This window comes from Cyprinus carpio, chromosome A19 (genome assembly GCF_018340385.1).
Source record: "Cyprinus carpio isolate SPL01 chromosome A19, ASM1834038v1, whole genome shotgun sequence".
In the NCBI taxonomy this organism is placed as follows: Eukaryota; Metazoa; Chordata; class Actinopteri; order Cypriniformes; family Cyprinidae; genus Cyprinus; species Cyprinus carpio.
Genome location: NC_056590.1, coordinates 12,362,653 through 12,504,980, shown reverse-complemented (window position 1 = coordinate 12,504,980; position 142,328 = coordinate 12,362,653). Strand labels below are relative to the sequence as shown.

Sequence of the window (142,328 nt, the reverse complement as noted above, 5' to 3'; positions counted from 1 at the left end):
TCTACATTTCTCAACGGTATTTAGCGTGTTTCTCTTCCTCACACAATAGCTCTGATTGGCTGCTGGGCTTACCAGAAGTTGAGCAGCTCTATTTCTCAAACAACAGACTCCATTGTTATCTCTGGAGCCCTTTGGCCACTTTATTCTGATCTGAGATCATTTGTATGCATGTTCCTTTTACAAGTCAAGTTCACGGTTTTATATGTTAGAGATGGCCCTAGTTCAGGGTTAAATGCAGTTTCTTCAAAAGATGATCTTTGGAACCTCTCACTAGCCATTGTGGAAGCAGGAGATTGGCTTTCCTAAAAGAGAAGGGAGGGTTCCTGTTGGGTGCTTGTTGTGAAGGACAATCTTCATGCCAAGAGGAACATGTGGAGAGAGAGGGGGTGTGGGGAGATTGCTTTGTCATGTTGAAACCACAGTGAAGTGCTGAAAAATTCTTGGTGTTCTTTAACACTTGTGTCTAGCTGGAGCTCCAACTGTAAGTCAGCATTTACAAAATACATTTACATTTAAAATAAAATGTGTGGACTTAATAATTTAATTGAATTGTATATTATTTTATTCAATATTTATTAATGTAAATATCTATAATTAAACTATACATTTTGCTTGATTATAATATACATTTCAGAAAATTTGTTAGACCTATATCAGACCACCTGGGAATGATCACTCCATATTGATCTTGTTTTGTATTTTTGTAATTTTGTATTTTAATGTATTATTATTTTATACCTTAAAATGTAAACATTGTGATCTTTTGACTTAACTGACTTTTTAATATTGCATGTATCAGAAATATTTATCTCTGACAATTAATACTTTTTCTGTTTTCTTTTATTTTTATATATTTGTCCGTACCGTACTGTTGTTCTTTTTGGACCATGTTTGCTGATCAAGTTTATGCTGTATAAGAAAACTAAATAAAGTACAAATATATATATCAGTCAAAGGTTTTTGAACAGTAAGATTATTTTTTAATGTTTTTTAAAGAATTCTCTTCTGTTCACCAAGCCTGCATTTATTTGATCCAATACAGCAAAATCAGTAATCTTGTGAAATATTATAATTAAATATTATTTATAATATTAAAATAGAATTATTTTATAATATAATATAATATATTATTTTATTTTTTAATATTTTTATATTATAAAATATATTATATTATTTCTGATTTCAAAGCTGAAAAGCTTTTTTTTTTTTTTTAGCATTATTACTCCAGTCTTCAGTGTCACATGATCCTTCAGAAATCATTCTAATGCTCTGATTTATTATTATTATTATTATTATTAACATTTAAAATAGTTGAGTGCATTTTTTTCAGGATTCTTTGAAGAACAGAAAGATCCAAAGATCAGCATTGATCAGCATTGATAAATACTTTTATTTAGCAACCATGCCTTAAATTGATCAAAAGTGATGGGAAATACATTTATAATGTTACAAAAGTTTTCTATTTCAGATAAATGCTGCTCTTCTGTAAATTTAAATATGTTATTTTTTAATATATAATTATAATATTAATTTTGTTTAATTATAATAATTTAAATATCTGTGGGAGGTCAGATGGAGAGGTCATATAATGTAAAATGTGCTATCCGGAGGGCAAGGGTCACAGCTCACAGTTTGTGTTTAAATATCTGACCGTTTTTTCAGGTTCTTGAGCAATGCCTGTCCCTCCTCCTCCTCCTCCACCTCCACCTCCCCCAGCACCACCACCCCCACCTCCACCTTCAGCAGCTCCTGCACAAGTGAGATCCATGCACATACACATTCACAGACAGCTATTATCAGAATGTGTGTATAATGGCTCTTTCTTTTTTCCATCTGTCTCTCTGTCTATCGTTCTCTTTGTTCCCATCACACAGTTCCTCCTGGGAACCACCTGGCTAGATATGCATTATTAATTAGAGATAAAATTACACTCAGAGGCATCTACAGCACAGGTGTCACATGTTCAGATTTGGCTTTCTGTTTGAATGCATGTGTACACAAATGAAATCTTTGAAAAAGTTAAAATGCACATTTAAAACCAACATTAAAGGGATAATTCACCCTGTACTGAAAATTATGAATCATTTACTCACCCTCATGCCTTTTTAAACCTGTATGCCTTTTTTTCTTCTGTAAAACACAAAATAAGGTATTTAAAAAAATGTCCATGCCATGAAATTGTTGTTTTGGACTCCTATGACTTTCATTATATGGATAAAAACAGACAAAACAGTCTTCATTTAGTCTTTAGTCATGTTAGAATTCTGTACCTGATTAGACCATTTTTGTCTAGTTTAGTTTTGTTTTGGTATATCATGGATACTGTGATAAAAATCCAAAGAAAACTAAAGGCACAGTGAAACTCGTTAGAACTTAACAACAATAAGAACGTTTCAATTTTTCCACTCTTTCTTTTACAGTCACGGACAGACCCCCCTAAAATCCAGCGTTCTGAGGGTGGAGGTCGCAATGCTCTCCTGTCTGACATTCAGAAAGGGACAAGGCTGAAAAAGGTCACACAGGTCAATGACAGAAGCAAACCAATCCTTGACAGTGAGTCAAAATCAAATTTATTAACATAAGCCCAATTCTTTAATGCTGATCGGATGAAATGAGTCACCTGGCAACAATCCATCTGTTTGCAAGCATGGGAAATATCAATACTAAACTGATACTATTTCAGGTTCATTTCCTGATTATCTTATTTTGCAGTAGAAAATTCATATCTGCTGTATGATGGCAACACTATTAAAAACCTTATTAATGTAACCAGAGCTACCAGCATTTCATTTTCAGTGATTGGTTATTGAGGATGAGAATGCTGTGTAATCATGAGAACCTTTATTAAATTACTCTCTCGGGAAAATGAAACTGAAGGAGTTTGAGAAACAATACAAAAGGATGAGAAGTATGAGGAGAAAACCAGGCATCAGAGAAAGTCGGAATGACTGATAAGTTGTTAGGATTTATCAGTGGGAGAGCTATATTTGAACTCAAGGTCCATAGCTATTGAGTTCTCACACTTCAAAGCACTCATGTGCATACTAAAACACATAGGCTTTCTATCTATATATGGAAATGCACAGCGGCATATAAAGGGCCAAGACCTCAGGAAGTGTTGGAATGAGGATCACACAGAAAGTGGGGGGTGACAATGCTCCTCATCTTCCTCTTTATTACAAAGGACAGCAGTATTCTCTGTGCTAAGGACATGCCATGTTCATTAAGAAGTCATTGGCTCACTTCAGCTTACAGTTCCTGTTTATGCATCACTTTTTGTCTTGAGTCTGTCTGCTTTATGTGACTGAAAGTAGGATGTTCTTGGGCAATATATTTCATTGGTTTTGGAAAAGGTTATTGTTATAACAGGAGCTATTAAGATGACGAAAACTAGATATCGAAAATATATTTTAATTTGCAACTATAATTTATAACTAATTTAGTTTATGTATGTATATAACAAAAATTGCTATATAAATATTTTGATTTTTTTTTTTCATGGATCTAAGTCATGTTGTGTCATGTTAAACATTATTTAATTATGCTAAAATTCACTACCTGATTAGATTAAGCCATTTGATGTCACACAATTTAAGTTTTATTTTGGTGTATCATGGATACTGGGATAAAATCAAACCATAGAAAAATGGGACATTGAAAACTCATTTTAACTGCCCAACATTAATTAAGTTATTCTCGGGAAGATAGGGAAAGAGGAGGCGGGAACCGGCGAACATTTAAACATAGCCTAAAACTTTAATAAACAAATGAAAAAACACAAAACGAATTTAAAAGTGGCAGCCCCTCATGGACGACTGCCGCATAAAACATAATAATAAAAACAACATAAATATCGGCGAGAGTATGAGCTCTATTGGATGTTCAGTTTAGCAAACAAGTCAGTGCCGAGAATTAAAGCAAAAGGGATGAAAACAAGCATGTGAATGAAGGCTGTACAGACAGAAGGCTGTTTAAATGTTACATGATCTTTCCCAATCATTCTAATAAGCGAATGTTTTCATAACAACATGAGCCCCTTAAAATGATTAAAGCTATCAACGTTACTGATATTCAAAATGGTAAGCAAGGGCTGCTTTGTTTACATTTCGTATATCTGCATTTATCTTGTACTGTATATCTTTGTTTCGGTTTCTCCTTTTGTATGATGAATATATACTTTTAATAGCTGCTGATATGAACAGCTCGTTCCTCTCACGCGTGCGCAGAACGCACGTGTTAGTTTGCCGTCGACTGCAGTCTGTGCGGTGTGTTCCAGCACAGCTTTTTGGCCCGACGCGAGGCGACAACACCGTCGGCATTCATCGCCACTAGTTCTTTGAAGTCGGCTTGGTGTGTCCCGGCCTTAACCCTAAAATCTGAATGGTGTATTGCAGTGTGATCCAGGAACATGCTCTACTTGGTGAAATCACAGTAAGCATAATGGTGATGTATGTATTTTTGCAGAACCTAAAGGGAATAGTGTGGATGACAGTGGAAGAAATGTGGCTGCTGGAAACACAGCAGGATCTGCTCCATCTGCAGTGGGTCCAAGTCTGAGTGGACTGTTTGCCGGGGGTTTTCCTGTACTCAAACCATCCGGACAAAGAGACCAACAGCCACATCACAACCCAGGTATTGAAATCAGATCTGTTTATTCTCATGCTTTGTATATTTTCAGTGCTGGACAACTTTTGAATTACTTTTTGATATGGCTTGTTTGTGTTCCAGTGTCTCGTTCCGGCTCTACCGCAAGCCTGAAGCAGCCTCTCTGGAACCCTCCATCACAGGGAGATGGGTTCAGAGGAAGCGCCCCTGATCTTTCCCCCTCCCACAAACCTTTGGAAAGAGCCTTCTCACTGCCTAAAACTCAGCCTATTTCCTCATACACAGCCCCTCCCTCCCCAAGCCAAACTACACATCCTTCTTTCAAACTGTCCTCCACTCCTCTTTCCTCTGCCCCTCCACCTCCTCCTCCTCCTCCTCAGGAGCGGCCCAGTAATAGACCACCTCCTCTCCCCACCTGCATGCCCCCACCCCCTCCTCCTCAATCAGCAAAACCCACTTGGTTACCTGTCCAATCACACTCCATTCCCATGCCTATGACTCCGCCTCCTCCATTGCCTCCCTCAGTTCCTCCGTCCTCACTTCCTGACAGATCATCTGGGGTCTTTTACCCTCCGCCCCCTCCACCGCCTCCATCAGTCCCTCCATCCTCACTCCCTGACAGGTCATCTGGAGTTTTCTTCCCTCCGCCCCCTTCTCCAGGCCCATTAGAAATTAAGGACAGTCCTTTAGGGCCTCCTCCTCCACCTCCTCCTCTTCCTGCTTCCTTTGCATGCAGTCATCCCTCCTCAGGACCTCCTCCGCTACCTCAGAAAGTACCTCCCGTGCCTTCACCCACATACAAGCCCAGTGTACCACCTTTGCCACCTCCATCCTCCTCCGCCCCCAGCAGACGACCCCCTGCAGTGCCACGTTTTGCAGGTAGATGACTAATGACCTTTGTTGTATGTATATTATTTACAAATTTTAATATATTTTAAAATTTAATTTATTCCTGTGATGACAAAGCTGATTTTCAGCAGCAATAACTCCAGTCTTCAGTGTCACATGATCCTTCAGAAATTATTCTGATGTTCTGATTCACTGCTGCAAGAAATAATTTATATTACTGAAGACAGTTGTGCTGCTTAATATATCTGTGGAATTGTGATCTTTTGTTCAGGATTCTTTGATGAATAGAAATTCAAAAAGAACAGTATCTATTTAAATAGATTTTTTGTAACATTATAAATGTCGTTACTGTCACTTCTGATCAATTTAATGCATCCTTGCAGAATAAAATTTTCTTTTAAAAAGTACCATTACTGTACAATAATACAAGATTCCATCTGTTAACATGAGATAACTACATCAGTTAAAATGAACTAAAACTGAAAAATACTTCAGAAGCATTGATTAATCTTAGTTAACATTAACTAACTGGACTTTATAAGTGTTCTAAAAAAATTATTGGTACTGTGTTTGGAAATCTAATGTATATATATTAGAACAAAAACTAAAATGAAAACGTAACTGAGGAAAATTTATATTCAGTCATTAAATAAGAGTTTTGGATTGACAGGTCCTCCACGGATGGCTCCACCCCCTGTTCCCCCTCCTCGATCTCCTAATACTGAACTCTCCAGTAGGATCCCACCCCCTCCTCCTCTCCCACTGTCAGCTCCGCCCAGCTCAGTACGCAACGGACACCTGCAAAGCTTAGGTAAGACTGTGGGTTGTCATTAATGATGAAGCTAAACATCTAAATGGGCTATTATTACCATCTAATGAACAGCAACATGCAGTTACACTAGTTATGAAATACAGTGAAATTATGATTTGCTAATAGTGTATTTGCATGTTTGTGTTTGTGCATATACAAAGCACATTAATTTAACATAGCATTTCTGTTTTTTCCTTTCTTTGCCTGCTTTTCAGATGACTTTGAATCTAAGTTTCACTTCCATCCAATTGAGGACTTCCCCCCTCCTGAAGAGTTCAGGCCCTTCCCACGTACCTATCCCAGCAAAGAGAACAGAGGTACAACAACCTCTTTGTGTGTGAGAGTATATGTGAGCAAAGGTGTGTTCTGTTTCTGTTCAAATACACTGCTCACAATGTTGCCTCTGTTCATTTAGACAGGCTTGAGGCAGATGATTATATTTGTACAATTGTAATACTGCGTTTGCTTTATACACAACTACATGTATGATGTAGCCTAAAATTAGTGGCAAAAAAGCAGGTGATAATAGGATGGGAGAAGTTTTCATAACAAATTCAAGAATATATTAAGTATCGATGTGGTTGAATTTGACAGCAAAGAATCTGCATATTAACACCTTTTTAAATCTAAATAAAGCGTTATGATGCTCACACGTTGATGAACTTAGAGTGAATTAAAATCACGGCCAGCATAAGTGTTTTCAACAATTATAATAATAAAAAAAATTTCTTGGGCAGCAAACATTTTCATTTTAAAATATATACTACACTATATAACTGTATATTACGTGTCACACAGGTACTGGGCTATTCAACAGCAGTTGTCATCTATAATGGTCTAATATAGTCTGAATATAAACACTTATTATAGATGTACCATAGTGGTTCAGGATAAGACAAAAATTGTAATTGTGTTATTTCTGTTTTTACTGTATTTTTGATCAAATAATAAAACACTGAAAACATCTTACCAAACATAACCTTTTGATGTATACTGTAAACAAGTCTCTGTTTCAATGTAAACAGTTTGTTTCAGGATCCATTTATTATCAGATCCTAGATGAAACAATTTTGCATACAAAACTGAAAATGAATAGTTTTATCAGTTCCTCAGTTGATTGGTATCCTTTATAAACAAGCAAACACTGAAACTAAATCTGGAATTACCAGATTCTTATTGAAAATGAACTCTTCCTGTTTTTTTTGTTGTTGTTGTTTTTTTCACAGTCAACCCACAACCTCCTGCCACGAGGACTCATTTAAGATGAAATGGGACAACATGAAGTTTGGTGCTAACCTTTTGAAGGACATCTTAAGCATAATGCTCATCTTCAGTGAAGAACAGCAGCCAAATCTGTTGGTCAAATCAACTCACTCGAGCACCACTTTATCAATCTCACTATCTGTGAAAACATTCTAGTTTGATGTAAAACTAATGTTTTTTTTTTTTTGTATGTTTGTTTGTTTTACCATCCATATTTCAAGAACAAGTTTCCTCATTACAGCTGCAGCCATGTTAACACCCCTGATTCTTATCAAAAAAAAAAATTTTTTTTTTACCTGTCTAATTAATTTTCTTCAGTCAATAATAAGTGTTTTAACATTTAATATGTTTCTGGAACCAAACTATTATGCCTAATAATTTTGCTTATCATACCTGACAAAGCTTTTATTAATTATCCTTTCAGCTGTCAACTTAGCCTGAATGGACTAAAAGGGCAAATTATTAGACTACTAACAGAATAAAAATGAGAAAAAAAAGATTAAAGCATGGCTTAGCAAAATAAGGCAAAAGGAAAGAGCGTTAAATCTATGCATACAGATCAGAGAAGTCTTGCTAATATTACTGTTTAAGGTATCAGTTTTTGTAAAAGGGAAGGAAGTTAACCACTATGAGAGAAACCATGTTTTAGTCGTAAGGTGAACAGAATAAATGGTTGAAATGGATGAAACTATATATGGAGAAGTAAATGAAATTACAATATTGTCATGTTTATGCTTCACATCTAACTCATTAAATTAAGATTTTCTTATACACCAAAGAAAAAATACTCTTTTGTTTTCCCTCATTCTATGTTTAATTTTTTACATCTGTCTGTATTTGAAATCTGTGCCAGTATGAAATGCTCTATTAAAGCTCTGAATCAAAAAGAAGGACACATGTGAGACACTGGGAAACAGCGCCACCCACTGGACATGCTTGCCATTAATTGCTCTGACTGAATAAATGATTATTTAACCCAAATAAACATTACAAGACATACTTGTTTCTGTGAAAAATTATCAAGTAGAGAATTAATAGGTATCTTTTCATAAACATTTGGTTCAATAAATAAATAAATAAAAAAATACAATAAATACCTGCATTTACAATACATGCTACAGGGCACGTACCAGCGAAATTAGTGCTTAGTCTCTTGGGAACAAGAACATGATATACATACAGAAACATACACAGTCCTAATCATGCATTTGCAATACCAAACAAATAAATAAGTTTCGTATAAACATATTATACACACAATTTAAATCATAATGTCTTTCCATTCTTTTCCTAAAACATTCATCCACCAGCTCAGCTATTACTCCAGTCTTCAGTATCACGTGATCCTTCAGGAATTGTTCTGATATGCTGATTTAGTGCACAAAAACATTTTGTAAATGTTGAAAATAGTAGTGTTGTTTAATATTTTTCCAGAAACTGTTATATTTATTCAGTTTAAATGAACAGCAGTTATTTGAAACAGAAATCTTTTGTAACAATATAATGTCTTATGCAATTTAAGGCATCCTTGCTGAATGAAAGTATTAAAAAAAATCTTACTGACCCCAAACTGTTAAAGCGTGTAGCGTATGTATATATTTATATTCAAAGTCAATGCATAAAACTAGTTGCGGGTGTTGAAATGACATTCAAGTCCGAGGCCTTTGCAGTGATCTAAGGAACCTTAAATGTGTAAGTGTCAGCGCTGGACTAATTGATGGGAGGAATCTAAGCAGGGTACAGCCTACAGTAACAGTCCTGGTATTTCCCAGCAGTTAGTTAAGACATTCCCAGGAAGTGCCTATCTGCAGTGTAATACAAGAGCTTGGAAACATGAGCCGCTGGGATGGACCCAACATCAGAGGCCCTGCTGGTCTGAATGCAGCTACCAGCACAGTGAGATTTTCAGCTCCTCCTCAGTTACTTATGAAATGACTCACACAGGCACAGACTGACCCCCTGACTGGGCGGAACAGGATTACCATGTGAGTATGTGGGTTTTAAATTTGCTCAAAGCTTCTGCCAATAATGCCAATAATCCACTCCCTTAGACTGGAGCTCTGATGAAGAATAGAATGCTGCGTGTTCTCACCTCTTTGCCTCTCTTACTTGGTTGTCCTGTAGGGCCACGTTTCCCTGGGATGCCAGGCTACCCTTGGGTCCCATTTCACCCTGGAGGAGTGTTGAGGAGGGGGTGGTTCAGAGAGAAGTGAATAAGATCGGTGACATCTAAAACATATTAGCGTTGCATGAGATTTTATTGGTTAAAATGTCACATCATAGCTTCAGTCCCAGCATCCCAGGCAGCCCATTTGCTCTCTAAAGAGAGCAGATGATGCACAAGTGAATATGTGTGAATGCTTATATTTTAATTCTACACATTCTCAACATGATCTAGAAGCTGATGGTTGCTAGTGTATTCTAAGTGTTTTAGTGTGTTCCTATCCACCTTATTTTTCAATGTGGAAGTAAGCCGTTTTCTGTGAATGAAATGATATCTTTTACCATGGCTACCATGTATAGCCCACCAGGGCCATATGCAGATTTCCTCTCAGACCTATTGGTTAATGTTGATAATGCAATAATTTTCAGAGACTTTAACATTCATGTTGATAATACAAATGATGCATTAGGACTTGCATATTTGCAGACTCATAGAAAATAACCAAAACAATCCAAGGGATTTATTTAGCACGGTGGCTAAATTAACAAATAATCAGACGTCACCTAAACTAAACATTCCCTCATTGTTTAGTAGTAATTAGTAGTAATTTTTATGAATTTCTTCACAGATAAAATAGATAGCATCAGAAATAGATCAGTTTAGATCCTACCTGTCCGACGGTTATCACTTTGTTTATTAAAATGGGGAATCATCTCAATTAACGCCAGTAAAGTATGGAGTGCCACAAGGATCTGTCTTAGGCCCACTGCTATTTTCAATATACATGTTGCCCCTTGGAAATATTATTATAAAATATTTTCCATTGTTATGCTGATGATACTCTACTATATATTTCAACAAGACCAGATGAAACTTCTAAATTATCTAAGCTAACAGAGTGTGTTAAAAATGTAAAACACTGGATGACCGATAATTTTCTCCTTCTAAATTCAGAAGAGATATTACTTATTGGACCCAAAACCAAAAACAGTACACAGAATCTCTTAGATTACCATTTGCATCTAGAGGGATGTACTGTTATGTCCTCTACAGTCAAAAACTTGGGTGTTATATTAGACAGCAATTTGTCTTTTGAAAATCATATTTCACATGTTACTAAAACAGCATGCTTGCATTTTAGAAACATTGTCAAGCTATGGAACATGTTATTTTCTGATGCAGAAAAGCTAGTTCATGCATTCATGACCTCTAGACTGGACTATTGTAATGCACTGCTAGGTGGTTGTCCTGCATCTTCAATAAACAAGCTACAGGTAGTCCAAAATGCAGCTGTTAGAGTCCTTATCAGGTCAAGAAAATATGATCATATTACCCCAATACTACAGTCTTTGCACTGGCTATCTATTATGTTCTGTTTCAGTTACAAAATATTACTACTTACTTATAAGGCCCTAAATGGTTTATCTCCTGCATACCTAATCAGTCTTTTATCATGCAATCCATCACATAAGGTCAAAAAACTCTGGACTTTTGGTGGTACCTAGGATAGCAAAGTCCACTAAAGGAGACAAAGCATTTTCGCATTTGGCTCCCAAACTCTGGAAAAGCCTTTCTGATAATGTTCAGGGTTCAGACAGACTGTTTAAATCTAGATTAAAGACACATCTCTTTAAGCATTCACATGTTTCTCATAACCTTGTACTCCAGTTATATCTGATCAAATGCACGTTATCATTCTTGGCTTGGTTTGAACAGCAGCTACGCTCATTTTTCACAATTTGCTTTTATGTTTCTGCCATGGGAGGGGAATCCCAAGATAACTAGTAATTACACAAGCTTCAGTATGGATCCAGCCATTATGAAGATCTGAGTTGACCGTTTTCTAGGTGTTCACATATGTGGTCTAAGCATGTAGAGTTTCTATTTGGTTGCTAGGGTGTTCTGCATGGTTGCTAGGTGTGTTCTAAATATTTTAGCATGTTGTGATTTTAGGGTATTCTATAAATATTTTATATATTTTAGCATGTTTTGATTTTAGGGTATTCTATTTTAAGGTGGCTGCTAGCATGTAAGCGGCTGATAGGGTCAATAAGATTAATAAATGTTTTAGCATGTTGCTATTTGGTTTCTACGATGTTTTAGATAGTTGCTAATGTTATGTGTGTTCCAAATATTTCAGCATGTTGCTACTGATTTACCAGGGTGTTCTGGGTGGTTGCTAAGTGGTTGTTCTTGGGTTCCAAGAATTTTAGCATGTTGCTTTTTGTTGCTAGTGGAAACACTATTAATAAAAAACACTAAGGTGTAGAAACTGATTTGATTGCATCTTTCATCTCTAACCTTGTCTCCTTTTGGACCTGTGGTTCCGGAATTCCTCCGTGCTCCCTGTAACCATAACAATAGGTACAGAGAGTTAGGCCATTTAAAGTTCAGTCCCATAACTTACAAAGGGAATGAAACATTTAGGCTGAGTTTAATAGACATACTGTACCTTCTGATCCTTATAGCCTGGCAAACGCTAATTGGACAGAGAAGACCTTTATTATTGACCTTTTCTCATTAAGAGGTCAGATAAAATGCTATATATGAAATAAAAATCAAAGCACAACATTACTTAGACTCCATTACTTCAGTTGTACACCAGTTACAGAAGGAAAACATGACTCACTTTAGGTCCAGGTGATCCTCTCATTCCTGGCATTCCCATCAGCCATGGGTCTCCTTTCTCTCCCTGCTAATGAGGTCGTATATAAACAGTCAAAAGGGCTCTAATGAGCTATCCATTTGGGTCCATTTCTCTTGATGGAAGAGGCATCGATCAAGGGGTACACTTGATGTCAGACTTGGCGTAACAATAATGATGAAGACCAGACTCTTGAAGGGAGACAGTGATAACAGATGTCTTGTCAGTTTAATTAGTCAGCGCAGTATGTAGTTAGATAACACGGGTCAGATGGACTGCAGAGTTAAAACTCAACCACCTTATGTCCCTCTGGGCCAGGCAGCCCTGCAGCACCTGGTTTCCCACGCACACCCGGACGCCCAGTCCGACCCTACAAAGACAAAGGGAAGAAATATTTGTGTGCTATTTTGCTTTTATACACCCACCGCAACCACAACCCAGCTAAATCTGGCAGTGCGGCTGAAGTGCTGAGTGTACAGAGCAGCTTTAATCAAAGACAAAGCACCTACTCAGCATCCCTGCCTCTCAGCAGTCCTCTTCATTCCTTTAATACATCAGCCTGTCTAATCCTTCTACTTCTTTTTGAGTGCGTTCCAAGTTCTTTACTCAAACACTTTCTTTTTCTTGCTTTTAACACTAGAATCTATTTCTCTCCCCTATCTATACAGTTAATATATATATATATATATATAGAGAGAGAGAGAGAGAGAGAGAGAGAGAGAGAGAGAGAGAGAGAGAGAGAGATGCACAAACGTGTAAGATAATGAAGTAATACGCCATGAAAGGCAGGTAAAGGGTGTTCTCAGGAACATTTTTCTATATTTTACTGGAGATCAAGACAAAAACTCTGATTAAGAAAATTATTTTTACAGTATCCCATAAAACATTCGTCAAACTCCTTCTCCTCTTTTTGTTTGAGGTGCTTAAGAGTTTAGTGCAGTTAAATAGCTGTGCGTGTTTTGACTGAGAGCAGCAGTGTAGGACTGAGAGTTCAGCACTAAGTAATATCACAGGGCAGAACTGCAGTGGACTGCAGCCAATGAAACAGCATTTGGCCTGACACCCTGTAAAACTATAACATGCACCAAGAGAGCATGTCATAAACAGCGTATTGGACTGCAATATACAACCTGCTTTATCGTAAACAGAGACATTTTATATGAAAGAAATGATAGAAAAAGATGTGTGAATCAAGACTTCTGCTCCACGTGCTCTATGAAGAATGAAAGCCGCCCCTGACTTTCCACCATTACTGGTATCCATGCATTTGGCACACAATAAAGAATAAATCCTTTAGAAGATAAAAGATGAAAATCTGACCTTGGACCCTGGCCATCCGATGTCATCCTTAAGTGAAAAGAACAACAGTTCCTTCAGTTTCATAATAGTCTTCACAGCTAACTTATTCCTCGTAACGAGATGTTTAACCTTCTCACCTTATCTCCTTTGGGTCCCCCCATCCCTGGGATGCCTCTGCAACCCTAAAACAAAGGAAAACCTATTATATATGAGTAGTTGTATTTTGTTCTCCATCTTACTTAGTTGTCTGGGGAGGGATTTTGGTACCTTTTTCTGTTCCTTAACTGTGGTCGAACAGGTCCAGGAGGTCCTGGTGGTCCTGCCACACAGAGTTCCTTCACTGTCACAACCTCCTCTCTTGCGCTCGTCACCTCAACACCACTAGGCAAGGTCTTGAAAAACAGATAAATGGTGGATTAACAGACATGCAGAGATTTCCTGCTGCTAGAATTATGTATAATAATATTGTGTAACTCCCAGGCTGTCTTTTCCAGACACTAAGAGGGGGCGGGAACAAAAGAGGGGGAGGCGGAGTCAGCAGACAACAGGGGTAAAATCTTTTCAAGACATCAGATCCCAGTCTAAAGAATAAACCACAAAACCAACCAGATGAGAAAAAAACTCATTAATTATTATCAGTTATCTTACTGGCAGAAATACTTGTGGGGAAATAGCACTGCAGTTTAGCTGAAGTGCTTTAAAAAACGATATGAAAAATCACAATACCACTTTTATCACTGACTAAAGACATAAACACCTAACAGAGATTGGATACGTATGGATTTATGACAACATATAGATTTCAACATAGATTTCAGACCTGAACAAGACTTAATATCACTTGGGAAATATGAAGCCTGATAAAACATGTAACACCTTTAAGATGAAATATAGAACATGAATTAATCACATGCTGATGTACACTGATTGTATAAATTACCATAAGCATACATTTTATAAAGGTCGTAACAGCATAGACACTGCAAATATAGGAATAACAAGCGTTCAATATTTCATGTATTCTTAATAAAGTGATTTTAATTCCAATGTGCAACCAAATCCACGCCTGCATATAAAAGATGCACACAATATACATATAAAATATAAAAGGTACATGCATACAATATGCATATAAAATCTATAAAATGTAAAAACTTTCAAAATAAACAGTGGGGTCAGAAACATTATGAGGTTTAATGAATAAAGATATGTATTATTTAATTGCACTATTGAACAAGTGAATTTCCATATAAATCTACAGATTTTGCACTCATAGGCCTACATGCAAAAAAAGGGCAAATAACACATCTTAATGAATTCATGAAAATGTTTTAGGTCAAGTTCTCAGTCAAACTGTTATGCTGATAATATAATTTCCAACTGAAAATTATTAATTAAAAAAAAATCATTAAAAACATAGAAAAGAAGGTAAAACGTTTGGACCCTATTCTGCATGTAAAATATAATGTAATAAGTAACGATTACAATTTTAATGTTTTTGAAAGATATGCAATACATTGTTTTATATATATATGTATATATATATATATATATATATATATATATACATATATATATATATATATAAACAAACTGCATTGAATATTTGTATGAAATGTACACATGTACTAAAACATTACACAAGCCATACGCTCTCAGCTCAAACTGATAAACCCTCACGAGCACGCACACGCATTGCCGTTCTCATACCTGTAGGAATCGGGAGGATATTTTCCAGATTGTACGGTGACACCGAGTAAAGCAGAAACTGCAGCTCTATCCCAGTCCTGCTCATGGCCATGTTCCTACGAGTGTCAAAAATACACAGATTTGAGTCTTTGCCCGTCCTCTTATGCTCAGTCCCTCTCCCATCCAGTTTGAAATGCCAGCAGCTCTCCCTCTCACACCTTATTTTCTGCTGTCTCAGTCTCGTCTGTCAGTGTGGCTGTGTTATTGAGTCTATGGGAATCTCCAGGCAGGACTGCTATTACAGTCAGGGTTCTGACATCTGATCCACCCTCTCCAGCCCCTCATGCCAAGATTAGACCCCCATACTACCAATATACTTAATACCACACACCAACAAAATAACCTGATGTAATTAGGGACAAGAACGAAAAAATAACATAAATAAATAACCAAAACTGTACAAAATGGTTCATATGTCAATCATAAGACCACCAAATTCTAAACTCAATGTGAAAACATTTGCACAAATTTATTAGGTAGCAGGTCACTTGATTTGTAAATTTATAGAAAATGAAGTAAGACCATTAGCACATTTGTCTATGTACACTTTAGCTAAAAAATTTAGGGTCAATTTTTGTGTTGCTCACCAAGGCTGCATTTATTTGTTCATAAATACTGTAAAATTAATAATACTGTGAAATAATATTAATTAAAAATAACTTTTATATTTTAATATATTTTAAAACGTAATTTATTCTTGTAATGGCAAAGCTGAATTTTCAGCAGTCATTACTCCAGTCTTCAGTGTCACGTGATCCTTCCGAAATCATTCTAATATTTTGATTTGATGCTCAAGAAGCATTTCTTATTATTATCAATGCTGAAATTCAATTAAATAACCTTAGAGTTACTGTGATATATTAAATATGCAATACAATAACAAAAATAGTAATAATAAAATACAAAAATGTTATTGAATACACCCCAAATGTAATAGATTTTCCAATACATGTATAAACAAACACATTTGAACATAATATTTTTAAATAATCCATGTGGATTTGCATTTATTACAAAGATGAATAATAACAAACAGGTTATTATGTTCTTCACACCTACTGAGATTAAAATTCATTGGGCTGCTCTGACATCATTGGGCAAGCCTAGTAATTTTAAATACTTTTTTGCTTGTAAATTGCTTTTGCTATGTTTATATGGTGCTGTGTGTTACTATTTAGTGTCTTTAGTCATCAACAGAACTTTTCATGTTTAAGTGCAATCAGACATTTCAAAAACAAATACATTGAAAAATAAATGATACTTTCACTCAATGAAAATTTACCTCAAGCCAATACATCCCATTTATGCCAAAAAAACACTCACTTCTGCTATGAGATATGAAACTTAAGACAAGTCTCTTGTAAGGATATGCCTTAATTGACATCCACTAGAGATGCACAATAACAATAAAACTGCACTTTATAATTTGGCTCTTAATTTCAGTCTGCAGGTAATTTCAAAGAGCGACAGCAAGCAAGCTGGTTTGAAACAGAATGACACTGAAGGTTTCTACACTATATTGGTGTCTCAATGACACAATAATCAGCTTTACATGATTAAGGAGAGGAATCTGGTCAGATTCAAACATTAATTGTACTACTAGCAAATTATCACCATAAATAATTTAATAAAAAGGCATTGGTCCCAAAAGAGTCATTTCATAATAGATAAAATCTACATTCTTTTTTATAAAAGTTAATTAAATAGTATAAAAGGCTATATTAAACAGACCATTTTCATTATGTAGCTGCAAAATAGATGAACTTAGTGCATGTATAACAGCTCTCATAGTAAAACATTTTCATAGTAAATAAAACAAATTTGTGTTTCCTGAAATAAAGTAGGTAAAAGCCACTCTCTTCGGAAAAAGGTGGCACATCCTCAGCCATATGATGCTTTTATAAAGTGAAAGGCCGCATAAGAACATAGCTAAAAACATATCTATCTCTGAAATTCTTTATTCTCCTCTCCTAAACTAACCTTTCAAATCGAATCTATCATTTCCCTGCTTCCATTTCAAGCCCACCACTGCTGACCTTCGTCAAAGGTCAATAATGCAAACCTGTTGTCCAAAGCATTGTCTGAAGAGGTCATTGCTCTGCTTCTGTTGCCCCTCCTTCCTCCCCCATTGCCCCGCCCTCTCCCTTCATTGCCCCGTCCTCTCCCCCCGTGGCCCCTCCCTCTTTGCTGTGCCTGTCTCTGCCCCTCTCCTCTACCCCTGCTTGCTGCTGCTGATACTGCAGGACCCATCAATGCCTCAAACAGGATGGAGTAGAGCTGCCAAGCAACAGCGTCCCCTGCAAGCAGAGCCTCACACTGGTGACCCCCTTTTATGGCAGCCTCAAGACCATGCAGCAGAGTACCACTGAAAACCCTTTGAGAAACACAGACAGGAATATGATCAAATAAATATACTGTACATAATATACTTAAATTATGTATAAATAAATAATATATAAAGTAATAACAATACAATTCTAATATTTTGTAATATATTTGATCATATGGATCATGTATGTGTATATTTTTATATAATTCATGTGATTTGTCTAATAATATTACATACAAATCTTAACATAAAACAACTACATACTACAGCTATAATCATATTTGTATGTAATATTTTTGGACAAAACAACTAATATATATATACAGGTCAAAAGTTTGGAAACATTACTATTTTTAATGTTTTTGAAAGAAGTTTCTTCTGCTTATCAAGCCTGCATTTATTTGATCAAAAATACAGAAAAAACAGTAATATTGTGAAATATTATTACAACTTAAAATAATAGTTTCCTATTTGAATATACTTTTTTAAAAAAAAAATTATTCCTGTGATGCAAAGCTGAATTTTCAGCATCATTACTCCAGCCTTCAGTGTCACATGTAACATCCAGTCTATCACATGATCATTTAGAAATCATTCTAATATTCTGATTTATTATGAGTGTTGGAAACAGTTCTGCTGTCTAATATATTTGATGAATAAAAGGTTAAAAAGAACTGCATTTATTCAAACTAAAAGAAAATTCTAATAATATATATTCTAATAATATATTTTCTTTACTATCACTTTTTATCAATTTAACACATCCTTGCTGAATAAAAGTATTGATTTTATTTAAAAAAAAAAAGAAAGAAAAAAAAATTACTGACCCCAAATTACTGACCAGTAGTGTATATTATTACAAAATATTTATATTTTAAAAACATAGCTTCTTTTTTTATTTTTTTTTTACTTTTTATTCATCAAAGTATCCTAAAAAAGTATCACATGTTCTGAAAAAAATATTAAGCAGCAGAACTGTTTCCAACTTTGATAATGAATCATCATATTAGAATGATTTCTAAAGGATCATGTGATAATGATCCTAAAAATTCAGCTTTGCATCACAGAAATAAATGATAATTTAAAGTATAATAAATTTAAAAACAATTATTTTAAATTGTAATAATATATCACAATATTACATTTTTTTTCTGTATTTTTGATCAAATAAATGCAGGCTTGATGAGCAGAAGAAACTTCTTTCAAAAAATAGTAATGTTTCCAAACTTTTGACCTGTAGTGTATATATATAAAAATAGTTATGTTTATGATTTTTTTTGTTTTCCTCCCCCCATATACTATAATCTTTTTAGGCCAAATCTGATAACTGAAGAAGGTGATAATTTATTCAAAACTGCATAGATGAGAACTACAAGGTATTTCACTGGGATTGTTTTATGGCTATACCCTACCAGGCACATTGAGGTTCAGGTAGCGGGAAACACAGTAACTGGTTCAGGAACAACGCCACCCTCATACATGACTGCCACTGGCTGAGCACATGGGCCAAACCCAGATCAAGGCCCCTCCTTTGTCCTGGATTGACCCTTAGCTGAGATAATCTCTGACATACAGAAGCAGAAGCTTTGCTGCCAAATAGTGGGTCTGCATGATAGAGCAAAACAGTATATGATGTCAAGTTGTCAAGAAAAGTTCATTCACATCATGATAGATTTTATCTACAATTTATGTCAAGTTCTCAATATATTTTTTCTCAAACCAAACACCTGAGACAGTAAAAAATGGATCAGAGATACCATTAGGATGGGCCCTTCTCCAGCAGAGTTCCCCGTAAACCAGTCCCAACAATAGGGCCTGCAGTAGAGGATGACTGGGCTTTGGTTTACAGTTGTTCATCCAGAAATACGTCACACACACTGGAAGGCAAAGATGAGGGGGTAAAGGCTGTAAAACACTGTCCATCACACCGAGTGTTCCCAACAACACCTGCAGCCTCACTTGTGTAGAAGCCTAAAATACAAAACCAAAAGGCATTTGGTTTAACAATATACGGACAATATTTACATGCAGAAATAGTTTCTCACCTTGTCAATTGCTGCAAGAGTCAGCTGTGGCACACAGTTAGGTCGGTGAGCCTCCACTGTGTTTTTCTTGAGGTTCAGTTCTTGTCTGTCATACTCATCAACACATGGGACATCACAATGTTGTCCTCCTTTACCCTGAGATTGTCTTCCCCTTCCTCTTCCTCTATGGGTGACTCCCCGTGGAGTCTGACTATCCTGTCTTGCCTTGTCAAGCAGAAGGCTGTAGATGGTCTTTCGGATACTCAGTGAGCTTGTATGACTGCTAGGCAGGTGACTATTCTCCACCTGTGCAACCAGCAGAACCTTCTGGTGTACAAGCACATCCAAGACAAAGGAAGACAGCCTACCTGCTGCAACCATCCTTAAAAGCCATTCGGGTTGAGAAACCAGTGCTGCTGGGAGCCCCTGGGCATCTGGAAGTGCAGGTTGGGGACTTGAGAAGTATTGAGCCAAACTGCTACTGTGAGGAAGCTGGTAGTCCTGCATTCCTGCGGAGAGCTGCGTGCGTAACGTTCCTTTCCGTTGTTCACCCAAAATCTCCAGGACTTCGTCCAGAGCATCTAATGGGTTGGTAAACTGAGACAACCAGAGCAAAAAGGCCTCGATTCGAGGACTGGAACTTCGTCCATACTTCCGACCGGAGGGTACTCTTTCGAATTCCACGCGGCTGAAAAAAACCTCGGTTATTTTAGCAGGTGTGTAGTCGTTCCCGATGACAACAGCAAACAGAGGGAGGAGCTGCTTGTTCATGTGGTTGAAATGTGAGCAGAAGCGGTTCACGGTGAAATGGCGTGCAGGGATATAGCGTTCTGTAGCCTTACCGCTGACGTTATTCCATTGGAAGGATGAAAACGGTAGGTAGCCACCTTTGAGGTCGAAGATGTAGAAGTCACTGTCATTGGTCAGAACTGGACATCCCCAGTGTTTGGCAAGAGAGGCTATTTCAAAATCAGCTTCGGAAATGCATTGAACTAAAGGTATGCCAAGCTCTGAAAGGACCTGTTTGAAGACTTCACATGTAAGCAGAGGGAGAACGCAACCGTGCGATCCTCGAGAAAGAGCATTAGCCTCTCGAATCTTGCTTTTGGCTCTTTCCTGTAGTGTCTTGAACTTCTTGTCTGTTTGGTCCATTCCACCATCTAACACGACGAACGGCTGCACGCTGCATTCAGAAAGTGCTGCGAAAAATTGTCGAACCAACACCACAAATGTGTCATAGTCTCCACCCCGTGCCTGATCCAATCCAGAGTTGAAATATAATCGAAAATATAAGCTACACCCATCAATCACAAGGCGGCAGTCTCGCAGTCTCATATCTGTGAAGAACTGACGATTTCCTTCCACAAAACTCGTAAGTCCGTGAACCCCCATGATTCCACAGAAATACTGCAAAGAAAACATAAAATGAACCAATAAAACGGGACAGTGAATTTACCCCCATTTCCCCAATACTGGAAGATTCTTAATAACAACCTGTGTGTGTGTGTGTGTGTGTCTTGAAGACACTAGCCATGCATCTGTGTTGTGTCTTTTTTGTTATTTATAATCATTTAATCAATCATAATTATTTATCTTTTAATCCTTTTTATTTTATTGCTTATTATTTTACTTACTGTCCTTGTGTTTTTATTGTTTAGTCTGATAATTATGTGGTTTCAATGGACATTTGTCTTCAACAGTTAGAGATAAAAGAATGTCTTCATTTCAAGGTTTTAAATGCCACATGATGATGTTGTGAAGCAGTCATTTTCCCACTGATTTTGTTTTGGTATAATAAAACTTTATGGATGTGTGCTGGTCAGACAAAGTAGGGATGAAGTTCAGACAAAGTAGGGATGAAGTTCAGACAAAGTCTGAGCATTGAAACATATGCAACCAAGATTCAATTACCCTGCTCAATGTTTATAATCATACATTATCTCCTGCTTCCTGTTATTACCTCTCAGGCTGATGGAAGACTTTTAGTTAATACAGTTTTGAGTATCAGACAAAATACATTTTTGTTAACTGGTTTTGGGTATCTGATAAAACTCTGCAAGCTGGTTTTGGATACCAGACAAAACACATCTTCAGTCTAACATGTTTGGCATAGACGGCAGTATCTAACATCACTATGTAATCACTTGATACATGTGACCTACTTCAGATACAACTTCACTGTCTGGTCATGTGTCCTTTGGCCTACAATCCATAATATTGCATTATTAATAAAGTAAAGATGCTTGACATTTGAAGTCATAATTTCATAAAAATACAGTGGATATCTACTTAAGAATTCCCTTTATAGATCAATAAACTACCGGGATGTCAATAAATGTGCATTTACACTGTAAAACTATTTATTGTGCTTATTATGTACTTAAGACATTTTAAGTTTCAGCCAATGATCAAGTTATTTAATATGTCTGTAATTCACGGTAAATAGCTTTTGAACATGCTTAACCTCTACCTTTGGAGAGGTTAACGGTAATATTGTATTTGTTTTTAATGGCTATTCTTTCACTGGATGTGTTCCGAGATATTACCGTATTTTGAGGAGTGATTGCATAAGGCAATGTCTGTCTAACAGTGCTGTCCATTTTATAAAAGAAGCACCACTGTAATACCTAAATAGCACATTTTTCCCAGTATTGAATTTTAAGCAAACATCTCTTATTTTACTCACTAGTGTGTTGACAAATTTTATGCGCTGTATTTTCGTCCTGCAGATCGTTCCGCCTCGTGGTTCGCTATTTGGGCGTGACAGACTATTTCAGCGCATTAGCGCCACCTATTGTAATGGAAGAAGGCGCTGTTGTCCCGCTGTATAATATCAAAACTACCACCATTAAACATTGGAAAGCGCATTTATTTGTAATTATTTAATCCTTACAATGTATGAAGGGATAACAAACCTGCAAACCGGTTTATACAAGTTTATACAGGAATTTAATATGTTAGGGGAGGAATCAAAATACAGTAAAACTCATACATCGGACAAGTAACATTCGTGTTCTCCCGTGTCACGTGACTGATGCGATGCATTTAAAACCGCGAGTGCGTTTAATTTATATTGTTAATATCAATATTAATAATTAATACTGTTCAGAAGGCGTAGCCAGTGCTTTGTCGACCAGTGTATATTTTTATGAGTAAAAGTCACTGGTCTATAATCTATAATCATTATATGTATCAGTGGTAAAAGTATACTTAAATGTTACTTTTGTGTCTTGCCATTTAAAATCACCATCCTCTTCAATGTATGAAGACTCCAAGATCTCCTTTGTGTATTACAGAATAAAGAAAATGGGTCGGCACTCCATGGGGGTAAGTAAACGATGACAAAATAAATAAATAAATAAATAAATAATAAAATAATAATAATATAAATGAAATATTTTTAATGAAATAATACAATCCCTTTAGGAAAAATAGGCAGGAATAAGAAAGCCCATTTTCACCAGATAAGAAAAAAAAAAACATGCTTTGGTAAATCTTAATTAAGCACAGGCTACTAAATCATAATTGAGATGAAGTGGAATCTGACATAAGAAGTAGTATTTATGGCAAAAAGGTAATTAAGAATATGAAAAAATAAATACTGAAGAAAAAAAAACTTCTGTCAATACTATCTATCTAATAATTTGGAGATGTTATCTCATATTAATGATTTAATATGTCATAATTTTAATTCTCATAATTATTACTATCTCATAATAATTACTTTTTATGTCATAATTTAAAAAAAAGCTCTTCCATACAGGAACATAAATAATAAGTAAATAAGCATCAAGCTAAAGTAGTTTGCATTTATGTGTTTATTCCTTTTATTACATCTTTGCTTGAGAGCATCATGTGCGTTTCAAATAGAATTTCCATTTACTTTTATCTTCTCTTGTTTTGCCGTTTTCCTACAAAATGATGTTTTTATTCACCAAGGCTACCCCCTAATGCAGCAGTACCACAGACCTGTCTAAATCACACACACATACACACTGTCTGATTAACACAAGAACTATCACTCTTCCTTTAACATAATACACACACACATAGCATGTCATATGTAAATAATAAAAAAAAAATACTTCTTGTGTTGAGCTCAAAAGGAAGGAGGAAAGACACAGGTAGCATCCCAGAGAGCATGTAACAGACTTGAAATGCTATGATTCTTCTGCAGTACGCATACATCTCTGTGGAATACATACAACACAACACATGAATAAGGTAACTAAGTCACAGAATATGAGTGTAATATGTAGTGCCTTTATATGGAGATCAATAACCAAGAGTTTTCAAATTGGGTTCATCCCATGTTGGCTTAACATCGTTATCTGTGAAAACAGCATAGAGCTTTAAACAAGGATTTAACTAAAACACAAAATGACTGACATAGCTGGAGAAAAAGCTTTAGACAGGTCCAAAAAAATGAATAAACAACGGAAAAACAGACACCATCTGTTCATCACAGTAGCATCAGATTGAACGGCAGCTGTATCGGGGGCAGGCTGGTGAAGGAGAGTTGAAAGGATGTATGAGGAAGGACCAGAGATGCTCAGTGGGCAAACTGGGCTGTTGGTGAAGATGCACTTGTTATTGGGCGAATGAGTGAAGGTTTGAGGGAAGATTATAAATAATAGGCTCTGTGGTTTTATGTAAGGCTCCAGAGGGTTCAGGGAAAGGGCACAGGATGTAAGGACACAAGGTGCTCGTGGTTAGATAAATGGGTGGACAGGGTCAGTGGTTTTGTTTTCATACTAGAGCAGAAAAAACAGTTGGACAAATGATGCGCTATGATAAAGGAGAGGATGTGTATAAGGAAAGAGGAAGTGTGGGAGAATCCTGAGCTGTAGAGACTGTCGTCTGGGTGGCTGGTTTGCAGGACAGTGTGTGAGGGGTGGCTCGCTCTGTGCCTGAGTGCTGCTGAGGGGTCCTCGGGGAGAGCTCCAGGCTGCCCACAGAGATGCCCGAGTCCGTGCTTTGGCTGCGGCCGCTGGCGGTGCACAGGTCCTCGTCTGGCTCGGCCTCTTCCTCCTCCTGCAGCCACTGAAGTTCTGACTCCTGCAAGGGGAACGACCGGCGTTCCCATGGCAGCGCAGCCTGCAAGTGTAGAAGAAGAAGATTAATTGAGGTTATTAAACTCAAGAACATCGGGGTTTATTATATGCATTTATATTCTCTCACAATGTAAAGAATATTAAGCATATATATCTTTCAGGATTCACAAATAGCCCCCAAAAGAAGACTCGAGGATTTAATGATGCATGGAGAAATAGAAAACGGCAGACTTTTTTTTGAACTACACGATGTTCTTCCAACTAAATAATTGCCATGGTTACAGCAATAATAAAGTTGAATAGAACATTAAGTCCTCCTCCTCCCTCCCTCCCTCTCTCCCTCTCTCTCTCTCTCTCTCTCCCTCCCTCCCTCCCTCTCTCCCTCCCCCTCCCTCCCTCTCTCCCTCCCTCCCTCCCTCTCCCTCCCTCCCTCCCTCCCTCCCCTCCCTCCCTCTCTCCCCTCCCTCCCTCCCTCCCCTCTCCCTCCCCCTCCCTCCCTCCTCTCTCCCTCCCTCCCCCTCCTCCCCCTCCTCCTCTCCCTCCCTCCCTCCCTCCTCCCTCCCTCCCTCTCTCTCTCCCTCTCTCCCTCCCTCCCTCCCCCTCCCCCTCTCTCTCTCTCCCTCCCTCCCTCCTCCCTCCCTCCCTCTCTCTCTCCCTCTCTCCCTCCCTCCCTCCCCCTCCCCCTCCTCTCTCCCTCCCTCCCTCTCTCCCTCCCTCTCTCCCTCCCTCTCTCTCTCCCTCCCTCTCCCTCCCTCCCTCCCCTCCCTCCCCTCCCTCTCTCTCCCTCCCTCCCTCCCTCTCTCCCTCCCTCCCTCCCTCCCTCCTCCATCTCTCTTTCCCTCTCTCTCCCTCTCTCTCTCTCTCTCTCTCTCACACACACCTGCTGTTCATCCTCAGCCTGGCTGAAGGGATCCTCCGCTCCAGTACAGAAGGGACTGCATGGCGAGACATCTCCTTCTGCAAAATGACTTTGCCTGGAATCTGGAGAGCCAGGTGTCTGCTCCAATCCCCTGGAGCTCTTCCAATCCCCATGGTAGGAGGAAGAAGATCTGAGGAAGGAAGTCAAGCAGAGAGTGAAATTTCAAGCAGTGACCACAGCGTCCTGCAGTTTGACATGCTATACTTCATCTTAAACTATTTTAAAACTACCCACTGTTTTATGCCCACATATTAATTGAGAGAGTGCATGAAATAGGTGTATGTGTAAGCTTTAGTACCAAACTCCCCTTTATACATCTGTAAATTTTAACCTACATTCTTGAAGTACAAAAAAAGTACATGTGTAAGTTATTTGTTAACTACACAAATGCATATTTAATATAAAAGTCGTGATGTGACATTATATTAACCTGGTCTGTAAGATTTTTTTTATGGTTTCTGAAAGAAGTCTCTTATGCTCACCAAGGCTGCATTTATGTGATCAAAAAATACAGAAAAAACAGTAATATTGTGAATTATTATTGCTTATTATTTTTATTGCTTATTATCTTTAAAATATACTATTTTCTGTTTTAATATATATTAAAGCATAATTTATTCATGTGATAGAAAAAAAGAATTTTAGCAGCTATTACTCCTTACTTTTTCAGGATTCTTTTAAATAAAAATCTTTGTAATATTATGAGTGTCTTTACTATCATTTGATCAAATTTAATGCATCCTTGCTGAATCAAAAATATATACATATTTTTGAAATATATATATTTAAACGTATTTTATATTCTTTCTGTGGTTTTTCCTTTAATGTCATTTAATATTTTATTTATTTTTGGAATTTGTTTCACCCTCATAAACCTTGTGTTGAAGAATGTGCCCTAAAAGCTAAGTTAGCTCTAACCCTTGAGTTTATTTAAACATATTTCCAAACATACAGCATTTTAAAATATTTAATTACAAATCGATCCCTGTTGTTAAAAAACATTATACTGACACCGGTTTAAATATTCTCCATCACATATGCCTCTCACACACACAAAGTTCTCTCACCTGCCCCGGCGACGTCTGCGAGCCCAGCTCCCCCACCGACTCCTCTCTCTGCTCTCACACACTGCATGGCGGCTCAGAAACACAGCGTCAGAGAGATCCTCCACCTATACAAACATTGCAAACAAGCATTGTCATACTAATACAGCGATCATTTTGAATGGTCGAAAAAATACGAAAAATCGAGACAAAATACCAGGTATTTTTATGAGAAAGCATGTACAGAAAAAAAACTTGTTAAAGGCATACACACCTCTTCCTCCTCATTGTCCAGTCCTTCCCCATTGGGCTGGTACTGTGTTTTATTGTAATTGAACAACAGGGCATGTGCCCCCTCCTGGTTTTTAGAGAGCCCCGAGAGAGAGTCCAGCTCCCTCCAGCTAAACACACGACATAGGACACAGTTACACATTTTTCATCAACAATAGTGCTAGACTTTTAAGACTATCAGCATCAGCCAAAAAATCTGCTAGCTTGGCCAATTAACAGAAGTGACAGTTTCTCATTCTCTCACATCCTAAATCTACTAAAAGCCATGTCAACAATGACAAAAAATGTTTTTAAAATATATTACTGAATTTTAAGAAAATGTAGTGTAAAAAAAGAGTTTATATATATTATATATATATATATATATATATATATATATATATATATATATATATATATATATATATATATATATATATATATATATATATATATACAAATATATATATATATGCTAGTACACTCTTCTCTTTCACTGTTTAAGCTTCCTTATAATATAATGTAAACGCACTACATGCTTATGTATCTAGACTGGCTCCAGTTTTGTACTACTTTATAAACGATGGGTCACAAGGAAACAGTGGATACTTGGCACTGTGTTTGAATAATTAATGGGAAATTACTTGAAACCAAAGCCACTTTGCACAATGGCTATCTGACAGAAGGACAACGGGAAGTGTGATGCATCAAATGCTAAATGTTTATTATGTAATCGCTTTTTTTTTTGTAATATTTTTTAGTAAGTACTAAGTACATATTCATTGTAGTGGTTTTGGAGGTCAGGTGGCATTATTTGTACCTTGGGGTGATAATTTCCTTGTATTGTAATCTTTGTACTCGTGCTCCTAGTCCAGCCAGGCCCAAAGGCATCACTAGGTTGTCGATGTCAAATGAGCTTTCTGCTCTCCTCCTTCGCAAAGGCTGAGGAACAAGAGAGAGGTTTAGGAAGCCACACACAACACATAGAATTGTAAGCTGCTTACATTTTCCTTTTTTTAACCAGATGTACCTGAGTGGGTGTGTCTGTTGTTGGGGGTGTTGCCGGCAGAATGGGCAAATCTAGAGCTCGTGGATGAAGACAGTTGGGAATAATCACACCCCTCTGACTTCTGCACCCAGAACCACCTACAAAAGCAATTTTGTTAACTTCTTGAATGGTAAAAATGCTCAACAAGGTTACAATCTGTTTCCACAAATTCTTGGATGGATAGGAAGTTCAGACGAACAGCATTTAATTGTAACACTATAAATGTCTTTACTGTTTAATGTTAACACTATAAATGTCTTTACTGCTGAAAGAAAGTATTCATTTCTTTAAAAGAAAAACAACTTACTGTTACCTTCAAACATTTGAACAGTAGTGTAATACAGTATATATATATATATATACACACACACACACACTGTGTGTGTGTGTGTGTGTGTGTGTGTGTGTTGATATAAGTGACAATATATATTTCACCCACCAGGTGTGTTAAATAAAGGGGGCAGTGCATTGGGCGGACGAGGACAAACTAGTCTCCTCCTCATTCTCCCAACTCGTCCCTGGCCCCGTCTCCCTGGCCAAGAGGACATCGATGACATGTCTGTCCACTGTAGTGAATTATGAGAGTGGTGCCCGGCCAGCGGGCGTATCCCACAATGCAGTGCAAGGGGTGAATCTGCAATGGAGGAAGTTCAAAGTATAAGGACACTAAAGCCACACTTATATACACACACCCTATAAATAAATTCAAACTTAAGTATATATATATATATATATATATATATAATATATACACACCCTATTTTTCAATATTATTATTTAATATATATTTAAGTAGATTTAGAATATAAATAAAAAAGAAAATTCCACAAAAATGATTCACAATTATAAACTGAAAGCCACACAGGATAATTTTCAAGGTTACTTTCAAGGACATCGATCTAAAAGGAACACTTAAACAGCCTTGTACAGTTTGTACTGTTGAAATACAAGCTAAATATAGATGGATTTAAATAATATACAACTTTAAACAATTCTGTGCTTACACACAGAAAACAAAAAAAAAACAAATAATCTTGAGATTATATGGAGAGAATATACAGATTTCACCTGATGGCATTGAGAGGACAGGGTGAACAGACATATCGAGCCAGGTCTGACGCATCCGCAGATGCTTGATTTCTGAGGGGGAGCGAGGAGTAGCACCACCACATAACACACACACAGCCGGTGGTTCACACCAGCACTGTAATGAAACTGCCTGAGAGGGACACACAAATTCAAGAATTCAGCATTGTGATTCCTGTTTTTCATCTTCTCTTCAAGGCATCATTCAAAATGAAGAGCAGCCAATAATAATAAAAGTTACTGTGCATAACAGAAAAGAAGCAGCAAGGTCAACTGTCTTCACCTTTGACCCCAGCGCTGTGCGATCTTCCAGGCGAACGAGTTTGTGACGTCGTTGCCGGAGTAACGGTCGAACCCGTGCGGCAGAAGGTGGAGGACTGGGCACGGTTTGTGGAGTGGTGGTGTCTTCTGTCTGCCACTTCCTGTTAGGATCACCAGCAGAGGACAACCTAGGGGGTAGTGCAATAGTACATTAAATGCCAAATCCAAAAATCAACCAGTGTGTGTTTGTATGCAAGTTAAATCGTCTACTGACTTGTAGTTGTGTGATGTGGAGGAGGGGTTTGATGCTCTGAGGGGTGTGTCAGGGGCAGAGTGAGTGGACCGAACCTGGATGAAACATAAAAAATACAGATGAATCAAACCACTCCATAATAACCCAAAAATACACAGATGGACACCCGAAATACCTTTCCCTGTCGAAGATGCGTGTAAAGTTCTGTCAGCGCACGGATCCGATACTCAAGCTCTGATACTTGAGTCTGCAGCCACACCCACCTGCTGCCAAGCCACGCCCTACTCTCCGCCCACTGCCATTCTTTGCCAGTGACACTAAAAGAAAAGAAGCTAAATATTGAGTAAATGCATAAAACACATGATCTTGGCATTGCTAGTGCCATGCTGTACTGTTCAAGCTACAGGAATGCAAAAACATTGCCTGAGTGGAACCGGTTCGGAGGTCCTAAAAGAATTTAGGATGAAGCTTCTTCTGACCCATTTTATTCCCAACAGCCAGGCGTGAAATGGCTTTGTAGCCTCCCAATATGGCAGCCATGAATCAACAGCCAGTGCAGCATGTACACTGCAAAGCACAGTGGTGATTCAAAAGGCAACACCAACATGCAATGACTCATCTAAAGCTTTTCTTAGCTTTCCCCCCAAAGTGAAAGTTGTCATGATTTGCACACCCTCGTGTCTTTCCAAATCTGTATGCATTTCTTTTCTCTGCTGAACACTAAATAATGTATTTTGAACCAGTTTTGGTTCCCATTGACTTCCATTGTATGGACAAAAAATACTGAGTTTTACACAAAAGAAAGAAATGCATACAGGTTTGAAATGACATGAGGTTGAGTAAATGATGACAGAAAGTTCATTTTTGGGTGGACTATCCTTTAACACTGGGTTATCTTGCTCCATCTTGTTCCTGGGCTTTTTTATCTTTGGCATCTCATAATGGAGAAAAACATTACTTAACTCTGGGTTAAGAGATCTTAACCTGAGGTTAAGCATAGTGATAAAAGCTTACATTGATTTTATTGGCAGCGTTCTAAAGGGACGACCCCCTCTCTCCAATCCCTCATCTTCCTCACTGTCACTGTCACCTCCGGAGCTGCTGGCCGTGTGGTCCGAGTCCAGGGTGCTCTCTGCAGTCCGGAGGATCTCGCTGCAGCTGCGTGCCAGCCTGCTCAGCTCGGCTGAGTTTCTGGATACAGCAGTGGGCCTTCTGGTGCAGCTCAACCCCAGGCTCCTGTGTAGGCCATGCAGCTGCTGCGTGACATGCCTCTCCACCTGCTTCACCTGTACGGCCTGCAAGCGCCGCCAGAGGTGGTCAGTACGACCCTCCAGCTCTGCCTGCCTGCGCTCGGCTACACCCCTCACAGCCTCTATTTGCTCTGTGCTGGGGCCCTCAGTCCCATGTGCATCAATACCCATACCCGTATGGTCACACTTCTGTGGCTCTGGCCCGTTAGGAGGCCCACACTCAGACTGAAAGGGGATGGAGAGGGCACACAGGGGCTTTTTTACGCAATCACGCAGCTCGGGCTCGGCTTGGAGGGAGGATTGCAGTTGGAGGCTATTGTGAGGGGCACCATTTCCGCTGACCCCGTTGTTATAGTTGGCAGAGCTGGAAAGAAAGGATCGCACCCTGTACAGTCTGACGCGCCCCTTCGCCGTCCTGCATGTGGGCAGCTGGGCACTTTCATCAGGCGGGCACGCTGCGAAATTAATTTTTTGGGCCACGGTCGTGTTTTCGCAGTGGGTACGACCTAATGACGTGCGCCTGAAAGTCTCGGCAGTGTTCGCGGAGCTCTTCACATGAGCTTCACCATTTGAACCAACGCGGGCCGCGGCGTCCGAGCTGCCGCAGTACTTGCCCGAGAAACACACCCTCTTGGAGGCTCGGGTGAAACTGCATCCCCGGCGCTTAATGACCGCGGGGTCGTAATTCCCGTGACCACACCTTGCAGCGACTGTCAACATCGCGCGCTCGGTCTCGGCGTGAGCCGTGTGTCCTCGTCGGGCTCTCGCGATGCGCACCGGCGGCAGTCTCGCGCTCGCTCTGCGCTCGTCCCTTCTTGTCTTAGCGCTCATGAAACACCGCAAGCCAGCTCCCTCGTGATCAATATTAATGGTGTTATCCTCGCCCGCTCCAGTGCTTTGTCTACAAAATCGCCCGCGTCCTCCGCCGTATTCCCCCGAATCCGCGCATTCGTCTCCCTCCCGTGTGATATCAGCAGCGCCGTTCGTAAAAAATCCCTCCTCGTTCATTTTCTGGGCCGGATCCGCATCGCCGGAGGTGGCATCGTCCCATTCGCGGAACGCCTGGGCCTCGGCTACGCTGCTCTCCCTGTCTGAGCTCCGCACTGGGGCAGCGCTGGTGGCTGTAGCCGCAGCGGCCGAGCTTCCGTCACCGCTGACGGGCTCACCGCAGCCTCCTCCCCCGCAGCAGCGGCTGGCGCTATGCGGACACCCGGCCCCGCAGCTCTCCACTCCAGGCCCGGCTGCACTAGCGCTCATTTTATTCCGATTACAGTAATAATACATCGCTGTGTCGTTGGCATGGCCGGGTGTGACATACAACGAAGCTCCATTAACGTCTTTTTTCCCCTTTTCGAAAGGAAGACGGGCTTCTCTTTTCACCCGTCTTGCCTTTCCCCGCACTGTTGGCTGTCTCCAACACTCCCTATTCGCACTGAGCATGCGCCATTCACTGGCCCGTCCTTCAAGTGAAGAATTAGGGGTATTTCAAAATCTAGTTCACATTTTACGTTTGTCACATGTCCTGGGTTGAAAATAACTATAGATTTTAAAATATAACACTCTTTATCTGTTTAGCATTTAAGTTTTTAAGGACACGTCGCATATCTCAGGTCGTCTGAAGGTCTAGGTTGAAAAAGTAGTGTTCAAGGGCAGCTGCATTTCGAAATTCATAACAATGAAAACAACATGATATGATTTGTACTATGAGGGAGCTTTTTTTTTTTTTTTTTTTTTTTTTTACATTTGTATATATACATTGTATATGTTGCAGCAATTAAAAAAAAAAAAAAGAAACGAATATATATATATATATATATATATATATATAATATATATATATATATATATATATATATATATATAGCAACAATTAAAAAAATACTTATATTTAATTGCCTCTCTCTCTCCAATTAATTTCGTTTAATTTCAATGTTAAGATTTAGTTGCAGTGTCGATAGTTGCGAATGACTGCTGAATAAAAATTTTGGCATCCTAATTACCGTTTAATCTGACGAAATTATGGCAAGTACGCAGTATGTACAGTGTGTAGTATGCAGCAGGCGTCATTGGCGCCTTTTTTGGTCTGACCGCTAGAGGCGCTGCGGAGGCTTCAGTCATTCTGTGCATCGTAGGATAATTAGCATGTAACAATGGCTACACAAGCACAAGGATCTGCTGCTGCGGGACCTACGACGAGTCAAGCCGGTTGCAGCGCTTCGTTGAGCCGAAGAATGGACGGTGGACCGTGCTGTAAATTCTGGGAAAGCCCGGAAATAATCTCTCAGTTGGAAACGGTTCGCAGTTGGATTGGAAAACATTATAAAAAGGTTAGCGAGCCTGATAGCCGGGGGACCCCATGTATGATGTGGTTACCTGAAGCTTTCTTTGATTTCTCTTCAGACCGCTCTGGTTGTCTTGCTATTTTAGTGGTTTTCTGATTCTTATTAACGCCTCAAACTGCAAAAGTGTCTTTTATGTGGTAGTATTTTGTCTGTTTGCCTCATATAATAAAGGAATGAACAGCTAACTCCACAGAACACGGTCTCAACGTAATTACAGAAGTGACAACTTTCATTCTGTTCATTTCAGCGTTAAAGTCACGTTTATATCAAGCCCCACGAGTCCTCCGTTTTGAGTCAGCATAAAATAAAAGACTGCTTTGTAGTTTCCACGTAACGAGGTGTAAGTGTTGATGTTAGCAGCATGCTAGCAGCTTTAAGTTTGCAGAAACAGGTGTGTGGTCAAAGGTATTTGTTTACACGACCTGACTGACACACCCCCTCTCAGTGCCATGGCACCCCTGTCCACCACCCACTATAGATAAGACAGTAGGTAAACTGTTTAAATGTGTAAACCATCCAGTAGTACTAGTACAGTATGTAGCAAAATTCATTGAAGTGAAAGCTCTTAAACACTCAAAAGGGTATAGGCCTCTTTGCAGTTGTTGTCAGTTTTTGTTGCAATTTGTCACACAGGTTTAAAAATACAGTATTTTGTTGTTTTTTTCCCCTCTTTAGTATGTACAGACTGATGCTCCCTCCAGCAAGTCTCTGGCTGGGCTGGTCATCCAACTCCTGCAGTTTCAGGAAGATTCCTTTGGGCGGCGAGCAAATAACCCAAGCTTTACAAAACTCCCAGTGAGTTGCTGCTTTTCCTCTTCTTTCTTTAACAGACCATAATCACTTTTATTCCTGTAGATTTATGTACATCCCTTTTCACTTCTTACCTTTTTGATAGAGTCAAGGAGGTAATCATCACCATACCCAGATCAGTCATAGCATGACACTTAGTTTTGCAGAATTATGAGTGATCAGTTGATTCACCCTTGTTTCTTTGTCCTCAGGCGAAGTGTTTTCAGGACCTAAGGCCAGGCGGTGCACTCTGTCATATTCTGGGATCAGTGTACAAGTTCAAGACAGAACAGGGCTGGTTAGTATTAATGCTAAATAGTGCCGGATGGCATAATGGAGGAAATGTGTATTTGTTATGCATTTGAAAGTCTCTTATGCTCACCAAGGCTGTGCTAATTTTATTAAAAATGCAGTAAAAGCTGTTATATTGTCAAATATTATTACGATAATGATTATAATTTAAAATAACTGTTTTCAGTGTTAATATATTTTAAAATGTAATTTGTTGCGTGTTAGCAAAGCTGAATTTTCAGCAGTCATTACTCCAGTTTTCAGTGTGTCACATGATCCTTCAGAAATCTGTCTAATATGCTGATTTGCTGCTCAAGAAACATTATTATCAATGTTGAAAACAGTTGTGCTGCTTGATAGTTTTGTGGAAATGAAATGGGAAGTTTAAAAGAACAGCAAATCTTTTGTCATTTTTGATTTTAATGCATCCTTGCTGAATAATAATAATAAAACAAAAACATACTGACCCCAGTCTTATAAACAGTAGTTTATATATGAATGATTTTAAATACAATGTAGTGATATTAAAGTTACTTATACCATGATGAAAGATTTTTATCGCTAACGGTAAATGTAAACTGTAATTCTTTAGCCAGTAAAATTGAGTGTCCGATAAAGATGTCGAACTTACGTCATTCACTCTGTGATCTTTTATTTTTTATTAAAGGAGACGCTTTGATCTTCAGAACCCATCCAGAGTGGATCGCAATGTGGAGATGTTCATCTCTGTGGAGAAAACTCTGATACAGGTATTTGTGCTTGGATCTTTTGTGAAGACAAAGATCTTAAGCATGTCTGTCTGTGGTGCAGTATCTGACCTCTGTGTTTTGTTTGTGCTAGAATAACTTATTAAGCAGACCTGTGGTGTACCTGTCTCCTGATCTTGAACAGAAGCAAGCTCTTAAACTCAAAGAGATTGTTGTGCGACACCAGGTCAGTGGAAAAATAAAAGAACCAAAGAAATGGTAAAATATATCCAATACACACTAGACTCTTCAGATGGGCATTTAGAGCAATTTTGTAGTCAAGAACTTAAACACATAAAAACTATTAAAATGTAAACTGTAACAAGTATGATGCATATATGCTGTTTAAGAGAAAATTTCAACCAATACTTTTTATTTGAGAATAAATAAAGTATATGCATTAATAAAAATCTGAAAACCTTTTTCCTCCATATTTATTGTGAAAACCAGCTAATAACTGGGCTTTCTGTAGAATAAAAATAATTAGTGACAAAAAAGTGTTTTGTTAGTGAACTAGTTGATTACTATGGGGTGCTCCGATCAGGATTTTTTGGGCTGATCACTGATTCATTGATCACAGGAAGCAGTATCTGCCGATACCGATCACCAATACCAATCTTTTTGAAGTTTTATTTTTATTAATTAGAATTATTTATAGTGATGCTCCAGTCAGGATTTTTACAGACATTCATTCAGGACCTGAATTTCATTTTTGAAAATGGGGGGAATTCCCTTCTCAGGTAACTCTTGTGGGGGGGATTTTTTAATTTGAGGTGTGGAGGGGGGCTTTTTTTTTATAAATTTTTTCACAAATATGAAATTATCTTACCTAAACATTTGATCATGCAGTGCATTTTTGTTTTTACAAAAGGGCAGTTGTTGCACAATAGCTTACACACAGCACAAGCCTGATTTGGTGAGCTGTATGTGAGGCGGCCTCATGCCAGGTTCACACAAAGGCCTTCTCCATTTGCAGTGCGTATGCAGTCCATGTGCAGTACATAAGCGGCACAGATGCAGCATGGACTCATATTGTGCTTTCACACAGGAGTCTGCTACTGATCCTTGGCTGTTTACCATAAACACAACATTTATCCATTTTGATTTCAAATCCAAACGTTGTTATTGAAATGCTTTTTGAGCATTGTGATTGTTTTTATGCAGTACATGAATACAATTCTTTATGGACGTGTTCAAATGCAATAAATATAAGCAAGAGTATGTGAGAAGCTGGCGTTATGTGTGTGTGTTTTGAGTGTGCATGAGGGCACCGTCTCGAGGAGACCGCGCGAGTGCTGATTGGTTTAAACACTAGCAAGAATTAAAAAGAAAAGAAAAAATATATAAGTATTATAAACTTTGGTGACAATGCAACAAGGTTGTGCATGTGACAATTCCTGTGTCAACTATGGAGCTCACTTATAGTGCAGACGCGATGTGCTGATTTGAAGCTATTTGCACATTTAAAGAGGCAAAGAGAGAGTGCGGTGATTTATTCATGCGGTTTGTGAAATTATGTCTCACAAATTTTTTTACATTACTTTGTAAGTTATTTACTGGAGAAATATGAATTGTACCTCACCTTCAGCATTATAGTTATTTTACCCGCGCCAGACAGAGATTGAGACGGTGTCGCTGCATGTAATGCCAAACCTTTCATCGCAGGCGCGTCGTCAGCTTGAGATCGGTTTATGTGATCTGCCTTTATAGAGACCGCCGATCAAACTTCCCCAAGCCATTATCGGCTGATAGCAATCGGTAGCTGATCAATCGGAGCACCCCTATTGATTACTTGTGCACATCCCTAATATAGACATTATTGATTAGTGTATACACAAATTTTTTGCTTGCATTTTCAGGGCACAGTGATAGAGGAGAAGTCACAAGCCACCCACCAAATATATACATCACCCTCCACAGCAGATGAAGGTGTTTTAATTTTTTGGATCTTTCAGTCCATGCAGATTCTAGGTATATCTGTGGAAATGATCCTATCTGTGTGTATAATGTTCACTGTTGGGTCTTTTTTTCAGAAGAGTGGCTTAGACCAGTCATGCGATTGGATCGCCAAGTGATGGTACACTGGGGCATGTGTCCAGACAGGTAGAGAATACATCACACCCATATTTGCACATGTGCTCTAAATGTTCGGATTAGTAAATCCTACTTTTTGCTCTGTATTCAGTATATGTTTTCATATTTTATTTTTTCAGTTATGACTCACTTATATCAGCAAGGGATGTAGATGGAGAAGTAGAGGAACCTCCCAACCCAGACAGGTGCTGGAAGGTGAAAACATCTTTTTAGTATTAATACCCTGAGTTCCCCACATTAATATTTGCATGTCTTCTTGTCTGTTGTTGGGTTCCAACAGTGACTAAAATATTGGGATGGGCTTTTATTTTTTTAGTGATAAGACAGTAAGAATATCTACTTAAATGCTAGTATCTTTTCTCAGGTTCATACCAAATGGGTTCTCGACACAGACACATATAATGAGTGGATGAACGAGGAAGACTATGAGATTGATGAAAATGGTAATAGAATGAGTTTCAGGCGGCGTATCTACCAAAGCACAGAGGTATGTTAATACATAATTTCATGCCATTTTTAAAAATCAATAAGTTGTTTTGCTAACTTAAATTAAGTTTGTAGTTTGAAATTTTGTTTTTATTTTAAAGTATTTGTTTTGTTTTGTTTTTTTTTTCTCAAGGAACAGAAACCTGGAAAGAAGCGACGACGCTCCCCGTCTCCACCATCCTCTGAGTCTAAGAAGAAAGGAGGAAAGAAAAGGTTTAATCTTACTTTTTGGTCAATGTTATGTCACATTTTTGTCACCAATGCAAGTTAATGTTTGAAGTCACTGTAGCTTCTTCCTCTGAAAAAATTTATCAAATTCTCTGTAGTTTGAGGCAAAATTGCATTTGATTCTTATTAACATATTTAATTTGGTATAACCCAATAGCTCAGGTGTGTATAAGAAGCGTGGTCAACCAGAGGAGGCGGAGCCAGAGGAGGACCTCACTAAAGACATGGAGGATCCCACACCTGTCCCTAACATGGAGGAGGTCATTCTGCCTAAAAATGGTAAGTTTATTTTTCCCTTCTGTGTTAAGTGCTTATGTTGATGTCAGGAGTGTAACACGTTATTTGTTTTTTTTTACAGTGAACTTGAAAAAAGACAGTGAAAACACTCCAGTCAAAGGAGGCATTATGGCTGATTTGGGTAAGTTTGTTTGTGGAATTGACTGTTCAGTGAATCATGATCTGTTTGTATTTCAGTAATAACCTTGAATATCTATGTATTTCTCTCAGATGACCAGGAAGAGGACCTGCTTTCAGGTGTCAGAGTAAGTCAGTCTAGCTAAACAAAAAGTACATGACAAAAAACTTCCAAGATTGCCTTCAGAAAAGAGCAAAAAGGACAGCACACTCATCCACGCCCCCCTGAAACGGCTCGTTCTAACACACTCCCACAACTCTACATCAGTATGTGGGAAGATTTGCATAACGCCGCCCAGATGTTCATGCAAAGAAAGAAGGCATACCTTTTATTCTCGTTGTAGTATTGTTGTTGCCGCCGCCGGCATGTCGTATAGCGGCTGTTCGTTACACTGTGAAAGCGAAACTACGATATCCGCTTCGTCATGCCTGGAGCTGACCTATGCTGGTCGGTGAGGAAATACATCAACTTTGATGCGGTTTCGTTGAGAAAGTGAAACTACTTTGTTTTTGCCTTCCAGAAGAAGACACGACTAGAAATAATGTTTATATCACGTTTATAATGGGTTTTATGTTTATGTCTCGTCGCTCTGGCCAGACAAGGCATCACAAAATGTTAAGAGGCGTAACATTTCCGTCACATGCTTGAGGCATTCAGCCAATCACAACATGCTGGATTGCTGGCCAATCACAGCACACCCCATTTTCAGAGTGATGAGCCTTGTAAAAATTGACGCGTTTCAGAAGGCGGGGCATAGAGGAGAAACAATAATGTACAGTATGTGGAAAATAATGTGTTTTTTTAACCTTAAACCGCATAAACACATTTCATTACACCAAATACACAAAATAATGTTCTTTTTAGCAGCATCAAATTACCCCTTTAAAGGAGCTCTAGCTCACAATATCTACCATGTGCTTTAAATATGTATGTTCTGACCTATTGTGTGTGTAGGATGAGGAGGAACAGAGGGAGTTCGGCCGTGGGATGGAGGGGGAGGAGAGTGCCACAGAGCAAACACATCACATCATTGTGCCCACCTATGCCTCCTGGTTCGACTACAATTGGTGAGGGTTGAAATGTACAAGTGTCCAGATTACGCCAACTCACATTCTCAGTTTTACATAGTTGTCAGATTTGAGGCCTTGTGCTCTGAACATATGCAGGCATTTACTATTCTTATAAAAAAAAAAAATAATTATGAGGAGTAATAGTGCTTTTTTATTTTTGTGCATCAGTATTCATCAGATAGAGAGACGAGCTCTGCCTGAGTTCTTCAATGGGAAAAATAAGTCCAAAACACCAGAAATGTAAGTCAGTTTGTATGCATATACATGCACATACTATTTGTATCAGATTCATCATCCTCAACTCTAAATAAACGTTCATATCTTGTTTGTAGATATCTTGCGTACCGCAACTTCATGATTGATACATACCGGCTAAACCCTCAGGAGTATCTGACCTCAACCTCCTGTAGACGAAACCTGACAGGAGATGTGTGTTCACTAATAAGGTGTGTATAAAAGTCTCACTTTTACCCAGTTGTTTATAAATAATTTGTAATTTATTTATAAACCTGCATGTGTGCATTTTAGAGTTCATTCATTTTTGGAGCAGTGGGGGTTGATCAACTATCAGGTAGATGCAGAAAGCCGACCCCTCCCCATGGGCCCACCCCCTACACCACACTTTAACGTTCTCACAGATGCACCATCCGGACTCGTCCCACTACAGCACAGACCCTTACAGGTAATACGGAAGTACTTTGGCATTACATTGCCAAACACCAAATTTGTGCTTTAAATGAGCAGCTCTTAGATTAGTCAGCCGTTCGTGTCACAAAATAAATCCCAACAGGGTTTTGACTGTGCCTTTTCCCTTTTATTACTTATAAGTGTCTATGACTCATTTAAAATAACCATTTGTTTTCTAGGGGTTTAATTTTACATGTGCAAATACCAGCATAAACAACAGAACAGGAGGATTCACATCATCACATCACGCACATGCAGCGTAGAATAAACTAATATAGCCTGTATAAAAGGAATAAATACGCAAAATATATTCATTTAAACAATTAACAAATTAACAAAACTAAATTAAAAACTTAAGGCAAGTTGTAGCCTATAGGCCTATGCTGTGTTTGGATTTATTTTTGCATGCTCTTCTCACAAACATGCTCAAGGAGAAGGAAACTTGAGATGGCAGAAAGCGGTACCTGTTTTCTTTATTTTGCAAAAACACAATGTTTTGTTTTATTGTGAGTGTACACAGATAAAAATCTTTACAGTTGTTAAGTTGTTTTCACTGATGTAAGGAAGCAATTCAAGTGTACGTCTGCGCCTCGCGTGCAGACACGTCAATTCTAGTATGGCTTGACATCGCAGCCTGTTCATTATCAAAAATAAATGAAAAATAAAATACCAAATAATATTTGTAATTACTTATTTTTCCAAATAAATAATGCATCATTTTTTTTTTTTTCGTAGGCCTATAAGGACACTTTAAGCTCTAAAAACATGAGAAAAAAATAAACTTTCTGTTTTTGGTCGTGCAGAAGGAACCAATTTGTTTTTAATTGCTAATTTTAGACAAATAACAAATAACTTATAGCTTGACTACAAGTTTAAAAAAAAAACAGCGCTACACGTGAAGGAAATTAAACTGATCATTCTTACAATCACCACCAGAATGTCCACCTTCACAATGAACTGTTAAACTCCGTTAAATTCAACAGTTGTCTTCATGAAACCAAATTCATTTCAAATACTGGATAAGAGTATTTATATTAAGCACAAACATATCAATAATTGCAACATATCGCCCAGCCCTACCTGGAACAGTTATACAGGTCAGTGATCATTACAAAAATATTTTATAAATTTATGTATTTTTTGTGTTTGGGTTTCAGCTTCTCAGCATATGTTGCATTTCCCAGAGAAATTGAGAGAAAAACCATCTGACCTGCAGAACTTTGGTCTACGGAGTGACATTTATGCTAAGAAACATCCAAAGGTAAAAACCACAAACAATGTTTGCAACATTGTTTGAGTTTAAGCAGTGTTTTAACACAACTTTCTAGACTCTTTTAGTGCATTGAGATTCAGCACCTAAAAAATGTGTGCTTGCTTTCTGTCTTTTTTTTCCTCTTCTTTCATCTTTTAGAGTAAAGGCGCAAGTGCAGGGAGAGAATGGACAGAACAGGAAACACTCTTGCTTTTGGAGGTAAGCCAGTCAAACAGTCAACAAGATTTTGAAAGCTTTAGTACTCAGGAGTCTTCAACAGCAGTACTGCAGGGGGTTGCCAGTTATTAAATTTTTTTTTTTTTTTTTTTATCTCAACCAAACAATGATTACAGGATTTTTATTTTTGTTTTTTGTGTTTTTTTGCCCAAAGCTAAAGTTCTAATCTAAAATTCCAGCCGCATTTTTTTTACATTTTACGTTTTACAGTTTTTAATTGTCTGTCTCATATTAAAATGTATTTTGTATTGTAATTTTGGGTGAAGTAACAAATGTGATGTATATGGCTCTGTACATATATCACAATAATTATTATATAATGACATATACATTTTATGCAGTAATGATTTAAAATGGCTTAAAATGTAACACTTAATTTTATACAATGTATAATATGAAGGAACTGCTCCATCTCTCTATCCCCTAGGGGTCCTTGGCCTGAAAAAGGTTGTGATCATTTGTTTTTGTATGCCATATCTCTCTTTTCAGGCATTGGAGATGTATAAGGATGACTGGAATAAGGTGTCAGAGCATGTGGGCAGTCGCACACAGGATGATTGTATTCTTCACTTCTTACGGTTGCCTATAGAGGACCCATACCTAGAGAACTCTGAAGCCTCAATGGGTCCTCTGGCCTATCAGCCTGTCCCCTTCAGCCAGTCAGAGAACCCTGTAATGAGCACTGTGGCTTTCCTTGCATCTGTGGTCGACCCTCGAGTGGCCTCTGCAGCCGCCAGGGCAGCTTTAGGTAAGAGTTAGTCTGTTAGTGTGTGTGCTGATTTGAAGATACGTGTGCTAAGAGAAAATATGTATGTAATGTTTGAATGTCTTTCAGAGGAATTCTCAAGAGCAAGAGAAGAGGCCCCACCAGAGATATTCAGTGCCAGCTTTCACAGAGCACAGAGAATTGGGCATAATTTAGATCCGGCCTTTACACTCCAAACTGGCAGCATTGCAGAACTTGATCCTGACCATTCAGAAAAGACTGGTACTTACTTTTTTGTATTTTTTAAGTGTTTTATGTAGTAAAAAGATAAAAAAAAAACTCTCCCCTTGAATTCACTTTTGAAATGCATGTTAAGACTGGTTATAAGCAACTAAATGTCTCTGCATGCGGCTCTTTCATCCCTCTGCGGTGGCTCCCTGTAGCATGGGTGTACAATTAATTGTCTGTCTCACAATTGTCTGTCCCCCCGACTTTTAATAAAACCTAAACTCTTCCCATGCACTTTTTCTCAGGCAAGTGTGTTCACATAGAGGTTTTCAAGGGCCAATGGGAATAAATCTAGATTTAAATTAAAAGATACAAGATAGTCACTCGGTTTGGATAGGGTTTATTCTTATCCAAAAAGATGTGAACATCACGGAGCCTTGGTGAGCATAAGACCCCAAACTGTTGAATGGTTGTGCATGTTAAAACCATTTTAGAGTCGTTAAAGAATAATTGGTGTGGATGTACTTGAAACATCCAGGGGAGGGCAGTAAGTGAAAGAAAGTTTTCATAATGTTTAATGTCATTTAAACAATCATCTTCTATGGCCTCTGAACACCCAATATTATATAAGGTTTATGATCAACATTGGGATTATGACTACTGTATTGTTTTTTTGTTGTTATTGTTGTCGTTGTTTTTTAGATGGGAGTGGCCTAGAAACAATGAGCACTGAATATGAGCAACATGAAAAGGTATGAGAAGCCTCTCCAGACACAAATAAGCATCCATTCTGATGTTTTCTGTTCTTATTTCACAAATCTTAACACGGAAAGTGTGATTGATTGTCACTGAGGTTGTGCTGTCTTTTGTAGCTTGAGGGTGATAGCATCTTGGAAGAGGGAGAGCGTGTGAAGAATGAGGAGAAAGAAGAGAGTGAAGGAGAGAGAGGAGAGGAGAGCACAGCAGGTCAGAGGATCACAGATGCTCTGCATATTAAATCTCTTTGCATTGATTCACCTTGATTTACACATTGCTGCTATATTGTTAAATATTTATTGTTAGTTGCAGTTGGTGTGACAGCTCAGTTACACCAAAGCTGTGTTCAAAATAGTATACTACTAAGACTACATTTGAAAGGAATTCGGTATGCGTAATATGCACATTTTCTGGATGCATGTGAAGCCAAGATGACATACCATTTTCTCCATGCACTGTGCCTTTAGCTTTTGTGTAAAAACCTATATAGAATTACAAAAAAAGGGAAAACAAAGTGAACCCATAGCACTTACCATTCACAAAGCATGTTAGAAGTGAACCACATCATTTATGACAATGAATCTAGCAACAATTTTTTTTTTTTAAAAAAGTCCCACCAAGGCTGCATTTATTTAATCAATCTTACAGTAAATCAGAAATATCGTGAAATATTATTACAAATGAAAATTATTTATTTTTTAAACGTAATATATTCTATAGCTGAATTTTCAGCAGCTGTTGCTCCAGTCCTCAGTGTTACGTCATCCTTCAGAATTCTAATATTTGGATTTGGTGCTCAAGAAACATTATTACCAATGTTGAAAAAATCTTACTGACCCCAGATCTTTTGAACAGTAGTTTATATGCATGCTTTTGTTTCTCAGTCATGTAATCTTTGCTTCTCACAAAGGACAGCTAGTGAAAAAATGATTTGTCATGCAATCCCTACTGCATTTCTTCATCTTTCAAACTCTTCGTATGTCTTTTCAGAGGAGAGTTTTGACATGTGCCTTACCCAAGGGGATGGAGAGGAGATGAAGAGGAGGGTGGAGCTTGAGCTGGTGGAGGGGAACATCGCCACAGCTGCTGCTGCAGCACTGGCCTCTGCAGCTACCAAAGCAAAGGTATATGTCAAACTACTTTTCTTGCAACTGCTCTCATGACCTTTAATAGTGACAAAAAAACATTCTTATGAACTCACTCTTCTCTTTCTTCTTCTGTCCCTCTAGCACTTGGCTGCAGTAGAAGAGAGGAAAATCAAATCTCTGGTGGCTCTGCTGGTTGAGACTCAGATGAAAAAGTTGGAGATCAAACTGAGACACTTTGAAGAGCTGGAGACCATTATGGATCGCGAAAAAGAGGCTGTGAGTTAGAGTGCCTTGTTTAAACAAGATCTGGCATCCCTCCAAGAAACTTTTAAGAGCACACTAAATTATTTTTCAATGCAAGAATGTTTTACAACCTGCATTTTAATTGCCATTGATTTATTAGAAAATTATTTGTACTGAATAATACATTTTCATTATCTCTTAAAGGGGTAGTTCACTTTATATTTAAAATCTGTTATCATTTACTCACCCTCATGTTGTTCCAAACCTTTTTTTCTCTTTTATTTAAACAAAGAAAGATCTTGCTGACTGCTAACTGCATTTTAATGTAGAGATTTCAGGGTGTTTAAACTTCATTTGATATCTGTGTGTTGTAGCTGGAGCAGCAGAGACAGCAGTTACTGTCGGAAAGGCAGAACTTCCACCTGGAGCAGGTGAAATATGCTGAGATGAAGGCACGACAAAATGTGGAACAGCAGCAACAAGCGGGAGCCACACAGAGCAGCAGTAGTACAGCATACAACCCTCTTCACCATGGTACACTCTCCTACACATCAGTCAACCCTTTTGTCTCATGCACACTCATCTACTTAATAATATTGTGTTTTTTGCATCCCTCTCAGGTCGTTCGGTGGGCAGTGCTAGTACTGGACAGATCGTGGGTGCTCGGCACTCTGGAGCTCCCAATGGCATGTGTGAGTAACGCATGCCTCAAATCAAATGCTGATCAACACTGTGCAGTGTTCGAAACCTTTTCAATCCTGCTGCTTTTCATTTTTTTCCAACTCAGACCAAAGTCCACCATCCTCACAGGCTGATGGGGCCACACCCATGTAATGTCTTCACCTCCTTAAGACCCAAGATGACATGAAGGACACAGTCACATCATTTACCACATTCATCTCTACAATAGCACTTCTTCTGTGTATATTTAATATTTTTTAAACATTGATGCTGGCATATAAGGGTAAGATTAGAGGCTTTTCGTTGCCGTATCTGTCTGTACTTAATGTTTGTAGATCTGTTTTTGTATTGCCACCAAGCACTAAAACATTTGTTTTAGTAAGAATAAATCTTTTATATGGAGTTATAACTTCTTGAGTGAGCTCGTCTATTGAAGTTTACTTTAGAAGATTTTCTAATACTTGTATATTTTTAATTTAGTAGCTTATTCTTTGATGCATTTAAAACATTTAATTTGATATTTGTGGTACAAGTATTTCAGCAGTCAGCTGTTCTTAACTATGAAGAAAACTGGACTCCGCCATTACTTGATCTGTTCCAGATGTATTTTTAACAACTTTCATTTTTAAAAGAAACTCTTAGATCACAGGTCACTCTAGTGCACAAGGTTTGGGAGAAATTAATTTTTAATTGCTCTTATCCATACATGAGAGTAAATGGAGCTCATAAATGAGATTTGAGGGCTACAGGCTTCAGGGGAAGATTTTCAGCAAAAACCCTTTTATTGTACGGAAAGGAGCGACTTAATTTTCCTTAATATCGTGTCCCGTGTGTTTGACTGAAGACAGAGTCATAAGTTTGGAACAACAAAGTTGTAATGTTAAGCTGAACTGTCACTTTGAGAATTGTTGAATAAAACTATGAAAAATGTTAAAGAAATGTTACCGTGGTTTGTTTAAGTCCTAAAATTATTAAAGCTAAAACTGAAACAAAATTAAAGCTATATTTAAAAAAATATATATTAAATGAGAAAAGCACAGAATTACTAAAACCTAAAATGAAAGCTGAAAATATGAAGTAAAAGCTAATTCAAAATATTTAGAAATGCTATTATTTTATTAAAGGGGTCATATGGTGCTGTTAAAAAGAACGTTATTTTGTGTATTTGGTATAATGAAATGTGTTTATTACAAACGAGGCAGTTGTTGCATCCAGTGGGGACATAATTACTGATTATAATGACTTATACTGTCTTTTTACACAATGTGTTGCATATCGCGCCGCGTAAACATAAAACCATGACTGCATTTGTGATTGGAGAAATGACAAAAAACAAGTGCTACTCTACACTGCTCAAAATTCGCGTTTGAAATGTCAGTGGCAAATCCTTTACATATGTTAACCTTCTTGCATACTTGCATCCAGACTGTCCTTGCAAAGAGTGAGGAATGGCCTGCAGCTTGAGTGAGGAACAGCCGGGGGCTTGAGTGAGGAACGGCCCGCAGCTTGAGTGAGGAATAGCCCGCAGCTTGAGTGAGGAATAGCCCGCAGCTTGAGTGAGGAACAGCCGGGGGCTTGAGTAAGGAACTGCCCTCGGCTTGAGTGAGGAACAGCCAGGGGCTTGAGTAAGGAACGGCCCTCGGCTTGAGTGAGGAACGGCCGGGGGCTATAACGAGGAACGGCCGGCAGATTCGACGAAGGAGCTGCCGGGGCTTGCGGCAACCACTTGACGATCTCGGGCTGGACTGGGCTTCGTCCACAGTGAGCGCGAAGTTGATGTATTTCCTCAGAGACCAGCACGGATCATCTCTAGGCATGACGAAGCGGATATCGTGCTCTTTTGGAAGGCCGAACAGAGTAGTTTCACTTTCACAATGAAACACACAGCTTCTCCATGAAATGGCGCTGGCGGCAACAGCAAGAATAAAAGGTACGCCGCCTTTCTTTGCGTGAAAATTTGGGTGGCGTTTTGTAAATCTTCCCACACAGTAACGTAGATATGTGGGGGCGTGTTTAAACAAGCTGTTTCAGGGGGGTGTGGACAAGTCTTAACTTTTATAAAGAATATTTATTTGAATTTGAGACTTAAGTCTTTGCAACCTTACAGATCTTCTTTATGCACCAAGAGCTTGTAACACTCCAGAGAGAAAGGAAAAATTTAAATCGCATCATATGACCCCTTTAAATGCTAAAATAAAACTATAAGAAAATTACAAAAGTACAACTAAATTACTATAACTTGGAAACTGAAAATATTAAAATCTAATTCTAAATATTTATAAATATAATTTAAGTTTCTACATAATACTGATAAAATTGGTTTTAAAAAAATACAAATTTCCTCTTTGACCAAGGATAATTTCCACAGATCGCTGTGATTTTTGGAAAATTGAGTTAAGAGTCCCTCCCCTCTACACAGTGTTTGCTTATGTTTGGACAGGCATCTATGAGTGACCCAGTTTCAGACGCTTTGTTCGGGGAAACCGCCTGCATCAGTTTTGTAGGCTACCTTTATTCAAAGAGGTCAGTTAAATTATTTATAATGAAACTATTTATATGTCAATATTTTATATATAAGTGAACTTTAGTGATTTTATCACACCACACATATTGTGTCGGTAATGAGGCGCATGAGCAGATACTTCAAGCGTGAGTTCGACTGGCACAAAAAAACTCGTCCACTGGAATTAGACTACTGTAGTCAGTGGCAGCGTGAATTATACCGAAACTCCACTTCCTTAGTGGACGCCTGATACTGGCTCTCATTACCAATGAGACGCATTTAACTGTTTTGGCATCTTGTTGGAGCTGGATAAGAAATGACGGGTCCCTAGCGACGCAAAGGGTGGCCTGAATCTCAACAAAAGAGGAATAACAACTGAAGACAACATCCGAAGTTGGCATGAAGCATCGCGCTTCGTAACGCGTTCAGTCTAAGGAGATTTATGTCCAGGATAATTGCTCAGATTCTTCAAAATATCTCCCGTATGACTGTATCTTAAATAGAAGATCCACCTGGTTCAGTTAAAGTGTTTTGGAAGACCGTTTGTGTCATGATGAACTCCAGGCGCACGTTGTTTTCAGCAGGTTGGGAGTCGGTGGTGCTGTCCAGCGTCCTGCTTCTCCTCATCACTCCTTTGTGTGTTAATGGTGAGTATATATTTGAGTTATTATACAATCTTTCTAAATGCCTGCCTTTCCCACTTTTAACAGGGATCTTCTTTGTAGTTTGTTTCTGTTAGAGCTTTTTAAGAGAAATAACATAAACTGTGCCAATTTGAAACAAAAATGTAATAAACTTTATTTGATTCACTCGGATCAAGCGATAAATGGGTCTCTAAAATGTCACCAAACCAGTGTTTGCATGTAAATTAAATTTAAATGATAAATGGTTAGCACAATTACTTAAGAAAGCTCGAGTCGTTTAGGAATTTCAGAACTATTTATGTTTTTAAAATGTACGCAACTGAGAGAAAATGTAGCTACTAAGCGCAGCCTCGTATCTTTTTTGTTCATCTTATTGGCATTTTTATAAATATTACAATTTAATTTAATAATTAATCTAGTTATTCATTGGACCAAAGAATAAAACGTATTATTTATGTATAATAGAATACTGCCATATAAAAATTTTACTTTTGCTTGCTACATATATATATTTCTCTCTTAAACACAGCTGTATTTGATGCTTTATTTCTAAATATAAGTTTAAGTTTACCAAATGCACACATTTATAGAGTGGGGGTGACCTTTTATCCACTGACAATATTTTGGTCCTTTAAAATAATTTGTTGCTGAGCGACAGCACAATAGCTCAATTGTGCATGAGTGCCAAATTGTCACATTGGCGTGGTTGACCTGCATCACACTACAGATGCCTCGGCCTAACTAATGTAAAAAAAGGAAAGTATCATTTGCATAAGGAGCTTTAAATGGTTGCACTTAGCTGAACCTCTGACCTCTTGGCCAACTTCCCAAAGTCCATGTATAGCATCACTGTCTCTTCAAAGACATGCATCTTTCATCAAAACAGGATGTTAAGCAAGCATGCTCCGATGATAAAATTGACCTAAGCACTCATAATGGCCTTATAAAAAGCAATTCAAACCTTTTATTATAATCAAGCCATTTAACAAATCCAGATGCTCTTGTATTTCATTTGCTTTTGTAGCTGCTGCAGTCAGTCCAGAGCTCTGTTCAGTCATGCTGATCTGTTGTCCCTCTAATTGAAATTCTTTGTTAGACATGAATGGTGACTGAGGGTGTATGTATGTGGGAATGGGAACATGTAAATGGTGCAGTTGCTCTGACATGTTGCTGGAATTATTCATTAACACACTTCCTGGTAAACAGTGATTGACAGTATTGACTGGTAGTAGTCGACTGATATAGATTTTTTTTTTTTTTTTACGGCTGATGCCAATATTAGGGTGGCCGATGAGTATATTTAATTTAAAAAAGATGCATAATATTTGCTGCAAAGAAATTGATTTTTTTACATATTTAAAAAAAAAAATAATTGTAAAATGGATTAATATAATACAAATTTAAACTTGCTAAAGGGTAAATCTGTTTATTTTACAGATTTATTTTTTATCAACTTGATTCTGTAATCGCATTATAATACTTCTCACAGATAAAGTAGCTAAAACATTAATAAAAAGGAAGTAAACACTGTAACCAACAGTGCATTCAGTATAGCAAGTTTGTGCTCAGTCGGAATCATATTTTCACAAATAAAGACCAGGCAAGGTTAATTTTACATTTTACAACCTGGCACTGTCAAAATAAAAGTTGGTTCCGAAACATTGTCTACACAGAAAAAATACATATCGGCTGACACTGATAAGTTAAAAGTGCCAAATGTCAGACAATACAGTATATCGGTCGACCACTTCTTTATAGTCAGCACATTCATAACACTCTTCCTGTGGCACTTATTCCTTAAGAAGAACAATTAATCAGCGCACATCATTAAAGAAAAAGATGTCTTTCGTCTTAATGTATATTTCTCACCTCCGACCATTTGTCAAAGATGCCACTTTTTACAGTCCATCAATTCTCTGTGAATAAAACCAAGTCCTGCCCTCAATATTCCCATGTCACAATTCTTTCAGAAATGTCACACCATTTTATACTGAAGTCAACTTGGATAGTTCAGTCAAATCACTTTTTATAGTTATTCATAAGGCTGAAATGTGTTTTGTTGCCAGTTGTAGCTATAGTGCTGCCTTCTGTATATATTTTGTGTTTCATTTGAGGTTATGCTAAACTAGGGACAATCATTACTGTTATAGAACATGCATTGCTAGTGCCTAGTTGAAATTAGTGGGCATGCTGTGACAAAAGGCTGTTACTCTTCTTTGTTGTTTTTGCCAAGACCAAGCACTCACTTCCTTAACCTTAGGAGAGTGAGAGAGAGAAATAAAAAGGGACAGACAGGATGCATTCACAAAAATGTGCACAGATTTAGTCTTTGAACCATGCAATGACATTATTCTGTCTTGATGTTTATTTTCAACCTCAGATCATTTTTTTTAGTGCTAAACTTGCTTAGATCTTTTCCATGCATGGCACAAGAGAGCCATCTGCCACTGCAGCCTCATAACAGCAGAGACTGTCAATGAGCATTAGCATCAATGAGCTAGTGTTAGCGCCCGCCTAGCTTGCCCGTATGGAGCTCCCAGTGAGGGCCAACTGTGTTTATCCTGCCAGACGCTGACACTAGAGCTGCCTACACTGCTGGAAACTTATGGAACTACATAACCTGTTGGACACTTGCTGATCTTCAGCATCTGTGCAGTAAAGCATTACAGTTGAATTAATCATGTCGTTGATCCAGTTTTGTACTTGTTAAGCTCACTGACTGTGACGAAGACTGTGTTGGACAAGGGGACCAATCTCTTCCAAACATTCGATGTGGTGCACAGACACTGACCATGTTTATGTGCACAAACAATATCCTTGCATCAACAAAAATTGAACATTTTGATTACCAACCAGCAATGTGAATGAATTAACATGATTAAGATAAAATTCTGATTTCTGATTTTTTTTTTTTGTCTCTGCAAGCATTATTTGGAAAATATGTCGGTTAAATGTGCATGTCCAAATGAAAGTGATTCTGTATTTGTGAAATATTTTAGTTGTGTATTATTGATAACACTTTACAATAAGGTTCAATTTGTTAACAATAGTTAACTACATTAGTTAACACAAACTAACAATGAAAAATACGTCTAAAGCATTTATTAATTGTATTTAATGTTGCTTCCAAAATTTACTAATACGTTGTTAAAATCAAAAGTTGTATCTACTAATGCTATTTAATGGACCTGAGCTAACATGGAGTAAAAATGAACAGCTGTATTTTTATAAACTAATGTTAACAAAGATTAATAAATACTGTAACAAATGTATTGCTCAGTGCTAATGTTAGTTAATGCATTAAATATAGTTAACAAAAGGAACCTTGTAAAGTGTTGCCATAATATGAAATAAAATAATTTAATAGTTTAATAAAATGTAAAATTATTATTTTAGTAAATTATAAAATATTTAGAATGTTATTATGAATAACTAAAATTATTATTTATTAAAAGCAATCATTAATTAGTCTTAGTGCTTAATCACTGAAAGTTACATGTAAAATATGATCAGTATGAAATTAGCATCCACACCAGTAAATGATAACTTTCTGTTTTTTGTAAGCGTGCACTGCATATATGTAATCTGTCGCTTTAAATGCTCAAGCTCTTTAAAGTCAGATGGATTCTGACTGGCTCTGAAATGTTCAACAATATCTTTCTTCTGTGTTGTAGTCATTATAGTTGAGGTGTGGAGTTCACTGTTCTCATAGAATTAGAACAATTAAAACTTTATAGTTCTAATTTTCAACAACTCAGACTCTACTCTTGGATATATATATATTTTTTTTTTACATCTAATAAAATATATATCTTTACATTGTACAGTACACATTTTTTGACTAAATGTTATTGAAATTTTCTTTCCTGGCATACCTCCTCTGTACGTAACTCTGTTGCTGGTATTTTACACAGAGTAGCAAAATAAAACTTCTCTCCTTAGAGCTTAACTTTAAAAAAAAAACCTTGCATTCTTTGAATATCATTAGTAAAAAACACTACAATAAACTCTATAATAAATCTTAAAGCCATACTGTTTATGAATGGTGAAACAAACAATTGGCTTTCCCTCTTAAACCAAGATTAGATTGGATTTTTTTTAAACTGATCTTCTGTAATCTGCACAAATGCTCATTACTGGCTCATGCATATTCCCAAACTAACATTTATATGGTGCATTATCTCAACACACAGAGTGGCTCGAATATTTAATTTGGCTGGCATAACTACTAATGGGTCAGGTTGGGGTGGAACTATTAATCCCACAGATCTGGCCTCTCTATATGTCTGTTTGGCTTGCACTGATACTGCTGTGAACCTACACCCATCCTTGATGCCAAGGACATCCTTGCCAGCTCCCCTGCCAAGCAGCATCACAGTAATATTTATAACAAAGCACATGGGTGGCACCGTGGCAGTGTGGATTTTGTTCTGCAGAGTTTAGAATGACACACTTGCCTTTAGGATACCAAATGATCAAATTTGAAAATAAGGTAAGGTGAGTTAAATGTTAAGCTGGCTCTCACATAAAGAGTATAGACTTCAAATAAATAAATAAATAAATAGTGACAGATCTTTTCTTGTGTATTGCGATGTACATCTGAAATGGATTATCAAAAGAGAAAACCATGTAGAACGGGACTTTTATCCATCAGTTGTTGATTGAATGGAAGCAGATCTGAATGTGAGAATTGTAAGAAAGGGGTGGGGTTTAAGCAGACTTAATGATTGGAGAAGTCCTGCATACATCACCAAAGAGAAGTCATGGAAGTCTGAAGTCTGGCGAAAATCGATTTAAGACATTTTGATTAAAAATGGCAAGATAAAAAACAAAACAAACAAAAAAAAAACAGAGTAAATTGAAACTGTGATGGATGAATTGTTCACAAAGAGGTCAATAATGTGTTTTGAAAATAGATGATTGTCTTTTCATGCTGACTTTAAATATATTGACTATTTTAATCAGGGTACCAATTTTTGGTGAAAAAGAATTTTCTTTTAAACACAAAAGGATATTTAAAATGCCTTTTCTGCACTCAAAGAAAGGCAATAAGGTCTTGGGCTTTAACTTTCATTTTATGGACAAAAAAAAATTAAAAATAAAACTGTTAGCGTTAGCTGCACAAAAGGTTGTGGGTTCGATTCCCGGGCAACACAGGTTAGGTAAAAAATGTTAGCCTGAATGCACTGTAAGTTGCTTTGGATAAAAGTGTCTGCTAAATGCATAAATGTAAATATTTTCTTTTGTTCTCTCTCTATATTTCCTCATTTAAAGCCATTTGTGCCATTTTAATTCTACTGTTAATGCATTTTCTGTGTACATGGACTTTTTCATGAAGCATCTTGACGTTACCTCAAATACTCTCAGATTACAGGTTTGTTTGGGTCATCAGAGATCGAGGGACAAAAAGAAAGTAGGAGGGATAAGTAGTTGACATTTGCAATTTTCCATGCTCTGGAACATGTTTTTTTCCCTCCTCAAGAGTGTTACATAATCAAAAAATGTCAACTAGAGACAGAGGAAGAACATGTGCTGTTTTTTAATGAAGGTGAAGAGAGACAGTGCAGTACTACTTCCCAGTACTATAGCAATAAAGTTTAATGTTTGGTCTTCTTTGATCATCATTTATTAGTTTTCTGATTTGATTCAGAGTTTATGTGATATTGATTGTAAATAGAGGCCATGAGCACAGTGAGAGAATGAAGATGGCAGACACTCTTACAAATGTAAATGTCTCACTGGTGAGGTCATGAGAAAATAGTTCTCTTTTCTATTTCTTTCTCGCTCTCGATCGTCTTACCCCCCTTTTTTCTCACTATCCCCCTCGCTCTTGCAGTCTTGACATGCTTACTAAATAGGGGGCAGAAATCCTTCTCAAAGGTTTTGGCACTGGTCTTCAAATGGGTGGAAAGAGAAACACACTCTCACTGTCAAATTTTATCATCTTCACTCCATTATAGCAAGTGTTTTGTGTTATTTTTCTTTCAACAACACTCTTTCCCTCAACCTCTCTTTTCTGTCTGCTGACCCCTTTGCAAGGAGTTATGTTAATCAAAACTGTTTTCCTCTTGTATCCTCTCCCCTGCTCTGTCTCGGAAGGGTGACTGTGTTTTATTCAGACATCAGTCCAGCACTGAGCTTTTAAATATTTCCAAATAAAAGTAAAGGATCCAAAAATGAACATGCTTCCCCGACTTCTATACCTTTTCCAATTCAAGAATTCAATTTAAAACACTGCAGCTATGTAAAGAGGAAGGGGGTAGATCACTACCATGTTTTTCAGACTATTTCAAAGCTGCCCAGCTAAGATCTTTAGCATGCTGTTGTAATCCAGAATATATAGCAAAGTGGAAGGATTTGGAGATCTCTCAGCTTGTTATACCACTGCAATCAGTACTTGGTAGCAAAATCTTATATGAACAATATTCTAAATCTTTAAATCAGTGGACTAAAGTTCCCTTCAGAATCTGGTTTAAAGAGTGCAAATCAACATTACTTGTAAGACAATCTAGGCTTCTAAAATGGGTTGCTTTCTGGACATTTCTGAAACATATGATCTGGAAAAAATAGATTTTTTTTCAGGTACCTACAAGTTAGAACTTATTTTAATAAAGAGATAAGACACATGGAGAAGCATGACACCAATTTACTTGATCTGTTCATTGATATTTATAAAAATAAAGACAAAAGGAAACTTGTCTCAAAACTATATCTAGCTATTCAGTCCATTAAGAAACATTCAACAGATAAGGTTAGATTAAAATGGGAGAAAGAATCCGGTCTAAACATCTAAGGGGGAGACTGGCTGAATATTTGTTCTGTACAGGCTACTTCTACCAGCTTGTGTATATGTGGAGAGAATTCTGCTGGCGAAATATTATTAGATACTTTGCAACCCCCAAGTTAAAATCTATTCAGATTGGCGAGAATGGAAGTGGTCTGTGTTGGAGGAAATGTGGGGAACAGTTGGCAGGTCATTTTCATGTATTCTGGAACTGCCCAGCCATTCAGTCATATTGACAGGAGGTAAGTAATACATATAATTTTTGGTGAGGGAATTGATTATTCTTTTTCTACAATTTATCTGGGCAATTTAGCAGCTCCTTTGATGAAGAAAGATAAATACAAAAATTTTAAAAAATGTTAAAGATATTATTAGCAGCCAGCAAGAAAGCTGTAACAAGAAAGTGGCTACAATAAGAACATCCGATAAAGACTGAATGGCTGGACATTGTAAACAGTGTCCAAAATATGGAGAGGATGACATTCGCATTAAGGATGGATAAATATTTACAGTATTGGGAAAACAGTATTGTGTTTATGATTCTGACACAGTTGTTGTCTGCTGTATCATCTGAGATATACCTCCATCAATATGTTTATGTAAGAATGTATAGGTGACCAAATGACTGTTCTGTTGTTTAGATGTGATTCTATGTTGTTGTTGTTGTTTTCTTTTTTTCTTCTTTTTTCTCTAAAAGATAAAAAATAAAAAGAGAGTGACAAAAATAAAAGTAAAGGATCCAACTCTTGAACATCACGTGAGGTATGCAAGAAATGATTTATGCAGACGCTGCCAGCTCCGTTAGCCTCCCTGGGGGGATTGTGTAAATAAATGAATGGGAGACAGAGAGGAATTGAATCAAGTGGAGAGGACAGAAGAGTCTCTGTTTTACATGGCTTTTGAGATGTTCCAAAATGGCAGCCCCTTTACATTGCTTCTTGGCAATGGTGTGTGTGAGTGAGTGTCTTTCAGGGGTTCATGTGTGACTTGGATTTAATTTACAATGAAGAGGAATTAAACCAAGAATGTCCATGGAAACGGAATTCCACACTGTCAGTCAAATATGTAAAGTAGATTGCTAAAAGTCAATCAGTGAAATTTGACTAAATATTCCTCAGATCTGCTTTTTATAATGGTTTTAATTCAAATGATCAAACAGAATTGTCATTTATTTGTCAAGTGTGTTTGTATTTGAGATGGATTGCATTAGATTGATTACAGCATCAGTAAAGGACAATCAGTTAGGTCAGTGAGATTTTCCAGTGCTGAAGAGGAATTCCCTGTTGTGTGTTTATCATTGTGCATTAAAGTTTACCCATCCAGACTGACCAATGCAAGTCTCAACCTACAGCCCTTAATCCTAATCTGAATCCCAATTTTCACACATGCTCAGTAATTTACATTAGTAAATCAGAATTGCTAATCCAGCTAACACAGGCTGCTTTGGAAAGAAATCTGGGGCCTCGCGCACAGCAGTGTATAATTAAGCAGATTTGTCCGGGTTTGTGATGCATATATGTGATGAGTATATATTTTGTCCTTTGTTCTCTCTCTGCATGACTGTGGAGTTGCTGAGTATGCAGAATGGTAGTGAGTGCTTGTGAAGGTGCTTATACAGGAAAATAATAATAATGAAAATATATATAAATATGCAACTTTTTTTTTTTTTTCAAAAAATTGTCAATTTGTGACTAACTTTATTATTATTATTTGTTTGTTTGTTTTCCAGGCAGTTCATTTATCTCCAACTCTACTGGGACTAACTCCTCAGACCTGAATGGGATGGGGCTTAAGCTTGCACTTCCTGGTGAGATCACACCTATTGCCAGGGCCCACGTTCACTCTCGGAAACCACGAGCTGGAGCTGGAGAAACCTCAACCAGTGCTGTGACGGACAGCAGTGTTGATTCAGCCGAAAGGGAACACATCATTGATTTGATGATAGATGGCATGGCTGCCCGGCTGCCCACGCTGGCTGAACCCCGAACACGTGGCCTGTCCCAGCTAGACTTTAACGAGGAGAGAATTGAGGACAGCGCTCCACGCTGGAAGAGCGAGAGACTACAAGTGGATGGGACGTTTTTAGATCCGGTCACAAGTCCTTCTCCTGAGTCCACCCCTTCCCAACCAGATGAAGTTATCGCGGTGAATTTTTACAATCCTTCTTACCAACAGCATGTTCTTGATCCTCCTGCTTGGGTTCAGGAGCTCCAGGGTGGAGATATAACATCCAGGACACTTTCTGGTTTTTATGATTATCTGTCACCTGACTATTCACCCACTGAAGTTTATCTAGAGGAGAGCCAACCGTTGCCACCTGACATGGAAGATGAAAATGTTCCTCTCATAGCCAGGACAGTTCCCTCCAACACTAGAGTTCTTACACCTGGTGATGGATCTGTAGAATCTTCACCTGGAGCATCGGATGTGCTCAACTCTGGTTGTCTCTATGGTTTTGTGCGTTACAATGGTACATGTGTCTCATCGTGCGCCATCTTCCCCAGTTACTGCTTCAATGGAGGACAGTGTTATGTGGTAGACGGTATTGGTGCTTTTTGCCGGTAAGATGCACACATTCATGTGTTAAGGCCCATTCACACCAAGAACAATAACTATATTAAGTATATAAGCATCCTCAACAATGCACAACAATGTTCTGTTTTTGTAAGCGTGCAGTATAGTTATGTCTTCTACTACATTAAACGCTTGATCTCTTTAATGTTGGGTGGATTCTAATTAACTGGAAACAAATGCCCTGAAAATTATTCTAATGATATTGTTTCTCTGTGTTTTTATTATAATTGTGGTATGGACTTCCCTATTCTCTTAGAATTAGAACGATTATTAAAATTTTACAGTTATCATCCTTGGTGTGAATAGGTCTTAACAATCATAATGCAATCAAAATTTTACTTAAATTGAAGAAAACTTTTCCATGAAATTAATGTGTGTTATGTTAAACAAACTTAATTGAGGTTTTTGTGTTGTGGAAACATAACCGAATTAATAATGAATGCTTTTGAAATGCTGCTTCATGAAGCTTAGAACATTTTTGTTGTGCGTATCAGGCCGAGTCACTCGATTTCAGCTGTTTTGAAACATTTTGTAATTTTGATGGTTGCCACTACAATGCGTTATTCTGCTAAAACCATGAATTAGTGTCAAATATTGTTTTAAGTGATCTCAATTGGTTTTATAATTTATGTTCAGTTTTAAATTAGTCACGTGTGTTTAATGGAAAAATCGTAGAGTGATTGTCTCCAACTGTCCTGAGTAGCCAAGTCCTCTAAAAAACACACAAAACAAGATATACAAATTAATGGAAGAGCACAAGTAATACAGTACACACACTTAATATTGAACATTTATAGATTAAATCTGTTGGTTTGTGAAAGGTGTCATCATGTTTGGGCTGTATTTACATCGTGAAAGGAATGCGTAAAAGACCACCCTGATGTTTCTGCTAGCATCGCCATCTGATCAAACATTCATAATGAGTTTGAAGATGAAACGCAATCCTTCGGTCATGTTTGTGCATCTGTTCATGGTGTGGGATTATGATTTACATTTTCAAGAGGAGCTTAGCGCTGGTCTTTAAAATGTCCCAGAATCAAATGTTGGGATTGAAGATGGATTGAGTCTCAGTTGAAGACATCTCTTGGGAACAGTAGTAAACGGCCTAACATCAATGTTCTTGGAACTTGGCCAAGCTCATGCAAACATGTGGGACTGGGCTAACCAGGTCATGGGAGCATTTTTTACACTGTGCAGCAGTTGCCATAGGGTTTAGGAAAGCTTTTTGGCATTTATTTAAATGCCTAATGTAACACTCTACCATATATAAAACAAATAAGATATATATTCAAAAATATTAAAGGAAAAGATCAGACAGGCCACAGCATTAAGTTCTTCAGCCATGTGTTAGTTGCTGCTGCAAGAACATGAAGGCGCCTTGTTGTAGTTTGGAGAAATGTTTGGTGATGAAACTATGCCAACAGCGCACTTATTCAATTTATTATTTTCCCTCCATCTGTTAGAAATATCAATGATCATTAGCTATTGCCTTAAACATGCTTGATCTAGTATGTGTTGGGCAGAACAAAATGATCCCATTTTTTTTCATTAATGGCCTTCAAAATCCAATTGCTTGGTAATTCATAGTGACAAGGTTTTAAAAATTCCATACCTTACTATTAGGCAGAATTTTAAGTTTCTTAATTGTAATCTGTGCACAATGCCAAAACCATGACATTTGTTTTTAAATACAAAAAACCTTTTTGTAAGAAGTAAAAAAAAAGAGAGAGAGAGAGAAAAAAAACAACAACTGGAAATTCTAACGTATCTCATAAATGCGACATTCATATTACACAGCTGTGGATGTATTTCTTGTCTCACAGTTGCTTTTTTTTCAATATGGAAACTAAGCTCCATATAGTAGCAAAATAGGTTTATATATATATATATATATATATATATATATATATATATATATATATATATACAAGAATTGGACATTGTCAAAAGTGGCAGGAGTGATGAACTGAGAATTAAGATCAAATTTGCAAAGCAACATTAGAATGGAACTGAATACTGTACATAAGCCAAACCACATATATATATATACTGTACATAAGCAAGACCACACACACACACACACACACACACACACATATATATATATATATATATATATATATATATATATATATATAAGAGCTGGACATTGTCAAAAGTGGCAGGAGCGATGAATTGAGAATCAAGATAAAATTTTCAAAGCAACATTAGAATGGAACTGAAACTGAATACTGTACATAAGCCATCATTAAATATAAATACTACTTCAAAACACCAAAGAACTGTAAGTGACTTCTGTAAGTGACACATTTTTAACAAATAATTTTAGTAATGGAGATTAAACAAAATGTTCAGTTGGTTTGTTTAAGAAGTTTGTTCCAGTTTGACACAATAATCAGAAAAATGCTTTAATACTGATATATACCTCATTCTTGAGTTGATATGGGTTGAATTACAGTATACATGATAAGAATGTTCAGCATTTGTCTCACATTCAACTGCTGTTATTTCAGTACCACTCTCTAAAATGATCCATGCCTGTCATTGTGGCTTGGCGGCATATCACTCTATACTAAACCAGCATCCACTACTGCCACAAATCTACTCAGAGACCAGTGCAGACCCTTATTAAACATTTGCTTAAAAGTGATTTGGGTCAGAGCCCAGATCTGTGAATGTGTGTATTTCAGTTTAAGAGCTAAAGACCCTGCCTCAAGCTGGTGCTTTGGGCCAAAATAGTGGGGTTTTAAGAATCTTGTTTGTGTGTAGTGAAGCTTCAGTGCTAGATGATGTGATGTGTTAAGCTGTGTGTTTGAGCGGATGACTACTCGCTCTCCTCTGGATACACCCTTACATCCACAGCTTAAAAGTCAGAATGAAATCAACACAGACCCTTGCTTCCCTGCCTTATTGTAATCGATCAGTGCTCATTATCCCACAGAAAAGTTTGACTCTTTACTGTAGTCAAATATTTCCATTTATTTTAATATCAGTAACGTAATAAAGTAAAATGGATAATTAGGCATTTAAAAATAATGCACTTTACCAGTTTTTTGATTTATTATAACAATATAAACTAAGGGAAAATATGTAAAATAGATATATTTCATTATTAATATGTAGATAAATAATTAGAATTAATATTTTTATTAATTATTTTTATATAAAAAAAACTTATTAGTTTAATTATATTAATTCACTGGTCTGTTTTATTTATTTTATTTTTTAAGAAAAACCACATTTAGCTCAGCTTTATTTCGGTATGCAATAGTATCTTTCAGTCAGGCGCTGGACTTTGCACATGCCGCAGGGCTAACTTCTCGATCACTGAGAGAAGGCTTCGCTGGGTGCTGTCTACATTAATGGGGTCAGTGCTATTAGAAAAGATGAGTTTCCATTTGTAGTGCACATAAAGAGTTAACTATCAGATGAACATATGGTTTGTGAATTTGCTGAATGTGTTTTATGTGTAGCGCAGCTGATGGTCTAAATGGATGGGTAGTTAGTAGAATTGACCTTAAAACTAAGCTTCAAATTGATCTTTTTAGGCTAAATAGTAAACATGGCTTAATTGTATTAATTGGCCTTTCACTCACTACAAAACGTACCCATATGCTGCAGAGTGTAAGTATATGTTTGTGGTTTGTGCTTGACAAGCATCATATGGCGTGTCCATTAGTTTAATGGTATTTGATTTGGCTTCATTTGAAACTATTGTTTTTTGGCTCTACCGACAAAAAAACGTAATTAGAAATACTTTGTCTAAAATGTAAGTCACTCAATATGAACTTTTTTATTGACCTATGGGCTAATATGCATTACATAATATAAAAATAGTAGATCTAGCTTCAATAGGATATTGTGCACCTCAGGCACTATGAAAACACTGGTTAATTAGAGAATTTGTAAATCTGTTTTGGAAGCTGTGAACTGAGCACAGCTCAGGTGCTTTATTCTCTGTGGGAGCGGCACAGATAGAGGAGCACATAAAGTACACGTCCTTGACAGGGCCATCTGTCCAGTCATGCAGCTGTAGGAATAACTTTGCAGTCAAATCATAGTAATGATAAATGTGTCAACAGGCCACACAACACACTATTGTTCTTCTCACGCTTCGTCTCTCCACAGATGTGTTTGTAATGGCCAATTTGTTTGAATGTCTGTAAATAAATACAATTCTGTAAATCAGACTAGTTGCAATTCCATTTAATTTCTATTGCATTTGTAAGTTTTATGGTTATTTCCACAACTCTTGACCAGATTTCCTTCTGTGTTCATATAGCCTGCATTGTCCCAAATCATGCTTATACAACGTGTCATATGAAATATCACAGAAGTGAATTATTATATATACCAGTTTGTATTTTGCTTAACTGCTTCTTTTCTAACACCTCTCTCTGTTGTTTGTAGGTGTAACATTCAGGAATATATCTGGAACAAAGGCTCCAGGTGCGAGTCGGTCATTTCTGACTTCCAAGTGATGTGTATAGCAGTGAGTGGAGCTGCTGTCATGTTGTTACTCCTCTTCATGGTTATAGTCTTTTTCTCCAAGAGGATGCACGTGCTTAAGACTGAAAACAGACGACTTCGCAAGCACAGGTGAAATGCGCATGTAACCACACACTTCTTAGGCCCCATTTACACTGCATGGTTCAAGTGACCCAATTCCGATTTTTTCCTCTCATGTGGCACAGATCGGATATGACCGGTGAACGTGTAAGCAGGAAAAACACTTTTCAAATATTTGTGGAAAGCAAAACACTGTATAATTTTATTTGCATCTGCATCCATTGTATTTTGTGCTGGTTTACTTCCTTTTCCGGGGCAGAACGTCTACGTTTGGTAGTTTCAGCAGTGTATACTGTAAATGCAAAAATCGGATACAGGTCACTTTTAAAAGATGATGTAAGCGGGTTGTCAAAAAAATTGGATATAGTCAGAAAATCGGATTTGGGCATCAAGACCTGCAGTGTAAATGCAGCCTTAGAGTCCTAGTTTTAGATTTGTCTGTATAAATTTTGCTTGATGGAGCTGAATACACTGTAGCACATTCAGGCTGGAGGACAATAAAATGTACAATGTTAACATGGGCTTTGAATACAATGATATCACCCTTCTTTGTTGAAAGTAGGCTAGTCTGACAGTGCAACACAAGAGTGACCTATATATTATGCAGACAAAGGCATTTAAACACAGGCCAAGAGAAGGGTAAGATTGAAAGCAGAGGAGTGGAAGAGTAAGGAGAAAATTTAAAGAGATAAAGGGAAGGGAGTATAGTAATGAAGACAAGATGACAATAGTGAAAATTGTTTATGTTTGAGTTTTAACTGCCCATCAAGACCATCTAATGCAGGTAACATTTGTGTGCTTGTAGCAGAAACAACTTAAGCGTTGAATCCACTGCGTTAAATACTGTACAGCAGAAATATCCAAGCCACTTTCTATTTTCTATGATCCTTTTCTGAAGGGTCCTGTGACACTAAGAAAATGACATTTTATTTTGTTTTATTTACTTTTTTTGTCTTGGTCGCTCTGTTTCTGTCTTTCAGTAAGTTCCGTCCAAAGTCGGAGCAGAATATCGATAACTTCTCGCTGTCCACTGTCGCAGAGGGCTCTCAGGCAAATGTAAGGAATCTCTGTGACACCCCGACTAACCTCCCCCATGCCCGTGCTTTGGCTTACTATGATAACATTATGTGTCAGGTAACTTTTCCTCTCCTCTCTTCCCCTCTGTTTTCCTGTGCATGAGTACTGGAGATATAAAGTGCTCTCTCACTCTCTTGATTTAGGCTGTATGCTTATTGTCTTTCTCCTTTCTTCACTTTCTTTCCACTCTTCATCATTAATTCGAAAAATAGAAATACCATCCTCTTTATCCCCCCACTCTTTCCGTTACCTGTTGTCATTGACTCGCATGTGCCACCTGAGTTCATGTAAAGGACTACAGGCTGTGTGAAGCAATGATGAAACTGCATTATCTTATGTGTTTCCAAACATACTGATCATATTTGGTTGTGGTTGTGTAGAGAGGTTAGGCAGTCAATGCAATGTTTGGCAAACGGTTTTAGTTCTAACTGCTCTTTATATAGGGAACAGTGAATGTAATGCAATATCTGCTGAGGCTGAGGTCTTGATTAATTAAGAGGGAATGATAACAAACTGTTAGAAGTGTGTCAGTAGAGTAATCCTCTCCTGCCACCCCACTCCTTAGAAAACCATGAGCAGATACACATGGGAATATAAACCCAAAGAGGATCCCTGCAGCGAGGTAAGACGTCTCAATCTGACCGCCTCCCAGTACGCTTTGATACCCTGCTGATTCAGATAAAACTCTTTAATCCTGTAGCTTCATTATTACTCACAACTATCACCACTCTCATTGTTGAAATCCATCTTAAGCCTTTACTTCCTAAGAAATGACATAGACAAGCAATAATAGATTTAGCAGTTTTAAATAAACGCTTCCTCATTGCTATTGTGACTTTAGTGTGAGAACTTGATTCCTGCAACTTAACATCTTGCTAGACAACGTAATGTGTCACTGTCAGTTGTTAAACTTCTCACATCATTCAAAGCACTAACAACAAAGCAGCCTTGTAGAAAATTGTGTTGACTTCTGGGTAACATACTCTGTTCTAGGGATGCATGAAATATCAGTACTATAATTTATAGGTGGTATTATTATTGAGATATTATTATTATTTGTATCATGCATTTCCTGTTACATGTAGATTAACTTTGCCATCATCTGAAATACAATTAATCTTGAAGTTAATCTTTAAAAACGGAAATGGAAATGGAAAATATACTCTTTAGAAAATCTCTAATATAATATTTTAATCTCTTTTTTACTGTACGTTATAAGATAAATTGTGAGATAGTCATAATTATGATATTGAGTTGAAATTATGAAAAGTCCTGTGTGATGGATAAATTCATGTGTTTTTAAAATGATTTAAGTTTGTAGTTGGCTTTTTAATTTATTTGTTTATTATTTATTTTAGAGAAAATAGTAAAATGATTGGAATTAAAAGCTGGAAATATTTAACAGCTTATGAAAATTTAACCTAAAATTGATGAATCCCTAATTAATTTTAGTAGTGCACTGTAAAAAAATTCTGTAGTTTTTACAAAATAATTTTGGCAGCTGTAGTTGCCAGGATAATTGTATAAAAAATATATAAAAATTGTAAACACATTTAAGGCCAAAAACTGTAAATTTTACAGTATAAAATTGTAATTTACAAACAAGAAAATTTAAATGTAAACCAGCAAATTTCACAACACACACTGCTGTTAATTTTTTTTTGTACATTTAACATACTGACAACCACCATAATAATGCAGGTGGTAAAAGAGAAAGCCACATGAAGAATCAAAGCTCATCACAAGTATTTTCGCCACAAGTGGAAGTATATTCAAAGTCATTAATGCAAACACAAAACACCATCATGGTAACACACGATACTTAAATAATGCAATAAACTTTTATTAAACAACAGAAGATGTAACACAAAGCGCAAATGCACATAACTGATTATTAACTAATAAAACCTGATTATTTAAACGAAATACTTTCAAATGTGGAGTGTCACGCAGAGAATTCTGGGAATATCAGTTTACAGTTTTTGACTGTAAATTATATATTGATTTGTTATTTTTTACTTAAAACTATACAGTTAACAGCATTTTACTGTAAAATTACATGAAATGTCTGGTTAGATCTTTTACCGTTTTCCCCTGTATATAGTACGGGAACTTACTGTTAACCTATTAACAGTTTTTTTTTTTCCGTAGAATTTTTACAAAATTGAGCACTTAAAATTAAAATTACACTTATTTTTTACAGTGTGATTTACAAAAATAAATGCCTTTGATTATCATGACATCGTCATTAAATGAACTGATGGATGAAACAGGGGAGGAACATTTAAACTTTCTATTTGGGAAAAGATTTTTTCTCTGTGCTCCCATCTGGAGTTCATCTTTCAGAGTAGATTACCATAAATAAATTTTCCACAAACAGACTCCAACCTTTTCCTTCTGTTGAGTGTATAACATTTGATCTTTAATGCAGGACCAAACAGCAGTCTTACTGCTATATTCACCTGTTACCCTGCAGTACCTGGTGAACCTTGAACTTGTCAGATCCTGTTCTCTAGCACTTTGGTTTAGGTCATTTGTTTATTCTGAGGTGAAACTAAAACCTAGTCTAGTTTCTGATGATCTTTTGATTATATGGGGGTTGTATTGCCTGCACAAATGAAATTTGTTCACCTCATTCAACACTGCCGTTCCATTCCCCAAGTGATCTCATAGTGGAAGAGACTCTTTTATGATTAAAAGAGTTTGACAGCTTCACTGTGCAACAGGGAGGAGAAATAGAGCAAGATGCTCTGAGATGAGGCAAGAAATGATGGATGATTGATGACAGACAGACCAGAGACGAAAGAGCTTTGAAAATTGTTTACTTGTGAATTGTAGACTTGTTTTACTGCCTCTGGGAGAATTTATTTGACATTTTTCATCTTCTCCCTCTTGAGAATGAATATTTACACGTCTGATATCCGCAACATTAATAGTCTTGTTTCTTTCCTCCCCATGGCATGTAAAATCACTGCCTTTGTGGTTTCAAAAAGGGATATCACAGGTAGCTTGTTGTTAAAAAAGCTTTGCTTTGCAGCGACTAGCTTTAATGCCTAGCATTAGTAAATAAGACAACATTGTGTTGAAAACACTATTTTAACAAGTATTGCTTAATGCCTTATGTATAAGCAAGGCTTACTGTAAGTGCCATATTATCCAGCTTGTGTAACCTCTGTGCTTATAGTGTGTTGATGTCTCTTGCTAAATAGAAAATAAACTGCTGATACCCCTTGAAATTTCTGGTTGTGGATCAGTTTATGCTTTGAAATTTACCATTTACTCCACTCAGCTGTGAAGTACAAACTGAATTCAGATCCATGCGCTCATCTCATGAACAGTTTTGTTTGTTATGGTCCTCCTGGGCCTTGTTTACAACTGGTTTTAACATCCGGTGATCCGACAAGCAGCTTGAGGTGTAAACTGCATTCAGTGCATCTTGGAAATGCACTCAATCTTCACATATGGAAGGCCATTTCTGCCACATAAAAAAGTCATTATGAGAGAAAATTTTTTTACTGACACTAAGAATCTCATAATTGACTTTTGGCCTTTGATCTCATAATTATGACTTAATTATGAGAGAATTGTGGTGTTAAATATGCTATCTCAGTTAATTTAGTATGTCAGTTTTGACTTTCAAATTGGTAATTAAGATTTGGTATGTCAGTCTTGATATTTGGCATATTTTTAAATCGTTCATAAGCCATAATTATGAATTAAAAATTAAAAACTGACATACTAAATCATTCTTCTGATGGGATGCCAATTTTGACTTTTAATCTCATAATTATGACTTAGTATCTCATAATTCACTTGGTATGTCAGTCTTAACATTTGGCATAATCATTATTGACCAAGACAATTATGAGATCAAAGGTAAAAAAAAACCCTGATATTCTAAGTCAATTAAGAGAACGATGAAATTCTGGCAAAAGTCATATGACAGAAGTCAAAATTATGGCAGTCAAAACTGAGATGGTCAATTATGACATCTCATAATTGGCTTATTTTGACTTTTCATAATTTATTTACCAAAGCATGATTTATTATTATTATTTATTTGTTTGTTTGTTTTTTGGCATGGTAATGGGCTTCCAAACAGACAATTTAAGTCAGAGACTGGCTGGCATAATGCATAATTGCTCTAAAACTAGGGACTCACCTAAATATGGCAATTTTATTATTTACTATCCCTCATGCTATTCCAGATCTCTTTTTGTGTTTACGCTGTTTTTTGAAAACTTTTTTGAAAGCTCCAAAAAGCACTGCAGGTATCAGAAATAGTCCATATGACTGTTATGCACTGATAGCTTTGTGTGTGATTGCATTGGAAATGGTCACCGGAGACACATTTGAGATCTTAATGCCAGGTGTAAAAGGGTGGAGTGGAACATTTTGTCACTTTTTTCCCTTCATTGTCATCTTGTGTGTATGTGTGTTACTCCACAGGATTGCACTTGCAAAGAAGAGCCATGCAAATGTTCCCCTAAAGAGGACGAGTCTTTGAACAACCAGAACTCACTCACGCCAAAACTGGAAAACGAAAAGCCTGCAACAGAAGACAATGCAGAGGAGGTAAAGTCACTGCAGAACGACGTGTAGTAACACCCTTTTGCCACAGGCTAGCGCTGTGACTGTAGCAAGACACATTTTTGAAACCTTAAAATAACTAAAATTCCCTAATTAGTGGACCAAACATGGACTTGGCACTCTTCCTTGCACTCACCTCAGGATGGCTCAGTGTCGGCTTCAAAACAAACAAAGCACTGAACTAGCATGCTAACTTTTGCTTGTACTCCGTCATCACACGGTGGAGTTCCTAACGCCACAGTACCATACCAGCACCTTGGTGTTGCCACATTCACCTTGTCCTCGCTTGCTGTCACTGCTGATGTCATGCTGCATTCTGTTATGTCAAGCTTTTTAATGCTGTGTTCCGCTAAGTCATGCTACGCTGTGAAACACTTCACCCCACAACCCAAAGGTTTAGCCTCCAGGTTTTCAACCTTTGACCTTCAGTCCTCACCGTTGTGTCATCTCTGAACTCCTGTCTGTCCTGCCTTACTCAAGTCAGCATGCATTGGTGTTCTTTAGTACAAAAGAAAACGTCTGTGGGAAATAACGTAGCTATTTAGACTGTGTAAAAAAATTATTCTGAGACTGGTAGATGTTTGTTGACTTAGTGCGTACGTCTAAATATGTACATGTACAAATACTGCTTTGATTAATATTTATTTGCAGTATCATAGTTTTAATGCTCATTGTGTCTTGAAACGAATTGATTTCTAACTATTTTGGTGTATTGAATTTTTTTTGTACTTTTTTTCTTTTCTTTTGCAATTGCGAATAAATAAAGGCAGTTTGTTTGGAATAAAACATTTTACCAGTACACGATTGAGGGCCAGTGTATTCCTGAACTCCACTGCTCCTGTTTTGATTCCTCTTCACTCTTTCACTGCTCCTCCTCTCTTTTGCTTCGCTTCTGTGCATGGCTTCAGCGTTCCTCAGGTACTGCTAACCATACAGGACATTTCTTGTAGGACTAGGTTGACTTTACATATTTGGGTTTGCATAATTTACACAAAACATGAATTTTTTTTGCTGTCCATTCTGGTTGTGAGTTTGCAAAGGGAAATGTAAAAAATGGCCACAAATAAATATATCATAACTAAATGTAGAACGTCACTGTTCGTACGTAACAATTTTCCTCTTTTCAAAATAAATTTTATTTATATTTTTACAATTGCTTATATTTTTACAAAATTGTTATATATGGATAATATTTAATACCATTCAAAAACTTTGGGTATGTTATTTTTTTTTTTTTTTTTGTAAAATTAGCAGGGATGCATTGAATTGGTCAGACGTGACACAGAATTCTACATTTGTTACGTAAAAATTATTTTAAATAAAGGCTGTTCTTTTGAACTTTCTATTCATAAGAGCATTCATAAATTTTTTTTCCATAATATATGCACCACGGCTGTTTTTAGCAGTGATAATAAAAATACATTTCTTGAGCAGCAAATCAGCAAATTAGAATGATTTATGAAGGAGAATGTGATGCTGAAGACTGGAGTAATGGCTGCTGAAAATTCAGCTAAATTAATGTTAGAACGTATTAAAATCGAAAAGAAGCAATTTTAAATTGTTCTAATAATTCACAATATTACTCTTTGTACTATATTTTGGATCAAATAAATGCAGCTTTGTTGAGTTTAAGAGACTTTCAAAAACATTAGAAATCTTACTGATCCCAAACCTTTGAATGTGAATATGGAGGAACTTTAACTTAGCTTTGATGTGCTTAGTTGCTTGTTGAGTCTTGCATCACTCATTGATAGATTTACTCTAGCATAAGAATTCTGTCCATAAACTGCCAAAAATTAGATGAAGCTACAGTAGTACTGAAGTGTCTAGTGCAACACCTGAAGTTTGAAAAGCTGCTTTTCCTGCTTTCAGTAATTCAGCTCAAATTGTGAAACTCGTGTATTAAATAAATTCAATGCACATAGACTGAAGTAGTTTAAGTCTTTGGTTCTTTTAATTGTGATGATTTTGGCTCACATTTAATAAAAACCCACCAATCTCAACAAATTAGAATACCAATTAGAAGACCAATAAAAAAACATTTTTAGTGAATTGTTGGCCTTCTGGAAAGTATGTTCATTTACTGTACATGTACACAATACTTGGTAGGGGCTCCTTTTGCTTTAATTACTGCCTCAATTTGGCGTGGCATGGAGGTGATCAGATTGTGACACTGCTGAGGTGGTATGGAAGCCCAGGTTTCTTTGACAGTGGCCTTCAGCTCATCTGCATTTTTTGGTCTCTTGTTTGTCATTTTCCTCTTGACAATACCCCAAAGATTCTCTGTGGGTTTCAGGTTTGGTGAGTGTGCAACACCAGTCAAGCACACCAACATTATGATCATTTAACCAATTTTTGGTGCTTTTGGCAGTGTTGGCAGGTGCCAAATCCTGCTGGAAAATGAAATCAGCATCTTCAAAAAGCTGGCCAGCAGAAGGAAGCATGAAGTGCTCCAAAATTTCTTGGTAAATGGGTGCAGTGACTTTAGTTTTCAAAAAACACAATGGACCAACACCAGCAGATGACATTGCACCCCAAATCATCACAGACTGTGGAAACTTTAACACTGGACTTCAAGCGACTTGGGCTATGAGCTTCTCCACCCTTCCTCCAGACTCTAGGACCTTGGTCTCCAAATGAAATACAAAACTTGCTCTCATCTGAAAAGAGGACTTTGGACCACTGGACAACAGTCCAGTTCTTCTTCTTCTTAGCCCAGGTAAGACGCCTCTGACGTTGTCTGTGGTTCAGGAGTGGCTTAACAAGAGGAATATGACGACTGTAGCCAAATTCCTCGACACATCTGTGTGTGGTGGCTCTTGATGCCTTGAACCCAGCCTCAGTCCATTCCTTGTGAAGTTCACTCAAATTCTTGAATTGATTTTGCTTGACAATCCTCATAAGGCTGTGGTTCTCTCGGTTGGTTGTGCATCTTTTTCTTCCACTCAACTTTCTGTTGACATGCTTGGATACAACACTCTGTGAACAGCCAGCTTCTTTGGCAATGAATGTTTGTGGCTTACCCTCCTTGTGAAGGGTGTCAATGATTCTCTTCTGGACAACTGTTAGATCAGCAGTCTTCCCTATGATTGTGTAGCCTAATGAACCAAACTGAGAGACCATTTCGAAGGCTCAGGAAACCTTTGGAGGTGTTTTGAGTTGATTAGCTGATTGTCACCATATTCTAATTTGTTGAGATGTGAATTGGTGTGTTTTTGTTAAATGTGAGCCAAAATCATCACAATTAAAAGAACCAAAGACTTAAACTACTTCAGTCTGTGTGCACTGAATTTATTTAATACACGAGTTTCACATTTTGAGTTGAATTACTGAAATAAATGAACTTTTCCACGACATAAACCACGACTTATTTATTGAGATGCACCTGTATACTTGATAATAAGAGATCAATTCCTACAGGCTGATTACTTGCTCATGCTCACCTCATTCACCGCTCATAGCTTGTGCCAGGTTGGTGTCAACACTCAAATCACTCGATAATGTTCACAAAACAGTGACCTAATCGTTTTCTCTATTCACTCTTAATTTAAATGTTTTGGTGCTGGAGTCGTTATCAACAATTCATGCAATGTATATGTTGAATTATTTATAATTTCTTGCCTTTTTTATGAATGGGTTTGTCAATCTGTGTTGTATGTGCTTTTTTTCTTTTTTTTCTGTTTGTGTCGTTATGCTTGTGCACTGTGCCTTTGTGTGTGTGTCCAGGGTGGTGTGACCATCGACTTAGAGTTGCTTCTCCCCGAAGAGGCGAAAATGCTCCCCGAGACAAGCCCCCCACTACACTACAACGTCTTTCTCTACAAGCTCCCCAAATCCCCTAAAAAGTCCCCTGTGCTGCGCCGGCCTCCTGGCAGATCTGTACATGGGAGGCCTCTATCCCAGCTCTGCCCCAGACGCAGCTCCGAACCCAGCTACAGCCCCATTAGCACGCGTTCCCTACCGGGAGTCCTGTCCGGCTCATCCAGCCCTCACCTGGGCACGGCCTACACACCGTAACATGAGTGATGTACAACAAAACAAATGACAAATTTATTCTACATGAGAAATTTAAGACACTGCTTGGTAATGAGTGAAAGTCTTGTGAATGAACAAGACATGAATTGGGATGCAGTTTAAAAGCATTGGCCTTTACCTGAAACAAAATCACTCAGCAGCACAATAAAGGTTAGTAGATGATAAATGGAGATGAATAAGCATTGTTGTGCAACAGGAGTATAAAGGTAAAATAAGTTGAGAAACTGTTAATTTGGTGTTACAGACAAACATGGATGTCACGTGTGTTATGGTGCCATGTTTTATGTTGTATTTTGTCAAACAGCACATTCATATTCATACACATGCATTTACAGAAATGATGGAACCTGTAAACATTCAGGGCAAACAAACAACTTAACTATTATTATTAACAAGGTGCTTTTTGTGTGTTTTTGATGTTAGATTAATACTTTGAGAATAAATAATTTTAGAATTGTTTAGATCTGACATTGTTTATTGTTGGTTCCTTGGACAAAATTTTTTTCATATTTTTTTTAAATGAAAAAAAAAAGTAAGTTAATGTTGATAATTTCTAGGGAAGCGCTGAACCAAAATGTGGGAAGAAGAAGAGGGGAAAAAAAGAAAATCATGGTGGAAAAAATGGGAAATTTCACTTGGATCTTTCCTGAGCCTAGTCCTGAGAATGTTTTCTCTCTCCTGAAAAACTTTTCACTAAAAAAAAAAAAGTTCTCTTCTGAAGAACTTGGTTTTTTTTCTCTTTTATTTTTTTTTTCACCTTGAGAGGCAATACGAGAAAAAAAAACTGCAACGTAAAAAAGTCTAAGTTCCTTGCAGAGTCTACATACTAAGAAGTTGTTCGTCTCCAAACATTATTTTCTCTCTGAAATCATTAAGGTGTGCCCAACTAAGCAAGTCAAAGGCGACAAGATCATGTTTGTCACATGATTTGTCTTTATTATGATTTCTTGTAAATGTATTATTCAAGAATAAATCAACAGATGCTAGTGTAAGCATTAGATTTCATGCTTAATTATTGCAGCATCTGTGGCATGCTAAATTGTTAGCTAGCCATCTTTTTTTTTTTTTCTTGTGTTGTACCTAAAAACAATTGGCAAAATTCTATCCAGAGAGAAAAAAAGTATTTGGTAGAGAAAAAAAAAATTGGAGTAGGAAAAGGTTTTGGGGAGAGAAATAATTTTTGGAGCGAGAAAAAAAATTCTGAGGGAAAAAAAAAAAAACAGTACATTTGTCAAAATGTTCAGTGTTGTCTTGCACGTGCAGTGTGCATGTGACGACTGACTGATAATCTAAACTAATACCATGTTCTGTCCTCTACAAAACACTTCAATGCAAAGAGTCTATAATTCTGCTCAAGCCAAAAACATCTTACGAAGAAAAACTGGGTTAGTTGCTCTCCCAGTGTTCACTCCGTCAAAGCAAGTCAAAAGCAAGGGATGGCTTGGAAGAGTAAAGGGCTCTTGAGCTCACTACTAATACAAAAAGTTTTCTGACTAGCAACATACACATATTGTGCATGTTTGTCATTTTCATGTTTACATGCAACAAGATACATCAATACTGTGTTCAATACTAGATTCCCATTACGCATAGTGTGCACTTTGTAACTATCCTAATCATCCTCTCTACGACCCGTTTATGAATACAGATTGAGAGAGAGAGAGAAAAAAAAAAGTGTAATAGACTTAAATAGTCTCTCCAAAAGACCTGACTCAATATGAGCATCCCTGTTTTATTTACAGACATTTACTGCAGGATGTATGTGTTTTTTTGTGCCTGAAGCAAATTAATCTAGACAGCTCCACTAACCCATGCAGAAAGAGGGACACATAACAACATGCTCATAATAAACAGTCCTACATCTGAACACAACCAGACACTGCCATCATATGGCCATATTACAGCAGTGGCGCTTTTAACAAGTACATTAGCACACAACAGAATTTTTATTGTATGATACGCTATATAATCTGTTTTGGTTATATTCTGTATGCAGTATTAATAGGAATACATACCACAAAATTCACCTTTCACAAGAAGGACCCTAAAACAACACTGGTGTGACATGGAACAAACCCAAAGTACTGGCTTGAATGTCACTGCAATGGGGAGAGACCTGAAGATTTTTCACAGATGTTCCCTATACAGTTTTATCAAGCGTTACAAGAAAGTAAACAACTGCATGTCTAGGTGCGTAGAGCTGATAACAATTTTCCATAAAGGTAGATGTGTAAACACATTTTGAAGTTTCAACTACTTTAATTTTGAATTTTAAACAGAAGCAACATCTCCACATCAGACAGTGCTGCTAGTCTTCAGTCAAAACAATGTTGTCCCTTTTTTATTATTAAAATTGTGTTATGTATACAGAGCTAAAATAAAGCTATTTTTAAACTTCAAAAAATTATATGTAAGAACTAGAACAGCATTTGTATAAAAATGTTTTAGAAACATTGGAAAAGACATCCTAACAGAAAGAACCATAATCATATCTTCATCATCATCATCATCATCATCATCACTGTTGTCATCCTTCTCATTAAAGTGCAAACTAAAGTACTATTTACGAATAGAAATAGAGTGAAACTGGTCACAATATTAGAGAAGTGCATAGAATTACAATGCAAAAGCATTTTTCTATTTGCTTGTAGTACATTTGCTAAGTCATAGTGTGTAATTACAGGTACAGAGAGTACAGTGCGATTTTGTGTAAGTACTGGCCATGTAGAAAAGGCAAGTATTAGTGTGTGTTCAGGCATCAAATCTAGTGTTGTGACCATAAAAGATCCAAATCACCAAGGAGATATTTTTTTGGCACCCCCTGTTGACTGTTGTCATTTTTAATTGTGGTCTGCATGGTATCCTGACTACCATTGACTGCATATGCACATTTGTTTGGATGGGAATTGGTTTGGGACTAAATGCTGAGATTATCCACCTTGTTCTGAAGAAAATCAAGATTCGTAGTGGAGTCAGAACTTATCTTGTCAGTCGACACAGCACTTGATGTACTTTGTGGCTCTAAATTCTGACTCCCTAAAGAAGAGGATGGCAGATCAGGTCTGGGAGTGGAGATCTGGTTCTGGGATGAAACCTGAACAGGAGATGGAGTCGGTTTTAGGGTGCTGCCAAGTGAAGGTGGAACTGGATTGTCCATCACTGGGGCAACTGCTTGTCCAGATGATGAGTGAGCCACATTTTGAGGGCCAAGTATTTGGCTTTGATCAGAAATGCACATGGGTTGTCCCCTGGGTCCATTAAACATGGTGTTGAATTGAGATGGAATGATCTGTTGACCCATGTGTGTTGGTGCAAATGAATACACATTGCTTTGTGGTGGTACAGCTCCTGGTTGCATTTGGGGCTGACAAGGACTAAAAGGAACTTGGGAATTTTGGCTCAAGGGTGCCTGTGGAAAGACCTGAGTCCCTGGATGTACTTGGTGGGGCGCAGGATTTTGCTGCGTTTGTGATGATGGAAAAGATGTGGTGGCATAACCCATATAAGGCTGAGGCCTGTTTTGTGGAAGTTGTCCGGGGTGAAACTGATTGGAAAGAGTGGACTGAGGCTGAGCTTGCCCTGGAATGAGGGCACCCTGAGGATGGGGCACTGTCAGTGGACCAAGCGGGGTTTGGGTATGTGGGAGTAATGCCGGTTGGTAACCTGAGGGGAGGCCAGACTGTTGCTGTGCTTGGCCTGGCATTGGAGGCTGGACTTGCCCAGGTGGAAACGGTGAAAGGATTTGCCCAGGAAATGCACTTCTTGATGTGGTTGAGGGGATGCTTTGTCTAGGCTGGGTGGTAAATCTTTGGCACGGTGCTCCCTGTATGATCTGCTGGACAGAGGAAGACTGAGGCATGCCAGTTGGCATCTGCTGCCCAAGAGAGTTTGGCAAGGAGACTTGCGGTTGTCCTGGTAAACCAGGCCTAATGAAATTTTGGGGAATCTGTCCCATTTGTAGAGGCACAGAATAACCCCCTGTAACTGCAATAGGCCCACTGTGAGCTTGCTGCCAGAGAGCTGGATTGTACCCTTGAGCAGGCACCTGTGGGGTGGTTGACTGATTAACCTGAGGATGGACAGGTGTGATGCCTCCAGCTGGTCTTACCTGGAACTGCTGTGTTGGTGGCCCAGGGATTTGCACGGGTGAAGAGGGCTGGCCATAAGGTGCCTGTGGGATATGGTGGGCCAACTGTTGCCTGAGCTTTGGATCTGTAGTGGGAACCTGCGGGTTTGGAAACTGAGTTGGCGGAAAGGGGCTTGCCCCTTGTGACCAGCTAACAGGGGTTCCACCATGAGGAACAGGATTGGAAAGTACTGGACCTCGGGGCAAATTCAGATTTGGAGGAAGGCTTTGTAGTTCTTGAGGGAGATCGTCAAAAGAAGCAATAGAAGGACCTACAGATTCAAGACTGGAAGGGCCGGACATACGACCAATCACTTTCTGGCCGACCTCAGGCTTTCGGGCAACAGCTCTAGGAGGCGGCCCTTTTCCAATCTCCCTGCAGATTGTATGTCAGACAAGCATGTAGTGAGAAAAATGGATGGAATTTGACATAATATTGAATGGTAATAGTCTACTAATTAATGGTTTGAGCTGATACATAGGTTGCAGATTCAATCTATACAGAGGCTACCTACAATTATGATTTACTAAAACCTGAATCTTGTCTACTGCAAGTCATATATAATCACATACAAAATCCAGCCAAAATATCAAATTGTCCACCTGAGACAACTTACTTTTCCAGCAGGGCAACTCGCTCCCCCTCTCTGGTTTGGCAATAGGACTTTGTTTTGTCCAACAAGGCGGAGGTCTTCTTGTCCAGATCCTGGTAAAAGTCTCTGCCCTCTTCAGCCTTCTTCATCAAGTCCTCATATGCCTCAAATGAGGCAATCAGGGCCTGCACGGTGCTCTTCCATCTTCAGGATAAAATGAGATGATTACATACAATGCCATAGAAACAGATTCTAACATTTGAAATCTGAGTCTTTTAACTATGAAAATACACAGACAAACACATACTGTTGCTCTGTAAATGTGAGTGTCTTGCGGACAGGGGCATACTGCACATTGGCTTCTGTTAAGGCTTTCAGGATATTATCCTGGGCAACCAAGTTCTGTTCTATATATCCCTTCAGCTGATCATATTTCTTCAACTGCTCCGCAAACAATGTCTGAACGAGAAGAGGGAAGGAAAGAGATATAAACTAGAGACTTTTAAATTGTTGACTGGTCATTTGCACTGCTTTTTCTTCATCTCTTTGTGCTGCTCTGCTGTCGATTCTTTTCGAACCGTTTCAGTAGTTCATTAACCTTGATCTCAGCACGATCTGTGGTTACAAGGACTCCAGTGATGTCATCTTTATGAATAAGGTCACGAAGCTGGCTCTCCAATGAGATCCTCTGCTTTCGCATTTCATCAACTTTGCCAAGAATAGTCTTCATTTTTTGCAGGGAAGACATTTCATCAGATGAAAGGAAAGAATCTTTAACAACTTTTGAATGAACTCACAAAAGGTTACTTCTATTTATCTTTTGTCCTTCTAAATGCATACACAAGGGCATAAGGTAAGAAACACTTTTACCTTGACTGAGTTCTGGCTGGGGCAGACTCTTTCTGAGTTCCTCAATAGATCCCTGTAACAGACGTATGTTTGGTATGTGCTGGTTCATGGCTTTGTGGAGCTCAGTGTTGGAGTCGCTGGCTGCCTGATGAGCAGCCTCATATTTCTTCAGCTCTTTTTGAATATTCTGAAAAACTGCAGGCCTCATCGGCAATCCCTTTTGCCCCACTACCTCCATCAAACTCTTCTCCCCAGCCTCATCTTCCTCAAGGGCACTACGGACCTCATCCAGAGATGAACCCACATCAGTGTAAACATTAGATAGTGCTGCAACACCAACATAATTGGATATCATAAAATCCATAAAATAAACAATGATAGTAGATAATAAGCATTTGTTGGGTATTTGTTCAAAATGATGGTACAAACTACATATCATAGAATTCTTGTTTTAATGTTGAACTGACTGATTAAAAAAAAAATGTACTGCAAAATGACAGATTGCACATTATCACAAATGTAATGTTTTTGTCCTAATTTTGTTTGTGTGTCTACTCTCACCTTGCATGGCCTGAACGAGGTTCTTGACAGTGTCTGGTCTTACACTGAGAAATGCACATTTTTCCAACAGAGCATCAGGCAGAGATTTAAACATGTCTATTTTATACACAGAGTCACTGCTTAGTGACTCCATAAATTTCCTGCACAGAAAAGGAGAAAAAAAAAAGAGGAAGATATTTCAGCTACTGCACAAGCCTATAGATACACAGAGTAGATTTGCTTTGAGGTCAATTCACCAAAAATAGGAAATTCTGTCATTACTTGCTTATTATTCCTGGAAACCTGGATGACTTTTTTATGGGTGAGTAAACCATGACAGAACATCCTTTTGTAGGAAGTATTGTTTTTGAGTAACTTACTCAAGGATTTGGTTTTTATCCTCTATTTTAGCCACAATGTCCCTAAGTAACTTTGCCTTCTCCTCACTAAGAGAGAGAAAGAAAAAGTGAAGAAAAATAAATAATGGTTACAAGACTTTCTACATAGGTTTTAAACGTTTAAATAACATATATAAGTAAAGCATGATACTGATGCACCAGCTGACCTGTAAAGCGATGAGGCCTCATGAGTTGCCATGGGGACAAGTTTAGAGAAGAGGTCAGGACCAGTGACACTTTGATCAGTAAGGCTCACAGGCAGGGGTTTCACCAACGATGCACCTGCGTGGCAGATGTCATAAGTACCAAAGGAAGCAAACATGAACAAAATCATTTTTAAATGTATTATATTTTATTATAATAATAATTTATTATAATTTTAAAAGAGATATGAGAGCTGTTAGTAAACCTTTTACTGCAACCAACATGTCCAGACCAGGCACAGACTCATGGTAAATGAAGTCATTTTCTTTCTTAGCGGAGTTATATCTGAAACGGACAAAAAGTACAGTGCAAATTATATATACAAGTACACTGAAAATTACACACACACACACACCCACAAACACATTTCTCTTGCATTCTTGTTTTTGAGTGTCTACACACAATGGCATAACCTTAACACTTTTTAAGACTCAAATGTGAATTGGATATTAGATTCTCAAAATGAAACCAAATAACAATAATAGAATAATAATAATAACAATATATTGAAAGTCTTACTTGCCACCAATCACATCCATTGTGAATTTCAAAGCTTCCTGTACTGATTCCAGTTGGCCCTGAAAAGGTCAATGAGTAAACATGTAAATATGCTTAATAAACAAACAGGTTGTGTGTATCTGTGTGCGTGTGTTTGAGAATCTTTACCTTGCTCTGCTTAATTGCCTCATTAAGTTTGTCCAGAGAGGAATGAAAGTAAGCGACCTGTGGAGAAACAACAGGAGGCATCACACTGTTATCAGAGGACATTACTCTCATATTCTACAGAGATGACGTTGAAGACCTCTTTTAAAAAGTATAGCAAGTAATGTTTTTATAAAGTCATATATCAAACAGTGAAACATAAACAAAACTATTACTTAACAAATGTTAAATCAAAAATTATAACTACAAAATGAACACCCACAACCAAATACTTACTGCTTCTCCATATTTCTGCTGTTCCTCTGACTGCTTTCCCATGTGTAACTAATGAAAATAAAATGATATGTGGTTTATTAAAATAACCGACAAAGTTTATGAAAATGCATTGACATTTACTGCATGGTGAGTGTTGAGGTCTCACATGTGTGATAGCACTGAAGTAGCTGATCTTCATGCTGATGAGCTTTCTCCACTCTTTCTGTAACCTTCCTGGCACACATTCAGAATTATCCAACACCCTCAGACAATCCTTATAATAATCACACACCTGCAATCAGACTTGACATTAGTGTTGATAGTGGCAAGTGAGTGACAAGAGCTCTGTAAATCAAAGACCTGCTGTTATCCTCATAGACGAGTGTATGAACTTCTTACCTGAGCACAAATCTTTGCTATTAAATGACTCTTTCTGTTGTCTAGTAAAGTTTTCTCCAGGAGACACTCTTGAGCCTGTGCTTCAGAGAGAAAGATATAAAGGTTATAGAGGCTGCCCGAATCAAGTGCATTTTCCTAAGCAAGAAGTTTGAAATTAAAACGCAGCATTTGTGTGGTAGACTTTGTGTTTACCAGCATGAGGCTGATGTTGATTGAGAGTGCCTGGCTGCTCATGTCAGAGCTGTAGCTGTGATTAAAGTGGTCTCTGAGGTGAGTGAAAGCCCCAGCAGAACACTGGAAATGCGTACAGGACACTTTCATCCCTAAGACACCAACATGCAAGCACAAAAAATAAGCAAATGGTTAGCATGAGAAATTAAACAAAAATTCAATGTTTTCTAACTGCTAATTTATGTGTCTATCAATTATTTTATGAAATATCAACATTAAAGGCTATATTCATGGCTAAACTCAGTATTAATAAGATTTAAAATACTCCAAAGTATTAACAATATTTTAACAATATTATTTTTTACAAAGAAACAAAAGTAAATAAAAAAAGAAAAATAACAATTATATACAATCATTCAATTGATAGTTGATAAAAATTATAATATTTTATTTAAAATGTCCATTAATGTACTTTGAGTAAAAATGTTTTCTAGTATCATTTTAAGGAAGACATCCTAATAAAATATGATTTACAGTTAAGAGAGACTTAATTTTCTCCTTTCAAAAAATATACATGGGTCATTATTACTACTTATCTCTATTTTCAAAGTAAAACCAGCGACTAGATATTACATTTATAATAGGATTCACTTCATATAGTTTGTTATGGATACATTTATTCCAGTCCATTTGCCATTTTTTTGAAATACATAACACAGTATGGTTTTAACATCATATGTTGGTATTTGATATTCTGTCATTTCCAACTGTAGTGCTTTAGCTTTATCTGCCTGCTCATATCTTAATTGCAAATGTGGAGGTGTGCATGTTCACCTCGTCAGATAGGCGGTTATCCACAGCTCCCAGCAGTGAGTGCAATGCACCTAAAATACATTAGAGGGACTGTTGATGAGTTAACAGGCAAAACAAATTTACAGTGATGCTTTTCTGTGCTAATGCTCTGATTGCATTTAACTCACCCAGGTTATACAGGACACAAGCCTGTTCATAATTAATATCCTCATGTGTGATATTCCTCCCTGAAAAGGCATCAGTCCTGCAAGCAGGAAAGTTATAATCACATGACCACCAGACATCTTACATATCAACGGTAGCAAGTATGGTCTCATATCAAAATGAGCAACATTTTACCATGTCACAGGCACTGCAGCCTCCTGGCCGGTTGCCATGGGAACACGACTCTGCAGAAAGTGCAGCTGACCACAGTATTTTCTAAGAGTGTTGCACCCCTCAAAATCCCTCGGGATGTTTACCACACTCTGAGAATGAGAGGGATTTTCAATGCAATCTTCATCAACAATCTTATTAAATTGCTTGCTAACTGCAAGGATATGCCAGTGTGCACAATTCCACTGATAACACCACTAACCGACCTGTCTAAGTTGCTCCAGCTTCTTCATGGCCTCGCTGTAGTTCTCTGGGTTCTCACCATAGTTTATTTGAATGTACTGGGACAAAAGAGAAGAAAAAGCATGCTGTGATCTTTTTCTTATCATCATATACAGTATAAAACATCACCATCATTACACATCCAATGTGTTAAAATAAACCTAGCAAATGTGAGGGAGGTCATTCGGTTTTCAAATGACCAGGTTACACAAGCCATGTGCTTACAAGAACAAAAAGCATGAGAAAATATCAATTTCATAACATAATAACTGCTGTTAAAGGAATCTATCATCAGTAATATAACTTTTGAAAACATGTTAAAAATGGCAGCCCCTTGCAAAAGATGGCATTACAGATCTGAGTCATTCCTGTTATGCAGTACATATAAGATTACATCTTAAATCATAATAAATGCGTTATAAATAAATAAAAGTTATTGCATAATATTTTTCTTTATTAATTTACTTTAATTAGAATGTTTTCTTGAGGATACTACCTTAAGTGTAATGTGTACTTTTTGTAAAAAGATAAAAAATACTACAAATAATAATAAATGACCCATTCTTCTGTGAACTTGTACAGAAACACTTCCTTAAATCACACCACAGACATATTAGCAATTTTAAAAGTTGCAGAGCTCAAAGTGTGGTACATATCAGGACTAGTCCTCTCTGGAGGTGATCAGTGTTGTGTAACGCGCTGGACTCTGGAGCGTCTCACCTGTCTCACAGTGGGACCCAACTCAAACTCGCCCGCTTCCTTCAGCTCCAGACAAATCATCGGCATCCTGGGAACGGCCTCCATTTCGCCACCACGAAGTAAGTTACTATTCCAACTAAACGCAAGTTTTCGGTGGTTTCATACAATTTGTGTTTTATTTCTCTAAAAAGACGAAGCTAATTAGGTCTCGATTTGATCAGAGAACTTGACGTCCCGATCCGCCTGACGCTCCCACCTTTGACTCCTCTTCACAACAAATACATTACCGGAAGTGCGTCACGATACATAAGCGATTTAGATTAACTTTATTACCTTGTTTGTCTCCAAATATGTGAACACATACTCATTTGTGGAAAATACTCAAACTGTTCCAAAAAAAAAAAAAAAAAAAAAACCGTAAAAAAATTACTAAAACATTAAAAGTTTGATCTGGGATCTTCTGAAATTACCCAGTCCTTCAGTTTCAAAGAAATTGTTACTTTTTATACTCTTAATAAATAACTTCTTATTCACAAACAAAAGGACTGTGTGCCTCATTTTAAGTAAAATGTTTAATCTTTTAATATTTCTTATAAGACAGAACAGGTGACATCATTTCATAATATATTTAGGAAAACGAGTGTATTATAGGAAATGTTATAAATGTTATAGTGCTCATTAATATTGTCCTGCAATTCCTGTACATTGAACTGACGCATTAAGCGTTTTTTTTATTTCTCAGAAATGTGTAATTTTATTAACGTTTATTATTGTTTTACCCTCGTGTTGCATCATTATACTGTGAAGAATTTTTATTGACAATTGTTTTTCTCATTTAAATTTAGGTTCTCTTTTTCTTTTATGCTATTGCTATTTTTTATTATTATTCTTTCTGTTTTATACTTTACTGTATATTCTATATTATTTAAGTTATGATCGTTATGTAAGTTATGTTCGTTCCCCTTCTGCCCTGTCATTCTCGTGAGGAGTAAACAGTAAAGATTTCATTGTACTAGTAGGCCTACATATAACAAAGCTCTTGAACCTTTACCCATGTTTATGCTGATTTGTATCCACTAGGGGGCAGCAGTGCATCAGTTTTCGTCAGTGTTTTGATTGGGCTTAATTATAATCAGCCAAAACAATGATTTATGAAGTTAAGAACATTCTCACAATGAAAACAAAACGACAAATATAACATCTGGAATGTTGGTGTGTAATATTTTGTGTGCTGTTGCTAAACAGTACTCTCCCAAATACTGATACTTTGATAAAACGCTAGTAGAAGGATATTTAAAAATGTTAATTTAAAAATGCTTAAAGTGTAAAATTTAAAAGGTACACTATAGAACATGTTCTCTTTCTTTCCTCTATAGGTCTCTAAAATGTTTCTCATTAGCATTATGTGTGTCTCTGTAGATAAACTCAGTCTGATCAGACAGCAGATAATGATGGCGATAAAACAACATGACAAGCTCCATAGATCATGATACAGGTACATACTGCAGTACACAGGGAAAGGCCATAGGGAATCATGACTCTCTCTCTCTCACACACACACACACACACACACACACTTTTAATAGCTTCCTTACACATGGCTGGTCCCGGGTGTTTGTTGCTCAGATCTTTTGTCCTGTGTCTTTCCTATTCCAGCTGCTGAAAGCATTATTTTCAGAGCAGGGAAATGTCACCTGCCTTTGTGTGAGTGTACCGTATATAGGCTTGTGTGACAGATGGTTTATATAGCAGATATACTTGGGGGGCTTTCCTTTGAGTCTCAATGGTTAGGTTATAAAAGAAGAAGAGCTTCATAAACATATATTACAAATTTTATTTCATTTTGTACATTTAATGCATTCTTTATTTTCTATTTGCTAGTGGAATATTTGGAGCTTGCAGTAATAGTTGACATGTTAAAGAACTGATTTTCTTTGTAGTTTACTGATGTTTGGCCCTGAGAATGAATCGTGTTTGGAGAACGACGTCTCACTCTTCCCCAGAGGTGTCTAGAGCACTGGCACTCTGTATTGATTGTTTAACATCCCACAGTCTTTCCTGAGTGCAAGGCCTCCTTTCCTCCCTCTTCTGCAGGATGGGGGGCGGGGGGGTGCTAATCTGCCTGCATGGGGCGGCCATGACATTTACCCAGGAATTATGAGAACATAATAAACTCTTAATCAAAGAGGCAATGACTTCTACACAGAGCAGAGAGGGATGTATCAGAGTGGGAGTAAAAGGAAAGAGAGAGATATATTACAAGTCAAAGCTAGACAAAGATGCTTTCACTTTAGTGTGTAACTATTCTTGAAATATTGATAGCTAATTTACATCTCCTGTCTATGAGACAAGACTAGTGCATTAACACTCCTTTGCGTTCTACATTTATGAAGTTATTTTATTTTGATTGGTAGGTTAGACTTTTCTTGTTGCAGCATTACTATCATTAAATAAAACCATTAAAACATATTTTGAAATATTTGTTTTAAATAGAAATAAAGCTGAGATAAAATATAAATACAAGATGAAACACTTTTTTTATTTATTTGCTCAAACTGTAATTTTTATTTAGTTAAAGCTGAAGCACTAAAATTAAAAACTTCAAATAAAATAAAAATAAATTAAACCTGAACAGAAGCAAAAACTAATAAAAATGAGAAAATACATAACAACAATTTTCCTAAAATTAGAACTGAAAATACATGAATAAAAGCTAGCTCAAAATATTCATAAATACTATAATAGTATAAAAAAAATAGAAATGACATTGTTTCTTGTCTTGGGTTGTATTTTAAGTTTTGGTAAAGAAAAGAATGACATCCATTTGTAAAGTTAAAATATAAAAAATAAAGACAATTTAAATGATGCAAGCTTCTTGAAATCAGACCTTTACTATAAATGACATGAGCAAAACGATCACTTCATGAACAGAAATAAAGGGATTTTTAATGTAAAATATTCAGACGCTTAGTGGATTCTCTGCGGTGACCATCCAAAAAACTGTATCTATTTTAATGAGTTGAAATCATTTGCCAATAATTAATAAGATGTTAATATTTTATATCTTATCACTCATAAGCCCAGCTGGGTCCTGCCTCTGACTAACCAATGACTGACAGCCAGCAGTCTCTCTACCGTAACCATGGTGACACCTGGTCTCTCATGGACTCAAGACTTGGAGACTTTAATTGGAGTTTACTGAACTGAATCAGAGTTCGTAGAATTAGAGTGGCTTGAATAGATTATAAATTAAAAAAAAAGACAGAGAGACAGAGGAAAAGAAAAGATTTGAATGGGTTAACAAGGCAAGAAAGTTTGAGTGTTTGACAGCTACAGAAGAGGATAATGGAAAGCCTGATGTCATGAGTGTTGTCATGGCGATAACGATGGAGGGAAAAGATCAAAAGATCTCTGGAATTGTGATTTTGGCATTCTGTGCTCATAATTGGATGATTGTATATTGTAATGTGTACTGGTTTGTCAGGGAAAACACATTATTTAATATTAATAGATGCTAATGTGCCTAAACAGAGAGCAGTGCATGTTGGGTAACACAGAAAGCGCCAGCCACAGGACTTCTCTTGGTTCCAGACCTTTCTTTCCCTCTGTTATTCACATAGAGTGTTATTTAATTATATGTGGATTTTGGTTTGCTATGCAAATTGTAGTTTATAGAGTGTTTCTTGGATGGAAGAAAATGATGGGTTAGTGAGTTATATGGGAGCATATAATGCTCTGAATATGTGTGTGTGTGAGTGACAGCATGGTGCCAAGACACTTCACAGAAGCCACTCACGCTCACCCATAACAAGGTCAGCTCCAGAGAAGCTGCTTTCAAAGGTCACCTTCTTCACACAATGAACATACATCAAATGAGATGAAAGAAAGGATTTCAGACAAAAGATTGCCAGATAACTTAAAATGTTCTTCATTATGTAACACCTACTTATTGGATTGTATTAAAATATATAATTGAATATGAGTGAATTAACTTGATTCAATTAGATCCAGGGACCACCAGGAGGTCACAAATCAAATTTAAGAGAAAAGCAACTTAAATGTAGTTTAATAGTAAGAAATACAACTCAGATGGACACTTGATGGCTGCTTTTACATCACTGTCTACTCCAACTCATCTATTATAAAAATAATTTCAAGCATTTAAGAATACATCTTCTGATGAGAACATACAGTTGGTGAAGTGTTGCTAAGTAGAATAAGAGTGTAAATTAAGACAACCATTCGGGGTCAGTATTTTTTTACGTTTTTGATAGAAGTCTCTTATTATCTATGATGGCTGCATTTATTTGACTGAAAATACAGTAAAAACAGTAATACTGAGAAATATTGTTTCAGTTTAACACTTTCTATGTGAATATAATTTTAAGTTTAATTTACTTCTGTGATTCGAAATCTGAATTTTCTCTACGCTTTACTCCAGTCTTCAGTGTCACGTGATCCTTCAGAACTCATTCAGTGCTTTAAGAAACATTTATTATTATCAGTGTTGAAAACAGTTCAGGCTACTTTGATGAATAGAAATTTCAAAAGAAAAACATTTATTTGAAATATATATATATTTTTTTGTAAGATTATACATGTATTTACTGCTTCCATGCTGAAGAAAAGTATTAATTTTTAACAAAATTCTTTAAAAATTCTATTAAAAGGATGATCCACTCAAAACTGAATATTCTCATTATTTACATCAAAACTGAATGACTGTCTTTATCAAATAAAGAAAGTTTGTTGTTGTTTTTATATAATTAAAGTAAATGGGATCTGATGTTTTGGATCCACTGACTTTTTATAATTTGGACAATGGCTTCAAAAGTTCCAAATATCTCCCACAGAAGAAAGAAAATCATACAGGTTTGGAAGAACACGAGGGTGAGTAAATGTTGACAGAATTTTCTTTTTGGGTGAACTATCCCTTTTTAATGTGCCATGGTTGAATGAGATTCGCTGTTGATGACCTCCTGTGGTTTCTACTCTGACACACATGGACACAAGTGTGTCTCTTTGGCTTGTATCTCTTTCCAATCACATCTGGCAGAGGTGTGTGTGTTAGTGTGGTTGTAGAGGAGGGGTGCTGTGCTGAGCAGGTGTGTTTACAGGAGGGGGTGTGACTGCTGTGAGGTTCGGTGGAGTGATCAAGAGCAATTTGGGGGGCGGAAATCTGGAGGGACAGGATGTGTGTGTGTGTTCAGAGGATTAGATTGGGAGATTTGCAAGGGGTTTGGCATTACGCTCTCACTGGGGTCCACACACACACACAATCATAAACACACACAGACCGCTACACACACTGCACGGGCGCAGATGTCCCATGGTTGGGGGGCAGAGCCAGAAAATCAAGACCTTACCGAGCTGGCGGGTTTAAACAATGTGTTTGGTTGTATGTGCATATATGTGTGTGTGTATCTGTGAACTGAGTACAAGCGAGTGCCGTTCAAGCTTGATAAGACAGTTTTTAGAGCAGTGCTGACATCAGGGAGTTCACTCATCTGGTACCGAGATTAAAAAAACTCTTTGCATTATGTATGTGTGCAGACAGCACAAAAACATTACTAGGTCAGGCATCTGTGTGAATGTGGTTTTGTGATGATTTATATGGGTTAAATCTTGATCGACCGCATCATTAGAGCAGTTTGGCATCATAAGACTCTCGATATGCTATAGCCCACATATAGTCTTAAAAAAACCAGAGTTATAATGTGTCACATTTCATAAAACTTGAAATGTTATAAAAAGAAACAACTAGATGGCCAACATTCACATCTTATCTAAGAAATCCATGCTGACAGTTGTAAACTTTGATGGGGATAACTAACAACAGAGCAAATGGGAACTTCAGGAGAAATTACAACTGTTTGTAAAATGTAGGCTAATGCGCACGGTAATGATGGTGACTCCAAACTGTGGTGCAAACTGGCGGGAGAGGAAGGTTTTCTGACTGAATAATACATGAACATAATATGTAACAGCTCTGTTATTATGCATGAGACTCACATAGCTTGTTAACTTTAAGAAAGCATGACTGCTGCCCTCAGACATTCCAGGGCTAAGGACTTTAAAACGGTTTAAATGTTGAAATTACAGTAAACTGCCAGCTGAGGTTTCCACTATTTTTTATTTACCACATGAAATGCAGTGACCATGTTTCACGCATCACAATCATTTTGGTGATGGTATATTTAATATTTTATGAGAATATAGGCCTAAATAATAACATCCTAAGGTCATTTCAGGTAAACTGGGGCCCTTTTTGAGATGTGGCCCAATTTACCTCAAATGACCCTGTATTTAAGCATTAAATTGCATACATTTAATGGAAAATTTTTTGTTTTAATTCACTTCAAGGCAAATTGTTATAAGGCAATTCATTCTAATATGCTGATTTGGTGCACAGTGAACAATTCTTATTTTTATCAGTGTAGAAAACAGTTGTGCTGCTTAATGCTTTGTTCAGGATTACTTGATGAATAGAAAGTTCAAAAGAGCAACATTAATTTGAAATAGAAATTCTTTGTAACATTATAAATGTCTTTGCTGTTATATTTGATCTATTTAATGCATACTTTCTGCATAAAGATTTTCAATTATTAAAAAACTTTAAATGTTGTCAAATATGGTAATTAAACCTATGCAGTAAAAAGGCTTTTAGTAAGTTTGTTAGTTTGAATCATTTCTTGTTTTTTTGTTGTACTCCCATAAAAATGCCCACTGGCTGTATCCATTACTATGCTGGTGTTTCTTAAGAAAAAGACAAACAGGACGGAGAGAAGACGATGTACATATAAAGTGTTTACATGACCTTTCTTCAGTGTAGTAAGGCTGTGTGTAGAAAACAAGGTTTGAGGGCTTTCGACTCTAATGTAGCCACTCCATCCACACACACTCACTCACTCACTCGCTCGCTCCCTTCATCAGTCAGTGAGCTTTAACTCATGCAACATTAATGCCTTGATTTATTCCTCTCACTTAGAGAGAGAGGGAGAAATGTCAACTATTGTCAGCATCTATTCATCCTTTCAACTCCACCTCCTCCTCCCGCTCTCTTCTCTAATGCACAGAGGTCAGCACAGTGTGTCCCATCAGGGTATCCTTACAGAGTTTTGCTGTCAGCTTGATGTATTTGCAACTTTCTGTCCTTCAAGCATTTTGTCAAATAAGACCAGAAATGCTGACACCACTCAAACGAAAATAACCAAACTTATAATAATGTTTAGTAATAAATAAGTTGAGCAGGTGATCACAGGTGAGCTTCAGAAAAATATTATCAAGAGAGCGGATTTCTCACATTTCTTATATGTTTTGGGGTCATGCCTTTTACCAAGATACATATATGCATTACATTTTAGTTTAGTTTAATATTAAACATAAGAATTCATTTATTTAACTAAATACCAAACTTGTTGCAAATTTAATATTCATAGTAATTCATACCCTCTATTTCTTTATTTCCAAACTCTGACCCTCTAGTTATTTATTATTAACAATTAAGGTGATTATTATTTCATATTAAAATTAGTATTTATACAATATACAATTAAATAAAATGGTTTTATTACATTAATACAATTATAAAATGAAATGAAAATTTTAATCATTTTATATCTACACACATATACACATAAAATATTATATATTAAATGTATATTTTACTTATACATTTAATTATATAAATTGATTTTATATATAGCTTAAAGTAACTACTCTCTAAGTGCTTCCATGCAATGCTTTATCACTATAACATATGAAAATAAAACAAAATCAGTAATTATATCAAACAGGTTTTATTGTTAAAATACACAACTGCGTTTGACACCTCAACATGATCCAGATGTTATACAGAAGTATGAGTTTACTCTGTACCTGAACACCTGTATTTATGTGTTTACTTGACACTTCTTTAAAAGTCTCTTAGCCCAGCAGTGCTGAATCCACTAGATGCAATAATTGTGGGGTCACAACCTCATTCAGGCATGGCCTCCCCAAACTGGAACATGTCTCCATCAAAAAGGTCTTCAGGGAGCTCTTTATCTCCATCAGCAAAGAACGTGGGGAATGGCGGGTTCTTGTTGTTCTCCAACCGAGTGGGCAGAATTGAGTCCCTGACCTGATCAAGCATATGTAAGCACTATGATTAAACAAGCGGAGAAGAATACACTCGACTAGGTATTATAAAGTCATCTGTTCCTGAATGAAGTCAAACTTTGAGAGAGTTCAACTTTGGGTTGAGTGTGTATGTAAGCAAACTCTACAAGACAAATGCTGACCACATATGATCGATTCACTGATGCACTTAGGACACACAACCGCCTCTGCGCACTGATATAGAGGAATCACTCAGCACGAGTGTGTGCTAGCGTGCCAAGGTCAGTGCTTGTGCTGGCATGGACAGTACAGTACACAACACTTTTTTTTTTAGCTAAACACTGCTGAAAGTGAAGACAGATGCAGAAAAGATAAAAGCAAAGACGGAGAAGGACAAGATCCTTCACCTTCAAAAAGATGTTCTACCTGAGGACAAGTGCATTTGACTTCACACACTTGAGAGTTTGAGTATGTGAGAGGCGTTTTACCTTAACAAGACAGTTGCGGTGACCCGGGACAGATCCGTTGACGTAGAGGATGTTATACTTGGTGTTCACTCTCCATACCTGCCACAGTAAAGACCTTAATGAAACTACACATGCTCACAAATGATTTTTCTCACTGTGGCACTGGGTGACTTTACAGTAGGTGTCTCCTGAGCACAGTTTATAGTTTAATTTAAGCTTCACAGGCTATTTCGTGACAAAGATTATACATTAAAAATATAGTAGAACACAAAATACAAATATAATCAACAAATTAATTAATAAAAACAATTATAAAACAAAGTATTACACATTACATTTCTATAAAAGATACTTTAAATTTAATTTTGAAAGAAATTGTAAGTTTTTCTGGGTCCATTTATAAAAGAAGTCCTTAAGAGTTTGTCTCATGACATTAAATATTGGACGGACCAAAAGCATGTTTCACCGTCAAGTGAGTCCTGCAATATTGACATTTTGGTGCTTCTTCACCAATCAATAAATGTCCATGAGTTAATCTAGTATGTACAATACGACACCTTGTATACAAAACTTGGTCATGCCTGGATTTAAAAGAATAAATATATCTTGTTCCTACAACAGAATTTATTTCAAAAAGTTTATTATTTTGTCTCCTGAGCACAATCCAGTATATCCAGTATATGCAATGCAGAGCAGAAGTATCAGCAGACCATGCATTTGGCTTTATGGACAAATGAAAAGGGCAAATGTACAAACATATTTCTATGCAAACTGTTTCTTAATAATTTTAAAGTACATTTTGTGCATTCTGGTAGGTGTACCTTCAAGCCATGATTGGTGTCGTAAATGTTTCCCATCCTGCCTGGCATCTTCTTTCCTTTGAAAACTTTTGCTGGGTCCTGAGAGTAAGGAGACAAGTTATTTAACTCATCCATTAACCATTCGAAAGGGCATACTGAGGTCACGCTAAACTCTGCTGAGAGACCATACGGGACAGTTACAGCTACCCGAAATGACTGACTTGAAATCTCTCAGAGAGGAAAGTGATTCAGTATCTGAAAATATACAGTGTGGGGAAAATCTCACGTTCCTGAGAAAAAATTCAATCAGTTCCTAGCATCTCTGTGACAAAATATTTCATCAGGATCAAACAGGAAATGACTACACTACTGTTCAGAAGTTTAAGGTCAGTAAGATTATTATTTAATTTTTTAAATAATAATTTAATTTTAAAGAACATTTTTTAAATCAAAACAATAACTACAATATTACAAAAAAATCTGTAATATTGTGAAATATTATTACAATTTAAAATATGTCTAGTTAAATTTAACTATGTAATTTAATCCTGTAATGGCAAAGCTGAATTTTCAGCATCATTACTCCAGTCTTCAGTGTCACATGATCCTTCAGAAATTCAAATATGCTGATTAAGAAATATTTCTTAAGAATATTTAATATTGCTTAATATTTTTGTGGAAATAGTGGCAGTTTTTCAGGAAAAGAAACAGAACAGAAAGTTCAAGACTTATTAAGAAAGTTCAAGTTTTATTAACGTATTTATTTATTTATATAGCTTTTTCTGTCTTTGATCAACTTAAAGCACACTTGCTGTATAAAAGTGTTAATTTCTTGTAAAAATTCTTACTGACCAAATCTTTGAAAAGTAGTTTATATATGAAAAAAAAAAATAATTACATACACTGCCCATATATCATGCATCCCTAGAAAAAACACACAGGAATCACCCTGCAAAGCCCACTAGCATGAAGTGACACTCTATAAGTACAGAAATAAAAAAACTGACCCCTCCCGGCCCCAGAGAGCCTGGCCTCCTGTGTGTTTTAGTTTGTCCATGGGACGCTGGCTGACCTTTGAACCCCCAGCGCTTCATCACTCCCTGAAAACCTTTACCAATTCTAAAATAAAAAAGATTACAAATAAAGATGTAAACAGAACAGTGAATCATCATACGCTCTGTAACAACATAAGAGAAGCTGCAGACAGGCAGAATCTCAGGCGTGAAATAGGGCTGACACGACTCAGAGTTCTTTGAAGCAAGGCTCTCTTCATTAAAGATTATGGATTGGGTGTCATAAGAATTTAACATGGAGAAAAGTAATCTTTTTTTAATATTCATTTTTATAAATTTAAAATCATTTTTAATATTTTCACCATAAAAAGTCTATTTACACTTAGTGTGTGTGTACCTGACTCACGTTTTTGCTGTGACATCCACATATTGTCCTGGACGGAAGTGAGCTGCATAGAGAGGAGTGCCTAGACCAAGAAAGAAAGAAAGAAATAATAACAATACAACACAGAAATAAAACAAAATTGAAAATAGTAGAAAAAAAAAAAAAACACGACAAGAAATTACTTAATTTTTTATCTGGCGATAAGAAAAGAGTTTAAACAGGTGAAGTAACCTGGTTTGATGATGGCGTTGTCTGACACACAAAACGTGGTGAGTTTCTGTTTGGGAGGAACTCCTGCATTCCGGAAAACGTCTAAATATCCCTCTGGCCTCTGTGAGAAAGACAGACTGACTTTCAATTACTTCAAGCGATTTACTGACATATATAATCCTACAATAGGAGAAAGAGAGAGTGAAAGAGAGAATACATTAAACCCAAACTGCTCTGCTTTGTTTCGGAAGTGCGTTTTTGGCTCTAGAGAGACTGAAGGCTCAGACTGAAGGTCAGGACTCTTGACAATTATACTTCAAGCAGCACTTTGTAGCAGCTGTCAAATATAGACAGAAGACACACAAATATACACACTAGCTTACTGCCAAAAAGGAAAAAAGTGACACTGACCAAAGTTTTTATTCAATACAAACTCCATAGAACAGTTTAGAGCTGTTTAAAAAGTCCTCTTTACATCTGTCCATCACTGTTAGTCTTTTTTTCTAGCACCAACAGAGAAATACAAGTGAGGAGAGGAGAGAGAGAAGAATACAATGAGGAAAGTTGCATAAAAGACAAGAAGTCCTAGTTTTCCAATTTAATTTCCCTTAACATGCACATACACACAAAGGTGACCTCTACATCTACTGAGAGCTCAGTCATTTCTCTCCAGGAGCTCTTCAGGTCTTATTATACTCCAAAGAAACAGAAAAGCTCTAGTCTATTATCCTGAGAGGTCAAGGACTGACAAAAAGGTGAAGAGACAATGGTTTGTTATGAGGGGGAGAAAGTGTGTGGACAAGAGCAGTATTATTGAAAAAAAGGTTCAAATCAGAGATCTTACTCACATGAAACGGAGAGACATTTTTCCCACCCACAATCAGGGCCGCTGTGTGTCCATTATACTCTTCCTTGGATAGATGTTTCACAACATGACAGTCTTGCACCTGAGAGAGATATGGATTATTATAGTCTTATATTCGATTGAGATGCCATGGGAAGTGCAGCTTCCTGGAACAAGCTTGTTAAAAATCCCATGCTCAGGGACACCAACTCCAAGGAGGCTTCATTATATTTATCACTAATGCACCAATTCAGTATAATTTGGTGACTACGGTGAAATGTAGACATATCCTACTGGACAATATCAGTTAAAGAATCACAATATTGTTCTTAAATAAATTATTATTAATATTACGTGGCATATTCAATTTAATAATTAAAATGTAAATATATAAATCATTTTGACAGGTTGTATCTGTGTATAATTCAATGAATTTGTATCCTCTTTACCTGCAGCATTGTCACTACGTGTCTCTCTCCAGATTTGGTCCACACAGGCATCATTCCAAGTTTAACGGCCACAAGACCGACTCTCCGACTCCCTGAGGAGATGCAGATTATGAAGCAAAACGATCATAAAAACTGAAGTAGTGATCCATGTACACAACACAATTACGAGCACAAGCACGCTGCCTCCTTTAGGACTGGAGCGGAAATGACATGCACGGACTTCAGGGGTTCTGATGGTGTGACCCACCTTCCGCCCACTCATGTCTGGGCCAGGGCTCATCCTTGAGAGGACTGAGTTTGTCTGTGGTCTGTTGTTTGTATTCCTCTGTAACAACCTTCTTTAGGAAGGAAGCATTATCTTCTGTGAGGTGCTCATCCCACCATGTGTTTGTCCGATGCGTTCTCGTACACTGAATGACAGGGGCTCTGCTGAAGACAGAAGACAAGCGCATGTTGGGAACTGCCATGCTTTTTACATACATATCACGTTGATAATGTGATACTACTGACAGTGACACTACATAAAGTTGTTAAACGTGATGCTGCTGTAGAATACGACTAATACGATTTGCTGTATTTATACAAAAATCAAACTCAAATGTATTGCTGTCAAATTATGAAACGAGTATATATGGTATATTTGAGATTTACATGATACTGAGTTAAAGATTAAATTGTTTTATGATGGCAATATTCTGTTTTTAACAACAAATACCTCTGCAGCGCTGCTCCAACTCGGTAAACGGTTCCTGGCGCTCTTCTCAGCAAACCATCGGCTAGTTTAATAAACTTACACGTCAGTGCTGTCATTTTTATTATTTACAATTATCATACAACACAACTACAGCTCGTTCATTTAGCCCGGGCACGTCATTATACCAGACATAACAGTCTCATGTTCGTCCTGCAGTAGAATGACATTCCTTCTACTTCCGGTGTTACACGGAAAAACGGTCGCTAGTCTCTGACGATTCGAAATATTGTTCCTTTAAATTATTAGCTCCCTAAGCACTAAGCACTCAATAGTGTGTAGTATTTTTTCGGTTTATCGTTACAACTCTGTTGTAATTTTAGAATGACAAAAAAATAAAAAATAATAAATATTAAAATAAATTGTTCCTCACACAAATAAAAATTATAAATATTAAAATAGTCAGTTGATATTGTTTTAAATTGTGCATTATATTGTGCCACTATAGAAAAAAAATAAAAATAAAAATAAAACATAGCCATTTCTTTTCTCTTTATTAATCTGCTCAGATTAATAAATATTGTTCTGCCATACAATATACTAACTAAAACATCCATTTTTCTGAACTGCAAATTACTATTTCCAAGCACTCTCAAAACTAATTATTTTCTTACCCAGTGACATGTTTGAACAAGTTCCTAACAAAACAATAAAATCACATTTGGTGAATCTCCTTGTTTGTCTTACAACACCTAATCAAAGCTGAATCAGAACTAAATGGCTCTGTCTCTGCCTGACACTCACAGTGGAGCAACAAAAAATGTTTTTCTCCCATTTAATTATATATTTATTTATTATAATTTTTTTTTAGAAATCTGTCAGAATTGACGCCATCATGCATTTCAAATGATAAACTGAGATGCAGAAAAGAATGTAGAAGATCAGGAGGGTGTTGGATTTGAGGAGGACCTTGGTGATGCCCTGGCCTACCAAGACCTCAGAACCACTGCAAATTGAGCCCTAACCACAATTCAGCTGCTCCCTTTGTCCTGCCAGCTTCTACTTCCATCATGCTGCCAGCTTGCTCAAGCACCCAGCCAGCTGCTCCTTCCTACAACCTGCCAGTTGCGTTTTCCTCTGACCTGCCAGTTTTCTTAACCATCCTGCTATCTGCCTCATCCAATATCACATGTTGTCCAGCCTGCTGCCAGCAATGTTCACACTCAGTGGTCTGAGGAGCATTACGTATGTACATATTTCAGCAGCAGGTGATGATCATATTCAGACATCAGTATGAACTGACCACACAGATTTGGACATCTATAGGCTTGATAAATCTGAATCTGAGAGTATGTAGTGGTACACAGCACCTGAATCACCAACCAGTCTGTTAACTAATAAAACATATTATGATTATTAGGCAATCAAATAAAATTAAAAATAATTAACATGCACATACATTGAATAGAATATGAATATATGCAATAAGCTGCATTGCTAAAACTATATATATATATATATATATATATATATATATATATATATATATATATATATATATATTAAAAATAACAAAATTATTATATTTAAAAAAACTATTAAATATTAAAATTCATATTAAACATATGAACATATAAACGCAATACTGTGTCCTTGTGAAAGACATTCAACCTCAGATTTCATTCCCTGCTGCAAATTGTTTTGAATGAGAAAGTATCTGCAAAATTACTAACACTAAATAATCTGTTGAATCTGACTAATGGACCTGTTGAATATGATAAATGACATCTCTCTTTCTCCTGATATCCCCTGGTCTTATTCTGCTGATCCGAGTGTTTAATTATACATGATGGAGTAACTGAAAGGCTGTGTGCATGTTTGTGTTTAGACTTCAAAGATTCTTCTTAATCATAGAGTTTATCACGCCTCCAGGACTCCATTTCTCAAGGTCTTCTGATGCCTGTTAAGAGCCTTTACATTCAAGCATCCCTCTAAAATTAGCATTTAGTGAATTACAGTATTGTAGCATTAAACAAAAACTCTACCAGTTCAATAATACTGGGTGTGAGAGAACTGTGTGTGTTTATCATGTGATGCTGAGCAAGTGCATCCAGTGAACATCAAAACAAAAAGCTGAGAAACAAGAGTGGGAAAAACTTTTTTATTATTGGCAACATGCAAAATACAGTCCTGGTTTCAGTAGTGAGCAAGCATACATACACACACGCTCCAAACAGAAGAAAGAAGGAAAGAAAGACATGGATAAAAGAAAAAGAGAAATGTGTCAAATACAGCACCAGAAATACACAATTACTATTTCCAAACATCTGAAATAACTTTATAATGTTAGATTACATTAAGAAATTCTGCAAAACAAATGTCAAGAAACCTGTAGAAAAAATCAAAAACAAAGAATGCCTAAATACTGGAAGTATCCATTCCACATGCTTTCAAATAAATACTGTATGTATTTGTTTATAGAGCTATATACAATACACTTAATTGTATGTAACAATTGTAAGTTATAAAGCCCTCACATTAAAAATAAATTTTAAAATAAATACACTACTGTTCAAAAGTTTGGGGTGGGTAAGTAAGCAAGCCTTGGTGAGCATAGGAGACTTCTTAAAAAACATTAAAATCTTACCGACCACAAACTTTTTGCAGGTAAATTGAATAAAGCAATAAAATTGTTGCACTCTGGATTATAAAAGACTAACAGTGTTTACTAACTGAGCATTGGTCATGCACTGGCCAATAACTGATAATCACTTGCCTCCTAAACTATTACGCATTGTAATATTATGCTATATTGGACTATACAGCCCTTGTATAGCAGGTCCACCAAAAATAACAGTAATAAGGTAACAAAAGCCAACACTAATGAACAAAAAAGGAAGACAGTCAGGTTGAATGTTTCATTCTTTCGGCTTTCCTTTTAATTACACAGAGTAGGTGACAGCAGATTGGTTTGGTTGCAATGATATTAATCTTTCCCGTTGTTATGTTAAAGGTGGATTCAGTGATTTCAACAACATTAAATCATTTTATACATAATAATACTTTTTAGAAATGTTTAAAATCATCTCACATGAGAGCAGGTCTCCATGTAGAGATCATATGACTGAATACAACTCTTCCAAGACAACTGCCATATTAGTGAGGGAACCCAAAACAAAAAAATGACTGAGTGCACCTTTAATATAGCTAACAACTTCATAAAAGGTAAATATGGAAAGCTAAGGACATTTTTGCCCAATGCTATTGGAAACCTGTGTGGAAAAAAATACAACAACAACAAGGATGCTTGTTGATTCTTATTCTGATGCAGCAAGCTCTGAAATGATCAATGAAGATATCTTGAAGTTGAGACGGATATGGCTGTGCGTAGCTCAGGGACTGAACGCTCTGGAAGACTCAAAGTCCGACAGGCATTTGGGCTTGATGCCTTTTCCATTGTAGTAATCCACCACTTGATTGGGAACCTCAGCCAGCACACTTTTAGCCAGCGCTGCAGGAGAGGCCTGTGTGGAAGAAAAGACGGAGAGAAGGATGAGAGAATGGAATACAGATGAAATCTCACACTCTCTTGTGCTTGAGTAGGTGATACAGGAAAGGAGTCACTCCTATTTCACTCCACCCGCAAAACAGTCCAGAGAAAACCCAGCAGGACAGAGCTAAAAATAACGCACACACACACATGCTCAGTTTCTCGCCAAAGTATTCGTATCAGACAGCCAACTTCACACCTTCAGATTTGCACAATATTTATGAATTGTGTGATATTGCAGAAGTTGACCTGAGGTAGCAGGTTTCCTTACAGACGTATTCCAGACTGTGAAGAAAAAAGCAAAACAAAACCTTTCTCTGGAGTTTACTACACAAGAAGCCTTAGACAAAAGGTTCAATAAATCAAATGTAATACCTGAAGATTTAAAAAGCACAACTACATCACCAGTTACAAAACAACTGAAATAAAAAAATCACCACAAAAGAATCTGAAAAGAGGTTTTGCCAAGAAGAAATAATAAATAATAAAATAAAAATAAATAAAACAACAAATAATGCTAATGCTAATAATAATAATTTTTATATACATTTAAAAAACAAATTAACTATTCTGTAGACCACATTTCTTTCCCCTTAGTTTGAAAACCTCTGCCCTAAGCTACCATTCAGTGTCTACTGAAAAGAGTTACTCCTTTAAAAGGAATCCCTGCAGCAGCTTAACCCAAATCTATATTAATCCTAGAAAAGTGTGATGTTGTTGATTAGAAACAAATATTTCCTGCAAACCACCCCCCCCCAAAAAAAAAATATATATACTGTTGTTAAGTTTTGTGAAAATATTTTTTTTATTTTATATAAAATTTTGTACTAGTAGCTTAGCTACAATCTAATGTTACTGTATTGAAATTATGAATCATGTCTCTCCCATGTGTTGCTGCCAATGCATTCCATTTTTTTCTCACAGCTGTCACTTTTATTTTGACAATAAATGAATTATAAATTACTAAACACTACAAGTAATAAATATTAAATAAAATTAATATTTATGAAAATTATTGAATTAGAAGTAATAATAAAAAATACACCAGGCTTTGTTTTATGAGATTAAAAAAACCAAAGACAATTTTGTCTCATTATAACTAACACAGGATTTATAGAATAAAACATTTACAAAATGGAATAAAAACCTGAACTTTGCATGAACTCAACTTCAGAGGCAGGAATATCCCTGGGTTAAAGCAGGACAGAATACGCCTAACGTCTCTTTAAATAGTCGCTTTCATAATGAAGACTGTTCTACACGAACAATTTCACACTACTTAATTAAACTAAACACAGGCCTGTAAAATCTAAGAGCTTTGATGTTTTCCTTCCCTCTGTTCCAGTGCAGAGATTCTTGTTATAGAAGCTTAGAGAGACCTGAGTAAGGAGAGAGATGAAAAGATCCCTGGATGCCTTTAGATGTACGGCATCCCCTTGTAGTTTGGTTTCCTGACTATGCCCTGACCGGAGGTACCATACAGCTTCTCAAATCACCAAACCTGGGATGACGCATTCCTCTTCATTAGAAACATCTGTTCATTAAGCTTTGACTTGTTAGTAATCCCTTAAAACTGTCAGCTTTTGCTTTCTATGTTTATGGTTTCACCAGATCCCAACAGATTTCTTTTAAAATGAATTCAAATGTGTATAAAAAGAGAAGTTTAGGAATATTTATTCATTATTTATTCCAACAATGTGAGTGAGAGCAAATAATGACAAAATGTATTTTTGGGTGAACTAAGATATTTCTGTTTTTACTCACATGTTTGAAGTTGTGGAAGGGCACAAATTGCACGATGTCCCTCAGGACGGGTTCTCCTTTAGGAGAGCGGAGGATTCCATCATCACCGTCCAGCATCTGCATGTCGCTGAAATCTGCGTTGCCTATGCCGACAATGATGACGGACATGGGCAGGTGGGATGCGTGAACGATGGCCTCTCGTGTATCTGCCATATCTGTGATCACTCCATCCGTCAGGATTAGCAGTATAAAGTATTCCTAACGAATGAGGAGAAAATAAAATGTGAGAGAACATTTAAAAATTAAGACTCGCACTATTATGATCCCCAGGTGTGTGTCATTGTCTTGCACTCAGAGCCGCATTATAATCAACAAACTGTTTCTTGTTTTATTTTCAGCATAATCCACACTAAATTTGCCAGTGGGGTAAGAAAATAAAGTAAAAAACGTAATATTTTGAAATATTATTACAATTTAAAAAAACATTTTCTAATTCAATACATATTTTAAAATGTAATTTATGTCTGTTATGGCAGAATTAATAAAATACTGAATAAATAATAATGTCTTTTATTATTATCAATGTTGAAAACAGTTTTTGATGCTTAATGTTTTTGTGGAAACCATGATATATTTTTTTAGGATTCTTTAATGAGTAGAAAGTTCATTGAACAGCATTTAATTGAAACAGAATTATTTTAGACTTATTTTGAAATAAGTCTTTACTGTCACTTTTCAACAATTTAGTACATCAATGTTGAATAAAATATTAATTTATTTTTATTTTATCATACTCTATCAAACTTTTGATAGTTTTCATAAAAAATATACAAATATTTTCAACATTGCTAAAAATAAGAAATGCTTCTTGAGCATCCAAAGCATATTAGACAATAAAGACTAGAGCAATGGCTGCTGATAATTCAGCTTTTGCATTTAAAAAAAAAAGGCTTTTTTCATAAAAAAAAAAAAAAACCTTAATAGTAATTTGTTATATTTGACAATCTGCATTTTTTATTTAACAAATTAGTACGTAACTAAGTAAATAAACTATTTTCTGAGAACGAGCCTTATTTAATCCAGTTTGGCTTCTCGAGTAAATTTATATGTTTAAAAGGATGTTTTAATATTGTGAGAAAATTACACAAAAAAATCCTGATTTAGTAATAATTTAGCTGTGCTCTTCCACTGCATGCTTTCTTTTTTTATGCATCAGCAACTTGGGTTGTTTTTATGAAAAAAAGGGAGCAGCAGTAAAGCAGATTGAGTCAATATGGTGCTGTGCAGAAATTGAGCTCTTCAGTCTAATTAAAGGCGCTCTCTCTCTCTCTCTCTCTCTTCGACTAACCATGGCCTCTTTGGTATGCATCTCCTCAGAGGCAGAGTCGGCAACTTTCTGGATGATGGGAGCAATATTAGTGGGACCGTACAACTGGATTTTCGGGAGGCAGTTCTGATAAGCCTCAACAACACCTTGTATACCTGCAACACACATAGCCCATCAGGTCAATACACTGACTTGTTTTAGAAACATATTGAATTAAGTTCATTTTAAACCTCACTAAATTTTGCAAAATTATTTTTAAGCATAAAACAAAAGGTTGTACTGAAAAAAACGTACTGTAAAATATATTCTCTAAAAACTATTTTCTGCACTTATCTGTTCTGTAATGTGACACTGAATGGATATATATATATATATATATATATATATATATATATATATATATATATATATATATATATATATATTACATTTACTGACCTGAAAACATGACCTTTGACCCGGAGGTTGGATGGGTGCTTGTTTGTTAATGATTTTGCTCATTTAAAGCAGAGCACAGCCTCATTTAAATGCATTTAAATGCATGAGCATCAGTTAAAAAGTTCATAGTTTATGCTTCTGAGTGTGTGTGGGAGACGTCTGACTCATACAGTAGGAATGCACTGGATTTTATCAAACTTTCTTTTAGAAAAACAAAAATGCTTGTAAAGGCATTAAGTTTACACTTTGATGACTCACCAGCACATTCTGGGTTGTCCTCATCAAAATTCACAGCAAAATCATGCGAAACCTGAATTGAGGAGGGAAAGAAAGACATAGATAAGTGACAAAAACTGGAGATCAGTGGCAGTGATAGCAGAGTGAGTCTATGCTTTTAGAAACAAATTGCTTTTTCAAATGGTATGGAGAAAAAGACTCAGTTGATTTAAACTTTGAACTTTGGTGATATTAAATTATGATATTAAAGTTCATATAATGTACTGGAAGAACTAAAACATTTAGTTTATTTATTTTATTCATAAACTCTTATGGTTCAATTATATTCAGAGTTATTGCAGCCAATGGAAGGGATAAAACCATGCATAAAACATGGAGTTTCCCTGTGGATTGGACTGTGGTCAACTAAAATGCATTCTTAAAAGTCACATCCAACCACACTGCAGCCATGACCTCTGATTGAAACATGGTAACCAATCAGATGACCTGATTTTGAGCGATTGGCATAGATTAGCAGGAATCATGAGGTGATTATAGTAAAAGGGCATCGGCAGTTCATGAATTATTCAGAAATCTCCTGTCAGGTAATGGTGAGGGATTCAGAGCACTCTGGTTTCCGTGGTGATTACTTGTACTGTATGGAAAACTTCTTGTAGTCTTAAAATCAAGTTACATATTCAGTTTGTTAAATCTTAGATGAGGAAATCAAGCATTCTTTAAAAAAAGAGCATTATAGGGGATTGCTTAAATATTTGATCTTAAATGGAAATTTAATTTCAACTTTTAAGTATGCAATGAATCTAACAGTCAAACAAAAACTAGAATCACAGTAAGTGTGTTATCATTTAAAAAGCAAAAATTACTTTTTTTAAATGAAAACTTTTCTACTGCAAAATTACAAAATTATTGTTTGCCCTTAAGGTATAACTAAAAAAAGCTGTTTTTTTAACATACAAAAATAATGAACTTACTTTGAAGTCTGGTGGGATTTGGGCTCCAAAGCCAAAAGCAGGAAACATTTTGTCGCTGGAAACAGATCAGAAGCAGGGAGGATTAATGAGCGCTCATTGAGCCCCAGAGATGAGCAATAAGGTGAGCAGGGATGTAACATTGTGAGGGGTCAGATATAATTGAGCTTAAGTGATTTCTGGGCATGAGAGTGATTGAAGTGTAGAAAGACAATCTTTGACATGACAGCTCTGCATCCTACAGGATCAGTTTGGTTAATGGCCTGTACTGAGAAAATAACTAGTGTAAACAGTTTGTGATGGAGTAGTCCATTAAATTTCATTTGGCAAAATTCAAGGATTGACTGTTTGCTGGACTGATTAATTTATTGGTTGACTGACTGACTGACTGAAGGATTGATTGGTGGGTCACCTATCGTAGTCCTGGCAGATCTCCCCAACAGCGATCAGCGCTTTGAGGTACTCATTGGGCTGGTAAGGGTGGATGTAGTGGAGGGAGCAGCTGTTTCGAGGGTCACCATTTGAGGCAGTGAAATCAATAGCCACCTGCAGAACAACATTTGTTAAAGCGATAGTTCACCTAAAAATTTTAATTTGGCATTATTTACTTAACCTCAACTTTCAAGCCTCAAAAAGGATGTAAAAAATACCATAAAAGTATTAGATGTATATACAACTTGTATAAAGTTATCCGATAGCTTAATTTAAGACTTAAATTTAAGTAGTTATTCTCATAAACATATGAACCACTGAGATCAAATTAGTGATTGGAATTTTAATGATTCTGATTCATTCAGGATGGTTTTGTGATTCATAAGTCGGACATTGCTACTAACTTGAAAGCTTCAGTCTCCATTCACTGTAACTGCATGGAAATAGAGCGAGCAGTGCAATTCTTCAAATGCAAGAAATAAAGTCATAGGATTTGGAATAAAATAAAAATTAGTAAATATTTATGGAATTTTTATTTAGAGAACACATGATGTGTAAACACAAAAAAGACATGCAGCTGGAAGCTAAACCACCAGACAACACAACTTACAAAATCCAGCGTAAATTGACTCTGGAATCAGTGGAGTTTAGTTTAGCTTAAAGATTAAGATGACATTAAGATAGAAGACGGAAGATAGTCGGGGAAATGTCTTCCAAATGCCTTCCAAAACTACTTACTGTGAATTGAATCTGACATCCTCCCATAATGTAATCCAGGAAAGAGTGCATCTTTATGATCTGAAACAGAGATAAAACATACCTGTTCACCTACAGTAGCTACTGTGAATATCACTGCACAGCACCCACAGTAGTCAACTATTACACTTAGTTTACATGTCAGAAAGTGACCAACCCATTTAATAGAACAGATATCATACTATACATATGTGTCTGTGTGTGTGTGTGTATGTGTATGCGCGCATTTAAAGAAATTGGTCTAGTACGTTTTTTTTTTTTTTTTTAACCCAAAATGACTTAGTGCTGTGATTACAGGGGCAGACATAATGGTGGTATACATCAGACATAAAGTGAAGGAATTCCCCACCTTGCACATGGTAAGAATTACCATTCCAGAATTTCTGTAATTCTTCTTCTTCACTTGGTACTTAGGGTTAATACACTCCCACTGGATCTGTTAAACATGTACAACAGTAAGACAACAATTCAGCACTATGCCATTCATTCAGCTCTGTATTGAATTCCATTGAGCCACAAGATGAATTGCTTGGGCTCGCAGGTACTGTATTTCATCTGAGGTGGGCTTGTGATATATCTGTATGAGAGGAAGATGCCCACAGGCTGAGAGGCACAATGATAGACGGATGTCTAAAATACTCAGCATAGCATAGTGGCTGCAGTTGAGTCTTTCAGAAAATGTGAGAGTGATTGGCTGTAAGCTAGCAGTGCAGGCAAGACTTTCACAAGCATGTCAGTGTTGATAAGTCACCTTTTGGCCAAGATCAGTTTGTAGTTTCTCTTGTGATGATGCCTGTCAGAACAAAAAAGATATGTCTATCCAAGCCAAACAATCCTTTATTCATTTTACATTTATGGTGTGAATACTTTGTATTAGCAAAAATACAAAGATCTGCCTGAAATCTGTGATTTATTTTTAAAATGATGAAAGCACAATTATCTCAGCCTGTTCTAAAGATCTCAAATCAGGTCTTGAAGAGCATACGAGAAGTTTTCTTCCACCACTAGAGACTGAAAGCATTTGAGTATCCTGCTGAAAATGAAGCACTTGTTTGTGAACCACAGGGGAATTCCACTGATTAACAAATGCAATGAGAAGCTTATGTTGAAGTCTGCCGACTTTGCTCCTCTGAGAATTCAAGGGGATGATGGTGAATATGAAGGTAATGGAATTAAAAGCAACACAATGACTACTAATCTGCACAACCGGCAATAGATTTCAAATGAGAGAAGCGACGAAACAGAGTGAACTCATTCAGATGCTATAGATTGATACATAAGAGTGTATTCGGCACGATAACATTGGGTGTGTGTGTGTGTGTGTGTGTGTGTGTGTGTGTGTGTGTGTGTGTGTGTGTGTGTGTGTGTGTGTGTGTGTGTATACTCTATATGGCTTAAGTATGTGGACACCTAATCATCCCCCATAGGGATGCAGAGATTTGCTTCTACTGAGACAAAATGTAACTGAATTGTTTAAAATAAATGATTTACCAACTGTGTAGTTTATGAAGCTAAATATATCTGTATAAATCTGCTATATATAATGCTTGACTCTGCTCGTCTTACTGGTTATGAGAGTCAACATTGATAGTTTCTTCAACACCAAATCAGCATATTAAAATAATTTCTGAAAGAAGAGTTTACTTAACAGGAGACATCATGGTTGGCGAGTCAGTCACTCAGTTCATCACTACAGTGCTCTAAACTGTCAAAACATGCCACTGCAGTCATTCATCTGACACAGCACAAATACACAACACTCTTTTTCACATGTGCTCTCTTGTTGCAAAAATACGTTCAAAAGAAAAACAGTGAGAGATGCAAACAGACAGAAAGATGACATGATGAATTCAGTTACGAACAGGCAGGAAGAGTAGAGATGAAAACTGAGAAAGTGAGACATATAAAGATAAAAAAGTAAGTGTTAGGCTTATTTCACACCGCCTGCAAGAGAAAACGCAGCATAACTGTAAAGAGCAGGCTCACGTTGAGCTTTCACACTGACTGAGTTTCCGCTGCATAAACAGACCTGAGGCTCTCGACAGAAGATAAAGAGATTCATGGAACCTACGTGAGGAACTGGAATGTAGAAAATATAATTGTACTTAGATATTTACGCACTGATGCAATGCACTCTCTGATGAAGGGAAAAAAAGATTTTTAAGTATGCTAATTAAAAAAAAAACATTAATACATTTTTATTTTCTCAACCAAATGTGAGTGTTGCTTGCCTGTGTAAAGCTTGATGCCGTGACACTAGGATGTTCTGGGTGGTTGCCAGGGTGTTGCTATGTGGGTAGTCTGTTTCTATGTTGTTGTTATTCCATTGCTATGGTATTCTGGGTGGGTCAGCAGTGTGCTGCTTTGTGTAAGTCTCTATCACAGAATTATTAGAACAGAATTATCTAAAAATGCTTAAAGACCCATCAGGTTGGATAGGAACTATTTGTGAACGGCAAAATGTTTACAAAGACTCCAAGTGCTTAGAAATGAGACTCAAATAGTTACATTTTGGCCTCATCAGACTACAGAATCTTCTTTGAATTTCCACAACCGTTCAAAAGCCCATGGGCGAGCTCCAATCGAGATGTGATATTTTGTTATTAATGTGATAGTTTTTTATTAATGAAGGCTTTCTTCTTTGCACGTATCCATAAACTGGAGTTATGAAGTTTGCTACTGCTCTTACTCAGTTCCATGTGCTTCAGGGTATATTCAGTACTTGCAAAAATGCAAAAATGTACTTTGTGTTGATGAGAGCTGGAAATCTACATTTTGGAAGTAGGGTCTGTTTTCTGACTGTGTGTGTATGTTTATACCTGCTTCCCATCCATCGCCGCCTTCATCTCCTTGAAGGTGGTTTGAAATTCTCCTATAAAGTCGTGCTTGCCATTTGAATCCCAGTCCCATACTGTACACTACAACAAGAAAATAGTGTAGTAAAAAAAAAAGCTAATTACACAGAATTTACAATATGCATAAAATATTTATAATACAGTTAAATAAATTGAAACATAACTGCTATTTGATTTATTCCACATTTTTAATATGCTGAGCCACATGCTTAATGCAGTAAATAAATCTGTGAATAATTTTAGCTTTGTGCATGAGCGTGTGAGACTTCAGTCCCTAAGAACCGTGATAAATATTCTGTGCTAAATAGTTTTCTCTAGCAGTATTTATGCTCACATTATCTTACACACACACACACACACACACACACACACACACACACACACACACACACACACACACACACATACAGAAACATAGAGTACAAACAAAAACTCATGCTATAATGATACACCTGCAAAAATTAAACTGCAAAATTGCATTAAAAAATTAAGATTTGTTTGTGGGAAATTTTTTATTATGTTTTCCTGTTTTAAAATTTAGTGAGACTATTTTGCCAATAGGAAAATAAAAATAACATTTGTATTACTTTAAACTTAAGTCTTATTATTCTTTTTTATGTTTCTCTATTCAAGAAGATATTTTGAAGAATGTTGGTAAAAACATCATGGAGTAAATGAGGACAGAATTTTCATTTTTGGATGAACTATTCCTTTAACCTCCACAACTCATACGCAAACACTGGTTTTAATCTTAGAGTTGCTTCAAGGAGCCATAACAGCAGTGTCTCAGAAATGATAGATTGTACGTAAAAATGCACACAAAGTAAACAGTGTGTCCAAACACCAAGAGCTGAAATAATTAATAACTTCCACAAGTACAGGCAAAATTAAAACAGCATCAGCTTTTCTTGCTACATTGAGACTGAAATGTCACAGTTCATTTAGAAGAGCTTTTATCTAGTTGGTGCTGAATCTGGAACAAGCTGAGGAGTCTAAAGTTTCAAGAGGTAATAAAGGATTGTGAAAGCAATGTCAATGCAGTGATACAAATGTAGAGAGAAACTGCAGCAGGTCATCTTGTTATCGTAACACTTCTTCAGTTTTAATACCTTGTGTCATGTTGTTGATTTAAAGATTTAATACTCTCGTTGGTACGCTGGAGTGTGTGTGTATATGTGCCATTGTGAATGTGGGTGTGTGGCAGGAAGACAGCACACTGTAGCATTGCTGTTAATGAATCATTGATGCTGAGACATAAGCGGGTGGTAATCAAAATTTGAAGGCCATTTAAAATATTAATTCAGAGATGCTGTGGTTGACTTTTCAGCTGAAGAAGTGAGAACCAACAATAACTCAACATGCACAACTCACACCTGCTCCTCTACTCTGCATAAAGTTGGGAAACATCCCCAAAAGATGGATGAAGAGATGTGAGTGCAAGACACACAGACACACACTAAACTGAACTAAAATAAAGGCTATTGAAATGAAACATTATTTTGTAAAATATTTGAATGTTGAATGATTTTTTAGAATATATGATTAATTGACTCTAATAACAGAGCTATGTTGTGAATATGTATCTTTAATTATATGAACAATATACATCACAATAATGGTTCCCAGTTCAGAAACACTCTAACAACGTATACAATGAGGAAATTGCATGTGGATGCACACTGCACACAAAGTTTTCCTAACTAAATTTTAAATTATTGCACAATTTGTGTTTTCTTTGAGCCAGTTACATCCAGATTTGTCAAAGATTTCATAAAGTGCTTAAATGATAAATGGGCATATCAAAATCTGCATAAACATATTGTTTACCCCGATGAGAAATAAAACATAACCCACCTACTGTAAGTTACCTCACAACTGTACTTTCCATAATTCTTTTCTTCTTGAAAAAGTTTATGACATAATTGGCATAAATGGGTTTATGCAACTGTATCATGTTTTAAAACAAATGGGGCTCAGATATGCACGAAAGAATGGAGACATTTAACCCATGAAAAAAAGCAGAGTGATTGTGAGCTCTCAAAATACATAACAAGAAGGTTTAACTGCCTTGTCTTATACAAATATAGATATATCTCACAACATGAATAAAACATAACTGCAGTGGCTCCATAACTCTGTGAATCTGAATTCAGTGTGTGTTTTCACTGCGGAGACATTGCTGTCTGTAGTGCGTTGAGTGTAAAGAAGTCATGAATATTAAACAAACCAGTTCATGTTTATTCAGGGACATGTCACCTAAAATAAATAACTGTTTTCCCATCTGTCTGACTATAAATGTCCTTGACTGTCCAACGTCACCTATAAATATTTGGATTCAAATCAACAATGTTTGAGAATTTTAGACTGAAAATGTAATTTAACCAGCTTTAAATGAACATGTTGCACAACTGCTCATTCAGCCACTTAGTATAATTGCCAAAGGCTTAATTCAAAGTGGCTTGTTTCCAAGCATTTAAAACATTAGTTAATTTGCTGTAAGTGGTGGTTATTTTCAAGTAAAGCTGAGAGCAGCAACGTAAAGTGCCAGCATGGAGCTGATCAAGGGATTCAGCTCTCTAATAAATCAAGACTAAATCTCATCTAAACTTAGCGCTCAGTGTTATGAGAACACAAAGAGAAGCATCTTTAAAGACAGATTATTACAATACAGCTCTCCTATCCCCACTTCTGCATTGGCATACCAATGAGGACCTTACACCTGCATTGCTGAAAACTGAATGTGTGTGTGTGTGTGTGTTTGACAGAGAGAGAGAGATTAAACAGAAGAGAAGGAAAGTAATACAATCTTAGGAACTTTCGTGAATAAATAAGCAAACACACACACACACATACACACACACAAACTTCATGCTATTAAAAAGTAGTTAAAGGCCAAGGGTGATACTACACACACACACACACACACACTAACACACACACACACACACACACACACACACACACTAACACACACTACAGGTAAATTATTAAATGGAATTGACCTGATTTCAATGCTGCACAGTTTTACTGAACAACTGCAATGTATCGACCCCCTTTCATAAGTAATAAAGACCTAGAGGTTGACATATTGGAGTTGTTAAAATAAATTGGATTATTAAATTTGAAGTATTAATATAAGTGTGCTTTCAGTACAGTAGCTTGTTTGTTTGCTTGCTTTTATTGCCATACCAGCATTTATTGCTATTTTCATAACAATATCAATGTATTTTAAAAGAAATAAAAAGTATTAACATAGAGGAGCAATGAAAAAAACAACATCTGACTACAAACTCACATCATTATAATAAACATTATATACGATTTCTATATTTGGTAAAAAATTATTATTCCTGGTAAAACGTTTTTGAAAACATCCATTACAGAACTTTCTGAGCAAAAATGTTCAGTAACTTTGTGTTTTAAGTTTAATAAATACTTTATGTATTATATAAATGCATATATACTCTAAATTATTGATTAATTAATTAGTTAAATAAATATATATGTAATCTCACAAGTATGCTTACAGAATATTAAAAAGGACTTGAATGCTACAGCACATACAGTATGGGAAGTCAACAGAATAGTACTTTGAGTCTAATCTAACTTTCTTATTCCAAATCTGTCCTATCTTTAATATAACAGGGCTTCTTGCTCTCCGTAGAGTCTTATTAGTGTTCTTTTTTACAACTGGACACAAAGACAGAAAGTTCTTCAACCCAGGAGGACTGTGTGGACTTGAATGGACGAAAGGGCAGTAACATCAATTTCTGTCGTTGGTTCCACCATGTCTATTCCCCTCAGAAAACTGTCAGGACCCTTCAAACAGCCGGGCTGCATTTACCCACTCAGTAATTAGCTCACTATGAAAGATGTCAGCTGCAATGGTGAGGCAGAATGGATAGGACTGCCATTACATAAATCTGCCAAGATGATTCTAATCTAATGTGACCAAATGGTCACGCTGAGACCCAGAATAAAGAGCAAAAAAAAAAAAAAAAACTACACTGACATAAAAGCCTCATAGGGAGTGTGATCACATTGCTGCAGTATACCTTTCAATGAGATGATACACTGCTTTATGTCAAAAATATCTCTCCAGTTACCATAACAGTATGCAAATGGATAGGTTTTTGGTTTATGTTAACATAATAATGGATATAGTGAAAATATCTGTCATACCTTTAACTCCCGCTCATGGTCTCCACTGCAGAGTGTATTTAAAGAAACTTTGAATGATTTCCAGACAGGACTCAGATTGTTCATAATGGTCTATAAACAGAAAAATACCAGTTGATACATGTACATTATTTTTCTTCAGGATGTATTTAATATGTGTGCATCTGTTAATCTCACCTCTGTTCTGTGCACCAGTGATGCTGTGCCATCATCATTCACTCTGAAGATTTCCAGAAATGGATCTGACTTGCTAAAAAAGTCCTAAACAGAGAAAGAATCAAACTTATTCTTGTTTTTAAAGTAAATATAACATCTACAAACATAAGTGTTCTGGAAGCTCTTTTGGGAATCCTTTTCATTTGGTGGTGCTAGCAGTGCAGAAATGACACACTTGAGCATTAATGAATTTTTGATTGATTCATTCATCAATCCCAGGCACATTTATTGCGTCCTGATTTTCTCTCATTTAGAGACTATATCTGAATGCACATAATTTCTTGTTTTTTCTTAATGGTCCACTGTGTATTTAGACTAAAAGTTGTCCTCATTTTGTAATGAAAGATTAAAAATAGCAGTATATTTTAATAAAGCAGTAGATGATGCATCGCTCCATTTGAATTTTGTCTACTCATAAACCAGAGTAGTAAAACAGTAAGGAGATCAGATAAAGACACTTGTTATTGTTTGTCTCAATATTGTTGCAAAATGCCTGTTGAGCAATTATCGAGATGTCACACCTTGTCATCCAGTTTCTTGGCACTGAAGGCGAGCTCCACGTAATCATCATTCCCAGACAGCTCTTCAGCTGTGACCTGTGGTTTCCAAGAAGTCATCGCTCAGGTTATGACAAAAGAGCATAAACTTGCAGTGTGAATTAATTGGGGGTGAGACATCTATTCTTACTGTGATAGATGATTTGCCAGCTGTGTTTCCTTGCTTCAATAAAGCTTTGGACAGTTTTCTCTGTGATACAATCTATGAAGGAAGAGGAGAGGACATGAGGCAAACAGGTACATGCACACAGACTGCAAACCAGACTTGTAAGCCCTAACAAACCTTAATATGAAGGTATTTTCACAGCAGTTTTACCTTTATGTTGAATTACGCATTGTGTTGTGTTTTAGGGTTAAAGGAAATATTCGTCAATTTAATGAATAAGTCTAAATTACCAGTACAACTTTAATTTTTCTGATTTTTTTCTTTCAGTGTATTCTGACTAAATTCATATAAAATGGTAAATTAAATAATAGTTAGAAAACTCAAGTTTTTAACATAATATTAAATATTCTTGCTTTAGTTTGAAGCTTTAGACTAAATAAATAGAATGTTTTGTGTTCATTTTTAAAAATCATATTTGTTATTGACTTTTAATTTATGAATCACAATGAAATGATTATTAACATTTCTTTTGATTTAATTAGTAATATTTAGCAATCTTTATAGTAGTCAAATTTTTAAAGTTTTAATGCCAACAAAAGATGAAACAAAGTTAAATTATAAATATTTATTTATATAAAAATTTGTATTTAAATTTTTTATTAAAATTTTTTTTTTAAAGATTTTTTTATTAAAATTTATATTTTTTATTAAATGTATTATTAAATTTTTTGTATAGAATATTTTGTATTCTTTTTTAAAAATCATATTTGGTATTGACTTGTAATTTATGGATCACAATGAAATGATTATTAACATTTCTTTTGATTTAATTAGTAATATTTAGGAATCTTTGTGGCAGTCAAAAACGTTTTCAAAAGTTTCAAAAGATGAGACAAAGTTAAATTATAAATATTTATTTATATATTTATTTATAATTTTTTTTTTTTACATATATTAAGAAATTAATACTTAATATATTCAATTAATTTGGCAGCAACAAGATATGCGTTGCAACAAGGAGGCAGACATATTGGAAATGATATTAAAACTTCATGAAGACATGTGACAACTTTACCACATCAAAATAATTTTTTTTCTATCATTTCAAGTGAATTAATAAGCTAAGCCAAAGCTAAACGCACAAGGCACACCACATTCACCAACAAGGCTATATTTACACGTACACATATTATAGATGGTAACATTAAATTGGATATTTTTATCCAATTAACCAACAAGAAGCACTTGAAACAACATTTTCAATTCACAAAAATAAGTATTTTCAAACCACATACTATACACTACTTGTCAATTGTAAGTGATGAGAGCTAACTACGACCATCATAGTTAGTTCTCACCACTTACTACTTATCTGTTTAACAGCCTGAAACAAAATAAGTGTCTGTTGTTAGCATCCAAATCCTTCAGGTCCTCACCCTTACATGAACTCTCCTTCCCTCGAGTCCTCTTTACCCTCTTATGTTCCTTTATATACCACTAGTTGTAATCTTGTTTTATCATAGACTAGATAAAAAGAGTTTGAAGTAATAGTCCCTCTGCCCAGCAGGCACCTTCCTGCTCCAGTGAGCTCTCTGCTACCCTTTTGAATCCACACAATCCCTCTCACGTACTCATCCTCTCTCTCACGCACTCATTCCATTCACTAGCTTTCATCTTCCCTACTGCGCTTCCGTTAAGTGTGCACTCTGCCATCTCTCGCATTCACCTGTCCGAGTGTGCACTCCATGGCGCCCAGGAAGTCTGCCTCTTTGAGTCCATTATGGTTGCTACTGATGTCATGAAGCTCAAAACGGAGGCGCTGCACTTCCTCAAAATAGTAGTCCACGGTGAAGACTTTGGAGAAAACAGGACTGATGCTGCTGCGAATCACTTCTGTCCGGTCCACCTGGAACCAATCAGAACACAACAACTGTCACACTCCAACTCTGCTGTTTTAATGTATTTCCCATTTCTAGGAACTAGGATCGATGACATCCTTTCCTGTCTTATTACAGGCTGATTGTTTGGATGATGACAATGATTTTCCCTAATCCAGTTCATATCCTGAATCAATTCAGTTCACATTCAGTCTTATCTCAAATCAATGTCAATGGCCCTTAGTTGAATAGAACCACAGAACAATGGGGTTATTGTGCTTAAAGTGCAAATCAAATTTGTGAAAGGTTATTAGTGGCATTACGACAATTACAAACCATTTAAAATAGTACTATACTCAATTCCAAGTATGTGTCATCAATAATTTAGCGAATCTAACAAAGCATGTCAAGAATACACAAAATGTGGGGTCAGTGAGATTTTTATATTAATACTTTTAATCAGAAAGAACATATTGTGTAAAAGTGACAGTAAAGACTTTTATATTGTTAAAAATATATTTTAAGTAAATGCTGTTCTTTTGAACTTTCTATGACAGAATTAATCAGCACAACTGTTTTCAACATTAATAAAAATAAGAATGTTTCTTAAGTACCAAATCAGCATATCATAATGATTTTTGAAGAAGCATGTAACATTGAAGACTGGAGTAATGACTGCAGAAAATTCTGAAAATGCTGAAAATATATATATATAGCTATATATATATATACATATATATATATATATATATATATATATATATATATATTATATATATAAAGCATAAGAGACCTCTTTCAAGCACATAAAAAAATCTTACTGACCCCAAAGTTATTATATTATATATTATATGTGTATGCCCCAGTAATTTACAATTCTAAAAAAAAAAAAAAAAAAAAAAAAAAAACATTTTGCATGAAGACATTAAATCTTAGGCACACATTTATATTTCATTCTTTCAGTTCTCTTTACTGTTATGCATCTGGCAATTCCTCTTTCACTACTTCCATTACATAAAGTAATATTTGTTCAATTTAATTTTAATATATATATATATATATATATATATATATATATATATATATATATATATATATATATATAGATATATATATATATATACGTATATATATATATATATATAGTATTGTTAAATTAAAATCAAATAGTTTCAGTAAAAATAATCAAATTTGATACAACAATCAAATTATATCAGTATCAATTTCAAGGGTTAGTTATGAAGAATTAACATAACATAACTTTTTTGGTTACCATTGACCAAAAAAAAAAACACACTATTTCTCGAAATAATTTCTTTTATGGTCCACAGAAAGAAGAAATTCATACAGGTTTGGAACAACATGAAGGTGATGACAGAAATTATTATAATAATTTTTTGAGTAAACTATCCCTTCAGATAATAGAACTTTTTTGTCCCATGACAGCAACAAGAATATGAAAATGACACTTTTAGTTGCTTTACAATAGTGGAGAAAAAAGTAGGGTGAATGTATATAATTATCTCGAGAATAACATCCAAATGCAAGCCATATTTTTGGTTCTTAAAACCTGCTTAGTCTTCTAAATATATAAAAATAATTACCTGTTTTAAGTGAAATATGAGCAGGACATTTTCTCCAGACTGCTGGCCTTCAACCCACTTATATGGTTTCAAACACATAACTTTTTTTTTAAACTTCAGTGCTCATAGCTGGAGTTCAAATGGCACTGCTTTATTAATTATGGATTCCTTAACTATACCAAGCAAAACCCTGTATGCCAGAAACACCTGTTTTGTACTGCAACTGAATCCTTTCACAGATACCTAGCAAAAACGAACAGGCCACTTCACATTAGTTTTTGCAGCACTGCACATCCTTGCATTTGATTTTATTAGTGAAGCACAAGACAACGTGACAATTAGAACACTTTCTGTGATCTAACGGTGCTTTTTTATATTACTTTCACATTACAGCACCACAGCTGAGACTACAGTCTCAGAACGCTAATCAGCCATAGACACATACATGAACACATTCAGGTTCATAAAGAGCCAGTTCTGGTAGCTTCTGTTCAGTCCAGATTAGTGTTTGTGAAAGGATTATTACTAAAGTACTGTATGCTCGGAAACTTACAATAACATCAGAAGTTTGCTAAAAAGTTACTACATGCGCAGCAATTTCAAAGCAAGGAAAGGGAGTTTGTGATTGGATGAAATATCTAGGGTATGACACACAAACAGCTGTTTCTTTGAAATGATTCACTGAAAACTGTTATGAAAAGTACATATACGATAGACTGTTTTTGTGCAGGTGAAAATGAGATGTTCCTTTTTCATGAAAAATATCATTCTGTTTGTGCTAGAGAAAACAAAACCTGAACACGAACCCACCTCAAACCACTGTCCGTGGGACTGCATCTTGAGGACGCCGCAGGGGTCAGGCTTGGACAGAGCATCTCTGTCAGATATTCCTTTACAGGCCACACGGAGCTCCACTTTTGTCAGACATGGGCTGTTGAAGAGGCCCAGCGTGGTGGCAGCAGACTCGTAGATGTTACTCATTTTGTGTTCAAGCTGCATAAGAAAAGATGTTTTAAAGCATGATATAGAACAGATATGAGATACATTAACATTCAAAAGCTCAAAAAGGGTCAGAAAGATATTTTTAAAGAAATTAATACTTCTATATAGCAAGGATGGATTACATTGGTCAACAGTGATTGTTGACACAAAAAAATCTATTTAAAAATGCTGTTTTGAACTATCTATTCATCAAAAAATCATTAAAAATATTGTATCATGGTTTCCACAAAAATTAGCAGGACAACAAGAAGTATTTCTTGAGTACCAAACCACTAATGCAATAGTATTCCAAAACATACTGTTTACTGCATTTTTGATCAAATAAATGCAGCATTGATGAGCATAAAAGGCTTTTTTTTAATAATGAAAATGAACCAGCTATAATTTTCCAGAAACCACCTTGACCATGTTAAGATTAAGGTGACATGCTTTTCCAACAATAACAGAGACCTAATTCAACAAAATTCTAACTTTTATCACTTTTCAAAGAAGAAATGTACTATAACAACATTCTGTAATCTTACATTGCAGCAAACATAGTTGCTAAACTTGATAACCAGTTAGCAAACAAACAAAAAAAAATCCACAAAACATGTTAAAACATCCACAATCACCAAATTACGTTAAAGATTTTTTTTAATTTTGAGTTATTTTAAATATTGTCTTTAATATATTATTATTTGAATATATTTTTTGTTAGTTTTAGATCATGGCATCACAAAAAACTCACGAATCTAATAAAACTGCCCCACTATTCGATGGTTACGTACCTCATCTGACCCTTAAAAAAGCTTTCACTGGTGCAGTCTCATGGTTGATTCAGTTATATTAAACAATACTTTTGAATTTAAAACCAGTTATGTTCAGTTGAAGTATGTTTTATAGGTTAGCTGACAAAACATTTTTACACTGTAGTCCCTAAAGGATGGCAGTCCTTGAAATAATTTGAATTAATTATGTTACACTTTTGAATAGACATGTTCAAGCATGATAAGTGTGTTGATTAATACAGAAAACGGGTGACTTGTTAAGTCAGAGACCCTGATAACGTTGCTTTATAATGAAATTGCTCTTCCATCAGGCACCATGTGGAATGAGCTCAGCGTCATCCTCGTGGGAAAGATTCCCTGGAACACAGAGCGCAGCGTTGACCCCAATACTCTGAGACCATACCACAGAGAACGTGTATCTCTGTGTGCTATTCAATTATTAATGCCCTCTGCTTCCTTTGAGTGCCACATTTTTTTTGTTATCATTATTGTTATTTTTAGATAAAAGAGGCCGACATACCGTTACTGGCGGGTGAAACCCTTCAGAGCCTTATAGCCCTGCAAGATGGACAAAACTATTGCTAGCAACCCCTTGGAGTTCTTACAGTAAGCAATCCTAAGTGTCCCACTTTGGTGCAGTATTTTAATGCACCTGGCCAGATTAATAGAGGTGACTGTATGTGAATAGCCCCCATGCAGTTGTTCAAGTACTGTTCATCTACTGTTGTGCTCCTCCCATATATTTGCATTGCGTGTATTTAAATAATCCTGGAAAGCATGAAGTTTCCTGTAATATGATGAATAATCAAGTGTTTATGTGGGACCTGCTGCTGGACAGCCTCATGTGGACCAATGGCCTAGATTTCATGCTGTTAATTTGAGGTACAAAAATACATAGAAAACAGATGCAGATCCACTAATGCATGTATATTACATCAAAACCTTTACAAACTCTCACCTCTCCACAGAAAATGTATTCTAGGTTACAACAGCTAAATGAATCCAGTGAAGCATTCGTCAATAGTCATCAAAAGTAGGAAATCAATAGCTTATCGCCAAGGGCTGACCAAAACTTGTATGACTACTTAGAAAAAGTAAACAAATTGTAAAAAATAAACAAAGCGTCTAATGTATGACAAAAAGCCTTTCGGTGCGACTTCTTTCTTGTCAGTTACACGACTCGAGTTTTTTTTTTTTTTTTTTTTTGCTTCATACAAAATATCAGTATGACTTTTAATTCAGAAATTGAAGAAAATTAAAGTTTATCACAGATAAGGTTCATTTTAGATAATTGTTTGTGCGTTTTGATTTTTTTTTTTTTAATCCTAATGACCCATAAACAACTATTCAAATTTTAAATAGTAGATTGACCCCATACGATCTTGTAGTCTGTTGTGTAGTACAGAGAATATTACAACTATGCGCACAATCAGCGGCACCACAATGCGATTCAAACTGTACAAGTCCGAAATCTCTTTCTTCTTTAGGCATAAAGTGTTAAATGTATCCATCAAAGTTCTTATTTGGCTTTGTATGCATTGAAATATGAGGTAAAATGATTATTCCATCAATGCGTAAAATATCAAATTGAGCGCGTTATGATGTTTTGCTATTAAAAGGATACAACTTACCCACTGTTTAATTATAAGAACAAATCCCAAGCGACGCCAGAAAAAGTTCCTCAGTGTTAAGATCGTTCTGAGTGCAGTTTATGCACTGGACTCATTTTCCATTCGATTCCATTTCCAAATTGTCTACGGTGATATAAGCAGCTCCATCGGGCTGAGCGGTAAAGGTGATGGATAGTCCGACCTGCAGTATCCTCTCTCAACATAAGAGCAAGGCAGGCGCGCGCACTCCACTTAACTTCACTGTTTAATCCTCTGCTGTAATAGCTGGAGAGGAAGTGTAGGATGCAAACACAGTGTAACCCTGCACTCTGGCGGTTACTTTAGTAAATTACAATTGGTGTGAGATTGGTGAGCAGTACCTTGAGAGATATGAGCAATGCTGGGAAGATTATTTACAAATTTTAGTCTGCTACTGATTCCAAATGACAAGACAAAAATCGTAGTAAGTAACGTGATCCATAACATTACACATTCTAGGTAATATAATAACTCTACTTATTTGATTACTTTTGACCTAACATGCTTATGAAGTTGATTTTAATAGTAAAATATTGTACAATATTGATATAAAAATGCAAAGAAAAAGAAAATATATTCGATTTGTTGTTGTAAACTACAAAAAGTGCATTGAACATTACATTACGTCATACTAGAAACTTCCAGGCAGGTGTGTTGAGGCAGGGCTAACCCTGACCAATATGATGCCCTAGGCTAGATTTTGAGATGGTCCTCACTGCAGAACACAAGATCCAGTGGGCGTGGTTAGATCCAGATCCAACTCCTCCCACCTTACATATACCTAAACCTACCCGTCTCCACCCCTTGGTTCCTAAACCCACCTTTTTCCACCCCTAAACCTACCAATCTCCATCCCCTAGATATGGATCCAACCACGCCCCCTGGATCTTGTGTTCTGCAGTGAGGGGCTACTGAAGATTTTAGCTGGTGTCCCTTGCATCGCAGCCAGTTCCACCACTGAGCATTTACACAGAAATTGCATAGCTTTGTGACATAAAACAAATGACATATGAAATAAATAATATGATTGCAAAATAAATAAATAAATAAATACACTACAATACTAACATTTAAATCTTCATTTCTTCATTTCAAACATTCATAAATTTAGGGATGTACTGCTCTTTATTTTTTCATGGCACAATCCAATACTGATTTTTAATGTATTTTATTTAAGCAAAAGTCAAGAAAGAAAGAAAGTATGAGTGCATGATGAATATGGCGAGTTGCTTTATTAACTTATATTTTGATCTAAATTAGACTGTATAATTTCAAAACCTGAATCAAAAACAGAGTGGTCTGACTTTAGCTTTGTGAAATTAGGCAACACAAATCATAGCAAACAGCTGATGGGCTGAATGAAAATGCAAATTCACTCTCTGTCAGCAGGAGGCACTTAAGGAACAGCAGTGTTTCCTTGTGTTATGGAAATGTTTAAATTTGCATTGATTGCATTGATTGTTCTCACTCAAATACATTTATCTTACATATATCTTTTTAAAATGTTATGTCTTTTGAATGTAATCATTATCAATAAGTATTCATGATCAAGGAATTGTGTAGTCTAGAGAGTAAATGGGTTTTCTCGTGTAAATCTTAAGGGGTCACTCAGCTAGTGTGAATTTGTCAGGTATGTGTATATGTGTCAGTCTTTACATGTTTTTATGAATGTATAATATGTATCAGATATGACATGGCGTGATGGAGGCAACTCTCCATGAAGCCTCCTGGTTGGTTGAAGGCTGAGGACCTAAGGGATTTCAGTCACCTTGAAATCCACATCTAGGGGGTGGAGATTGGTACGTTTAGGGGTGGAGATGGGTGGGTTTAGGGATCAGGGGGTGGAGACGTGTAGGTTTAGGTATATGTAAGGTGGGAGATGTTGGATCTGGATCTAACCACACCCCCTGGATCTCGTGTTCTGCAGTGAGGGACTACTGGGAGAGAAGCACTGCGTATCATGAGCTGCACTTGAACACATTACCGGAATTCATTCTGAAAATCGCACCCCTAATTAAAATAATATTAGGCCTATGTATATATATATATATATATATATATATATATATATATATATATATATATATATATATATATATATATATATATATATATATAACTTAACTCATTTGGGCGCCCCTAGCATTTGCCCTATTTCGCCTATGTGACGGACAGGGTGTAGCCTACCGATGAAACAAACCTATCAGATTGTGCTACTAAAAATATATTTGCACTGTTTTAAGGGTAAGTTTAAGGTAAGGGTAGGTGTGGATGGGTAGGTTTAGGGTAGGGGTAGGTATGGACATTAAAAAAAGCCTCAAACCACATAGCACAATCTGATATTGTTCGCTATCGATTTGTGCTAACTATCTTTTAAATGGGAGGTAGCACAAAAAATCATCAGAACACAGAGCTAAACTTTGCAGGACACCGGCCCTCTGGGACCGAGCTTGGAGGCCCCCGCATTAACTAGTGGTGTAAAGGGTTGTAATGATTCCTGGGGTCCATATAGCAATTTCAGTGGGACTGAAGAATGATCCAGTACAATTAAATGTGTGCTTTTTATATTTTGCAGTCTGGAATGGCAGTCAGTCATCATGCAAAAGTTTGCAAAAGTATAAGCTTTCAGTGGAGATGCTGCTGTAGAAATAATCGATTTTTCATTCCATTATTAATTTATTCCGTGAGCAAAAACACAGTAACAGGGATTACCCAGATGAAATGTGTCACGTGATCTCAACATGTCTGCCCCCATGAGGTGAATCATGTAAACTAAAACAGTTTTTGCTGCCACCGATATAGGCTTACAGTAACCAGCATCTTCAGCTTGAGTGTACATGAATCATTACTTTTTCAACTTTTTAATGTGATGTTTTAACTCTATTCTATTCACATATTTCTTTATTTATTTCTGTGATGATTTTACATTTCAAATGTCCTCACACTTCTCTGGGAATCTTTGCATAAAGACACTTCTTTGTTTATCCAATTAATACAATGGTTTTATTCTGAGTTTATTCATATTCATCCCATGGATTATTTGAAATTTATTTAAAAGGTTTATAATTCTATTCTGTTTTATAGTAAACTTATTCTATTCTATTCTATTCTGATATCCTTCTGTTCTGTTATTGAGACTCAGTGGTTTGTAGTTTTTGTTTGTATTAATTCAATGGATGGTTAAAAATATAATGAATTGAGAGGGATATATTTATATTATATTAAATTAATTAACTATACGATATTTTATGATTTTCTATTTTTCCCCATCATAGATACCAATAAATAACCATTAAAAATGGCCATATTCTGTGGCGACATCTTGTGAAATACACAGAGACTCACTGGTCATGTGGTGTTAAATAAGCTTTAGGGCAGTGATTGCAGCTCGCAGTGGTCCACACCCAGCAGAAAAGCAACGCTCGGCTCTGTGCTACACATCCGGGACTCGTTCAGGGGTGTCACTCAAGCCTGCGAAGATGGCGACGACGGGCAGAAATACACTCCAATCGGTTAGCACAAATGTAAATAACAGCACTTCCGAAAGCCAAAATAATGAGGAGGATGACGGACAGAATTTATGGTAGGCCTAGCCGGTTCTTTTATCCCCCATTCAATCCTGACTGTATGTGCAGAACGCGGCTTTAGGTGGCTCAGAGCCGCATGTGACAGTTGTTTAGCCGCTAACTTGCAAATTGCCCCAGCCGGGCAGGTACACACAGGCCAGTCTGAATCAATGGTCGCAGTGATGCATGTTCTATAAAGCATTGTGATTTAACAGCTAATCCCACCCTGTGTTCCTCTACGTTCAGGTCATCGATATTGAGTGAGGTGTCGACGCGCTCCCGATCAAAATTGCCGTCAGGAAAGAATGTGGTGGTTATGGGTGGGTGTTTTTTTCCTCTGTCACACATAAATGTCGTTTAATCTGCATCCGATCTTTTATAATTATTAAATAGCATACAATGCTGACTGAATGCGAGGGTTTGAACCGGTTTGAACGTACCGATCGCTCGCTCTATGTGTGCACTGATGTGATTGTAAGCGTGCTGCTGTTATTGTAATTGGGCACACGTCATTTATTGTCTCCAGTCGTCGCCGTCAGACACTGCGAGCAAAAAACACATTTGTGCCTGTCGCATGAATTTTACTCACGGTTTTTATATTCTGACATTTTTTAGTCTTAACGATTTGCATATGGTACTGACTGTCGGGTTTGGTGAATAGAGATTATCCGCACTCTCAGACAGGGGCCGTGTCACAAAACCTACCGTACCGCCTACTTAGACAGCAACATATGCGTGTTGTGAGGAATAAAATGCTTCATTTGAACTATCCTAGATACTAAACAGGCTGTGTATGTGCCTGATATGCATAGAAAGTGCTGTCTATCCGTCTGTGATGACTGAAAATGCTGTCTAGGTAGGCAGCTCACTAGTTTTTAAGACGCAGCCAGTGATTGGCTCATGTTTGCTGCCTCATTGGGTGAGCTTTACTAGCTTTACTCAGACGTGATCAACAGCCATGCAAACTCTCTTGAATGAATACATTTTCAAAAAATACTTGTTTATTAATATAATTTAATATTATTCTCACAACTGTTTTTTTAAACAATGTTTTGCCCATGTTGTTTCTTCATATTAAGATAATTTTGTTTTATTGAACTTTCTAGAGCCTAATAAAATAATCTATCTAATCCATTTTTATTATTATATAAAATTACACCGTGTTGTCTGACAAATATTTGAATTCGCATTCATTCCATAAATTCTCAAATTAAATAATGAAAAATATATTAAGACATTTAAGAAATATATCAGATGTGACAAATTAAACAAACACAGGAAATCATTATGCACTTTGATTTCAAGTGACACCTTTTTCACTTTCAGTGGCGTTTTTGGCACAATCTTTGGTTAATTCTTAAACTTTGTTGTTTGCTTTATTTTTTTTTCTATTAAAAAATTAACTAGAAATCCAGAGATCCATGTTTCTGTTCCAACTTTTTGTTTAGCAATGCATCTTTCATACAAAACCTAGTTTCCTTTGTAGATTATTTATATATTTGAAGATTATTTATGTGCTTTCACTTTTTTATATTCTCTCATTATTTATATGCTTTAAAAACACTGCCGCCAATTCTCACTTCACCTGATTTATTAATTGCATAAATAAATGATTTGCGTAAAAACGGAAGAGTGAAATGCAGCATGATTATATACTATACAGTATATGTTTATTATTATATATATAAAATTATATAACCAATCAATATTATTTCTAATCAAACTAATACAAAATAATCCTATATAATCATAATCAAAAATGCATTATAAAAGTTTTTTTTTTTCCAGGATCCAAATGTATCTAATGTATCTTAATTTTATTTTAAATTATTTGTTGGTGTGTTAATCTGACTTGTGTTACAGGTGAGGTGGGGTCTGGTAAGACCACCCTGGTGGCCAAACTACAAGGTGTAGAAGAGTACATGAAGGGCCGGGGCTTAGAGTACCTGTATTTCAGTGTTCACGATGATGATATCGATGGTAAATATTAAACCGTTGTCTACAGTTTGATACTGGCAGTATATACAATGGGTATAGAAAAGAATCACCCACCTTTAAGATTATCTAATTTTGTTGCCTTGCAGCCTGAAATCAAGATGGACATTTTTTGTTTTATCCAGCTGTATTTATTCAGTGCAACTTATAACAAATAAAGTGAAAGATATAACACCAACATGTCATAAAAAATTAAATAAAAAACAGAATCACCAAGTTGGAAAAAGGATCACCCCCTTGTGTCAGTATTTTGTTGAACCAGCTTTTGTTTTAATTACAGCCTTTTCTCTGTTGGGATTTGTCTGTACTAACTTTGCACATCTAGACTGTGCAATATTTACTCACTCTTCTTTGCAGAACTGCTCAAGTTCAGTTAAATTTGATGGTCTTCAAGTCATTCCACAGATTTTCAAAGGGGTTTAAGTCTGGGCTCTGACTAGTCCATGCAAGGACATTCACCTTTCCCTCCTTTATCCACTGTGTGGTCAGTTTTGCTGTGTGATTTGGGTCATTGTCATGCTGGAAGCTAAACCTTCTTCCATTGACAACTTTCTGGCAGAGGGCAGCAGATTTTCCTCAAGAATTTGACAGTATTTTGCCCCATCCATTTTTCATCCTGAGAAGTGCTCCAGTTCCTTCTGCAGAGAAACACCCCCATAACAAGATATTACCACATCCATGCTTTACTGTAGGAATGTTGTTATTTGTGTTGTGAGTTGTTTTGGTTTTGAGCTGTATTTGTTGTTTGGTGTTGAGGCCAAATAATTAAACTTTAGTCTCATTTGCCTCAGAATCTTCTAGGTTTTGGCAAAGCTCAGTCGTGACTAAATGTGGCCTTTCTTAAGGAGTGGCTTTTTTTTTTCTTGTATCCCTTACATGCAGCATTTGTGGAGAATTTGTGATATTGTTGTCACATGCACACAGTGACCACTCTTTGTTATAAATTCCTGCAGCTGCTTCAGAGTTGCTGTAGGCCTCGTGGTCGCCTCTCTGAGTAGTTTCCTCCTGATCCAGGGAGGGTCGATGTTGTACCAAATACCTTCCACTTCTTAATAATAGACTTCACTTTGCTTCTAGGCATTGATAAAGCCTTTGAAATTTTTTGTATCCACCTCCTGACTTGAGCCTGTCCACAACTTTATCAACCCGGAGATCTTTTGACAGTGCCTGGCCACTCATAGTTGATTGTTTGCTTCAGTTGCACTACTAAGGACTGAGATGCTCCGGGAAAGCTCTTTTCTTGCTGAGCTAATCAAAATGACCACAGCTGATCACAGTTGAAAGTCAAATGGCTTTGTGTGCCATTGAGAAGGTGATTAGCTACACCTTATGACCAGCATTGGGTAATTCAACACAGACATGCTAAATCTAATCAAACTCTTTTTGTCAGATCAAGCACGGTGTAATGCTTGGGTGCTGGATGGGGACCTGTACCACAAAGGCCTGCAGAAATTTGCCATATCGATGGATAACCTGGAGGACTCGCTGGTTCTATTTGTGGTAGATCTGTCCCGGCCCTGGCTGGCCCTCGATTCGCTGCAGAAATGGGGCAGTGTTGTGAGGGATTTTGTGGACAAGCTCAGAGTTCCCCCTGAAACCATGAGAGAGCTGGAGCACAGATGTGAGTAGTGTCTTTGTGTGTGCGTTTAGATTGTGTGTGTGTTTGCATCCTAAGTACCCTTTAGGACTGGTCTAGTGTGGTGATGCATTTTGATCTGTGATAGTCCTATATATCGCTGCAGGCGCCAACAGTCCTTATACTTGCATGAATGAGTTTGCAGTGGGTAAATATCTCTGAATGTTACTGTGTTTGTATGCAGTGGTGAAGCAGTTTCAGGAATATGTGGAACCAGGAAGTGACCTGGACGCTGTGCCCCAGAGAAGGAATCCTGAGTCAGAGGAAGAGAGCGTCCTGCTGCCGCTGGGAGACAATACACTCACACACAACCTGGGCCTGCCTATAGTGGTGGTCTGCACTAAGGTACAGCGGCTGCCTCAAATCACCTGTAGACACATTTCAGTTATGTCACAACACTGCATACACTACCTTTCCAAAGTTTGGGATCACTAATATATTTTTTAAGACTTATGCATTTAATTAACAGAAAATACAGTAAAAACAGTAATATAGTTGAATATTATTTCAATTTAAAACAACTGTTGTCTGTATATTTAAAAATGTAATTTATTCCTGTGATGTCAAAGCTGAATTTTCAGCATCATTACTCCAGTCTTCAGTGTCACATGATCCTTAAGGAAATCATTATAATATGCTCATTTGCTGCTCAATATGTTTTATTATTATTATTATCAATGTTATAAACAGTTGCAATGCTAAAAAGTTTGTGGGAGCTGTGATACATTCTTCAGGATTTTTTGATGTATAGAAAATTTGAATTTTTGAATTATTTAAAATAGAAATCTTAATAAATCTCATTAAACAGTAAAACATTATAAATCTAATTTATTAAATCTAATTTAATGGACCCTTGCTTAAGAAAAGTATTAATTTCTCTCAAAAAAGAAAAAAAAACCTTGAATGGTATTGAATTTATATTATTAGTCTAATATCTGACCTTTTGAACAGTGCAGTTCATATCACAAATTTGACAGGTAATCTAGAAATCATATAGAATTATAAATATTTCTTATTCTTATGCTTTTCTTTGTTTTTAAATTTCCAGAATTTTAAAGCATTCGATTTTTAATTATATTTTGAACTTCAGTTTTTGTGAATGTGGTCTCAGACTTTTGGATACCACATATTACAATCAATATGATAAACTTGCCATTTCTTATCAAGTTGGTTCTGCTTTTGCTTTCACTAAAAGCCCTGAATATACAAATTACATAGCAAGGATGGAATTGTATATTAATGGAGTCTCCCTTTCATAATTCTCTCTCTCTGTAGTGTGATGCGATCAGCACTTTGGAGAAGGAGCACGATTATAAAGATGAGCACTTAGACTTCATCCAGTCTCACATTCGACGCTTCTGCTTGCAGTGTATCCTTATACATCAGCACATCTAAACAAAGCTGTAATGATGAATATATCTCACCCTGCGCATCTTAGTCACGTGAAGACCAGGTATTTCCATGTTCAGTTTTATCTTTAAATGTCAATAGTGTAATGTTTTTTGTGCATCTAAATACAATAACAGCAGCTGCACAGGTAGATGTACTGTATCTTAATGTTTTGCTTAGCAGTGAAATGTTGGTAACATGATCTGCTGACCTGTAATAATGGCTGCTTTCCAAAAATCTGTACAAGTAGAGAGCTAAATTGAGGAGCTCAAATGTTACTTGCTTTTAATGTAACCTCACCTTGTGTTCCTTCACAAACAACCTTTCAGATGGAGCAGCACTGCTTTACACATCCATGAAGGAGAACAAAAATCTAGACTTGTTATATAAATACCTCGTTCACAGGTTATACGGCTTTCCCTTCAACATCCCAGCTCAGGTGGTGGAGAAAGACTCTGTGTTTATGTAAGTGTTTGGACGTCAAGGCAAACTAACACTAATTACAATCAACATGAAATGAAAATCAGTTGCATATTGTTTATAATCTTTGTAATGTGAAAAATGCTAAATGCACCATTTTTATTAGCTAATTAATTACTAATGGAGTGAAATGGGTTTATTACTTCAAATGTTTCTTTAAATGGTACATGTGTTCACATTTATCTGCATCTCACTTTCAGTCCATCAGGATGGGACAATGAAAAAAAGATCGCCATCCTGCATGAAAATTTCCAGACTGTAAAAGCAGATGACAACTTTGAAGATGTAATAGTGAAACCTCCAGTTAGAAAGGTAAGAGCTCACGCTTAATTCGATCTTTGCCAGTGGATGTGCAGTTAGTTATATACTCTCTCTAATCTAGTAATGACCTATTTCTGATATGTCTTTCCAGTTTGTACATGAGAAGGAGGTTCAAGCTGAAGATGACCAAGTATTTCTATTAAAGTTGCAGGTAATTGCATTATATTGTATAACATAATCATCAGAAATGATTATTTCTTGATTTAACAAACTTGTCATTTGATTGACTGCCTGAATATTAAAGAAATAAACTGAATTATTTCTGGTCTGCTCCCAGTCTCTGTTATCTAAACAGCCTCCAGTCACTGCAGGAAGACCCGTGGTGAGTGTTTTACATACGCTTGATTTACATTTCAGCCAGCGGTGTTATTCACTGCTGAATTATGTTTTGGATAAAGACTTTTCCTGCTACAAGACACTTGCATTTAACTGTATTCATTTAACAGACACTTTCACCCAAAGGTTTTTTTGTTGTTTTCTTTTACATTTTATCATCCTTAAACATTTCTATATGTGTGTACATCAGGACCCAACAAACAGAGCTCCCACAGGCTCTCCAAGGACGACCAACCGTTCAGCGGCAGCTAACGTGGCAAACGTCATGCCCATGCAATCAGGTACCAAGAAGATTGATCCCAACATGAAAGGTGTGTATGAGTGCGCCATATTCAGGATTCACGCCTCCGTTTCCTCTCCATCTTTCTCGGTCTTCCTTCTGCATTCCTTCCTGTGTTTCTCTCCTCGGCTGCATCTTTCCAACTACTGGGAGCAACAGCTTTTGGAGTCACACCTTTCTAGTTCTCGGTGTTTTATTTTGTCCAGTCTCTGGATATGGTTTCATGGCTTTCACCACTCTCTCACCTTGGGAAGAATGTGACGTTCAACATGAGATCCCATCTTCTTTCATGTGGCAAAGCTTGTGTATAGGCTTATGGGGAAACAATCTTGTTTATTTTGGGCAGCACTGATCATGAATGACACTTTGACTGTTTCAGAACTCTTCCTGTATGTAGATACGGAGGACTTTCCTACTTTCATAGGTTCAGATCATAGAAAAACTGCTGACATGAGAGGATTGAGTTTCATTTTGACTTTTTCCTTTACACACGTTTTTAATTCCAGCTTAGGGTTTGGTAGATATTATTGTGTTGCACTGACCTGAAACTAGTTTAGGCTAGTATCTGCAAGAATTTCAGCTTGAATGATTGTGCTAATTATTGTAATTTCTTGTGGCAGGAGGTCAGACCAGCGAGGGCGTACTGGCTAACTTCTTCAACAGTCTGTTGACTAAGAAAGCAGGCTCACCCGGCCCGGGCGGCCAACCCACAGGAGGAGGGAGCAACACACCAGGCACAGTCCGCAAATCAGGTGAGGGATCTTCTGTGACAATATCACTCCTTCATTAATATCTATGTCCACTATCATGGTGAATTTGAAGTGTTTTGGCTTGAAGAGCTTGAGTTTTGTATTTCAAAACCAGAAAATTTTATATAAAACCTGTTTTACATGGTAGCACTTGAGACATTGACACCGATCAGTGGTGACAAGATCTCAATCTAATCACATACCATGTAAAATGACTTTTACAGCTATTGAATCTGATGAAATTCACTCTAATATGTTATACGAATTGGACTCAGGCCTGTTTTTTAGGCTCTCCACCATTTTTTCAACATTTCAAAAATGCAGTAATTTGACCATGTCAACATATGAAAACACCCTGTTTCTGTGGGCTTGGAGTGTTTAAATTAAATTATAAATACACAGCCCTCAGAAAGAGTTGATGATAGTATCTTGATGTTGCAAATGATGGAGGTCTGTGAGATTATTCTCTTCAAAACACTTCAAATCTGGTCTTGTTCATGTTGTACACATGTGAGGTCACTGAAGTTTGTCCCCTGTTCTCCCTTTTTGTTTGTTTGTCCTTATATTGTCCTCATCACCCTCCTCTCCTGCACCTTTACCCTCCCATCCCAGATCTTTGACACCAGCGATGGTAAAAAATAAAATATTTGATAATCTCCTCTGCATGTGCAGCTAAAAACCCCACTAATCATTCAAGCTGACATGCTGTCACTAAGTTACAGAGTAATGATAACCCAGTAATCTAACACAAAACTCAACAGAGCAAATTAGCTTACACAACCTCCTTAACGGAATGAAAATTGTCTTCACTTACTCACCCTCTTGTTGTTCCAAACCTGTATGTCTGACTTTCTTGTGTTGAACACAAAAGAAGATACTTTGGAATGTCTCAAGTGTTTTTTGTCCATATAATGAAGGTCAGATGGGTTCTTTTGGACACCATTGACTTTCATTATATAGACAAATACAGTTAAAAAAAATATCTTATTTTGTGTCCCAAAATTACATGATTAAATGATAACGATTTTCATTTGGAATGAACCATTCCATTAAATGTTAAAATGGAGCAAGAACTTGATAGTAATAAGTGTGAAAACGAGAGGAAAAAAAGTGTTAACTGCATTGCTTATAGACTGCATGCTTACTAAAGGTTTCTTCAGATTTAACATTCACCTTACAAGCTCTAAAACTAACAGCAAGTGCAGTGGTTTTATGGCCCACTCTCGTGTCCTTTCATATTATACTTTTGCATCTTCATTTGTTTTTGAACCCATAATGCAGCTTGATTTTATGGGAGTGTATTAAAGGTAAAGTACCTCATTGGCCACAGTGACCTCTCCCAGTCATCATCTTGTGCCCTGGTTTTCTTAATTTTTTTTTTTTTTACTTCTATACATGTGTATGAATGAGTGAGCTTCTACATTCATGTGCATTTGCTCATTAGTCATGATATTTAACCCCTTTAAACTGTCTTTCATCATGTGTGTTAGCCAGGGGATGTTGGCCACGCTAAGGTGTGTGTCCCTCACTTGCATCCTTTTAATTTAACCACTGTTGCAATCTCTTTTTTAGAACCGGTATAAATTTCTTTTAGCACTTTTACACACGTATGCATGTTTAACTCTGGCCTGTGTTATAGTCTCTGTCCTCTTCGTTTCAGGCCCCCATCTTGCTCCGCTGTGACTAACACTGTCTGTCTCGTGCTGAGTTTGACATTGCGCAGTTTAAGGGCACCTGATAATCACTGCATGAAGCCTCATTAAAGTCATAGGTTATCTTTAAATTAGCCATGATTTTCTAGTTACTGATTACCAGGTCTGGAATATTTTTTTTTTTTCTTTTAATTTTCTGCAATAAATACTTCACTCATAAAGGTGTCTGCCACATATTTAAACATGGATGACGGTAATGTTTGGTTTATTTGGTGCCAACACTCTAAAGACAGAGAATCATGTCAAAAACAAGGTCTAGCAAATTAATTTAAGTTACAATTCACAATCGCTGCAGGGCTAATTGATAGCACATAATTAGTGAAATTAAGACAAGATAAGCCTTCAAACTGTGGAAACATTCCCATCAGAGCAAAGCCTTTTGTTTGGCTTAAAGGATAATTTCTGAATCAACTTTGTCTCAGCATTGTGAATTGTGTCTTTTAAAGCAGTAAATACGCAGATGGTGAACACATTCAATTCATTTTTACTGCATGCTTAATGTTATTCTGTTGGCTGGATTTATTTTATTTATTTTTTTTAAACCAGCTTTCAGCCTGAATGCGTGTGTGAGTCTGTGTGAAGGTTCATTGACCGTCTTTTATCTCCATTTCATTGTAATGCATTTACTTTTCTCCTTCAAGCTCAGAAATTTCTGAACATTGCTGAACATTGATATAAGAGAAGCAAAGGTGTCTTCTTAGGCTTCCCACTCTTCTGTTCTTGTTCTTGTGCTAAATAGTTCACTCACAGACTCATAAATACTGACAAGCTAAGATTTTAAGTGTATTGCCATCCCTTGTCACTGATTTAGGAATATTCTGGGTTCAATACAAGTTAATCTCAAACGTAAACACAATGTTTAATACCATGAACATTTATTTTGACTCGTACCTCCTTTTCTTTAAAAAAGCAAAAATATGGGTTACATTGAGGCTCTTGCAATGGAAGTGAATGGGGCCACATTAAGTAAACAATATGCATGTTAACATAAAACCATGATAACTATCTATTATTAACATTTTATGTGTAAAGTTATATCCAAATTTACAATGTCAACATAACGCGTGAAATCCTGAAACAACCACAGAAATGTTTTTAACAGCTTTAAAGTGTGTAAATTTTAACAAAAGAATAAGTGCTTTTATAAGTTTTAACATTTCTGACTTTAAAATCTCCCAAGATTTGACCCAATTTATCTCCTCTCAAAAAAACCCCCCATAACCCTGATTTTATTTATTTATATATATATATATATGTGTGTGTGTGTGTGTGTGTGTGTGTGTGTGTGTATGTATATAATTTTTTTTTTTTAAAGGGAATGAAATTATAAAAGTCAAAATTATTATTTTTTTGTGGTAACATTATGCCACAAATCCTGTCGATTAAGCTTAACTCATATTGAATCCAAAATATTATTTTAAAGCTTTGGTTATTATTTCTTTTAAATAACATGATCTGAATTTTGGCCAGCGTACTCTTCGTAATCTTATCTTGTTCATTTTCAGGCTCCAAGTTGGGGTTGACAGATGTCCAGGCTGAACTGGACCGGATCGCCAACAAATCCGACTTGGACTCTTCAGCCCCTAATGCCACCACGCCCCCTGCCGAAAACGACGAATCCTGAATGAGAGGCGGGGATTATTCACTGACAAGCTCCTCCCCCTTCACACCTCCCTGAACCTGCCTCCCTTCTGCCACCTCTCCTCCCTTCATCTCCCTCACGTTTCCTCTTGATCTTATTCAGAAAGGGGATTTATTCCTATTTATTCCTTGTACCGCCAGTGACTTGAAGCTGCATGTTGGGCAAATTGCGATTGCTATGTCTGTCTTCACACACGCACACATGTACATCGGACGGGTCCGTAAAAAAACATAGAGACAGAGTTGTCATAGAAATGAAGGACACTAGATCAGCATTGGACACTAAAAGAGAAGTTTAGAGATGAAATGGGGATGTAGAGAGAAGTCCGAATTAGAAGGTGAAAGAGATTTGTGACCTTAAGTGTATCTATATGCAAGTTAGACTTTTCTTTGGCTTTTGGTAGTGAATTATCTTATATGAAGGATCCTGTTCAACTAAAGTAAAAGTCACTCGGCTTCTGATAAACAAACGCACATTTTTACTTATCTAAACATCTTACTAAGCCTCATCTGAACAAAAAATGAATTAAAAATAAAGGAAAGCATCAGATTTCAGTCAGAGAGCGATTCGGTCAAACGATTCATTGTATGTGGTCACCTTGTGTTGGTGTTTATTAAATGGTTATCTTTGGAACTCTTAATACCCAGCTTATTCTTAAGTGTATTGATCACAGGACTAGAACAAATATACTGACATGATATCAGTGCTTTATTGTATTTATAACCCCTTTTTTTGCTGCTGTTAAACTGTCAACAGAGTCACCAAGTCAGATTTTTGTGATCTGTTGTGTACAATTAAAAGTATCTGAATACTGCACGCTAGTAGGCAATGACATTGAACATGATCTCTTACAATGCTGATTGTAGCAGAATAGTACATTTAACTGGAGAGCGAGAGTTTTTAGCTTAGACATGGTTTATGAAGTTGTCTCTGTAACTGCTGATCAAGACTATTGATGGGACTGACAACTATGTCAGGTGTAAACATTTTTGTTTGTTTGTTTTCTATGCTCATAAGAGCTTGAAAATTGGATGTTTCTGTGTATGTGTGTTCTCATCTCTCAACTACAGCCAGTTATGGCACCGTTTATTAATGGATGCACTAGAGATCATGCAAGATCAGTATTACTGTCTTTTCATTTCTGTGTGTGTGTGGGGGGGGGGTTTGTTCAGCAGGAGATTTGTCTGTTTAGAGACTTTAACGCCTAGAAATTAGTACCATACTGGGACGGGGGGATGGGGGGAAGGGGGAAGGGGGGGGGTGGGGGGGCAGGTGAGGTGGCAGGGCAGGTGAGGTCTCAGATCACCCTCACCTGCATTTACAGTCATCAGCCAAACTTCTTACAAGAGGGAGGGGAAATAAACACGCTAATATGGTCCTGTAATTTCACAAGATGTAGTGATGTTTCTCTGGATCAGGTCTGTAATCATTCTATTAAAGTTGTATTTATTGGGAATGGCTGCTGTCTCTGACGTTCTTTTGTGTGGGTGGAGACCATTATGACACAGGAAGTCTTTCATCTCAGCAAAAAAACATCTTTGGAACAGTTTTCATAGAGTTCAACATTTTATAAATTGTATGTTTGTTTGTTTTTATTTCTCGATATTCATTTTTCTTTCATAAAGCATTAGATAAAAAAAAAAAAGTTTGGCCACCAAACCAACTAAAATTACAAAAGTGCTATGGAAAAGATTTTTAGTAATAAAAAATTTAGTAAACAAATTATTAACACACAATGTTGGGACTATTAAAACATTAATTTGAACAAAATAAAGGCAATTTCTTAAATTTTACACCAGTAAATTGTTGGCAATTCATGATTATAATATGGGTAGCAGCTAACATGAAAAATGTGGGGGGAAAAATATGGGAAATTGACTTGTAGTTGTTGTGTAGTTTGACATGCTATACTCCATACAAATATTTTTTGTTTTTTAAAAATTGACAATTATTAAACTAAGCCATTGTTAAACTAAAATCTAGATTTCCCTGGTTGGAAAATACATTTTAAACTGCTAACTAGTTTTGGACAGACTGGTTTCTAGCCGGTCAATTACATTGCTAAAAAAAAAAAAATACCTGCTTGACAACTGTGCTAATGGTTAGAAGAGTTTGACTCCTAACCCTAAGGTTGTGGGTTCGAGTCTTGGGCCGGCAATACCACGACTGAGGTGCCCTTGAGCAAGGCACCGAACCCCCAACTGCTCCCCGGGCGCTGAAGCATAAATGGTTGTCCACTGCTCTGGGTGTGTGTTCACGGTGTGTGTGTGTGTGTGTGTGTGTGTTCACGGTGTGTGTGTGCACTTCGGATGGGTTAAATGCAGAGCACAAATTCACCATACTTGGCTGTATGTCACGTCACTTTCTCAGTCCCATCCTCTACACACTGTTCACACATGACTGTGTTGCCTCCCACAAGGACAACATCATACTGAAGTTTGCTGATGACACCGCAGTAATAGGATGGAACACTGGCGGGTATGAAGCAGCCTACAGGAGGGAGGTGGCCAGTCTTGTGACATGATGTGAGGACAACAATCTTACCCTCAACACGGACAAGACAAAGGTGGACTTGAGGAAAAATAGGAAAACTCACCAGCCATTGCTTATCCGAGAACTTGAAGTGGAGAGGGTGAGCAGCTTTAAATACTTGGGGGTCCACATCAGCGAGGACCTCACCTGGACACTCAACACCACCCAGCTGGTTAAGAAGTCACAACAGTGGCTATACTTCCTGAGGTGGCTGAGGAAGTTCGGTATGTCACCTAAGATCCTCAACAACTTCTGTAGCTGTGTAGTTGAGAGCGTCTTGACCAGCTGCATCATTGCGTGGTATGGCAACACTACTGTAAGTGACCGCGAACGTCTGCAGGACTCCACTGCTCTCTCTGCAGGCCATTTACCATCACAGAGTCCACCGAAGAGCTGCCTCCAGCATTAAAGACCCCCAACACAGACTGCTCACACTCCTACCCTCAGGAATGTACAATACTGTACATTCGCATATATACATATACATAGTTTATATATATTTTTTTTTTCATGTCTACATTCCTACCTGTGCAGCATAGTTTTTATTATAATGTTTATTACGTTTGTATGTATGTATGTGTGTATAGTTTGTGTATATGTGTAAAGTTTTGCACTTGTCTTGGCTTTCCTTGTGGACAGCAAAATAAGAATTTCATTGCTCAGGGAAACTTGTTTTCCTCACTGGGCATATGACAATAAACGCTTTGAATCTTTGATTTAGTGTCAGTAACGGAGTGCATGGATGCACTTTTGTAAACTTCCTTTTCTAGTTTAATTATGCAATATGCCAAATGTGAGTAAATGAGATCTGCTTTCAAAGGACAAATATAATGACAGCTTTTATTTGACAATGATTTGCATTTATGCTTTCTGAAATACAAGAAGGCTTTCATAAATCAGGTAAGTCCAAACATCATGTTTTTTTCAGCATACTTTTAGATTATGCAAATATGAACCAACATTAAACTGCACATTAAAAGCACACATGTGAAACATTATATGTCTATTCACTCACAACCAGTTAATGAGCGTTATGATAAAACTCCATTCAATAAAGTCCATATTAAATATGAGAAAGATATCAAAATATCCTTTGTGCATTAGACAAATTTGTGTATGTGTGGAATGGTTGCAAATACATAGGCCTACAGAGCAAATTTCTTCATTTCTTCATTTTTAATATGAAAGACAATCATCATTATTAAAATTTTTTTTTAAAGTTTAGTCCGTACCTGAACAATGTAAGCTTGAGTCATAATTTCAACATTTGATTAAGAACTACAGTCCAGAACATTTTATTCATCTCCTCTGTGCCAGGTTTTGTAACTGAAGAACGCACTACCAGCGTAACTCAGAGATACTAGGAATGCAAAAAACTAGGAAAGAGGGGAAAAAAGGCAAGCGTTAAAAATTTGATGCAATGTAAATGGAACAAAAAGGGATTTTACTTGGAAATGACATTGCACACAATCAAGCATATAACCACATATTCTGGTCAGGGGAGATCAGTTTAAGAATTTGAAAATACTCAAAACTCATCACTTGACCACAAATATGTATTCCTCTTAAAGTTATGTTGTTCACAGCCTTGCACACAATTATGTACTTCAAACTGATTATTACCGTCGATGCTGCCCAACAGTTGAAATCATGATGACCTTTGACCCCCTGATTCACCAACGTTGCCTCAACAACAGCAGCGGATGTGTAAAATAAAGCAGCAGTGCAGTTAAAAATGAGAACCTGGGACGGCAGGGACAGAACTACAATTATTTAAAACAATTAGCACAACATGTTCCTTAAAAACCATTTAGCCACATTGTTTTGAAGGTCACTAAGATAATTTGGGTAAGTTTAAACCTGTTTTTCTAAATCAAAATGCAGAACTATTTGCACATACCATCATGGCATCCTTTTTCTACAGCTTTGTAAAGACAAGAATCAACTGTATAGAAGTGCACCTACCACTTTAGTCCAGGGGATGTGTCGGATTTGTCCTCTGGCCAGTTTGATGATGAGAAGGAAGAGGGTGAGAAGCCAATAGAAGACAGTCACAAACATCACCCATCCAAATGGGGAAAATCGGAAATACTCTGTGCTTGCAATCAGTGCCCATACCAGCAGGCCCAAAATCTGAAGAATAAAAGAATTCCAGTTTCTTTCAAATGTTTAATCATCTGGAAAACCTAAATAGAAATGCTGTTGGACAGTGGTTATTTTAAACTCCTCACTTTTTTTTTTTACTCAAAATTTATACCGAAAAAATGTTTAGACATTGACAATGACAAAAATGTAAATTCATACTGAAAAAAAATTCAAGTGAAGTGGCATACAGCCAAGTATGGTGACCCATACTAGGAATTAGTGCTCTGCATTTAACCTATCCAAATTGCACACACACAGCAGTGAACACACACACACACACCGTGAACACACACCCGGAGCAGTGGGCAGCCATTTATGCAAATAAAAATTGTGTGCAATAAATGACCATGAAGCTATAAGATTTCATTAATTTAGATGACTTTTCCCACTTTTTAAATTATAATTCCAGAATTTTCTAGACAGAAAGCAGCCTTTTCCTTGAAGAAAACAACAACAATTTTTAGTTACTGTTAAACATCTTGGTTTAAAGTAGTTTATTTTAATGCTTGTTTTGCCTTTAATTCTAATTCAAATTTCACCTATTTATAGACATTAAAGAATTTCAGATTAACAGAAACAAAAAAAAAGTAAATAAAAAAAAGTGTATTTGAGATTTTGATGAGCTGTGGCAAGCCTGCATTGAATTGGAACTATAAAAGCAGTTTCAGAAGTCCTCTACTAGTTCTATTCCCAGTTAGATCAGATAAAAGTCATCAACATATTTTTTGCTTGAAACCTTATGAACAGAAGCTACTCTAATTCTTTTCTATCTGTCTTTCTGTTTCTACCCCGGGATGCCCATTTCGAGGTATCTAGAGATTACACCAGCTCCAGCGTGGATCCAGCCTCATAGAAAAAGACTTCAGAAGACCCAACACCTCTGAAGAGATGATGCTGACCCCCGCGAGGACCCCAGATGATGCCAACTTGGATCGACATGCACAGCCGCCGAAATTTCTCTATATTGTAATCATTATGATCACACTTGTAATAATCACTTTAATGACCTTCTGCCTAAAATTAATTCATGTTAGCTAACTGTATGATTCTATTATTTTGAACTGTTCATTTGTGAAATGAACATTACTTGGACACATTCACTTCTTCTTTGTAATGAAGACACATACATTTTCTGTAAAGCTGCTTCGAAACAATGTGTATTGTGAAAAGCGCTATACAAATAAATTTGAATTGAATTGAATAGTTCAACATTTTTTATTCAAATACATAGCTCTATCACAATCTCACTTCCTCTGCTACACATCGGCCTTATCTTCCCTGCATTGAAACAGAAAGAGGAACGTTCACACCGACCACAATCACACGCTCCAAAAATTAGGTTTCATGTTAGAATCAACCAAAAAAGGGGAAAATGGGCTCTTGCAGTTACAAAGAAATTAAAATGAGTTGTAGGCTAGGCTATGCATTAATGATCTTATACACAAATCTCATGAACTCTTAAGTTTGTAATGGGGACTTTGCAGCTCACATACTGAAGGCTATACATACAAATTAGGTGTCCATATCTTTAAAAACATAAGATTAGAAAGCCTTAACATGCATGCAGTGAGGACCAGAAGCCCTCCAGTCATTTCTACTTCCTTCTGAAGGCGTAGGCAGGAGTTTTTACAGCTGCTACCGCTGTGTATCTTGCAAAACAGAAAATCTGCCTTTTATAGACAAAGCGAGCAAGTTAGAAAAATATGCATGAGCTAAAATCAATTAAACAATTAAACTGATTCATTTATTTAAAGGTGAATAAATATACACCGTGCAAAATAACAAAGATTGCAATTTTAAAATGTCTTTTAACACGAACTACTTCGAATGGGTGTTTACCTTAAGTCACTATTTGAGGTGAACAGTGCTGCATAACTTGGTTTTGGAGAGGAGAATAGCCCACATTCGGTTGCCTAGCAACCACGCCGTCCAGCGCACGTAATGGCTCTTAACAAAGCGCTATTCTACTTGTGCAAATTCCAGAGGAAAAATCAAAAGGAAAGATAACAGAAAAGACAAACAGTAGAAACGTTTCCCTCACCAGTAACCAAAAGTCTTTACGACAAGCTGCTGGTTTTCTTCCTCACCTGCCCATTTTATTCGAATGTAAGTTTTATTATAGTTCTGTAAAGTACTCACAACTTCGACAAAGATGAGGTATTCAGACACGTTCTGCACGGACTCTTTGTCGTACCACGGGGTTCCTGTGCTTGAATTCCCGCATTCCAGGTAAGGGCTGCTCTCGGTGGTTATTACAGGTCTAGAGTTTGGATTCTCCGCCATAAATGCGCCCCAAAATATTTCTGCTCCACTCCTATCAACTACTATTATATTAACCTATTAGTATAATGTGACCTATTTATTTAACCCCAATTGCAGGTACAGAGGACGGCAATTCCATACTTTTCGTAAATCCTAGCTCCACTATAAACTATCAAAAAATGTTTATTTGCATACTGAGGTTGCTGCAGAAAAGACTCCGCCCAAAGACCGCCCCCATCCTCAACCACAGTTGACTTCCTCTAGTTGACACCTGAGCAGGTTAGGTACTGCATTCAAGAGGGTCTGGCTGCAGACTAACATTTTTAATGAAACTATCTGTTTAAAAAGGAAGCGGGAAAGAAGTTGCTGATGGTATTAAGAAAAAAATATTTTCATTGAGTCGTGAAGAACGTGCACGTGCAAAAGTGTCCAGTGGGCATCTTCTTTACAGATGAATGGTGGTTTTTCATTGCTCCACTAGATGGAGCCACAGTCAAATAAAACCTCTAAACAGTTTTCCTGCAACATGAAAACCAAGTAGAAATGGACAAAAATAAAAAAGTTTTCATGGAGTCTGAAAATAAAATACAATTTTAAAATATATTTTCTAGAAAACGGCTATTTTTCACAGTGTTTCTATTTTACTGTATTTTGATCAAGTAAATACAGACTAAGCATAAGGAGACTTCTTTAAAAAATCGTACTGAGCCCAAACTTTTAAACAGTAGTGTAAATTATGTACCATAATAGACAGTACTATGATGAAAATAATAATAATAATATTGAGCTATCTTTGATGTTATTAATAAAACTGAAAAATTGTAATGTTAAGTACTGTTTTAAGGTTGCTCTTAGGCAGGTGTGTCTCTAAACAATGGGATTAAAAAAAAAATCCAAATCTAGCAAAAATTAGATCAGTTTGTGTTGTTTGGACTTTTATAAACTCCCATACTTAAACTACCGGTTCTGCACACAGTTAATAAATGCACACAGTTTTATGCAAATCTTAACAGTTCCGTTCAAACACTATTTCTCTGTGTATGTGTGCAGTTTTAATGATTGACATAATTTAAGCAACAGAAAAAAATCTCTTTTCTACTGTCACATATAAATAATTAATCCATTAATGTTCAGATTCATAACCCATATTATTCTGACACACACTCACTCAGTCAAAAGCTCTGTGCATGTGACATTTGTTGTATCAAATTTAATATTCCTCTTTGCGCTCTCTTTGCTGCCTTGAAGGCAGATTACTGAGAAGAAGTCTAATTGGCTGAAATTGGATTGATAAGTGGCTGCCGCAAATTTGCACAGAGAAAGTTATTAATTTTAATCTGTTTTTTCCTTTAAGTGGATGTGTGTGATGGAGCAGCTGCTGAATGCTCATTTAATAGGAAAAAGAAGCATTTTGGCAGATAGGCGCTGGGAAGGGAATGAAACAGAGAAAGAGGAGTACAGAGGAAAGAGAAAAAGTTAGAAGGCAAATGTTTCGAAGCTATCTCTCTGTTTTGGAGGCATCTGTACCAAACCTTTCAAAGATTAAATCAATTTATACAAAACGAGTGGGAACATTGGATGACATTAGCAAGGACTGCATTGATTTTTTATTTTTTTTTTACTCCAAAGTGCATGAAGAACTCTATACGTCTAGAAAACACTAAAGGATGAATTAGAACAACAAAACATCATGTGCTGTGCACAGTATGTCTGTGTTTGTGTGAGGTTACCCACAT

At 36.7% G+C, this 142,328-nt stretch overlaps 11 protein-coding genes across 33 annotated transcripts in view; 4 read left to right on the top strand and 7 right to left on the bottom strand.

Annotated features, from left to right (window-relative positions):
* The window catches only part of LOC109111801 (WAS/WASL-interacting protein family member 3-like), a 10,468-nt gene extending 2,169 nt beyond the window's left edge, over positions 1-8,299 (top strand). Inside the window, exons 2-8 of one of the 3 annotated variants that reach the window (XM_042776552.1) lie at positions 1,663-1,757; positions 2,421-2,553; positions 4,465-4,632; positions 4,729-5,484; positions 6,125-6,265; positions 6,481-6,582; positions 7,492-8,299. In XM_042776552.1, coding sequence (XP_042632486.1) covers positions 1,674-1,757; positions 2,421-2,553; positions 4,465-4,632; positions 4,729-5,484; positions 6,125-6,265; positions 6,481-6,582; positions 7,492-7,532 — 1,425 coding nt within the window. In that variant the 5' untranslated portion in view covers positions 1,663-1,673 and the 3' untranslated portion in view covers positions 7,533-8,299. Of the gene's footprint in view, positions 482-1,662; positions 1,758-2,420; positions 2,554-4,464; positions 4,633-4,728; positions 5,485-6,124; positions 6,266-6,480; positions 6,752-7,491 lie in introns of those variants that run through there. The other 2 variants (XM_042776551.1, XM_042776550.1) reach the window with 2 other exon arrangements.
* LOC109111802 (acetylcholinesterase collagenic tail peptide-like) lies at positions 1,837-14,044 on the bottom strand. Of its 12 annotated transcripts, none has more exons than XM_042776562.1 (10): positions 13,903-14,027; positions 13,773-13,817; positions 13,657-13,683; positions 12,635-12,706; positions 12,322-12,387; positions 12,145-12,171; positions 11,994-12,038; positions 9,814-9,847; positions 9,621-9,702; positions 1,837-2,130 (listed from the first exon to the last, which is right to left on the bottom strand). In XM_042776562.1, the coding sequence occupies exons 2-10, from the start codon at positions 13,794-13,796 to the stop codon at positions 2,106-2,108; spliced, it is 402 nt and encodes a 133-aa protein (XP_042632496.1). In that variant the 5' UTR covers positions 13,797-13,817; positions 13,903-14,027; the 3' UTR covers positions 1,837-2,105. The 12 variants fall into 12 exon arrangements, with proteins under 12 accessions (XP_042632496.1, XP_042632499.1, XP_042632488.1 ...); XM_042776554.1 differs by lacking the exon at positions 1,837-2,130 and adding an exon at positions 8,324-8,896 and having other exon boundaries at positions 13,773-13,834; XM_042776553.1 differs by lacking the exon at positions 1,837-2,130 and adding an exon at positions 8,324-8,896.
* LOC109112323 (protein asteroid homolog 1-like) lies at positions 13,924-22,562 on the bottom strand. Of its 2 annotated transcripts, XM_042776549.1 has the most exons (6): positions 22,424-22,562; positions 19,759-21,144; positions 19,471-19,684; positions 19,126-19,318; positions 17,601-17,758; positions 13,924-14,027 (listed from the first exon to the last, which is right to left on the bottom strand). In XM_042776549.1, exons 2-6 carry the CDS (start codon positions 21,127-21,129, stop codon positions 14,017-14,019), a joined length of 1,947 nt encoding a protein of 648 aa, XP_042632483.1. In that variant the 5' UTR covers positions 21,130-21,144; positions 22,424-22,562; the 3' UTR covers positions 13,924-14,016. The 2 variants fall into 2 exon arrangements, with proteins under 2 accessions (XP_042632483.1, XP_042632482.1); XM_042776548.1 differs by lacking the exon at positions 13,924-14,027 and having other exon boundaries at positions 16,362-17,758.
* A 975-nt stretch (positions 22,563-23,537) lies between these two features.
* LOC109111800 (KAT8 regulatory NSL complex subunit 1-like) lies at positions 23,538-32,384 on the bottom strand. Its single transcript, XM_042776547.1, has 12 exons — positions 30,686-32,384; positions 29,847-29,988; positions 29,693-29,766; positions 29,441-29,606; positions 29,140-29,290; positions 28,511-28,705; positions 28,054-28,169; positions 27,844-27,965; positions 27,028-27,154; positions 26,778-26,881; positions 25,672-25,840; positions 23,538-24,834 (listed from the first exon to the last, which is right to left on the bottom strand). Exons 1-12 carry the CDS (start codon positions 32,359-32,361, stop codon positions 24,526-24,528), a joined length of 3,351 nt encoding a protein of 1,116 aa, XP_042632481.1. The 5' UTR covers positions 32,362-32,384; the 3' UTR covers positions 23,538-24,525.
* Positions 32,385-33,015: 631 nt separating this feature from the next.
* On the top strand, positions 33,016-45,669 carry LOC109081848 (SWI/SNF complex subunit SMARCC1-like). The gene is made up of 28 exons (XM_042776546.1): positions 33,016-33,248; positions 33,939-34,058; positions 34,265-34,350; positions 35,011-35,092; positions 35,184-35,276; positions 36,949-37,018; positions 37,123-37,192; positions 37,303-37,378; positions 37,548-37,670; positions 37,803-37,882; positions 38,055-38,176; positions 38,256-38,315; positions 38,405-38,439; positions 39,267-39,379; positions 39,551-39,622; positions 39,715-39,828; positions 39,911-40,064; positions 41,220-41,330; positions 41,481-41,540; positions 42,048-42,306; positions 42,394-42,546; positions 43,195-43,244; positions 43,365-43,458; positions 44,239-44,372; positions 44,478-44,612; positions 44,954-45,113; positions 45,200-45,271; positions 45,367-45,669. Exons 1-28 carry the CDS (start codon positions 33,072-33,074, stop codon positions 45,411-45,413), a joined length of 2,922 nt encoding a protein of 973 aa, XP_042632480.1. The 5' UTR covers positions 33,016-33,071; the 3' UTR covers positions 45,414-45,669.
* A 2,024-nt stretch (positions 45,670-47,693) lies between these two features.
* LOC109081849 (chondroitin sulfate proteoglycan 5-like) lies at positions 47,694-72,504 on the top strand. Of its 5 annotated transcripts, none has more exons than XM_042776542.1 (7): positions 47,694-48,410; positions 56,921-57,752; positions 62,176-62,364; positions 63,315-63,390; positions 63,977-64,033; positions 67,861-67,986; positions 71,728-72,504. In XM_042776542.1, the coding sequence occupies exons 1-7, from the start codon at positions 48,314-48,316 to the stop codon at positions 72,016-72,018; spliced, it is 1,668 nt and encodes a 555-aa protein (XP_042632476.1). In that variant the 5' UTR covers positions 47,694-48,313; the 3' UTR covers positions 72,019-72,504. The 5 variants fall into 5 exon arrangements, with proteins under 5 accessions (XP_042632476.1, XP_042632474.1, XP_042632475.1 ...); XM_042776540.1 differs by having other exon boundaries at positions 63,315-63,468; XM_042776541.1 differs by lacking the exon at positions 63,977-64,033 and having other exon boundaries at positions 63,315-63,468.
* A 601-nt stretch (positions 72,505-73,105) lies between these two features.
* LOC109046818 (tyrosine-protein phosphatase non-receptor type 23-like) lies at positions 73,106-82,659 on the bottom strand. Its single transcript, XM_042776539.1, has 20 exons — positions 82,365-82,659; positions 81,629-81,703; positions 81,387-81,514; positions 81,215-81,291; positions 81,069-81,118; positions 80,256-80,387; positions 80,064-80,144; positions 79,831-79,956; positions 79,686-79,733; positions 79,413-79,469; positions 79,266-79,324; positions 78,952-79,031; positions 78,710-78,824; positions 78,525-78,590; positions 78,166-78,305; positions 77,626-77,931; positions 77,354-77,508; positions 77,063-77,214; positions 76,780-76,959; positions 73,106-76,538 (listed from the first exon to the last, which is right to left on the bottom strand). Exons 1-20 carry the CDS (start codon positions 82,446-82,448, stop codon positions 74,954-74,956), a joined length of 3,696 nt encoding a protein of 1,231 aa, XP_042632473.1. The 5' UTR covers positions 82,449-82,659; the 3' UTR covers positions 73,106-74,953.
* Positions 82,660-90,126: 7,467 nt separating this feature from the next.
* On the bottom strand, positions 90,127-95,576 carry mrpl3 (mitochondrial ribosomal protein L3). Of its 2 annotated transcripts, none has more exons than XM_042776538.1 (10): positions 95,327-95,576; positions 94,859-95,037; positions 94,612-94,703; positions 94,167-94,265; positions 93,340-93,439; positions 93,130-93,190; positions 92,718-92,829; positions 91,732-91,809; positions 90,932-91,009; positions 90,127-90,465 (listed from the first exon to the last, which is right to left on the bottom strand). In XM_042776538.1, the coding sequence occupies exons 1-10, from the start codon at positions 95,419-95,421 to the stop codon at positions 90,322-90,324; spliced, it is 1,038 nt and encodes a 345-aa protein (XP_042632472.1). In that variant the 5' UTR covers positions 95,422-95,576; the 3' UTR covers positions 90,127-90,321. The 2 variants fall into 2 exon arrangements, with proteins under 2 accessions (XP_042632472.1, XP_042632471.1); XM_042776537.1 differs by having other exon boundaries at positions 94,859-95,040; positions 95,327-95,575.
* Positions 95,577-98,211: 2,635 nt separating this feature from the next.
* On the bottom strand, positions 98,212-119,742 carry LOC109113117 (copine-4). 2 transcript variants are annotated; one of them, XM_042776535.1, is made up of 17 exons: positions 119,530-119,742; positions 116,937-117,119; positions 114,393-114,572; positions 112,691-112,762; positions 112,525-112,599; positions 111,965-112,048; positions 111,791-111,880; positions 107,573-107,671; positions 105,505-105,546; positions 105,103-105,189; positions 104,736-104,795; positions 103,978-104,111; positions 103,569-103,623; positions 102,619-102,670; positions 101,944-102,077; positions 100,617-100,853; positions 98,212-98,826 (listed from the first exon to the last, which is right to left on the bottom strand). In XM_042776535.1, the coding sequence occupies exons 2-17, from the start codon at positions 117,105-117,107 to the stop codon at positions 98,695-98,697; spliced, it is 1,704 nt and encodes a 567-aa protein (XP_042632469.1). In that variant the 5' UTR covers positions 117,108-117,119; positions 119,530-119,742; the 3' UTR covers positions 98,212-98,694. The 2 variants fall into 2 exon arrangements, with proteins under 2 accessions (XP_042632469.1, XP_042632470.1); XM_042776536.1 differs by lacking the exon at positions 105,505-105,546.
* Positions 119,743-122,969: 3,227 nt separating this feature from the next.
* LOC109046826 (cytoplasmic dynein 1 light intermediate chain 1-like) lies at positions 122,970-134,084 on the top strand. 3 transcript variants are annotated; one of them, XM_042776534.1, is made up of 14 exons: positions 122,970-123,130; positions 123,360-123,433; positions 124,977-125,093; positions 126,499-126,729; positions 126,929-127,089; positions 128,020-128,113; positions 128,463-128,598; positions 128,814-128,925; positions 129,026-129,085; positions 129,212-129,256; positions 129,461-129,581; positions 130,171-130,302; positions 130,912-130,930; positions 133,517-133,654. In XM_042776534.1, exons 1-13 carry the CDS (start codon positions 123,027-123,029, stop codon positions 130,917-130,919), a joined length of 1,395 nt encoding a protein of 464 aa, XP_042632468.1. In that variant the 5' UTR covers positions 122,970-123,026; the 3' UTR covers positions 130,920-130,930; positions 133,517-133,654. The 3 variants fall into 3 exon arrangements, with proteins under 3 accessions (XP_042632468.1, XP_042632467.1, XP_042632466.1); XM_042776533.1 differs by lacking the exon at positions 130,912-130,930 and having other exon boundaries at positions 129,461-129,551; positions 133,517-134,084; XM_042776532.1 differs by lacking the exon at positions 130,912-130,930 and having other exon boundaries at positions 133,517-134,084.
* Positions 134,085-136,999: 2,915 nt separating this feature from the next.
* Positions 137,000-140,837, bottom strand: LOC109046898 (CKLF-like MARVEL transmembrane domain-containing protein 8). The gene is made up of 4 exons (XM_042776531.1): positions 140,470-140,837; positions 138,151-138,318; positions 137,809-137,928; positions 137,000-137,561 (listed from the first exon to the last, which is right to left on the bottom strand). The coding sequence occupies exons 1-4, from the start codon at positions 140,611-140,613 to the stop codon at positions 137,481-137,483; spliced, it is 513 nt and encodes a 170-aa protein (XP_042632465.1). The 5' UTR covers positions 140,614-140,837; the 3' UTR covers positions 137,000-137,480.
* Positions 140,838-142,328: the final 1,491 nt, after the last annotated feature.

Bases quoted from the DNA above. Each gene is read 5' to 3' on its own strand.
- LOC109111802 (XM_042776554.1), bottom strand. From the start codon at position 13,796: ATGGGGGGACCCAAAGGAGATAAG. The intron at 12,707-13,656 runs GTCAGATTTTCA...TTGTCTTTGTAG, and splicing joins TCGGATGGCCAGGGTCCAAG to GGTCGGACTGGGCGTCCGGG. The intron at 9,703-9,813 runs AGCTATGATGTG...CAACACTCCTCC, and splicing joins GCCTGGGATGCTGGGACTGA to AGGGTGAAATGGGACCCAAG.
- LOC109112323 (XM_042776548.1), bottom strand. From the start codon at position 21,129: ATGGGGGTTCACGGACTTACGAGTTTTGTGGAAGGAAATCGTCAGTTC. The intron at 19,685-19,758 runs GTGAGAAACTAT...TTTGTATTTTAG, and splicing joins CTCTTGCAGCAATTGACAAG to GCTTCTACACAAGTGAGGCT. The intron at 17,759-19,125 runs GTAGGGTATAGC...TGTTTCTCAAAG, and splicing joins CCTGAACCTCAATGTGCCTG to GGTTTTCAGTGGTACTCTGC.
- LOC109111800 (XM_042776547.1), bottom strand. From the start codon at position 32,361: ATGCTCAGTGCGAATAGGGAGTGTTGGAGACAGCCAACAGTGCGGGGA. The intron at 29,767-29,846 runs GTATTTCGGGTG...TGTTTCATCCAG, and splicing joins CGCATCTTCGACAGGGAAAG to GTTCGGTCCACTCACTCTGC. The intron at 29,607-29,692 runs GTCAGTAGACGA...ACTACCCCCTAG, and splicing joins TCCACATCACACAACTACAA to GTTGTCCTCTGCTGGTGATC.
- LOC109081848 (XM_042776546.1), top strand. From the start codon at position 33,072: ATGGCTACACAAGCACAAGGATCTGCTGCTGCGGGACCTACGACGAGT. The intron at 42,547-43,194 runs GTACTTACTTTT...GTTGTTTTTTAG, and splicing joins TGACCATTCAGAAAAGACTG to ATGGGAGTGGCCTAGAAACA. The intron at 45,272-45,366 runs GTGAGTAACGCA...TTTCCAACTCAG, and splicing joins TGGAGCTCCCAATGGCATGT to ACCAAAGTCCACCATCCTCA.
- LOC109081849 (XM_042776540.1), top strand. From the start codon at position 48,314: ATGATGAACTCCAGGCGCACGTTGTTTTCAGCAGGTTGGGAGTCGGTG. The intron at 57,753-62,175 runs GTAAGATGCACA...TGTTGTTTGTAG, and splicing joins GGTATTGGTGCTTTTTGCCG to GTGTAACATTCAGGAATATA. The intron at 63,469-63,976 runs GTAACTTTTCCT...CCCACTCCTTAG, and splicing joins ATGATAACATTATGTGTCAG to AAAACCATGAGCAGATACAC.
- LOC109046818 (XM_042776539.1), bottom strand. From the start codon at position 82,448: ATGGAGGCCGTTCCCAGGATGCCGATGATTTGTCTGGAGCTGAAGGAA. The intron at 79,470-79,685 runs GTAAGTATTTGG...GTTTCTCCACAG, and splicing joins AGCAGAAATATGGAGAAGCA to GTCGCTTACTTTCATTCCTC. The intron at 78,591-78,709 runs GTCAGCTGGTGC...TCTCTCTCTTAG, and splicing joins GAGGCCTCATCGCTTTACAG to TGAGGAGAAGGCAAAGTTAC.
- mrpl3 (XM_042776537.1), bottom strand. From the start codon at position 95,421: ATGACAGCACTGACGTGTAAGTTTATTAAACTAGCCGATGGTTTGCTG. The intron at 93,440-94,166 runs GTGAGTAAGATC...TCTTTCTCACAG, and splicing joins AAAATGTCTCTCCGTTTCAT to AGGCCAGAGGGATATTTAGA. The intron at 92,830-93,129 runs GTGAGTCAGGTA...TTTTTATTTTAG, and splicing joins GTGGATGTCACAGCAAAAAC to AATTGGTAAAGGTTTTCAGG.
- LOC109113117 (XM_042776535.1), bottom strand. From the start codon at position 117,107: ATGAGTAACATCTACGAGTCTGCTGCCACCACGCTGGGCCTCTTCAAC. The intron at 112,600-112,690 runs GTAAGAATAGAT...TGGAAACCACAG, and splicing joins CTGGCAAATCATCTATCACA to GTCACAGCTGAAGAGCTGTC. The intron at 104,796-105,102 runs GTGGGGAATTCC...TCTCTGTTTCAG, and splicing joins TAATTCTTACCATGTGCAAG to ATCATAAAGATGCACTCTTT.
- LOC109046826 (XM_042776532.1), top strand. From the start codon at position 123,027: ATGGCGACGACGGGCAGAAATACACTCCAATCGGTTAGCACAAATGTA. The intron at 128,599-128,813 runs GTAAGTGTTTGG...TCTCACTTTCAG, and splicing joins GAGAAAGACTCTGTGTTTAT to TCCATCAGGATGGGACAATG. The intron at 128,926-129,025 runs GTAAGAGCTCAC...ATGTCTTTCCAG, and splicing joins TGAAACCTCCAGTTAGAAAG to TTTGTACATGAGAAGGAGGT.
- LOC109046898 (XM_042776531.1), bottom strand. From the start codon at position 140,613: ATGGCGGAGAATCCAAACTCTAGACCTGTAATAACCACCGAGAGCAGC. The intron at 138,319-140,469 runs GTGAGTACTTTA...TTTATTCTTCAG, and splicing joins ACCTCATCTTTGTCGAAGTT to ATTTTGGGCCTGCTGGTATG. The intron at 137,929-138,150 runs GTAGGTGCACTT...CTGCCGTCCCAG, and splicing joins ACATCCCCTGGACTAAAGTG to GTTCTCATTTTTAACTGCAC.